General features: G+C 38.0%; 2 protein-coding genes across 5 annotated transcripts; both read left to right on the forward strand.

Annotated features, from left to right (window-relative positions):
* Positions 1-15,418: 15,418 nt before the first annotated feature.
* CATSPERB (cation channel sperm associated auxiliary subunit beta) lies at positions 15,419-77,829 on the forward strand (the record flags this gene model as incomplete). The annotated part of the gene is made up of 25 exons (XM_081323259.1): positions 15,419-15,834; positions 19,690-19,759; positions 20,084-20,179; positions 20,621-20,767; positions 22,966-23,058; positions 25,837-26,046; positions 27,933-28,051; positions 29,360-29,392; positions 31,140-31,206; positions 35,375-35,421; positions 36,782-36,934; positions 39,044-39,196; positions 46,335-46,479; positions 49,188-50,110; positions 51,614-51,750; positions 54,481-54,677; positions 57,293-57,802; positions 61,872-62,011; positions 64,974-65,183; positions 67,425-67,535; positions 67,845-67,955; positions 71,948-72,086; positions 72,842-72,942; positions 75,400-75,474; positions 77,608-77,829. The coding sequence occupies exons 1-25, from the start codon at positions 15,637-15,639 to the stop codon at positions 77,827-77,829; spliced, it is 4,407 nt and encodes a 1,468-aa protein (XP_081179385.1). The 5' UTR covers positions 15,419-15,636.
* A 12,949-nt stretch (positions 77,830-90,778) lies between these two features.
* PPP4R3A (protein phosphatase 4 regulatory subunit 3A) lies at positions 90,779-125,415 on the forward strand. 4 transcript variants are annotated; one of them, XM_081331231.1, is made up of 16 exons: positions 90,779-92,227; positions 96,273-96,305; positions 97,476-97,531; positions 99,296-99,394; positions 101,159-101,776; positions 108,030-108,107; positions 108,194-108,310; positions 108,718-108,834; positions 111,503-111,634; positions 111,735-111,837; positions 112,528-112,686; positions 114,318-114,487; positions 116,257-116,399; positions 117,153-117,343; positions 119,644-119,870; positions 124,597-125,415. In XM_081331231.1, exons 1-16 carry the CDS (start codon positions 92,086-92,088, stop codon positions 124,693-124,695), a joined length of 2,484 nt encoding a protein of 827 aa, XP_081187357.1. In that variant the 5' UTR covers positions 90,779-92,085; the 3' UTR covers positions 124,696-125,415. The 4 variants fall into 4 exon arrangements, with proteins under 4 accessions (XP_081187357.1, XP_081187359.1, XP_081187360.1 ...); XM_081331233.1 differs by lacking the exon at positions 112,528-112,686; XM_081331234.1 differs by lacking the exon at positions 101,159-101,776.
* The last annotated feature ends 4,956 nt before the right edge of the window (positions 125,416-130,371 follow it).

The raw sequence follows: 130,371 nt of genomic DNA on the forward strand, positions 1-130,371 counted from the left end.
ACAGAGCACAATTTTTTTTTTAAAAAAAGTAATAAAATCACCACCACTGTCCTGAAAGTCATGTTGCCTAGTGCCTCCATGGCTTACCATGACCACAAACTCCAACACTGTAGATGCTCCTCTAGTCACCAAATCATTGATTAGCCCACCAGCATTCCTTTGCAGACCACAAAGATTTTTAATTTATCAGTGTGGGCCTTTCCCTTTTACAAGTTGCACAGATCTCTTCTAGATTTTCCTCTTTCCTTTCTGAGTTAACTCCTTGGTCTGTCATTGAGTAAGAACAGACTTTGTAGGGAAGCATATTATCAGTTGATGTATATTTAACATATGTTCTATATTTACCAATTATATAATATTTGTATGCAATCCACATGGCGAGCTTTGGGGCAACTTACAACAGAAAAAAATATATTTTTAAAATCATAAGATTAAAACATAAAAGCAGGGCTTTTTTTCTCATAGAACGCTCAGAATGGCGTTCCAGCACCTTTTTTTGCACACAAACAAAAAAAAGCTTTTGCACAAGCTATACTACTCCCTCTATTGGCTTTCAAAAGCCTATTGGCTTTTGAAAGCCAATAGGAATTGCTGCTGAGCGCACCAAAAGACCTGGCTGACAAACGTTGCACCGGCAAGTTGTCTGCAGCAAAAGCGAGTATGCAGGAACTTTGCATCCCTCCCTGCTGCCCAACTACACCATCTCAACTAGGTAAGTAAGAGAGGACAAGGAGTGGGAGGTGGGTTCTGTGGAGTCCATGTGCACTCCTTCCTTGTGCTCACCCGTGTCAGCCAGGCTGGTGGCCTACCAGGTGCTGGACCTGCGCCACTGTCGCCTCGCCCTGCGTGCCTAAGTGGCCACCCTGCATCACGTTGCCCGCACCACCTCCGCTGCCTGCCCCGCGCAGCCCCACCATATAGAGCAGGCCCTGCTGCTCCCACAGCACCAGCCGCGCCAGCTCTGGCCCCAAGGGGGAGCCCACCGCCAACACCCCTCGCACCCGTGACCGCAGCAGTGCCGGCCCCCCCGCCTCCTGCGCCCACCAAGATGAGAGTTCCGGCACCTTTTTTTTTTTAGAAGAAAAGCACTGTGTAATGGGTTCGTTGTGCAGGAATGAAGATGAGGTGAATGAGTTCAGCAAAGATCATGGTTTATTGCTTGCAGGATCTGAACTGGAGAACAGGGCTGCAGATGCAGCAATTTATACCCTGGCCCCTAGGCAGCGGCCAATAGGTTTGAAGCAACCTATTGCCGCCCTAGGGGCAACCAATAGCAGTGCTGGAGACAGGTTGTCTGAGGAGCTGGGAGCCATTAGCTAGCTTCCCTGCTCAAACAGCCTTCCAGCAATTACCACGTACTATTCTCTTAACAAAGCAAGCCTAATACATTACAAAGTCCACACGTCTTAAAGTTACCAAGGTTGGAGACCCCTGATTTATGGGACAGGCAGACCTGAACGAAGCTTATAAGCATCACGTAGAGCCAGTGGATTCTGCAATCTCCTAACTGGTTTGCTTTTGGCTGCCATAAGACCAATTAAAGATACATTTTTTTCAAACTTGGCAATGTTAAAATCGGTGGATCAACTCCCAGAATATTTTTGTATTCTGGGAGTTGAAGTCCACACATCTGAAAGTTTCCAAGCCTGAGAAACACTGAATTAGACTGCACAAGTGGAACCAAAACCTCTGCTCTCTTCCTCAATTGCTCAAGCTCACAAAAAATACAGTTATATGGATCTTTGTCCCAGTGACAAAGCATTGAGATATTCATTAAACAAGCTGGTGAATTAAGCATTTGTGTGCAAAGGAAAACTGACCGCAGCTTTGTTTATTTACTTCACTAAATCCTGAGGGGGGGGGTATTATTAAGAAGAAATGTTGCTGTTTTAGTTGTGTTCTGGCTAAAATAGCCCTTAAATAACAAGACCAAACCCAGTTTTTTGGACATAGCATGAAAATGAATATATGTTTCTATGCTGGCGGAGACCTAGCTAATTGAAAAGTGAACTTATAAACAAATATAAACTTGGCTTTTATTTGGAGTTGATTATATAGAAACTCAGGAAATGTTTTTTAAATGTTCACACTGAGCTGCATTTGCTGGTTTGATGTTCATTTCTCTAGTTAAGTGAGGTCCTTTTATCGTTCTTCACTGAATGACAAAATGAAGCGATAATGAAGAATTACTACATGACTAACTGGGTGGAGTCACTTTAGCCATAAGCAATCACACTCATTATCCATTGTTTTAGTTCAAACAAACTTTCGTCTGTTTGGAACTAGAGCAACTTCACCGGGCGAGCCCCCCAGGATCACCTTACAGAATCAGTTGGGCAAATTAAAATAATTACACAACACATTTCTCTCTCCCTTATGGTTGCACTTGCTATAAACAATGAACAGGGCCAAGGATTACTTGCATCACCTTTATCTGCATGCTTTTTTTTTTACACTGGCTAGATTCACACATAATTTCCTGGCTTGAAACCAAACGCATCAGGCCCAGAGCACCTAGCATTTTGTCACTTGGCTCTCTGCCAACTTACCAATTTAATTCCGGGCATTTGGAAAAAAAATGTTTTTCTACTTGTCCAGTTCACTGCAGTTAAGCTACATTCAAAAGCCTGGTGACAAATTAGTTTTCTTTCCTTTCCTTTCCTTTCCTTTCCTTTCCTTTCCTTTCCTTTCCTTTCCTTTCCTTTTCTTTTCTTTTCTTTTTTTCTTTTCTTTTTTTTTAATCCCATTTATATCCCGCCCTTCTCCGAAGACTCAGGGCGGCTTACAATTTAAAGCACAAATCAATGTGCTTAGCAATAGCCTTCATTCTATGTATATGCCTGCTTATTAGGGCTTTTGGGGGCCCCCAAGCGGCATTATTACAAAGTCAGCTTATTGCCCCCAACAATCTGGGTCCCCATTTTACCTACCTCGGAAGGATGGAAGGCTGAGTCAACCTTGAGCCTGGTGGGATGCGAACCTGCACTAATTGCAGGCAGCTGGTGTTACTTAAGGAGGCATTAGCCCACTGCTCCACCAAGGCTCATTTTTGTAAATTAAATTCTGAAAATAGAGTCCTTATGGTATCTTATATCATCAACTATCTTAAGTGTGGGCAACATTTTTAATACCTGCAACTGGTACTTCAGGGATCCATCCAGGAAGGTATCAGAGATATTAGGAAGTGGGCTTCAAAGCCAGGAAGAGTATGCAGAGCATACAGAGAAAACTCTCTTGCAAAGGATCACTGAAGAGTCAGGGAAAGGTGACTTTCTGGGCTCCACTTCTCACCCAGTCTTTGTGGTGGGAGGCCAAAGCAAAGTGGGCAGGGTTAGGACAAAAATTGAATGGAGGCATGCTATTAGTTCGATATAGTTGACACTACTATTCTGCAGTCAAGTGTTACATAATCTTCTTCTGTAAGCCTAAACATTAGATTTAGATAATTATTTATGTCCTTTCATTTCTTTTAATTCATATCCCTCTTTTTCTCTAAGAGTTCCATGAGGTTTATTTCCATATTGTTGCCAAAATAAATTGCCAGGAATTGACCTGCACTATAAACATAGTTTATTTACTTTACTGCTTTTGGAAAATAGCTTTTCCAAATGACTTCTGTCAATTTATATTTAGGAACTATATTCTGCAATGGGACTCTCTCTGGCAATCTTCGGCTTCCAATTAAAATAATTCTGAAAAACAACTGTCTGGATGTACGTTGCTGTATAATAGTCCTCAACTTATGACAACAATTGAGTTCAAAATTTCTATTGCTAAGCAGGACAGTTGTTAAGTGAGTTTTGTCCCATTTTATGACCTTTCTTGCCACAGTTGTTAAGTGAATCATTGTGGTTGTTAAGTTAGTAACACTAACTTCCCTAACTTGCCAATTGACTTTGCTGGTCAAAAGGTCGGAAAAGGTGATCACATGACCCCAGGACACTGCAACCATCATAAATACATGACAGTTGCTAAGCATCAAAATTTTGATCATGTGACCACAGGGATGCTACAATGGTCAGAAATGTGAAAAATGGTCATAAGTTACTTTTGTGCTGTTGTGACTTTAAGTGAATGGTTGTAAGTCAAGGACAACCTGTAGTTTGTTCTGCTTGTGTAAGAGGTTGGTTGGAAGAGAAACTGAATCTTTCCAACTGCCTTTCTGAAGATTCAAATGTAAGAATCAGTTGATTGGCTCTTTCAAAGCCCTACATGGGAGGCAGGTAGAACTAGGCAAAAGTGCAAGGGAGAAGACTCAGGAAACAGAGGAAGGGGACTATTGCCCTAGTCCTAGGTTTCTCACATATATTTGACGACAATCCCCATCATTAATATCATCAGCCAGTTGCTAAAACACTTCTGTCTTTCATAAGGTATACAATTACAAAGTAGAGGAAAGAACTACTTAGATAATCTTTCTATTAACAAAGCTGCATCTCATTTAAATCTCTCCTGTTGGTAAAGTTAGCCGGGTTGAAGTAAGGTAAGATTTATATATTTCATTCCTTATTGATCAATGTGTTTAGCACAGGAAGTGATGATTGCTTATTTATATGACACACTCACCTCAGTAATGCTAGGCAGCTCACATATTAAGGTTAAGGTTTAGTCAGCAAGTAAAGCAGCATCGATAACACACTGAGAACAAAAATACATACTGCTCCTTGTGGGAAAATGATTGAAAAAAGCAAAAAAGGACTAGGCACAGAATACCATCAGGGAGCAAATCATCACACCCAACCCTAGGAAAGAGGCCATTAGGGGATGCTGTTCTCCAGCCACAGCTACTTCTCCCCCTCTCATCTGTTTCCGGAACAATGACCGGATGCTTGAAAAAATACTTCAAAATATGTTGTTGGGGGGAAGTCTGCTTTGTTAGGTCATTGCTACTCTGCAGTAAGTAGCAAGTGGGATTTTGTTTTTGTTTTTTTTCCCAAAACCTGGTTCTATCAGTCCAGTACTATGCTTTTCCTTATGGGAGATTTACAGATATTGACTAGCAGTAGGAAAAAATTGAAAGTCGGTGGGGTGTGGTAGGCAAGGTGCAATGCTATAACCCAGTGGTTCCTAAGCTTTCCAGCTCTGTGGACCAGTACCAGTGGAGGTGGCAGGGGGAAGGGATGGTTTTGTGCGTGTGCCTGCTGTTTGCTCAAATGGAGCTTTGCGCACTCATGCACTCACCCGCCGCTTGTGTGCTCTGGTTCCCAACAGGCTGCAGTCCGTTACCAGGCTGCAGACCAGGGCTTGGGGACCTCTGCTATAACCAAGAACATCTAATTTTTAGACCTTATTTATTTATTTACACCTAATTTATATAACTACCCATTTCATAACAAGTGACTCTGGATGGTGTACAACAACAATAACAATAATCTTTGGCCAAGAAACAGTGGCTTTGAGCCATGCTTTGGGCAATTCTAAATGACCCTCTAACCTTCTTGTTTCCCATGATGCTCCTAATCAGTGCTTCCCCCCCCAAAAAAGGTGGCAGAACTCAGAGGTGCTGTCACTGGGAGTGATGCCGGTGTCTGTAAGAACCCCCTTTTGCTATGGCGTCACTGCCTGTCCTTTGCACCCCTGCCCCTGTGGCTTGGAGCCACAGGTCGCGGGGATTCCCCTCCCCACAGCCACCATAGGGATTCCCCTCCTGCAGTTGCCATGCTGCAGGCCATGCTGAGCTCCCACCCGGAGCTGCTCCAAACCCCGACCCAGAGCTGTGTTCCTCGTGGCAGCGGTCTCCGGCGCTGAACAGCTGACAGCCTCCAGCACCGTTCCTGACACCAGCTGAAGACTCCCCAGCCATGAAGCGCTGCGTCAGGCCGCCCAGCGTCTCCAGTGCCAAACAAATGTTGGCCTCCAGCCCTGGCACTCATTCACTTACTGCCCCATCGCTTCCAAATGCAGTAAGTGAGCGAGCAAGTGGCGTTTGGAAGCATTTAGAAGCGACAGGGCAGTGAGTGAGTGAATGAGCAAATGGCATTTGGAAGCATTTAGAAGCAACGGGGCAGTAAGTGAGTGTGTGAACGAGCAAATGGTGTTTGTAGAGGTATGCTTGTTCAGAAAAAGTGAAAACACTGATTATTTTTTATAAAAAGTTGGAATTGTAATTGAGCTGATATATTTTATTTATTTATTTATTTATTTATTTATTTATTTTATTAAATTTGTATACCGCCCTTCTCCCGAAGGACTCAGGGCGGTGAACAGGGCACATATAAATAGAAAATACAAAAATTAAAAGAGAATTAAATAGTCGCCCAGATAAAACAGTAACAATATAAAAACCCATTAAAAAAAACCCTGATATCCCCCATCAGGCCAGGCCAGCTTGTTCAAATAAATGGGTCTTCAGACCGCGCCGGAAGGAGCGAAGTTCCGGTGCCGTCCAGAGCTCAACCGGCAGCTGGTTCCATAAAGCCGGAGCGCCCACAGAGAAGGCCCTCCCCCTGGGGGCCACCAGCCGACATTCTCTGACTGGAGGCACCCTGAGGAGGCCCTCTCTGTGGGAACACACAGGGTGGAGGGAAGTTGATGCCGGCAGCAGGTGGTCCCCGAGGTACTCCGGACCCATGCCATGTAGAGACTTAAAAACCATTACCAGAACCTTGAATCTCACCCGGAAGACAACTGGTAACCAATGCAGCGCGCGGAGCAAAGGTGTAACATGGGAGTACCGGGAAACTCCCAAGACAACTCTCGCGGCCGCATTCTGTACCAGTTGGAGCCTCCGAGTGGTCTTCAAGGGAAGCCCCATGTAAAGAGCATTGCAGTAGTCCAGCCGAGAGGTCACGAGCGCATGAGTGACCGTACACAGGGCATCCCGGTCCAGATACGGCCGCAACTGGCGGACCAGGCGAACCTGGGTGAAAGCCCCCCTAGTCACGGCTACTATATGGTCTTCCAAGGTAAGCCGTGAATCTAGGAGGACTCCCAAGTTGCGAGCCCTATCCACGGGGGGGTAAAAACTCACCCCCCATAGAAAGAGGTGGAATATTTTGAATGTCCCGGGATGCCGGAATGCACAGCCACTCAGTCTTGTCAGGGTTGAGCTGAAGTCTGTTCCTCCCCATCCAGACCCGAACCGCCTCCAGGCAACGGACATCACGTCGAGGGCATCACTGGGGTGGTTTGGGGTCGAAATGAAAAGCTGGGTATCATCGGCGTATTGATGTTACCCAACTCCAAAACCACGAATGATATAATACAATATAGCAGGGTTGATAAAGCAGTGTAAATTATTATATAATTGAAAAGAAGCTGAACATTTCTTGCCAGAGTTGTTATCAGGCTTAATACACAGAAGTGCATACACACCCACAACTACATGTATGTGCATGTATGTGTGGCCATGAATGGTTCCAGCATTTTCAAAATAGAAGATATTATGGGAAAAGTGAGTGAGTGAGAGAGAGAAAGAGATGAGATTCTTAACTGAAATGTGCAAACAATGTGGAAGATCTATGCAAGGACTTAAAGTGGTTTTGGGAACACTTCCTGACACATAATGTCAGCTGACATTTAGGGCTGAGTTGGTGTCTTTCATTTTTTTTAATGTGGCTTATTTGAACTTGGAACAAATCTGTTGTTCTTTGTTGTTTTTGTTTCCAAAACTTTATTTCTTCTGAGCTATTGTATGATTCACTTTTACATTGGATGAACCATTTCTGTTTTCCTTCTGTTATTTTTCTTTGTGAGGTTTTTGTTTTTTGTTTTTCTTTTTGGAGATATCAACTTTTAAATGCAGTGTGTTAAAGCAATTCAACACAGATTTTTCCTTTTTTGACAATACAATAGCCTCTCTTTATAATAATTGAGAGCCAGGTTTGCTAGCAATTGTAAGGGCTGAAGTTAATTTAAAGGGATTTGATAAAGTAAATCATAGTCTCCTTTTTGATAAAGTGGAAAAAATGGGCTTAATGGCCCCACTGTGCATAGATTCACAGTTGACTTCAGAGTCATCCTGGTGAGATAGTCAGCATATAAATTTAATAAATAACTTTTTTTTTCAAATGGCCCTATCAGGAATTGAATTTGAATGAAGTTTCAGAAAAGCAAATGTTCTGTGTTGGTGGTACTAAGCTCCCAAAGATCTAGCATGGGATAAATGAATTCTTCCTAATAAAAATAACTTCCTGCCTTTTTCTAATCATTTCTTCCCTACAGCAATTTGAAAAGTAAAACAAAGTGAAACAAACCACTACTCCATGCAGGGAAAATTTCCTTGAGTCATACTTGGATATCCTATTTGCAAATAATATCTTACTTACCTAGTTGAGATGGTGTAGTTGGGGAGCAGGGAGGAGTGTAAAGTTCCTGCCTTCGCTGCAACTTGCCTGTGCAACATTTGCTGGCCAGGTCTTTTGGCGCACTCAGCAGCAATTCCTATTGGCTTTCGAAAGCCAATAGCATAGCTTACTCAGGAATTCTGGGAGTTGAAGTCCACAAGTCATAAGAGCCAAGGTTGCTGATCCCTGCAATAGGCTTTTGAAAGCCAATAGCAGCACAGCTTGTGCAAAAGCTTTTTATTTATTTTTTGCAAAAAAGGTGCTGGAACGGCGTTCTGAGCGTTCTATGAGAAAAAAAGCCCTGCTCCCAATAGTTTCTAATGCAAACTTTACAAAGTCCAGGTTACAATGGTTTAGCTTTTGGGTTTGATTGGTAGTCACTCCAGAATATGGCTATTGAAGGCCATAGCTAGTCATTCTCTTGCATCCTGCCCTTCCCTTCCCTACCATACACAGAACACAAGTCTTGCTGACTGGACTTTCTGTGGACAGGTCTACCAGTGTCTGTCTTTATCTTTTATGGATTGATCCCTTCTCTTTAATCCCCATTATTTTCAAAATATTTATACACTTTGGAACCTACTCCAACACTTTCTTTTTTGACACTAGCAGATCCTTTCCCTTCCTTCCTTCCTTCCTTCCTTCCTTCCTTCCTTCCTTCCTTCCTTCCTTCCTTCCTTCCTTCCTTCCTTCCTTCCTATCTATCTATCTATCTATCTATCTATCTATCTATCTATCTATCTATCTATCTATCTATCTTTTCTCTTATATTGTACTATTGTTGCCTTATTGCTAGAAAGATTAAAGTGAAAAGAACACATTGTTTCTTTGTTAGGTCCATAACAATTTTGTGGCAATGAAAAGCTGATAGTTCATAGAAGCAAAGAAATAGTATTCATTGAAATATTGTGACTTCATTCCAACATGCCTAAGTTGTAGTTCAAAGATTTAAAAAGTGGGGAAGGGAACTATTGTAATACAAAGGACGTTGGGTCAGAAGGAAAGGAGAATGTGCTTCTACCATCCTAAGCAGAAATCAAAAGCAGGGTGTTTGCAGGTGATATGAAGTTAACGTGGAGGAAGGCTAGAAGAACTGGTGGAGAAAACAGAGTAGTCAGGAGATTTTACTGGATTTAGTGATCAACTAGGTTTAATTTTAATTTTATTTTTCAAAAAAGGAAACCACTTATCCCTTGAGGATAGCACATCCTAGCAAGCTGGGCTAAACAAGTATCAACTAGTCGCTAGAGTAGGGGATATCACGAGAGTGGGATTCAGCACAGTAAACAGTATCTGTATGGTTAAAAAGATCAATACGACATACACAGCAGCATAATGAAGTGCCATCTGCCCAAGCAATGCACATAAAAACAGATGCAGCTGTGGTCTCACAGTTGGGGCTCCTATCTTGACTTTATTTGACCATGCCTGCAAGAGAAATAGCTTTAAGTGTAGCTTTATATTCACATTTTCTTTTCCTTCCTTATTTCACAGATGGAGCTGCTGTGGCTTTATATTTTGCTTGGAGCTGTTTTGAAACCTTCTTCAGGCATTGCCTACAATAAAAAAGGCAAGTTGTGATTTCAAATGCATTCATTCCTGATTGTTAGGATATTCAAAAGGGGAAGATGGACACTCAGGCTGAGGAATTTGCTCATTTCTCTCTTTCTTTACCTTTCATGCCACAGGAAGGCTTATGCTAGTTTTTCTGTGCTTTTTTGTGCATACAACGCAGTTCCGGGTAGCTGCAATGACCATCAGTCATGTTCCTGACACCATAAGGAAATTTTGCTTTAAATGACAGCTGAAATCATGCTGCTTGTTGTTAATCATAATCATAATCAGTTGGAAGGGACCTTGGAGGTCATCTAGTCCAACCCCCTGCTCAGGCAGGAAACCCTATACCATTTCAGACAAATGGCTGTCCAGTCTCTTCTTAAAAACTTCCAGTGTTGGAGCATTCAGCACTTCTGGAAGCAGGTTGTTCCACTGGTTAATTGTTCTTATTGTCAGGAAGTTTCTCCTTAGTTCCAGCTTGCTTCTCTCCTTGATTAGTTTCCATCCGTTGCTTCTTGTCCTGCCTTCAGGCACTCTGGAGAATAACCTGACACCCTCTTCTTTGTGAGATATTGGAACACTACTATCATGTTCCCCCCTTGTCCTTCTCTACATTAAACTAGACATACCCAATTCCAGCAATGTTCCTCTTATGTTTTGGCCTCCAGACCTCTAATTGTCCTTGTTGCTTTGCATTGTACTCCTTCCAGAGTCTCAACATCTTTTTTACATCATGGTGATCGAAACTGGATGCAGTATTCCAAGTGTGGCCTTACCAAGGCATTGTAAAGTGGTATTAATACTTCACGTGATCTTGATTCTATCCTTCTGTTAACGCAGCCTAGCACTGTGTTGGCTTTTTGCACAGCTGCTGCACACTGCTGACTCATATCTAAGTGATTGTCCACTAGGACTCTGAGATCCCTCTCACAGTTGCTACTATTGAGCAGGGTATCCTGTATCCTTCTTTTTCTCCCTTGCCTTTCACTTCCCTCCTTTCCTCAGCTAATTGCAAAGCTTCCTCAGACAGCCATTTTGCTTTCTTGCATTTCTTTTTCTTTAGGATGGTTTTAGTTGCTACAATGTTGTGAACCTCTGTCCATAGTTCTTAAGGCACTCTATCAGATCTAATTCCTTAAATCTATTTGTCACCTCTACTGTATATTCATCAGGAATATGATTTATTTCATACCTGAGTGGCCTAGTGCTTTTCCCTACTTTCTTCAGTTTAAGCCTAATTTTTGCAACGAGAAGCTCATGGTCTGAGCCACAGTCAGCTCCTGGTCTTGTTTTTACTGACTGTATAGAGCTTCTCCATCTTTGGCTGCGGAGCACATAGTCAATCTGATTTCTGTGTTGACCATTTGGTGATGTCCATGTGTAGAGCCGTCTCTTGGGTTGTTGGAAAAGAGTGTTTGCTATGACCATCGTATTCTCTTGACAAAATTCTATCAGCCTGTGCCCTGCTTCATTCTGTACTCCAAGGACAAACTTGCCTGTTATTCCGGTTATCTTTTGGCTTCCTACTTTAGCATTCCAATCCCCCATGATGATAAGAACATCATTTTTTTGGTATTAGTTCTATAAGGTGCTGTAGGGCTTCATAGAACCGTTCAATTTCATCTTCTTCAGCACTGGTGGTTGGGGCATAGACTTGGACTACTGTGATATTGAATGGTTTGCCTTGGATTCGAACTGAGATCATTCTGTCATTTTGGGGATTGTATCCCAGTATTGCTTTTCCTACCCTTTTATTGACCATGAAGGCTACTCCATTTCTTCTGAGGGATTCTTGCCCACAGTAGTATACCTGATGGTCATCTGAATTAAATTCACCCATTCCTGTCCATTTTAGTTCTCTGATTCCTAAGAGGTCGATGTTCAGTCTTGTCATCTCTTGTTTGACCACATACAGCTTGCCTTGATTCATGGATCTTACATTCCAGGTTCCTATGGAGAAAACAATCTTTACAGCATCGGACTTTCCTTTCACCACCATACATCCACAGCTGAGCATCCTTTCGGCTTTGGCCCAGTCGCTTCATTCTTTCTGGCGCTACTAGTACTAGCCCTCTGCTCTTCCCCAGTAGCATATTGGACGCCTTCCGACCTGAGGGGCTCATCTTCCAGCATCATATCTTTTTTCATTTTGGTACTGTCCATGGGGTTTTCATGGCAAAGATACTGGAGTGGGTTGCCATTTCCTTCTCCAGTGGATCACTTTTTGTCAGTACTCTCTGCTATGAACTGTCCATCTTGGGTGGCCCTGCACGGCATAGCTCATAGCTTCATTGAATTACGCAAGCCCCTTCGCCATGACAAGGCAGTAATCCATGAAGGGGATTAAGGCGGTAGTCGTAGTTTAAATTAAATTTAATTATTTAAATTAAAAGAATAACCTCTCTATTTGCAATTCTATGGTATATGAAACTTCTGTAAGAAATTAAGCATTTAATTTGGCCCAAAAGAGGAGCAAGGTGGCAAATAATATATAACTTAATTTTTACTACAAGCCAAGAGATAATATTAACAGTAGGCATCACTGATAATTTTTCTCTTTCTTTCTTTCTTTCTTTCTTTCTTTCTTTCTTTCTTTCTTTCTTTCTTTCTTTCTTTCTTTCTTTCTGTCTTTCTTTCTTTCTTTCTTTCTTTCTTTCTTCTTCAATTTCTTCATCTCCTATCCATTTCTCTAAAATTATCTGTTTCAACTTTTCATTTATATTAAACATCACTGGCTGCATACTGTTTGCCCAAGTCTTCAGCATTGTTCCTAGAATGTGTGAAAAATCATATCAGAATTTGTACTGTGACATAAGAGGAAAATATCATAGTCACTGAGTTATATTAATTACATTTAATTTCATTTTAGTTAAATTGAAATTTGGTTTTTATCCTGCTACCCTTCTAGTCATAGACATACATGAGCAAAGACCAGGTGCAGCCCTTACCCCATAAAGTTTGTACATCCTTGGTATAAATAGACATGTTTAGAGATGGCATTATAGTAATCTCTGTATTTTCTCTCAGAGGTGTCCACTTCAAGTTTTGCCTGCTACACAGACACTTACACGAAGGATACTTCAAAGACTAAAGCAGTTAAACTGTATCTTCCACGAAAGAGTTTAGTAAGTTTCCCCTTCAGTTTTATATACTATACAGAAACTTAAATTATAGCAATTAACAATGACATTTTTTTAAAAAAACTCACTATCCAGTAAACAGGTTTACCAAATCTCTGTTTCACAGACTTCATAAACAATAGGCAAAATGCCATTTTACTTAAACATAACACGATCATACAGGACACTATTTTACATTTGGTTGTAACAGATCCACCCCTTCTCTCCCATGAGTCCATTAAATCAACAGTTTCTTCTTTGTATGAATGAAAATTTGTTATTTCTATAAATTTCAGCTTGAGTTTATACAAGTACTTTGGATAAAAAACATCTCCAAAAATAAAAAATATTTTTACTTGCTTAGGGAATTTTTCTATAACTATGGAAGTATAGAAAGGATGCAATAAAATGTAAATAAAAGAAATGGAGCTAAACCAAGAGGCTATCATTTCTAATTCCCACCTTAAGCATGAAAGCTGCCTGATGATCTTGGGTCAGTCACTCCCTTTCATCCCAAATCACCTCACAGGTGATGTGAAGTGTTGTGAGGAAAATAGAATTAGGTGTGTTTACCACCTTGAGTTATTTATAAATAATAATAAAGGTGGGATTTTAAAAATCTTTTAAAAAAGATAAAAAGTAGTAATCATATTGTCCACTCTTTCCACATGTACCATTTTCTTGGTACTGAGGATGTTTTATTCTGCCATTTCACACCTCTTTTCGAAGGGCAGCATTAACTTCCTGCCCAGAGCAACAAGGGAAAACAAGGGTGAGGGTTGACATTATAGCAGTGTTCCAATATCTCAGGGGCTGCCACAAAGAAGAAGGAGTCAAGCTATTCTCCAAAGCACCTGAAAGCAGGACAAGAAGCAACGGATGGAAACTAGTCAAGGAGAGAAGCAACCTAGAACTAAGGAGAAACTTCCTGACAGTTAGAACAATTAACCAGTGGAACAACCTGCCTCCAGAAGTGGTGAATGCTCCAACACTGGAAGTTTTTAAGAAGAGACTGGCCAGCCATCTGAAATGTTATAGGGTTTCCTGCCTGAGCAGGGGGTTGGACTAGATGACCTCCAAGGTCCCTTCCAACTTTATTATTATTATTATTATTATTATTATTATTATTATTATTATTATTATTATTCACACCTCTTTTCGAAGGGCAGCATTAACTTCCTGCCCAGAGCAACAAGGGAAAACAAGGGTGAGGGTTGACATTATAGCAGTGTTCCAATATCTCAGGGGCTGCCACAAAGAAGAAGGAGTCAAGCTATTCTCCAAAGCACCTGAAAGCAGGACAAGAAGCAACGGATGGAAACTAGTCAAGGAGAGAAGCAACCTAGAACTAAGGAGAAACTTCCTGACAGTTAGAACAATTAACCAGTGGAACAACCTGCCTCCAGAAGTGGTGAATGCTCCAACACTGGAAGTTTTTAAGAAGAGACTGGCCAGCCATCTGAAATGTTATAGGGTTTCCTGCCTGAGCAGGGGGTTGGACTAGATGACCTCCAAGGTCCCTTCCAACTTTATTATTATTATTATTATTATTATTATTATTATTATTATTATTATTATTATTATTATTATTATTATTATTATTATTATTATTATTATTATTATTATTTCTCTTGAATTGAGCAAATATAAAAAAGATGGTATACTACTTCTAATAATAATAATAGCAGAAGAAAAGAGGAGCAAATGGAAAAAAACCACAAAATACAAAGACCTACAAATAGGATAACTGTGACAAAAGAAAGCAAAGATAATAATATTAGCCAATAATAATAGATGCCTTGGGTGCAATTCCAAAACATCTGGAGCATCACTTGAACACCATCAGCATTTACAAAATCACTGTCAGTCAATTGCAAAATGCAATTTTATTTGGAATAGCTCCCATGTAACACCTCTGCTCCACGAGCTGCATTGGCTTCCAGTTGTCATCCGGGTGAGATTCAAAGTGCTGGTGATGACCTATAAAGCCCTAAATGGCATGGGTCCGGGTTATTTACGGGAGCACCTTTTGCCGGCGTTAACTTCCCATCGTCCTGTGCGCTCCCACAGAGAGGGCCTCCTCAGGGTGCCGTCGGTCAGGGAATGTCGACTGGCGGCCCCCAGGGGGAGAGCATTCTCTGTGGGCGCGCCTGCTTGGGTTCTAAGGCCCCATAGTTTTATTTCCACAGAGGCCAGGAAAATCAGCTTTGATAATAAAGATATAGAGTGAATCTATTTAGCTACATCACAAAAGTAGCATGTTGGAAGATGTTTTTGTAGGAATTACGAATTAGTGTGTGTGTGTGTGTGTGTGTGTGTGTGTGTGTGTGTGTGTGTGTGTGTGTGTTTGAATATTAATAGCTCAGGTTGGTAGCTAACAGGTTGGTAGTAAACAGACACACTGACATCGATCCCGCCTATCAACCACTGAGAGAGAGAGGGCTGTTTCAACTGAAATACCGTAAGAGTACACACACACACACACACACACACACACACACATTTGAAAAGTGAAGGAATTCACATTAAAGTACTCTGACTGCCGGCTGTCTATTATCTGCTTGAAAAATCCAATGAAGGAAAGTCCACCGCCTCACTAGGTAATTGATTTCACTGTCAATGTATTGGCATATTATTTAACATTTTAAAGATGCTTGGTGCTATGGTTGGACTATATGGCTTTTTATATACTTTTTTTTCTTTTTTGTTTTTTCTCAAAGAAAGTCATGTGCCATTTGTATAATATTAATGAAGAGGATACCAAGGAGAACAGAAGAAAAAATCTACTGCTCTATACTTCAGCAGGTCTTGCTCCCAGCATACAGATCTTCAATAGTACCTACTCAAACGTCTTCTTCTTCAAAATGACTCTGGTAAAGCATTTGGGGAGGGTAAATTGTTCAGTGGGAGAGAACAGGATTTGCAAAGTGAAAAGCTTAGATTCCTTTCCTGATATCACCAGTTAGATTCAAGCGGCAAACGATTGAAAGATGTAGAAAGAGAGAGAGAGAGACTGCCAGTAGTATGAGGGAAGAATAGATAAATATTAAAATAGTCAAGTCTGGTGCACAGCAGCATCTTGTCTTTCTATTATTTTGTAGCAGAAGTCAGCAGATGAGCATTATTGTCTGATTTTACAAAGGTGTTACAAAAATGTAGAGCATTTCCATAATGACAGTTTTTTTTTAATTTTACAAGGCTTGGAACTTTTTTTACACCACTAACATTATGTATAAAATTTGGCAATCTCATGGAATTTCTACCATTTATTTTAAAGAAGTTATCTCACTTTTTAAATTTAATTTTGGTTTCCTTTAAGAGGATGATGTGTGCCATGATTCCTGCAAGAATTGGACTGCCAGATATCACAGTGCTTAGAAGATTTAAATAAAAAATAATGGTCTTCGTAAACAAAAAAGTTTAGATTCATAACATTGCTCAGGCTGAAAGTGGAGTGTATTGTAGTTGAACAGAGAAGGCATATTATGACCACTGTACTTGATTATACAAAATTTCAAGCAAATACATGTATGACATATATGTGTGTGTCTGTGTCTGTGTACATGCTGTATTCATAATGATTTATACTACTTCCAGGATCAGATCTCAGTCATCAGTTACTGTGAATTACAGCAAGAGATGACTTTAGTCCATTTACGGGCCACCATAAGCAGCTCTTGCGGAGAAAAGACTGCTGAATTGGGCAAAAATAATTTGCATTAATTTGAATTAAAATGTTTGTTTTATTTATTTATTACATTTTTATGCTGCCCATCTTCCCTATAAGGTGATTTAAGTTAAAATGTTCATTTCCGAAATGGCAGAATGTTATTTTAGTTTGATATTTGTAATACATACTCATTTATTTTCTTGGCAAAGTTGGTTTGTCACTGTTTTCTTCCAGTACATATACTCTATCTACACCTAGTTTACATCTAATCTATAACCTTGGGGTTTCTTTGTAGTCTTCCATCCAAATACTAATCAAGCTTGACCTTGTGTACTTCTTGCAAGATGTTCCAATAAAAATAAGAAATTTCCATTACTTATGTTTTTCATTTTTTCCCAAGGAGCTCGTAACTTATTTAAGAGTAGTTTATCCCCACCTAAGCATTAAGGAATAAATTTGGTTAAAAGATTGGCTCACCCAGGCTAAGCTAGTAAACTTGGCTGAGAAGAGAACAGAATCTAAACCTACCATACCATACAAAACTAAATATATATTAAAATCATGATGCATAATTAAGAACATTAAGAGACTATGGCTGTTTAAACTTTAAGTTTGAAAGTTGTTTTTTTTATTGAAAAGTTTTAAAATACAGTTTTCCTTTAAGAATCCCCCCTTCCCCCTCCCTCCTCCCCCCTCCCTACCTCCCCCCCTCCCCCCCTCCCCCCCCCGACTTCCCAGAGCTAAATACAAGGTATATATATAAAAAGCAATCATAAACAATCATATACTAACAATTATAAACTCTAAAATCCATCACTCTCTAGCTTATATAGGATAAAACAAATAATAATAATATTAAATATGTATAAAAAGAAACTAAGATAAGAAAAGAAAAAAAACACGAAAGAAGACTTATTCAAATGCTACATAAAACTTCTTAACCCTATACTTGTTCTGGATAAAATCAATCCATTTTCTCCATTCCAAAATATAGCGTTCTTGCGAATGATCTTTCAAATAGGCCGAAATCTTCGCCATCTCTGCCAGGTCGGAAACCTTTAAAGTCCACTCCTCTATGGTCGGCAGTTCCTCTTTCTTCCAATATTGGCCTATCAAAAGTCTTGCCGCCGTAATTAAATTCAACATCAACTTGGTGTCCACAACTGTGGCATCTGTAATTATTCCCAACAAAAAAAATTGCGGACAAAACTTTATCCTCTGTTTAAAAATCTTCTGCATGTTCCACCAGACTTTTATCCAAAAAACCTTAACCTTTTTACAAGTCCACCATATGTGAAAATATGTTGCGTCTTCATCACCGCACCTCCAACATTTAGGCTGATAATTCGGATACATACTTGCAAGCTTTTTAGGATCTAAATGCCATCTATAAAACATTTTGTAAAAATTCTCTCTTAAATTTTGAGCTTGTGTAAATTTTACGTTCCTCACCCAAATCTTTTCCCACGTGTCCATTGTGATGACTTCCTGGATATTTTGGGCCCATTTTATCATACAATCCTTAACAAGCTCTGTTTCTGAGTCAATCTCTATCAATGCAAGATATATCCGTTTGATATGTGCTGGTCCCTGATTCCTAATTTGCTTTATCAAATTTTCATCAATCATTGTAAATCCATTTTTCTGGTCTTCTTTCCACCTGGCCCGTAACTGAGTATATTGAAACCAATTTTGAACAACCTTCTCTTCTCGCAAGAGGCTATATGATTTCAAACACCAAACGTTTCTTTCCAAACTGAGAATCTCCTTGTACGTAGTCAGATCATGTTTGAAGCCAGCATGTATATTTTCTATTGCGTGTTTTGGAATTGCCCACAATGGTATCTTGCAACTTAACTTATGTCTGTACTTCTTCCAAACTCTCAGCAATGCCTGTCTTAAAATATGCACCCTAAACACGTTGTCTACCTTCTTATCATACAACAAATATGCATGCCAGCCAAACAACAAATCATGGCCCTCAAGATTTAATAACCTCCCTTGCGTCAAATTAATCCAGTCACTTATTCCTACTAATGCAGCAGCTTCATAATATAATTTAAAATTAGGCAATTTAAGGCCACCTCTCTCACGAGTATCCTGCATAATCTTAAGTTTAACTCGTGGTTTTTTCCCTGCCCACACAAATTTATTGATACCTCGCTGCCATTCCTCCAGATTAGAATCTTTCTTAAGAATCGGTATCATTTGAAATAAAAATAAAAATTTAGGCAGGACATTCATTTTTACTGCTGCAATCCGTCCCAACAAAGACAATTGCAATTTTTCCCAACTCTCCAATTCTTTTTGAATTTTCCCCCATAGTTTTTCATAATTATTTTTATATAGCTTTGTATTAGAGGGCGACAAAATCACCCCCAAATATTTAACCCTTTTAACAATCTCAAATCCAGTTAATCCTTCTAAAAGGGCCTTTTGCGGTGTTGTCATATTTTTGGCCAAAATTTTTGTTTTTTGTACATTAACCTTAAATCCAGAAACCTTCCCATATTGTGTTATTATCACCATCAGGTCCACAACAGAATTCTCTGGCTGGGTCAGTGTAACAACCAGATCGTCTGCGAATGCTCTCAATCTGTAGTCCTGATCTCCAATTTGAATCCCCTTAATTTTTTCCGAATTCCGAATTTTAACCAATAATATCTCTAATGTTAACACAAATAACAAGGGCGATAACGGACACCCTTGCCTTGTGCCCTTCTCAATATTACATGCTTCTGTCAAGCTATTATTAACTATAATTCGGGCAGTTTGTTTTTGATATAATGCCCTAATCGGTTGTAAAACATTTTCCCCAAAATCCATTTTATCTAAAACTTTCAACAAAAATTTCCAATTCAATTGATCAAAAGCTTTTTCAGCATCTAAAAAAATTAGCACCGCAGCAATCTGGTTGTTCCTTTCCAAAAACTCTAACACATCAACTATATGCCTCACATTATTTTTCATTTGCCTACCACTAATAAACCCTGTTTGATCCCCATGAATCACCTGTTGCAGAACCCTCATCAGTCTATTTCTGACATAATTTTTAAAGGGAAAAGGAGACGAAGAAGTGGATTCATGGTTTATTGATATCCCTAGAGCAAAGATTACATACAATACAGGTGAGAGATTGTTATAATAGCCTGTTTCTGCTAATGTGATTACTGCTGCTTCCTTAGTTTAATTTGAACCAATGTTCCAGTGGTGTGATCCTTTCCATTTATTTTATTTTTTAAGTCATATTAACCATAAACAATATAAAATGATACATATAAATGTAAAATGCTAATATAAGAAAATAACATGAACCCCCAAATATGGAAACATACTCATTACTGAAAAGTCCACTGAATATGCTTGGGTGCATTGTATATTAAAGAAAGATGTTAATATTACACTTGGATGTTCATAGGAATTATCCTCATTTTCTATTTCCTTTTGACTAGATATTGCTCCAGTAGAGGAATGGTTTGTAAAATTCAATATGCATCATGGGTTAGGTATGTTCACTACTGAAGGGACATTATTGGATATAATGCGAGGTAAGTTATAGCTCCATTCTGGAGATATTACCTGTAGTAGCTACATTCAGTTCAAAGCTTTCTGAAGGTGTTCAAATATTAAATGGTGGTCATCTGAATGGCTAAAACACTATGCTCATGAGGAGAGATTTGTCTGCTGGCAGCTGAGATAGATTTTCAAGTGACTTTTATTCCTGGAATTTAGGACAATAAATCCGAATCAAATAAGGACAGATAGTCTTGCTATGTTTTCTTTTTAATGGCATTGTTCTCCAGGAAGTATTGGAATTTAGATATTAGATGCATAGAATTTAGGTTTGGGCTCCTAATAATGGAGCTGTAAATATATTGTCATTCATTTTAGTAATGAAAATCTTTATTTCCGTATTTTATAGTAAAGTTACAAAACTGTGCAGAATACACATTTCTTACATAGTAACCTCACTGTCTTATATTTTACAGAGCCAATTCTTCAGTGGATTTATAAACTTGGTACTTATGTAAATATTTATAAAACAATGCCTGAGATAATAGATTTGTTAATAACAAAGAGTCCTTGTGCCAGTGATGTAGCAATAGTTGGTGTGATTTATAGAAAGAAAGATACAGGTAAGTGCGGCATCCTGTAACTGCATATTATCTGATGAGTGTTGCATAGCTGTAACCACCAATGATAATAGATGCTATCAAACAAGGTAATCTGATCTATGTGTACTCAGAACCAAATACCACTACATGTTCCTATTTATATAGGTAGTTCTCAACTTATGACCACAAGTGAGCCCAAAAGCGAGACATTTGCTGAGTGAACTTTGCCCCATTTTACAACTTTTCTTGCCACAGTTGTTAATTGAATCACTGCAGTTGTTTAGTAAAGTGAATCTGGCTTCCCCATTGATTTTGCTTGTCAGAAGGTTGCAAGAAGGTGATCACAATACCCCAGGACTCTCCAACCATCATAGATATGAGTCAGTTGCCAAGCATCTGAATTTTGGTCATGTGACCATGGAGATGTTACAATGGTCGTGTGAAAAATGGTCATACGTCATCTTTTTCAGTGATGTCATAACTTTGAATGGTCACTAAATGAACTGTTATAAGTCAAGGACTATCTGTACTTACTTAGGAATAAATCACAGTGAGCTCAGTGGGTTTAATTTTTGAATAAATGAATGAATTTATCAGGAGTTGAGCTCAACTCATAACAGACTTTGTCTTTTAAACTTGTAAGGATTGCACAATTATGTTTTGCTTAAGGATTGGAAGCTATTTTACTTCTAGAAATCTATAAATACAACAATTAAGTAAATTTATTTCAAGTACACACATACCCAGATCAAGCAAAAGTGTAAGAAATTTGGCATCTTCCAAATTATTATTCTTATTGGTACTTCATCACCATATTTTTCATGTTTCTAGCTTAAGCTGATGAGGAAAGAATCCTACTGGGCAGGATTCTGTGTTGGTAGTTGCATGTGGGTTTTTGTTTTTTGTTTCTCTCTATGAGAACATCCATTTTCTGGAAGTAACAGTCTTCTGAGGGGAGGAGAGAAGATCCCAGTGCAGCAGGCCTCTGAGTTGATTATCACTTGCCTTCCTATTTTTCTAGTTAGCTATGATCTCCAAGAGGTGATTGGTAATAACAGTAATTTCAAAGAATGCTAAAATGGTGAATCTTGTGACTAGTTCTAAAACAATTTGCATAACTTTCTTCAGGGTTGTCTCAACGGTGCTTCCCCCCAAAAAAGATAATTGGACTATGTTTTTTTCCTTGAGGAAGAAGAAGGCATTTTGCTTTACATCCAAGAAGCTTTATCAGTTCTGGCTGGATGGGTGGGAGGTGGGGGGGAGAAGGGAAGGATAAGTTCTGACGACTAATCAGAATTAATCCTTCCATTCCTCCCCACCCCTACTGTTGTGTATTGGGCTTGTGGTGTTACACCACGTGCGTTGCTGGAGGGGCTAACGCCTCTCCAGCAACCCAGACAGGCCGTCTCCAGTCCTGCAAATGGTCAGCCCCAGGCGGCAAGCATGGGTTCAAACCTATTGCCTCCTAGGGGCTAGACAATATATTGTGACTGGTTGCGGCCCAAGCTCAAGTACAGTTCCAGCAAGAATAAAAATATGAGTTATTCTGTACTCAGCCTCGTGTCATCATTCCTGCTCTCCAGAGCCCACGACTTAACACCTACCATCTAGCCAGAACTGATGAGGCTTCTTGGTTTAAAAGTGAAATGTCTTCTTTTTCCTCAAGGAAAAAACATAGTCCAGTTGCCTTTGAAGGGAAAAAAAGCACCTTTGGACAACCATGACTTGGATGATAGAGAATCTCCATAGAAATCTTTCTTCTGTTGGGAAACTTGTTGAATGAGGACACTTCCACATGGGCTTTGAGCTGATCTTTTTCTGTCTTAGCTGAATTGAATTCAGAATCACGTACATACATAAAACTCCACCGTAGTCTGTTTAGCTACACACTTCTACCTACCATGTTTTGTTACGTTTTCAGTTAGAACAAGAAATTCAGCTGAGCTATTATGTTCTGCAAGCTTCTGAAGATGCCAAAGGGCTTCCATCTAGAGATGGGCTATGACTGTAGTAAATGTTGCTCCATTTGCAGTGTTGTCTCCACCTATCCTGTAAAATGAAGTATAAAAGAAATGTGTTATTTTCCTTCATCCATAGGAATCCAAATCTCTGTTACACCTATGAAATTTCTGTATCACTTGTAGAAATTAGAAGCATACAATATTGTACTATGTATCCAGATTTATTTATGATTCTATGTTTTTTGTCCTTTTTCATAGGAATAGTTATAGGAGTCACTGAAACTGGATTTATGAATCGAGATGTAATGTGGCAGAATTTAACAGATAATATTTGTGTTCTCATGGATTATGGTAATTTTTCTTTTCAATTAGTATTTGTCTTTTTTCATTTGTAGATTTCTGTATATAGCTCCTAAATTTTATGACAGAGGCATAAGACTCACGTAGCCCTAAAAATTTAGCTGTAGGCTTCAGAATTCTCTCCCCAATTTGTACCAATTATAGTTTTTGATAAGTCCAAAGGAGAAAATATTAAATAATATGATTGGAAAGAAAACACACTAATTTAATTGTAGCTTAATGAAAATAAAAGATAGGCTCAAAATTACAGAAGGATCTTGACAGACTTGAACATTGGTCCCTACCTAAGAAAATGAAATTTAATGTAGAGAAAAGTAAGGTTCTACATTTAGACCAGAAAAACCAAATGAACAGGTACAGAATAGGTGGTGCCTGTTTCTTGGAGTCCTAGTGAACAATCACATACATATGAGCCAGCAGTGTACTACAGCTGCCAAAAACGCGAACACAGTCCTCAGCTGCATTAAGAGATAGAATCAAGATCGGATGAAGTGTTAATATCACTTTATAATGCCTTGGTAAGACCATACTTGAAATATTGCATCCAATTTTGGTCACCTGAATATTAAAAAGATGTTGAGACTACAGAAAGACTGCAGAAAAGAGCAACAAAGATGATTATGGGACTGAAGGCTAAATCATATGAAGAATGGTTGCAGGAATTGGGTATGCCTAATTCAATTAAATGAAGGGCTAGGGGCAACATGATAGCAGTGTTCTAATATCTAAAACGTTACCACAAAGAAGAGGGTAACCATTGCTCCTTGTCCTGAAGGCAGTATAAGAAGCAATGGATGGAAACTAATCAAGGAGAGAACCAATCTAGAACTAAGGAGAAATTTCCTAGAACAATTAATCAGTGGAACAACTTGCCAGTTGTGGGTACTCCAACACTGGAGGTTTTTAAGAAGAGATTGGACAACCATTTGTCTGAAAAGGTACAGGGTTTCCTGTTTGAGCAAGGGATTGGATTAGAACACCTTCAAGGTCCCTTTCAACTCTGTTATTAAATTTAGTTTTTCTTTCCTGGTCATATCGGATGCTTTTTGGAGAAAGGGCCTGAAAATGTTGTACACTCCATTCTTTAAGGCCTATTAGAATTCTGTATGATAATTTTATGCTTTCGAGAGAAGATCAGGATGTGTCATGTGACTCATGCCATCTCTTCAGACACTCCTAATCACTGACTCAGGATAATCGCTGCTCTTTTAATCCTAAAAGATAATGACTAGGTGCCCTTTCACTCTGAAGTCAAATAAGCAGTTGGAGTTCAGGGGTTTCAATTAATGCCTCATAACCAACTTGCTTTTCCCATGAATTGTCCTGCTGATGTTTCAGTCACGGTTATTTAATTGCCAGGTCCAAGCTGGAGTGAATCGGTATCCCTGCACATATCCAGATACTTCCCTCTATTTTATACTATCCTCTTATCAATGCTATTTTCATTTTGTCTCCTTTTCAGAAATCCACCCAATTTGCAAGTTCTAGATTAAATATATGGGTTCAAATACATTCTGCATTTCTCCCAAAATTTCTAACCAGTTCATAAATTGTTAATGCTGTACAAATATCAATATCTTAGAACAACATTTAATTATAAATACTTTATTTTTTTAAAAAAACATATACAAAATTAGGACAAAACAAACCTAGATTGGACATGTGCGCAATGGAAATAGGCTTCCACTCCCATTTTAAGCATTTGTTTCTAAAATAAACTAACTAATAACTGAAGCTCTCTGGATAGTTTGCAATAAAAACACCAAACAAAAAATAATACAATTCAAGTTAAAACATATCCAGTAAAATAAAATAAAGATATCATGCAAGTTAGCCAGCAACAAGGCAGTCTTCAAAATCTAAAACAATATGAATTAAAAACATTTTTTTTAAAAAAAGGAAAAATAAAAAGGTCTTCCCACAATGTCAAAGTAATGCTAACATGGGCATCAGTCAAGCCACTCTGGGAAGGGCATTCTAGCAAGTCTCCCCACACTGAGTTCACCTTTATTCCATCCAGCTAAGAAAATTATGTCACAAATAAAAGGGTAAAGGTTTCCCCTTTCCAGTCATGTCTGACTCTAAGGGCTGGTGCTCATCTTTGTTTCTTAGCCAGGGGAGCCAGCATTGTCCAAAGACAATGTTTATCTACTTGCATTTGCATGCTTTCAAACTGCTAGGTGGGCAGGAGCTGGGGCAAGTAACATGACCTCATCCTGTCATGCAGCTTTTGGGTCTCAAACCCAGGCTGTCAGCTTTCCAGTTGACAAGCTTAGCATCTTTAACTGCTGACCCATCAGACCCCATCACAAATAAGATCTGCGATATGCATGGGACTAAAGACATGTCATGGAAGTCCCATGGTAGCTATGGAGACCTACTCTCCTCCAGAACAAATATACTTATTCAGATCCCCCAGGACAATCAGTCTGGGCATTCTCAACCCAGATCCAAAACCAAACCTTTCAGCCCAGGAAGCGAGACTGATGGATAGCAGGTGGGCAGTACACTAGCAGAATGCTCTGTTATCTGGGAATTTCCCTATTATCTGACAACAGAGCCCTTGTGACTGTGAACTTGGCCACCTGCCAGTTAGTTCCATGGTCCTCCTGTCTGGTTAAGCTGCTGAGGAGGGATGTGTGATTGAGTTCTAGCAGTGGTGCAGAGTGAGTTGTTCCTCTTCCTCTAAGAAGTATTGGTTCACCCCCTTCTCAAGTGGATATTGCTAGATCCCACCATACTGGACACTTTTTGATCTCCTTTCTTTAGGGGAAGATTGTGGAAAAGGTGATTGCAACAAACTTCAGTGGACTCTGCATGCAATAAGTTATCTGAAACCTTTTCAGACAGGCTTCAGGCCTGAGGATGGGACAGAAAGAGCATTGGTCATGCTTTTGAATGATCTCAAAAAACAGGATTGGGATAGTGCATCCATTCTTCAATGCCATCGACCATGGTATCCTTCTGAATTGGATGGAAGTGGGCATAACTATATTGTACTGGTTCTTTTCCTCCCTCAGGGGTATACCATCATTGCTGATCAGGAGTGAATGATCCAATACTTGGCCACTACTACGTATGTGGGATTTTGCAGAGTTCAGTATTCTCTCCACACCTCTTCAACATTTACATGTTGAAGCTGATGATACTTCACCCCATGGCAACAAATGTTCACCAGTATGCTGGTGATATTCAATCACAACTCTGCCATTAGAAAATTAAGCATGCTGTTGATGTCCTGTCCTGGTACCAGGAGGATGTGGGGGGTTTGGATGGAGGAAAAAAACAGGCTTCAACAAAACCATGGTTTTGAGTTCTAGGGCCATTTTACCTCTTTGCTACTGGATGGAAGGCACTGCCCCAGACAGATCCAGTATGCAGTCTGGAAAGTTCTTCTGGAGTCATGATCCCTGCTTGAATAGCAGGCAGGAGCTGTGGCTGGGAGGCCTCTGTGCAACTTTGTGTTGTGTGCCCGGTGTGTTTGTTCCTGATTCAGGAGGCAGATGCAGAATAAGTTGGTGTGGGAAATTATGTGTGTCCCTAGAAATAATTAATAATAATAATAATAATAATAATAATAATAATAATAATAATAATAATAATAATAATAATAATAATAATAATAATAATAAATAATAATAATAATAATAATAATAATAATAATAATAATAATAATAATAATAAGAAGAAGAAGAAGAAGAAGAAGAAGAAGAAGAAGAAGAAGAAGAAGAAGAAGAAGAAGAAGAAGAAGAAGAAGAAGAAGAAGAAGAAGAAGAAGAAGTTGGAAGGGACCTTGGAGGTCATCTAGTCCAACCCCCTGCTCAGGCAGGAAACCCTATACCATTTCAGACAAATGGCTGTCCAGTCTCCTCTTAAAAACTTCCAGTGTTGGAGCATTCACCACTTCTGGAGGCAGGTTGTTCCACTGGTTAATTGTTCTAACTGTCAGGAAGTTTCTCCTTAGTTCTAGGTTGCTTCTCTCCTTGACTACTTTCCATCCGTTGCTTCTTGTCCTGCTTTCAGGTGCCTTGGAGAATAGCTTGACTCCCTCTTCTTTCTGGCAGCCCCTGTTATTGGTTATACCTTGCTGTTGTTCATTTATCTGTCAGCTCCAAGTTCCTTGGTCTTTAATATACTGCTCAAAAAATAAATAAAGGGAACACAAGATAAGACATCCTACTATTAAATACAGTACATTGTGTTGTTTAAGTGTTCCCTTTATTTTTTGAGCAGTATATATTAACATAAATGTCCATACTCCTTGTTGCATTATACACTCCATCTAAAATCCATTATAAATCATTCAAGTTCCAGACAGCAACACAATATTTTCTGTATACAAATATAAATATACCTTCATGTCCCCAGCCATGATGAACGTTGAAATATATATATATATATATATATATATATATATATATATATATATATATATATATATATATATATATATATATATATATATATATATATATATATTAATATATATGTATAATATATACTGGTGGAGCAGTGGGCTAATGCCTCCTTACGTAACACCAGCTGCCTGCAATTAGTGCAGGTTCGCATCCCACCAGGCTCAAGGTTGACTCAGCCTTCCATCCTTCCGAGGTAGGTAAAATGAGGCCCCAGATTGTTGGGGGCAATAAGCTGACTTTGTAATAATGCCGCTTGGGGGGGGGGGCGAAAGCCCTAATAAGCAGGCATATACATAGAATGAAGGCTATTGCTAAGCACATTGATTTGTGCTTTAGATTGTAAGCCGCCCTGAGTCTTCGGAGAAGGGCGGGATATAAATGGGATTAAAAATAAAAAATAAAATAAAATAAAAAATAAATAACCATGAATCCTTTTGTTTTCCACAGATTGCTCTGGACTTGCACTTGTGGATATCATTCTAATAAATACTCGTTTAATAATGCTTACTACATTGGGTCTATTTATCAGTGAAGATCTGCGGTATCCTTCTAAACGTAAACTGAAAGTATGTTTTGAATATATCCTTCCCATATGATATGTGTAGTAAAGTTAGCAAAGAACATCCTGAAAAAATGTTCAGAGAACATTTGAACTGCAACATATTAGGCTTTCAAAAACCCATTGAAAGTGAGGGGTGACAGTAAGCTAGAACAAACTAAAGAAGTAGAACACAGAGTTAGAGGAAAATGTTAGAAACTCTCTGTGTAGTAAGGAACTGAAACAGAGTAATACACTGTTTTTACAGAAAGATATTCACAAATTGTTTCATAACTACTCTTTCTGCCTCTTCTATAACAATGAAAATTACTAGCAAATCTGAAGATGGCAGTATACTGAATCATCCAAAATCAAGATTATAGCTCAAGATTTGAGCTTGATGTAGTCAAATAAACACTTTATTTTCGTGCATTTATTTTAAAGATACATAGCCTATATTTCTGTTTAAGTCATTGATCTGCTGTAAAGCTATTAACTTGTTCTCATGGCAAGGCAGCTATAATAGAGAGTATGATGTTAAACTTTTTATCCTGTTCTTTGGTGTCCTTATTATTGTTCTACTGTTCTGCTATGAATTCAAGGCAATCAAGCCCTTTCCCTCATGGCAGCTTAGAATAAACGTCAATGTAAATGGAGCTGATTAAAAAAAAATATTTGAATTAGATACCGACTTTCTGGTAAGAATAATTCCAGTACAGCTTCCATTTGAAGTCTTTTAGTAAAAGATTTTGTGGTCTAGAAATAGTTTCTATAAGTGAAAGAATTCCTATGTTGGAATGCTATTTGTGGCACTCATTCTAAGCAAATAGGAAACATTTACAAATTTTTTTTTAACTTGGACAAGGTTAGCCAGATAGATATGCAGTTGTGGTTGTAAAAAACAGCCCACAAAGAATCCAAAACAATGGGTTCTGTATAAACATTTGAGACTAGAAACTTAAGAATGATGATATAGATGCCTTTCCTTTTCAATTCTAGTGGCCAAACCCCTCAGTTAAACCAAGTTCCCCTGCCTGAAATATTTGACATTTAAATGCTAGTATAAATGCAGGAGAAATGTATAATATTAGGACACAGTACTGTATCAAAGTAGCCTAAGTATTAAGCGAATATATAATATAATATACTGTTCAAAAAAATAAAGGGAACACTTAAACAACACAATGTACTGTATTTAATAGTAGGATGTCTTATCTTGTGTTCCCTTTATTTTTTGAGCAGTATATATATTTCTGCTTTCTTGCTTTGCAAGATTTAGAAGTTTTAATTCATTCATATTTTTCTTCTTTTTCATTTTACCTTTTCTTTCTTCCAGTTCAACAAACCAGCTTTATGTGGCTTTGAAATGGTGAGAAATTGCTAATATTTTTGCTCTAGTTAGTCATAGCATTCAATTATTCGACATGCTATTTCACTACATAATCTATTTCTTTCACAATATAATAAACGCTTGGAAGCATTTGACTTCTCTAAGTACTCATTTTTAACATCTTTATTTCAAAAGAAAAAAGGACAAAGGAAAGAAAAGAAAAGAAAAGACAAGACAAGAAGGAAGGGTCTTCAAAATGATACATTAATAATACATAACCAATTTATGAAATGCAGTATACAGTTTTCAGTACATTATTTGATCACAGCCTACTTCTTGTTAGTTCTTAATGGAACTACATATACTTGGAGGGAAGTATGCAGAGGGGTTCCTCAAAGTTCTGTCTTGGGCCCAGTGCTCTTCAACATCTTCATGAGTGACCTAAATGAGAGAATTGAAGGGGCACTCATCAAATTTTCAGATAACACAAAGCTGGAAGGAATTTTAACTCCTTGGAAGATACTCAAGGTTCAGTACAAGTGGTGCTCCCAATTGTCATCATCTAAAACTAAACTTTTTTTCTTTCAATCCCTAGCAAGAGTCAAAATTCTGACTTGCATCAAGAAGGACCTGTGAATTATGTATTTGTAATTATGTGGCCTATGTGCTTCTTTTTATTTACCATGACTGGTTAATTCCATTCTTATTCTTGAGTTACTAGACTTACTCTTCCATAATAATGTTATAGTGAAGGTCACTGCTATTAATTGCCATTATCACCAGAACAACAACTAGAGTTCCTGAGTCCTCATCTATCCTTGCTGGCATTTGATAATCCTAACATCTGTCTTCTTCAGCTTCATTTGTGGCAGAAGGATAATGAAGTTGAAATCTACTGGATCCATTCATGTATATTACCTATATAGTCCTCCTGGATTCACGACTCAATTTTGAAGACCATATAGGAGCCGTGACCAGGGGGACTTTTGCCCAGGTTCACCTGGTGCGCCAGTTGCAACCCTATCTGGACTGAGATGCCCTACGCACAGTCACTCACGCACTAGTGACCTCCCGTTTAGACTACTGCAATGCTCTCTACATGGGGCTGCCCTTGAGGACCACTCGGAGGCTTCAGCTGGTGCAGAATGCGGCCGCGCGAGTTGTGATGGGGGTTTCCCGATACTCCCATGTAACACCTCTACTCCGCGAGCTGCATTGGCTCCCGGTTGCCCTCCGGGTGAGATTCAAGGTGCTGGTGATGACCTATAAAGCCCTAAATGGCTTGGGTCCGGGATATCTGAGGGAACACCTGCTGCCGGCATCAAGCTCCCTTCGTCCAGTGCGCTCCCACAGGGAGGGTCTTCTCAGGGTGCCACCAGTAAGAGATTGCCGGCGGACGACACCCAGGGATAGGGCCTTCTCAGTGGGTGCGCCTGCCTTTTGGAACCAGCTGCCAGTGGAGCTTAGGACTGCCCCCGACCTCCGTTCATTCCGCTGGGACCTGAAGACCTGGCTCTTCAAGCTCTCTGGCCCAGCCTGAGAATTTTAATTTTAATTTTAATTTTAACGGGTTTTATTTGTTCAGGGATGGATGTAATTTTTAAAATTGTTTTTAACTTTTGTATTTTTTGTTTTAATCACCCTGTAAACCGCCCTGAGTCCTTTGGGAAATGGCGGTATATAAATGTAATAAAATAAAATAAAAATAAAAAAATAAAATAAAATAAATATAGATCATGTTCCAGTTTATATGTTATGTATTTGTTTCATATTTTGATTTCCACAGGATGATTATTACAAAGCAAAAATCTGGTATAATAAGCAATGTTTAGCTAATAAAGAAGACTATGAAGGTAAGAAAACCAGATTTTTCCAGTAGCAAAAGTAATATCAAAAATACTAAATGAGTATTATATTATCAGTGCTTTTTAAATGATTGTCTTGATGTATGTCTACAACTTTGTAAGGATTTAGCGATAAAGACATCATGGCTGAACCCACTACTGTCCCAAGTATTACATGACGTTATCAAAGCCACACCAGATCTTTTGTGTAAAAGTTATGAAGATCTGTTTCCTTTAAAGATTAGTTTCAAGAGTTCTGTTTAATAACTCTTTAAAAACTAATTGTGAATATTCATATTAACTCCAGATAAAATGTTGAAACTAAAAATGTGCGGTTAACTAAGATAGCACTATTAAAAGTTTAGATTCACATTAAGAGCTAAAACAAGTTTATTTTAAGATCAATAAACATTTCATTTTTAAAACCATATTGGAATATTCAGGTCCACAATAGTCAATCAAAATGGACCCTGATAGGTTCCAGGCAGCGCTTGGGGACGCACATGCACTCCCTGCTCACAGCTCGGCGGATGCCTTAGTGGAAGCCTGGGAAAAGGCAGCCACGGAGGCTCTGGACCGAGTTGTACCCATGCGGCCTCTGACCCGGCGCAGATCCCAGCGAGCCCCATGGTTCACCGCGGAGCTCCGGGAGATGAAGCGTCAGAGACGGGGCCTAGAGAGCCGTTGGAGAACCAGTCGATCCGAATCCGACCGATTGCGACTAAGAATCCTCACCAGGTCTTATCTCGCTGCGATAAGGGTGGCAAAATCCAACTACTTTTCCACCCTCATCGCGTCCGCAGATAATCGCCCGGCTGCCTTGTTCAGGGTGACTCGCTCCCTACTGAACCAAGAGGTGAGGGAGGAACCCTTGCAGGGTCGAGCCGAGGAATTCGGTCAATATCTGCTGGATAAAATTGCTCGGATTCGAACCGGCCTGGACTCCAACTGGGCTGAGTTGGAAGAACAAGACATGGACAGTCTTGTCGACGTCATCTGGGAGGAATTTGATCCTGTGACTCCTAAGGAAGTGGACAGGATTATGAGGAGGTTGAGCTCCTCCACATGCTTACTGGACCCGTGCCCTTCCTGGCTGGCTTATGCGGCTCGAGAGGGGACACGAGGCTGGTTCCTGGCGGTCATCTCTGCTTCTCTGAGTGAAGGTCACTTCCCCACCGCCTTGAAGGAGGCGGTGGTGAGACCTCTCCTCAAGAAGCCCACCTTGGACCCATCCTCATTGAATAACTTTCGTCCAGTCTCCAATCTTCGCTTCCTTGCGAAGGTTGTTGAGAGCGTGGTGGCGCACCAACTTCCTCAGGTCCTGGATGAAGCGGTTTATCTAGACCCGTGCCAATCGGGCTTCAGGCCGGGCTACAGCACGGAGACGGCATTGGTCGCTCTGATGAATGATCTCTGGAGAGCCCGGGACAGGGGCCATTCCTCTGTCCTAGTCTTATTAGACCTTTCGGCGGCTTTCGATACCATCGACCATGGTATCTTGCTGCGGCGCCTCAGGGGACTGGGAGTGGGAGGCACGGTTCTGCGTTGGTTCTCCTCCTTTCTCCAGGGTCGCTCGCAGTCGGTGCTGGCAGGGGGACAGAGGTCGACTCCGAGGCCTCTCGTTTGCGGAGTCCCTCAGGGGTCGGTCCTCTCGCCTCTCCTGTTCAACATCTACATGAAACCGCTGGGTGAGATCATTCGTAGCTTTGGAGTAGGGTACCATCAGTATGCTGATGACACCCAGCTTTTCATCTCAACTCCAAACAGCATCAGTGATGCCCTCGACGTAATGTCCCGCTGCCTGAAAGCGGTCCAGGAATGGATGGGGAGGAACAGGCTTCAACTGAACCTGGACAAGACTGAATGGCTGCACGTACCGGCAAGCCAGGTTACTCAAAGCATCCCATCCCTTAACATCGGGGATGAGTTACTACCCCCTGTTGATAGGGCCCGCAACCTGGGTGTCCTCCTAGACTCACAGCTCTCCCTGGAAGATCACATAGGAGCTGTGACCAAGGGGGCCTTCTCCCGGGTTCGACTAGTGCGCCAACTACGGCCTTATCTGGACCTGGATGCCTTACGTACAGTCACCCATGCCCTTGTGACCTCTTGCCTAGACTACTGTAACACTCTCTACATGGGGCTGCCCTTGAGATCCACTCGGAAGCTTCAACTGGTGCAAAGTGCAGCGGCACGGACACTTTTGGGAGCCTCCCGATACTCCCATATCACACCTCTCCTCCGTGCGCTGCACTGGCTTCCGGTTGCCTTCCGGGTGAAGTTCAAGGTGCTAACAATGACATACAAAGCCCTACATGGCATGGGTCCGGACTACCTACGGGAGCACCTTCTGCCAATGTCAACACCCCACCGCCCTGTGCGCTCCCACAGAGAGGGCCTCCTCAGGGTGCCACCGCTCAAGGAATGTCGGCTGGTGGCCCCCAGGGGGAGGGCATTCTCAGTGGGTGCGCCAGCCCTCTGGAACTGCTTACCAACTGAAATCCGGATGGCCCCCGACCTCCGCACCTTCCGGCGCGACTTGAAGACTTACCTATTCCAGCAGTCCGGCCTGGCCTGATAGCTCTAATTGGGGTCCCAGTTTGTTTTGTTTATTGTTTTTTTTCAGTACTGTTTCATTATGTTTGCCTACCTTACTCTGTACACCGCCCCGAGTCCCTCGGGAGAAGGGCGGTTTATAAAAACAAATAAATAAATAAATAAATAAATAAAATCAGACAAATATCCAATCTTTTGTTAAGTCCATTAAAGAATGAAGAGTAAACTCATACATAGCTGAGTTTAAGTACAGAACTTCAAATACTCTCAGCCCACACTTCTAGTTTGTCAATGGTAATCATACCTATGGTGTACATAAACCTTTCTCTCTATAGAGTATTTCATACACAATATTTAGTTGTAATATTAAAATGTTGGACTGATCCAAATTCAAGGTCACTCTCAGTCATGGAAGCTCACTGGGAAATTTTGGGCCAATCATTGTTTCATCCCCATGTACATCCCAGAATTATTGCTATGGGGGAGGGAGAAGTGTAGTATGTACAGTATGGTGCTTTCAGCTCCTGTTTGAAAGGCAGACTATAAACTAGTATATAATGCATCAAATGTTTTTAGAAAGTTTCATGAGACAAAGTAGATACTTTGCTATAATACAATCCCATTAAACTAATTTAAATGTTTAGTACAGGCTGCAAAAGCTATTCTGCCAAATATTTCCGTTTATTATATGTTAACTTAATTATTTATATTTGATGCTAAAAAAATCAGAATCCCTCTGTTAATTAATTGAACTAGTTTTTACAAGTTATAAGGCAACCAATGGTTTTCTATTTCTCTCAGAAAATACCAAGAAAACATTGTCGTTAGCGAAGTCGTGACCCAACGCGACCCCAATGTTCCTCCAGACCTTCCTGTCCAAGAAAACATAGCAAACTGTTAATCATAGCTAATCTTTAACCATAATCTAATATTATAAATGGAATCACATATCATACTAAGACAAAACCAGACAAATCAAATTATGATTTAGTTAGTGTAAACTGTGTAAGTGTGAACCTATTCTGTATATGAATTCTCTCTTTGTCAGGTATTAACACTTAAAAAAAACCTTTAAACTAGACTTAACTAAACTTAGCAGAGGTAACTGCAATAAAAGACATAATATTACAGATGAGTAGCTTCAGTTTAATGTCCCCCAGAAGCATGTGTCTATTCATAAGTGAAGAAATAGAGATGAGTTGCTTGGCATATTTGTTTTGAATTAAATCATAAGAACATCAGAATAGCCCAACTGGATCAAACGAAGAACCCCATGCATTTCAGGGTCTTTGTTTTTTCATATTACCATTCAAATACTTTGTTATCCTATTTTATTTATCCCCTATTTTATTTATATCTTAGCATTTAAAAGATATACTGTGTCTGAGTATGGAAATGCTACAAGGTTACTGACCATTTTATTTATTAAATTTTTATGCAATCTTCTCTATAAGGTGACTCTAGGTGATTTTTCAAAAGATTTTTGAAAACAAGACTCAGAAGGTCATGTTAATTTGTGCTAGCTTGCTTTTTTAAAAAAAGAAAAAACAACCTCATATCAAACTGGATGCATGCATCTTTAAAAATGCAAACAATTACATGCAGTTCGTTTTTCTTCTAGTGGATTATGTCAGTCTCTCATTCAACAAAGATAAGACATTGAGTCAGGTAAGACAAATAATGACCATTTGTATCATGGCTTGGTCTACTTTGTTCTGTATAGAAGTTGATCCAGAAACACTACACAGAGGATTGGGCACAATATCCATAAAAATCCAATTTTACTAATTGATAACCATGCAGAGTCAACAGCTTTGCTGCCACTGCTACAGAAATTTCAATTACCATTGCTCATTGGGTTTGATGCTATGTGGAGAAGAAAGGGAGAGAGGGAGGGAGGGAGGGAAGGAAGGAAGGAAGGAAGGAAGGAAGGAAGGAAGGAAGGAAGGAAGGAAGGAAGGAAGGAAGGAAGGAAGGAAGGAAGGAAGGAGGGAGGAAGGAAGGAAGGAAGGAAGGAAAGATTAGACAATGAGGAAAAAATAAAGGTTATTAGCATGTAGATGAATAAAAACATTTTTCAGGACTGAAGAGCCTAAACTATTTACTAGATTATAAATTAAGTTATGAGATGTTAGCAAGAATACTCAGACCAGAAGTGATGGAAACATAAAAGTTCCATCAAATCTCAAACAAGTTGAACATATTGGACAGTGGACCAAATAGAGAAGAAAGCAGACTTGCTCAAAAATTTATACTTGCATTAAAATATCAACTGTATTCCCAATATTATTAGCCCTCATTGGCTAATAATGTATAATTCTTCATGCATAATTCTAATCTAAAGACATTGATTGCCAATCAGTAATTCAGTAATTACTGATTGGCAAACAATGTCTTTAGATTAGAATTATGCATGAATAATTATACATTATTAGCCAATGAGGGCTAATAATAATAATAATAATAATAATAATAATAATAATAATAATAATAATAGCCCTCATTGACTAATAATGTATAATTCTTCATGCATAATTCTAATCTAAAGACATTGTTTGCCAATCAGTAACTGTTCACACAACTAGAAAATCTCCAATACAGCAGAATATAATATGTGCATTCTCAGAGAAGGACACTTGGTCTTTTGTGAATTCATTTTTGTTTCTGTTTCTTTAACCTACTTGCTAGAGTCAACTATATGATTATTTTATTTGTGCTTTATATATACAGGTAATTTCCAACTGGAAATCCCATCAGCCTTGGTAGTTTTTGTACCTGCAGTTGCAGGATGAACAGAGAGAGGAATAATTTTAATACAAAATTAATAAATGATCCCAGTGCATTTCAGAAGCGCATTCTGATTGGAAACTTGAACTCTTGGCTTTCATCCCTTTCCTTCTGATTTGTTTTAAAATGTGCTCAACAGATTCTTTGGCAGCGCATTTAAGTCAACAATATAATATATATCTAGATATATAAACAGTTTAATATCTTGCACTTTATGTTTACTTTTCTCATACTTTTACAGGAATCCACCTGTTTCTATAGTAACGATTCATTTACAAAATGGCACAGTTGCTTACCATATAGATTACAAGCCGAAAAGCATATTTCTAGACGGGTAATTTCTTTTGTGGTTGATTATGAGCAGAATACTGGCATAGCTCTATTATCTCAAAAGGTATTAGAAATAGTACTTTTTCAATTATTAATCCACTTATGTATGCTTAGTTACTATTGAGACCTTCTCTTTCTCTTCTGTCCTCTCCTCTCCTCTCCTCTTCTCTTCCATTATCCATTTTTAAAAATGGTGTTTAATATCCAAATTATTTGATATTCCAATTATGCAATGTATAGAGAACAACAATGGAATAACAGATTTGAAGCAACCGGGGACTTTACTTTTCCTTTGTCTTTGGGTGCTTATAAAACTGCCTCAATTTTCTACTTACCTCAGTGCTTATATTTGACCGTTCAGTTACTTGAATTTATTTCTCTTTAAATATATTTTTGAAAAATAAGCTGGATATCTTTATGCTCTTTGCCATTTTCATCCTTATGATACTGGTATACATGCTGAAGCTTTTCTTTCAAGCTATTGGTATTTTTTAAATAAATGTTTCAATAAGATTTTCAGATTTTGTTTTTAATTTGGAAGGAAGGACAAAAAGAAACAGTCACCACTGCTAGTTATGCTCTTAGCATGGTAAAGAGAGTCGTTGAACACTGGCTTCTCTTGAAGAATTTCATCAACAAGGAGATTTTAATTCATGTATTTGTTCACAGTCTGTTCTACGAGAAGCAATATGCTAGAATATTTAAACTGCCTCCTGGTAGACATCAAGTCTTTAATGAGGCCTAAGTGGTTTGTTTTACACTCTCAGACCAGAAGCCTACTACTACATGCAGAGTTGCCAAGTTCTTATTGGCACCTATTGCCATAACAAGGTTTAAGCTATCCTAATATTGGAACAATGTCAAGAGGAAGTCCTTTTATTTTATCTAATATTTATTTTTGTTTTGTTTTATTTCAGTCTCTTTGTTACATGTGTGTAAATGTTAATTGGCTGATCTTTATGGTGGTTTTGTTGCTTTTATTATTTGAGCTTGCTTTGATATGTTGTTATAGTGCTAAGCAAAAACTCAGAAAATACTAAGAATACAGCTATTCAATCCTGAACAATATCTATTCACCTGTATGGGGATCACTACATCTTTAGATGTATGGCTAACCTGGGCATGCTCACATCCACTATAAAGACTACCAGGATTTTACCCTTTATCACTACCTGAAGAACAAATCATTAACTGTCCAGTTTTATTATCATTCTTTGATATTTTGTCATTATAATCTTGTGCCTTTACAGTTTTTATAATAAGGCTCCTGGGAATAGCATCTTTAAAAATAATCACCTGTTAAAAATGTTTTCAAATGGATCAAAAAAGTGCCTTAGGTGTCTTATCAGCAAAGAAAAATGATTGTGTTGCCCCTTGCAATAGAACAGTTTTATATCCAGATCCTTCTGTAGAATGAATTTCCCCATTCTACAAAGAGAAAATTAAAAATAACAGGCAGTTGTCCTTTCCTGCCCCCTTTCTCTCAAAATTCCTGGATAATAGGACCATTCTTTAGTAAATTGAATTCTATTATGTAGGTGGAGCAGTTTCTATAGTATTTGAGGAAGATTTGAAGGAGACCCACAAGACATCTTGTGGTTATTGGCATGTTTCTTCACAAGAACACCAAACAAATTTTTTCCAGGTCAATGACAGTCTTGAGCAGCTAACTACTGTGACACGGGTCCTTAGTAACCTATGAGGCAAAGGGATTTTTTTTTATAAAAAAAATAGTATAATTGTCTGCCATTAGGGTATACCATGTTTTCACATTCATTGATTCATTGAATTCCTGCTAAAATTAGAAGAAATTATTCTGATGAATTCTGATATTTATAGAGGTGGAAGGATGTTTTCCTCATCAAAAGACAGGAAAGTATGTATATTGCAATTTGGTCTCCATACCACAGCTGAGCTGGAAGAAAAGTTTCCACTCAGTTTTGCTTATTTTCTTACTCTCTTTGTCACTCTGTCTCTATGCCACCCTCACCCCAATTCTTCTAGCTTTCTGGGTATTAAGAAAAATTCTACTTTCTTATCATGGCCTCATAAGCTCAGATGAATGCTGTTCCACTGGCAAATCTACTTGCTAAGTTACATGGAGTTATTGGTAGTTTATTCTGTGCCCTTGATAAGGTAAAAAAAATAGTATTTTTTTTTCTTTTCTTCCTAGGACAAAAAAATTGTATCCGTACATAAGTTAACAGGTGGCGCATTGAATAAAAAAACCAAATTTCCTACTTTCACATTTCCAAGCAAATCGTTTGTGCCAACTGGATTTTTTTTCCATCCAGGAAGTCATTTTTTGTATGCTTATGGAAACCAGGTGTGTAAAAAGAGATGTGAAACTAAAAATTAGAATTTCATAATGATATTATTTGTAGTATTTTATTTTGTTATGAACTAAGTCCTTCAAACTACCTTCGACTATTATTTTAACTGTTGCTTTTGGGGGGAGGGGCCGTAGGTATATGTGAAGAGTTATGTGACAGAAAAGAGAAAACAAAGAGTGATTACATCCTGGTCCCATCTGAAACCTTGGGACATTTATAAACCCAGTTATTTATAAATAAATCAACCCAGTTATTCTTCTGTAGCTGACACAAATAAAATTTTAAAAGAAATTTTAAAAGAAGTTGCAAAATTTATTTTCAAGATTGTGTAGCAGGATACTTTTCAACCGTGTGTAGAACTATTGGTGTAGAATACATGTTTCTTCAAAACCAATGAAGAAACACTGTTGGTATTCTTATGATTCTATTGATGCAGATGTCTGATTTAGTTATTTTTAGTGGGGATGTGATAATGTGAGTACTGCGGATTGAACTGTTATGTTAAAATGATTGTAATATATTTTATATATGTTTTTCTTAAATAATTTTCTGAATCCAATAGTAATTCTCTCTCATCAGATCCACGATTTGTTTCCATCTGATATCATTCAATGGGCAACCTTCAAAGCCATTTTATTAATTATCTGTGTTCCCAAAAGTAATCATAGATAGTTTCCAGGGGGAAGAATTCAATTAATTTCAAAATAATTAACCTGAATCCATCTGAGTCCTTAGTACATTTCAAAACTCTGTGTCTGAAGGTTGAATCATGGCAACTGTACCAAACTTTGTTAATCTGAAGTGTTTCATTGCTCATCCAAGCAACTTCATCAGTCAGAACAAAATTAGTTAGGCAGAGTCAGAGAGTCACTGGAATGTACCAACTCTTCCCAAAATGACTTGTACCAATCGGGTTTCAGACCAGGGCACAGTACGGAGACGGCATTGGTCGCGCTGGTGAATGATCTCTGGCGGGCCCGAGATAGAGGTTATTCCTCTGTCCTGGTCCTATTAGATCTATCAGCAGCTTTTGATACCATCGACCATGGTATCTTACTGCGTCGTCTTGAGGGGCTGGGAGTGGGAGGCACCGTTCTGCGGTGGTTCTCCTCCTACCTCTCGGACCGTTCGCAGACGGTGTTGGCAGGAGGGCAGAGGTCGAGCCCTAGGCCTCTTAATTGTGGAGTCCCTCAGGGTTGGGTGCTCTCGCCCCTCCTGTTCAACATCTATATGAAGCCGCTGGGAGAGATCATCCGTAGCTTCGGGGTGAAATATCATCAATATGCTGATGATACCCAGCTATTCATCTCCACCCCGAACCAACCCAGTGATGCCCTCGATATGATGTCCCGTTGTCTGGAAGCGGTACAGATTTGGATGGGAGAAAACAGGCTTCGACTCAACCCGGCCAAGACTGAGTGGCTGTACATACCGTCATCTCGTTTAGTCCAAGAGGTTCCATCTCTGACTATAGGAGGAGAGATGTTACCTCCCATTGATAGAGCACGCAATCTGGGCGTCCTCCTAGATTCACGACTCAGTTTTGAAGATCACATTGGAGCCGTGGCTAGGGGGGCATTTGCACAGATTCGTCTTATATACCAATTGCGCCCCTTTTTGGACCGAGATGCCCTACGTACAGTCACCCACGCACTCGTTACCTCCCGTATTGATTACTGTAATGCTCTCTACATGGGGCTGCCCTTGAAGACCACCCGGAGGCTTCAGCTGGTGCAGAATGCAGCTGCACGGGTTGTGATGGGAGCTCCCCGATACTCCCATATTACACCCCTCCTGCGTGAGCTGCATTGGCTACCAGTTGCCCTCCGGGTGAGATTTAAGGCGCTGGTACTTACCTTTAAAGCCCTACATGGCTTAGGTCCGGGATACTTGCAGGACCATCTGCTGCCGGGAACAAATTCCCATCGTCCAGTACGCTCACACAGAGAAGGCCTCCTCAGGGTACCGTCAGCTAGGCAATGTCGGCTGGCGACCCCCAGGGGGAGGGCCTTCTCTGTGGGAGCGCCAACCCTATGGAATCAGCTCCCCCCTGAGCTTCGGATGGCCCAAAACCTCCAATCCTTTCGCCGCGGCCTCAAAACACACCTGTTCCACCAGGCTGACCTAGACTGACAGGCATTTTAATTAATTTATATTTAGTATTTTTAATTCATTTTTTAAATTCTCTAATTTTAATTTACTGCACTGATGTTCTCAATTTCATTTTTATCTTGATTTCTGTACTTATTACCGTATATGTTTTGTTGTTAGCCGCCCTGAGTCCTTCGGGAGATAGGGTGGGATATAAATCCCATCAATAAATAAATAAATAAATAAATATGTCAGTGAAGACTCTATCATCCAGGCCAAAGTTGTCTAACTTTGTCCAGGCAGATTGAGCCTTCATTAACATATTTCAAAACTTCATTAAATCAACACTCCACTCATCTTTTTGTTGAATATTTTAGAAAAATAAAAAACCAAAAAAGTCTTAATTTTGTCCAAAGCAATAACATTAAAAAAATTAATCCAAATAACAATTATGAAATGAGGCTGTCAAGCTTTTTGTCCTTAAAAGGCTGTTTTATGTGTATGAGTTTAGATTGTATCCAAGCCACTCAACTCATAAGCCAACCACAAAACTATAGTTACTGCACTCTAATCATGAGGAGTGGTTGTCTGGAGTGCACATGGGTTATCTCAACTATTTCTCCAGCATCCAGGCACATTTTGTTTCTTGAAAATGCTGTCCCACTGTCAGCTGGATGCCATGGCTCTCATCAGGCAAATAGGACTGAAACAACTAAAATAACCAGATAAATAACAACATTACATAGTAAAATATTGCTGTGTCAAGAACCCATAAACAAATATAATCACATGCAGGAGAAAGGAAGAGAGTATTTTTCCCCAAATAACTTCCTATAAGATCAAGATGGAGAATATCTTACATTGGCTGGAAGTGTGGTAATAAAGAATGACATGTTTGAAAATGAGCAAAGGAGCAAGAGGTGCAAATAAATAAGTGATTCAAACTTTTTTTTGGCAATTAATTTCAACAGTAATTATTAATTTTGCTAATATTGATTTAATTTTTGTCCTGGTTCAGTCTTTTTTTGGAATGTGGCCTTATGTCATTATATGAATATATACAGTTATATTATGACCCACAGCTCTGGGTCGGGGTTCGGAGCAGCTCCAGGTGTGGGCTCAGCACAGGTTGCGGGTGGCAACCGCAGGTAGGGGAATCCCCATGGCGGCTGTGGGGAGGGGAATCCCCGCGGCATGTGGATCCGAGCCGCAGGGGCGGGGGTGCAAAGGACGGGTGGTGACGCCATAGCAAGACACTGGCATCGCTCCCAGCGACAGCACCTCTGAGTTCCGGCACCTTTCTTTTTAAAAGAAAAATAGCACTGGTTATATATAGTACATATTCATACAAATGAGTTGTGTCCAGGGTTGGTTTCACCAAAAATTCTTTTATGCAGGGCTTTTTTTCTCATAGAACGCTCAGAACGGAGTTCCGGCACCTTTTTTGGATGGAACCTTGTAGGGTAGGCAAGGCAGGTTGTATGACATGTGTGAGTTCCGGCACCTTTTTCTTTTACAAAAAAAGTACTGCTTTTATGTATCCAAGAAGTTCCACAAATTAAATTGATTCTATTTCCAAGACATATAAAGTTTAGTTTCTTAAAATTCTATGACAGGCTGAATTTGTGGAACTTTATAAATTACACTGTATCTAATTAAAATGCTGCACAAGATGCATAAAGAAAAACAATCAGGTCCCAGCAGTGGTACAAAATTTGGCTACAGTTCTGGAAACTTCTCAAAATCAGATTGTTTAGTTGGTACTACAGAATTGCCATATGTAGAAACATAGAATCATAGGGCTGAAAGAAACCTGGGACAAATGGCTGTCCAATCTTTTCTTAAAAGCCTTCAGTGATGGAGCATCCACAAGTTGAAACTCCCTCTGATAAGGTTTCACCCAGTTGCTCCTTGTCCTGCTCTCAGATGCTATGGAGACACTCTCTTCTCTGTGGCAATTCTTCAAGTGTTGGAAGATTCCTATCATGTCTCCCCTTAATCTTATCTTAGTTAAGTTAAACATATATAGTTCCTTTAGCCATAGGATTTTAGCCTCCAAATTCCTTATCATCTTTTCTGCACTCTTCCTAGGACCTCAGCATCTTTTTTGTATCATGGTGACCAAAACTGGATGCAGTATTCCAAATGTGACCTCACTAATGCAGTACAGGTAGTCCTTGGCTTACAACCATAATTGAACCCAAAATTTCTGTTGCTAAGTGAAACATTTGTTAAATGAGTTTTGCCCCATTTTACAACCTTGCTTGCCACATTTAGGCAAGAAAAACCAAATACACAGGTACAGTATTGGTGGTACCTTGCTCAATAGTAGTAACTTTGAGAGGGATTTCAGAGTCCTAGTGGACAATCCCTTAAATATGAGCCAGCAGTGTGCTGCAGCTGCCAAAAAAGCCAACACAGTGCTAGGCTGCATTAACAGAGGGATAGAATCAAGATCACGTGAAGTGTTAATACCACTTTACAATGCTTTGGTAAGGCCACACTTGGAATACTGCATCCAGTTTTGGCTGCCACAATGCAAAAAGATGTTGAGACTCTAGAAAGAGTACAGAGAAGAGCAACAAAGTTGATTAGGGGACTAGAGCAGTGATGGGATTCAAATATGTGAACAACCAGTTCTCTGTGTGGATGCCGCTTCCAACAGTCCATTCTGGGCCTGGGCAACAAAAAATTAGCTATTGGTTCTGCCAAAGTGGTGCAAACTGGCTGAATCCCACCACTTGATTAGAGGCTAAAACACATGAAGAATGATTGCTGGAATTAGATATGTCTAGTTTAATGAAGAGAAGGATGAGGGGTGACATGATAGCAGTGTTCCAATATCTCAGGGGCTGCCACAAAGAAGAAAAAGTCAAGCTATTCTCCAAAATGCCTGAAGACAAGATGAGAAGCAATGGATGGAAACTAATCAAGGAGAGAAGCAACCTAGAACTAAGGAAAAATTTCTTGACAATTAGAACAATTAATCAGTGGAACGACTTGCCTCCACAGGTTGTGAATGTTCCAACACTGGAAGTTTTTTAAAAGAGATTGGACACCCATTTGTCCAAAATGGTATAGGGTTTCCTGCCTGAGCAGGGGGTTGGACTAGAAGACCTCCAAGGTCCCTTCCAACTCTATTATTGTTGTTGTTGTTAAGTGAATCACTGCAATTGTTAAGTTAGTAACATGGTTAAGTAAATCTAGTTTGCCAGTGCTCATCTCCATTTCAAAGCTGAAGAGCCAGCGCTTGTCCGAGGACATCTCCGTGGTCATGTGGCCAGCATGACTAGACGCCAAAGGCGCACGGAACGTTGTTACCTTCCCACCATAGTGGTCCCTATTTTTCTACTTGCATTTTTACATGCTTTCGAACTGCTAGGTTGGCAGAAGCTGGGACGAGTAATAGGCGCTCACTCTGCTCCGCGGCACTCGGTATTCAACCCGCCAAACTGCCAACCTTCTGATTGACAAGCTCAGCGTCCTAATCTACTGAGCCACCACATTCCTTTCTAGAGGCTCACAAATCCACTGCTTGATTATCTTTTTCCAGTATTTTCTTAGGTATTGATGTCAAGCTGAATGGTCTGTAGTTTCCTGGATCCAATTTTTTTACTCTTTTTGAAGATTGAAACCTCATCAGCATTTTCCAATCTTCTGGCTCCAGGATCTCTGGAAGATTTCATCTGCCAGGTCCTTCACTAACCTGGGATCTAAACCACCTGGTCCCAGATATTTGAACTCATAGTTCAAATGAGGTGTTCTCTTATTAATTGTTTGCCTATTTCGACCTGCATTCCAGTTCTGCCTTTCACACAGTGCTGTTTTTCATAGATTGGGCTATATTTTCATTTTGTATAAAGACAAAAAGAACGCAAAGAAGGAATTAAGGCAGCTCTCTTTCTTCCTCCTGACTGTCACCTTCTTACCATCTTCTTCCATTAGTGGACTGACTATTTTCTTGACTTCCTTCCCACTCCTTACATATTGTTATTTTGCGGATTTGTTCCAAGACTTGGTTCATTCTGATTTTTAGCCTTTCTGATTCCTTCTTTATGAATTCAGGCTATTTGCTGATTTTCTGCTCTAGTTATAGGCCTCTCTTTCCATTTTTTTTAATTTGTCATTTTTATCCCTCAGCTTGTCAGAGACTGTTTGTACAACCATGCTGGTCTCTTGTTTTTCTTTCTCTGTGGTATTGTTTTGTTTGTGTCTTTATTATGTTGTTAAATATATTTGCTTGGCTATTGTCCTCAGGCAAGAGGACCAAACATTTATCTTTAGATCACATTCTAATTACATTCAATAATTCTACTTTGAACTTGTTTATCTGCATTCATGATCTTAGAGCAGACATGTCAAACACAAGGCCCGGGGGCCAGATCTGGCCTGCAAAGTGGTTTCATGTGGCCCCCGAAGCCATCCTGGAAACAGTGAGGGAATGGTCCCCGCTGCCTTGGCCTTAGCCCAGAGACCATCCTTCTGCCAGAGACCCCCAGATCTGTCCCCACTCCTGCCCAGGCCCCCATAGGCACCCTTGATGCCAATGATGTAGAGCTGTCCATGCCCACCCAGTAGTCCATACGCACTCCAGCTTCACCCACCCAGTAGGCCGCGCCCACCCTGGCCATACCCACCCGGCCCCCCAAGGGCAACCACAATGCTGATGTGGCCCTCAATGAAATTGAGTTTGACACCCCTGTCTTAGAGCTTTATTGTGAAACAAAACTTCTTGAAGGGACTTGTAATCTTATATTTATCATTTTCGATAATATATGGTAAAATAAATCTAAAAGTGCTTTTGAGTCAAGTGAACTCCTGGTGACTAAATCGGACCCAACCTTATCCTTTTCTTTATAATAGTATGGAAACAGTGCCATCTTCTGGGACATTTTTTTTCCTTTCTTAGCTTAACTAAAAGGTCCTAATTTCTGAGTTCTTCCAACCACACCTTCCTTCTGAGCCCCAACAAAGTAATTTAAAAGTTTGTTTAAGTCATTGTGATTTTAAAGTATATTCAGTTTTGTCTCTTTTTTTCAGGTGTGGGGTTCTTTTGATGGAGGCAACACATTTATACTTTTGATTAAACTGATTAATGAGACTGTTGTAAGCACAGATTCATGTGTTTACACTCAAGGAATTGTGTTTGTTACAGACAAGGCAAATATTTATTATACTAAAGCAGGTAAGAAATTATTTTAAAATTAAAATTATTCTTGAATTGTGAAGCTTTCAACATATGACCCGATGCAAATTGTTGCCTTTCCCCATTGGCATATGGAACAATAAAACATCAAATACTGAAATATCAAGAATAGCAAGTAAAAAAGGTTAGAATGTATTTATTGTAAGTAGAAATAACTGTATTACTCTGTTAAGATAAAACACTTGTTGGTTTAAAACTAAGAAGCTTTTAATGAGCGTAAGCTCTCTAAAGACCAGCTGAACAAATGTGTACATAAAATATTATTTGATAGCTAGAAAATAGCGTAAATAGTGCAGCTGTGATGATGTGTGAGATAGGGCCAAAATATCACATATGTGACATTTCTAAGGAAACTTTATGCACTTATATCATCATCTTAAAGAGAGAATCAGAATCAGAATTAGGCCTGACTACTCCTAGGAGTCCCTCACCTGATCTCTTTGTGTACCAGACACATAAATTATTGTATTAATATTTTTCTTTCTTTCTCTTTCAAACTTTAATTATTGAGTAAAGTAAGTCGGCTCCTTCAAGCTGAGCTTGATCTCTGGTGATTTCATGAATACAATCTTGCAGTTTTCTTGTCAATGCCATAAAAATGGTTTGACAATGATTTTCTCCAGCCTTTTTTTTTTACTTACAATCTAGCTTATAACTTTGGTACAGTATTGTCAGATGAGCTCCTATTCAATCTGTGTAGCTTTTGAGGATCAGTATAAATTGGCTAGATGCTGTCGTCAAACTGGGCATCTAGCCAATAAAAATCTTCCTATCTGAATACATCCCCTCCATGTGGATATCCCCTTGCCATGGGGGAAGGGCTTGTGTATTCTGTTAAGGTTGAGCACTATGCTGCAGGTATCCACACTATTGCTTTAACCGACATGGATCTATGGAGTAAAACATTTACATTCACTTCTTTCTAAATCAAATATCTTGTTTCCTGATTACATAGAGCACACTTGGTTTGATTAGAAGAAATGTTATTTTTGAATATCTGCTGAAAATACTACTGTGTGAAGTCATAGAGTTTATAATAGTAAGATGGGGTACGCACATTTTTTTTTGTGTAGGAGTAATTTCACATACCTGGCTTATAACAATGCCGCTTGGTGTTTTCAACATGTACTTTGATCACCTGGGAATTTTGAGTCATATAAGTTTTAATAGCACATCTGAAGACGGTTTGTCAGTTTCTGTGATGGATATACACACTTTAATGCAGGTTTGACATTTATCATTTATTTGGTATACTACTAAAGATGATTTATAAAATGTTAGGGTTATGTAAAGGTTATTCAATTTGATTGTATGAAGTGCATATTTACTTATAACTGTGATTCCTTGAAAACACATAGCCTAAATACACTGAAATTATTTCCAGCTAGATCAGGGGTAGGCAACCTTGGCTCTTTTATGACTCTTGGACTTCAACTCCCAGAATGGCTCAGGAATTCTGGGAGTTGAAGTCCACGAGTCATAAAAGAGCCAAGGTTGCCTTACCCTTGAACTAGATACTAAAGGTACTTAAAATGTGATTTAACTAATTTATTGTACGAACAGCAGATAAGCCAAAGCTATGACAAAACTTGTTTAAAGATTTCTTAGAAATTAGTGAGAGTTTTAGAAATTGTTGACTTTTATTGAATCATATCATTTTTTGAGTATTTTCAGCAACTATTAAATTTGCAGTTGAGTCCTGTAACACATAGTAAAATTTTAAGATCTAAATTCACCTAGAATTTTTCTTACACCTGGATATGAAATATTAAATGTGACTTTAGAAGGACTCTGGAATGGTCATAACCTTCAAGGATTCCATCTGTACACATAGTTCTTGACTTACAACCAAGTCTAATATGATTTATGTGTTATAAATCCACACTAGCTCCCATTAATTCTTTAGAATACCTGTCTAAATGCTCATATACAGTACATGCTGTGATATCAATATGCTTTTTGAGGTGCAGGCTCCACAAAAATATATAGTATCTCAAGAGCCATCACACTCTATATAAGTATCATTGAAGTGGCAGTTTTATTTACATTTTCCTTTCTAATAACTCCAAGTGTGGAATTTGGCTTTGCTGTTGCAGAGTAGCTTGACATTTTGATATGTTAACCAAGGATGTAATATCCATTTTCTGATTTTACTATCTGTAATGTATTGGGGTTTTTCTTGTGTGCAAAGTTCACGTGTCTGTGATTGCTGCTAATGATTGCCTGTGTAAGAGCTTGGGGGTTTTAGACAGACTTAGAGTCTCCTGCTCAACCATTGGCTGATTTATGCAGGAACTGTAGTACTTTAAACCTATTGGCTGCCACCTAGTGGCCATCCTGATAAATAGCGGTGCAGACGCACACACAGCTCTCTTCTGTTCCAACAGCTCAATAAAGCATGTTCCTGTTTTCACCTGCTCGTCTCGCCTCGTGCTTTGAACCAACGCAATACATAACACTGGCAACAAAGGTGGGATCCTGCTTCCTGCGAAGAGCTGCAACAAGTCACTAGGGTGAGGCCAGCGACCCTCCGGTCGGCTAGTCCCCATGCTAGTGACCATGCGGCCGTGCAGCCCAGCTCCAGGGCCAACTGGGAAGCAGGATAGAAGAAACGACTCTCTAATTGCAAAGACCTTCCAGAATGGTCAAGGTCGGAAAACTAGAACAATTTGACGTCACTCACCTAGAGAGATGGTCGTCATACATCGCACGGGTCAAGAATTACTTGAAAGCAAACCAGGTTTCTGAAGATGGCCTCAAGGCTGCAACCCTCCTTTGCATCTGTGGCCCAGCCACCTTTGATATTGCAGAGAATCTTGTTGCGCCGGCCCAGATAGAGTCCGTAGCATTCATAGACTTGAAGAAAAGACTTAGTGAGCACTTCCAGCCAAAGCTATCGGTGATAGCATGGCAACGCACATTCAAACAGTGTGTTCAGCAACCAGGTGAAACAGCCACCAAATTCATCACAGCGTTGAGACAAGCTTCACGGCTGTGCCAGTTTTCGGACCTCGAGGAGAGGCTTCGGGACAGGCTTGTTTTCAGCATTCAGAGCAGAGAGTTGCAACAGAAACTCTTTGCCAATGAAACTCTCTCACTCCAAGAAGCTGTCAAAAAAGTCATGGCAGACGAAGCTGCCGGTGGCACTGTGAAAACCATGCGGCCCACCAAAAGCACAATGCACGAGGAAGCAGTCCACCACGAAGATGCCGAACTACTGGAAGAAGACAACTTCAACCAAGTTGACAAGGTCCAGAAGCACCACAACAAGGACACAAGCACTCTTGAGAAGGCAGTTCCCTTTCTTTGGTGCCTGGGCTGTGGAGGCCGCCATCAGCGAGTGGACTGCAAATTCAGAACGGCCACGTGTCGGACCTGTGGGAAGACAGGCCACATCGCATCCATCTGTTGGGGTCACCAACAGGACCACAAGCAGCACAACAGTCCAAGGAGAGGTACCAGGGCCCCGGGACAATTCAGAGTAGGGTTCTGCTCCAGTCGCAGAAGTGTCTGCCACACAGGAGCTCATAGGCCCCTCAAACCTAAACTTCGACTTCAGGTCAAACTGCAAGGCATTCCTTGCAGGATGGAGCTGGATACTGGGTCGGCGGTGTGAATTATTTCTCTGAATATTTTCAGACAAGTCTGCAGTCGCAGCAAGTGGTGGCCCAAGCTCAGGCCATCTGACATACTCCTTACCGACTTCCAGAATTCCCCAGTCACCATCAAGGGTGAGGCCACATTGGCCATCAAGTTCAAGGGGTTTGGGGGGGCTGGATGTGGTGGAGGGCCAGAGAACAAATCTCATAGGCCTTGATTGGTTTGATGTCCTGGGAATTCAAGTTATAGGGATCAACTGGACACAAGTGGCGAAGTTGGCATCAGTATGCGAGGAGTTCGCGGACATGTTTGACACTAGCCTGGATCAGTACAAGGGTCCTCCGATCGCCTTCAAGCTTGATCCTGCTGCAACACCCATAAGGATCAAGCCCCGCAGAATTTCCATTCATGCTTAAGCATAAAATCGATGCTGAGCTGGACAAACTACTAAACCAGGGAATCTTACAGCCCGTAGATGGGGGGAGTGGGAAACTCCCATTGTCATGCCACTTAAGGCCAATGGGGAAACCAGAATCTGTGCTGATTACAAATGTACCCTTAACAGGGCCTTGCAGCAGCACGCATACCCGGTGTCAGTTTGGGGGTTTTAGCCAAACTTTAGCCACTGGCTGATTTATGCGGGAACTGTAGTACTTTAAACCTATTGGCTGCCACTAGTGGCCATCCTGATAAATAGCGGTGTGGACGCACGCACAGCTCTCTTTTATTCCAGCAGCTCAATAAAGTATGTTCCTGTTTTCACCTGCTCGTCTCGCCTCGTGCTTCGAACCAATGCAATACATAACACTATCAGCTCTGGATTACTGCATATATGAAATCAGAGATTTATGGATGAGCATGCATCGCTTTACATTTGCTTACGTTACATTTCCATCACTGAACGTTTTGCAATTCATCTTTTATTTTATTGATCTGAGCAATTTGATAGCATCAGAATACTTGGTTATCTTGCTCCTCACTCCTAAATCTAAGTCATTTTAATACTGTGGGTGGGCAAACCTTTTGCTGCAAGTCAGAGCAGGATAATCTTCCATTAAAGGACCAGGCAAACATTTAGGATTTTTCTGGTTTTGTAGCTACTGATGATGACAGGAATGCTTTCTATCACCTTTGGCTGGTTCATGAGCCATAGCCATGAGCCCTATGTAAAACAAGGTGATTTTGTCACAGGTTGTCATGTTTATATGAGATGGTCAGGCCCCTGATATCAGCTACATAGATTGTGCCAATATGAAATCTATTGAAGAGATGGATACAACAAAATAGCTTTTACCAAGTTGGTTAAATGGTATTTGCATGGCAAAACAAGAAGAGAGAGTCAAGAATCAATTGGTTGTGAATAAATAGGAATTGAATATGGACTGAATATAAGAATGAGTGGTCAATATGCCATATTGTTAACCAAGAACAGTTTAGATTTTCCCCCTAAAATAGTTAAAAATTGTACATCTAAATAAAGAAACCAAATAATTACTTCTTCACTTTGTTTCAGGAGACTGACTTAGGTTTTGATGAACCTTTATCTCCACATTATGTTACTGAAGAACAAATGCTGTTTTTTCACCACGGGCCACCAAATACTATACCAACATTCTCCAACTTACACAGTGGAAAACGCATAGACTATGAGTAAATACCAACAGCATATGCTTTAAGAACCACCTGTTAAAAATAAATTATTTGGGGTTTTTTAATTATTCGTATTATTAATTTTAAAACATTGTCCGTTTCCTAAGAAAAGTAAATGGCAGTCATTCTTAAAATACAGATTTAAGGAAAAGAACCTGTAATATATCTGGCAAGTGTTAACAGACCTGGCACAAAGAAGAGATCGGACAGCCATTTGTTTGAAATGGTATAGGGTTTCCTGCCTGAGCAGGGGGTTGGACTAGATGACCTCCAAGATCCCTTCCAACTGTTGTTGTTGTTGTTATATAATTTCAAAATGAAATCACATTTGTCAGCTTCTGAAACTAAATTATTCCAGTAATGCAGAATTGAGACTATACATGACCCCCTTAACATTTCTTTTTGATTAGAGTATAGAAGCCTGGTTTGTACATTATGGTAAAGTATAATATGATTTATTTGATTTTGGTTCAGCATGTTATATGAACCCAGCCACTGTGGTTTGAGAACCATACATAGTTGGATGGCCAGCACAACAGTAGCAATTTTTTACAGGCCACTAAAGGTCCAGAATGGGCAGGGCTGATATTTTCAGCTATTCTTGAGGATGGGAGGGACTTCTCTATATTAGCTCTTATTTTAAAAGGAAGACAATGAAATGATGTGCCACTTAAAATGCTCAAGTGTCATTAGATTTCACAGGCATGATCCTCAGGGGCTTTTGAGTCTCAAAATGTGGAACAAAGGCCTTGTGTGTAAAACAAAAGTCATAGATTTCACATCTCTTAATGCTAGGTGCGAATATCTGTGACTTAAAAAAATATTTAAAAATGTTTTTATTTTAAAAAAAGTTTTGAAGATTTTATTTTAGTATTTTACATTGTATTTTACATTTAGCATTTTACTATTGGGTCTTGGTAGCTGTTTAACAGAAATGTGCATGTACTAAAATAGTGATTTGGGGGGAGGGGACCTTAATAAAGATGTCAACTTAAATCTTTTAGGTTTTAGCTGTTTGAATTTATTATTTTACAGTTTTTCCCCACTTTTCTTGTTAATAGTTTGAGACACCAACAGTTTTTTTTTAAAAAAAATTCTGTGACAAAATTTTCTAGTGTGGGGAGTTGAAGAAAGATTAAAACTAAATTCAGGGTAGATAAGATGTTGGAAAACTTCAAAACAACTGAGGATTAGGGATTTGCTATCAACTACAGAAAGTATTCTAGTAAGAGTAGATTAATTATTTCTTTTGCCATTATGTAACCAATATAAGCCTTTGGCACTGATTTAATTTCTGTAAATACTGGAAAATGGAAGCCAAAACTAGTCAGGAAAATGATTGTTTACCTAAGATCTTTATGCCACAGTCCTTTTTGATGGCTTTGGTGATAAGTTAAAGTCTGTTGACTGCAAATACAATGCCTATTATCTTTCAGGAACGATCAGATATAGTTGAGAAATTTCAACCATCCTTGGTTCTCCTGTTAGTATGAATAAGTTAGTATGAATAAGGAGGAGACCAGAATATCAGATAAGAAGGTTTATAAGAGCTCACATGACTGAAGAAATGGATACCGATGTAAAGAAAGACACACATATGATGGGTCTATTCCTTGGGCAAGTTTGGCAACCATTCAAAATAGTGCTTAATGCTGAAAACCTTTCCATTTCAAAACATAACGAGTCTCCTATAAAACAATAATATTTTCTCTGAGTCAGCTTCTCCATATCCAAATGTTGCAGATTAATGGAAGTAATTGATAGGTTTTGCAAGAAATTTCATTATAATTAAAGATAAAAGTTCAATTATTATATTAATGTTACTTAAAGTAAGCAAATTCATGGAGTGTTTTCAGATCTATCCAAAATATGGAGTTTGACCTATATATCAGAACACTGCTGCTTAATAAAAAAAATCCAATTACCCATAAAATGGAAGAGAACACCGATGGCCACAATGTGCTTGATATGATGACTTTGAAAAGAAAAGATATTATGACCCCTAATAAATCCTTAATAAGGTCATCATCTGAACAGCTTATAGAGGAAACTTTAAGTCAAACTCTGTCAGACAATTTTCTGAGGAAGAACTAGTTGATATTCTTTGGGGGCTGGAAGATTTAAAAATTACTGTGTTAAAGTTTCATACTAAAATAGTTCCTTTCCAAGTTCTACCTTCCTCTAATAGCCAAGACACAACCTCCATCAATTCTTAAAACTTATTGATAAAATGTTACCTTGTGACATGTCAATGACAAATAATTTCAAACTTCTCTTCCTCTTCCTCAAGCTTTGTCCCTTACCTTATGCACAATATAATTCAGGAGGAAAAAACAAGTCCAAACAAATCCTATGCGAGTATTGCAGCAGTGAAAAGTATGGAGATGCCCTTAAAACTGACATCATGCTGAACTCCACTAAACCCCAATTAACAGAGGATGAGTTTATTTATCACGGAGCTTGTTTTAAAGTTTTTAATCTGAATATTAAAGATCAAGTTCCCCCTCTTATACTACAGAGAACCAAGGATTGGTTATTTCCCCCAGTGGGAACCCCTTTAGAAGACAGGTGTTAGCAGCAGAAACTGCCACGTGCTACCCCAAAGCAGAAAGCAGGACCAGATCTACAGGGCTTCTGAGAGAAGAATGACATATGACAAGCTGTAATTGTGGTACATATAAAATGCAATGGGACAAATCTATCAAGATAATAATATTTACTTTTTTTAAGGCCAGGAGGATCAGGTACAATTAACACAGTCTTCACACGTATGAATCCTGCAGGAGTTGTATCGTCTATCCTGGTAGATGTTCTGGAACATTTTCCTATTGAATCTATAATTGACAGCCCTTGTACAGCAAATACTTTAATCATTCTTCCTCCTAAACCTAACTCTACTTCATATCAACTTCAACTTACTACTGCAGGTATGTCAATTGCTTGATAATGAAGAACTCTTGGTTCTAAATTTGCTTATATTTCTCTTAAAAACCAGCATTTTCTAAATTCTGAACAGGCATATTTTTAATGCATTAAGTGTGGTATGGTGGTATCTGAAATCCTATAAGAATAAGAAAAAAAAATTGGCATGCCTATAATGTTAAAAGCCATAATGTTTTGTTATACAAAATGAATGATATTCCCTTTGTAGCTGGATACCATTGGTCAAATTCCAGTTTAACAAATCTCTTGAAAACATTCTAAAATTCCAAATTATGATTTCTCACAACTACATTCAATGTCTCCTGAACATGATCAGGGGTCCTAATCCTGCAAGTTCTCTCAGGTGTTTATTTTGCTAAGACTTTTAAGCTATCAGAACTGACATTTCTCAGGACCCAGAGAAAAATGGCAAGCAGTAAATGGCAGGTCTTCAGGATCAATTCCCTATTCTCCATAAAGCCCAACCCCTGCTTTAGGTACGAGCTGTGTCTTGATTTGTTCTTTTTCATGTGATTCCATTATCTGCAGTCTAGTTGATTTTCTCACAAAGTGGGTAACCTTTGAGGCTTCCCCACCCTATCCCCATGCCCATACATTCCCTCTTGTGTATCAAATTGCATGCTTTTCCCCTGTACCATTTCTTTACAATGGGTTCTCTCCCAAGGGATTATCAGATAGCATTTATTCTCCAAAGAATATTCACCAAAGCACCAGAGGGCAGGACAAGAAACAATGGTTAGAAAGTGATCAAAGAGAGAAGCAACCTGGAATTAAGGAGAAACTTCCTGACAGGGAGGACAATTAACCAGTGGAACGGCTTGCCTCCAGAAATCGTGGGCGCTCCGTCACTGGAGGTTTTTAAGAAGAGACTACTAGGCAGTCACTTGTCTGAAATAGTATATTGTAGGTTCTCCTGCTTGAGAAGGGGGCTGGACTAGAAGACCTCCAAGGTCCCTTCCAGCTCTATTCTATTCTATTCTATTCTATTCTATTCTATTCTATTCTATTCTATTCTATTCTATTCTATTCTATTCTATTCTATTCTATTCTATTCTATGAGATCAGGACACCCCCTTCTCACCACAAGAAAATACCTTGGCAAATACAGGAAGAACCCAATACAAATTAGTCTGACTCAGTGGCAGGCTGAGGCTAAATAAACAAACACTTAACACACACTGGCTACAAACTATCAAGTCTAAACCACAGGAATGCAGAACCCACTAGCAGCAATTGAGATTGACAGGATTAAAATAGAAACACTAAAAGGTACATAATAATAAAATTAATCACACCGGATCCCTCCTGGGGCAAAGATTAACATTTTCCTAGACAGAATTGATAAAGAAATTAACCCATCAATAGACACTGACCAACGAGTCAGAAATGACAATTTTAAACTCACAAATCAGAAATGACAGTTTTGAAAACCATGAAAGGGTATATAAGAGCTAGCCGGGGGGGGGGGGGGATTCATGCTGAATTGTCACTCAACTTTAATCTCCATGATTAAATCTCTCTTTCCAGTAGTTGGCTTCACCTTCTATTTGTTCTCCTCTGCGCCGCTTGTGAGAATCCTGGCTGGAAAAGCTGGAATGGGGGGGAGTTCCTCCCAACATATTCTATTCTATTCTATTCTATTCTATTCTATTCTATTCTATTCTATTCTATTCTATTCTATTCTATTCTATTCTGTTCTGTTCTGTTCTGTTCTGTTCTGTTCTGTTCTGTTCTGTTCTGTTCTGTTCTATTCACCTCCTCCTGGCTGCTCAGTTGTCTGCCTCCTTCAAACACTTTGTTTTATTCATATATCTTTGCATTTCTGAGTCTGAAAAATTGATTTTTGTTGAATGACAACTTAAGTGGATATAGTCCTTTTTAGACCACATTTTTTTAGATAAAGAAAACATGGTTTTCTGAACTTCAGAATGAGGCACGGATGCCATGCTAATAATGCTAATATCATCTTTATTAAAAGGCTAATAATGAAGCCCAAAAATTCCAAGTAATATTGTCTCTTGGAGTCCGTTTGTCAACTTGGGCTACCGTTTGGGCAATTTGGGCTACAGTTTGTTGTGAGCTATCCTCACTAGTTCATTGGTTACTTTGCAGAGGATCACCTATTCATTTGAGCTAATGTTTGTTTGTTTGTTTATTTATGCCCTGCCACTTTTGTTTTTACAAATAACTCGGGGCAGTGAACATATCCAACACAACTTATCATGCACTCTAAAGATTCTACAGTATCTTACCTTACCAGTACTGCTGAAACAGCATAGTGGTTAAGAACTTCATTTAGCATATTGTCAATTTGAAGGACTTTACCCTGGCTTTCCCCCCACATATTTACCATTTTCTGAGTCACCCAAGGCAGAAGGCTTTCATCCTTAGCTCCCAGAAAGCCTGTAGGGCTTTTTTTTGTGTTGTTTTTTTTTGCTTGTTTTCTCATTCTAAAGAAGAATAGCAGGCTAAATTAATCTGAGTGGGCTACCGTATATGGCTGGTAAACTATGGTTAAAATTTGTCATTTATTGTTTACTAAGGTATAAAATCTAAGATTCCTTATACTAAGTGAAGCTGGCATAGGTCGGGTAACTAGTTTTGAATAAATTAGCCTTATTCATTATAATGTCAACTCATTTTAATGACAGTTGTGCTTCTCTGTGTGTGATTTTTTTTATTTTAGGTACTAATGTATTTAAGGCATCTGATGTTGAAAAGACAGTGGTGATTCCAGGCACTAGCAGTTTCTTTATCACTACGGTGTTGGATGATCTTAACGCTTTAGGAACTATCACTTTGCCTGAAAAAATGCTTCTAAACTACTCTTTTCCACCTGATAACTGGTTTCTGTATGACTTTGGCACAACAAATGGTAGAAAATGGAAAATTGTAGTTGACACATGTAGATATGTAATACAACAGTTTGATGATCTACCACTCCATGCCATTAAATACCTGGATCTTGGACAAAAGTTATATTTTTCATTCAGAGTAACTCCAGTTAATACTGGTAAGACCATTAGAATTATATATGTATCTCTCTCTCTCTTTAAACTCTTAATGTATTATAAGCATGTATACAATAAGTTTTTAACGCGGTGGCTCAGTGGGTTAGGACGCTGAGCTTGTCGATCAGAAGGTCGGCAGTTTGGCGGTTCGAATCCCGAGTGCCGCATAACAGAGTGAGCGCCTGTTACTCATCCCAGCTTCTGCCAACCTAGCAGTTCGAAAGCATGTAAAAATGCAAGTAGAAAAATAGGGACCACTACGGTGGGAAGGTAACAGCATTCCGTGCGCCTTTGGCGTCTAGTCATGCCGGCCACATGACCACGGAGACGTCCTCGGACAAGCGCTGGCTCTTCGGCTTTGAAACAGAGATGAGCACCGGCCCCTAGAGTCGGAAACGACTAGCACGCATGTGCGGGGGAACCTTTACCTTTACTTTACCTTTATGTTTTTAGTAACAATGCAAATATTCACTGCTATTCATGGGTAGACAATTTGAGCCCATGAATATATACAGCTCTGCCTTTTATATCTTTAAAATGTTCAAAATAGGAATATCAGGACTCTGAAATGCTTAATTCATTCATCTACTTTTCAATTTGTAGAAAAGTTTGAAAAATTTCAACTACAACCTTCTGAAGAAAAATTTATTAGCTGGTGATTGACTCCACACTGGAAAAAAATACTATCCTTCCCTAATTAGTCATTAATTGTCTTTCAAGCTCTTATCATTTTTAATGTAAGATTATTGTAATAAAATTTTAGCATAGGTAACTGGAATCAACAGCATTTAAATAAGGTAATACTGGCAGTCCTTATTCAGTGACCACAATTGGGACAAGCAACTGGGTTGTTAAGCAAAATGATTGCTAACTAAAGCTGTGATTGTGTTTGTGATCTTACTTCAGTTTTCCTTTGTTTTACAGGCCTGTGTAAGGTATAGTATAGGTGGTACCAGGCTCAATAGTAGTAATTGTGAGACAATCACTTAAATACCATATTTTTCCATGTATAAGATGCTATTTTTTTCCTGCAAACACCCTGTTCAAAAATCAGGTGCGTCTTATACAAGTGCAGCATCTTATACATGGAAAAATAATGGTAACCTCTGCAGCCCAGGGCATACCTGTGTGGATTGCCATGCCACCTGGTGCATGGCATGCCTGTGGGCTTGCCATTAATGAGGAGGGGGCAAGATTGTCAGCTGGCCAAACTTCTGGATTTGCCGGCTCAGCTGTTTGGCGCTCTGCCGAACAGCTGATCAGCACAGAGAAACTCACATCTTATTCAAGGGTGCGTCTTATAGATGAAAAAATATGATATCAGCCAGCAGTGTGCTGCAACTGCCAAAAAAGCCAATGCAGTTCTAGGCTGCATCAACAGAGGGATAGAATCTCAATCATGTGAAATGTTAATACCACTTTATAATGCCTTGGTAAGACTACATTTGGTCTAGAAGAGATAAGAATGCCTTCTTAAATGAACAGTGCAAAGAAATTGAAGAAAACAATAGAATAGGGAGGACCAGAGATCTCTTCAAGAAAATTGGAGAGATGAGGTGTATGTTTCATGCAAAATGGGCATGATAAAGGACCAAAATGGCAAGGACCTAACAGAGACAGAAGAGATTAAGAAGAGATGGAAAATTACACAGAAGAACTATACAAGAATGAGCTTAACGTCCCTGATAATCACAATGAGGTGGTCACTGACCTCGAGCCAGACATCCTGGAATGTGAAGTGAAGTGGGCCTTAGAAAAGCTGAGCAACAACAAAGCTAGTGGAGGTGACAGTATTCCAGCTGAGCTATTCAAAATCTTAAAAGACGATGCAGTAAAAGTGCTGCACTCAATTTGCCAGCAAATTTGGAAAACTCAACAGTGGCCACAGGATTGGAAAAGATCAGTTTACATTCCAATTCCAAAGAAAGGCAGTGCCAAAGAATGTTCAAACTATCGCACCATTGTACTCATTTCACATGCTAGTAAAGTTATGCTTAAAATCCTACAAGATAGACTCCAGCAGTATGTGGGTCGAGAACTACCAGAAGTACAGGCAAGATTTCGAGGAGGCAGAGGAACTAAAGATCAAATTGCCAACATACGCTGGATCATGGAGAAAGCTAGGGAGTTCCAGAAAAACATATACTTCTGCTTCATTGACTATGCTAAAGCATTTGATTGTGTGGATCACAACAAATTGTGGCATGTTCTTAAAGAGATGGGAGTACCAGACCATGTTATTTGTCTCTTGAGAAACCTATATGTGGGTCAAGAAGCAACAGTGAGAACTGGATATGGAACCACTAATTGGTTCAAAATTGGGAAAGGAGTCCGGCAAGGGTGTATACTGTTGCCCTGCCTGTTTAACTTATATGCAGAGCACATCATGAGAAAGGCAGGGCTAGATGAATCAAAAGTTGGAATTAAGATTGCCGGGAGAAATATCACAACCTAAGATATGCAGATGATACCACTCTAATGGCAGAAAGCGAAGAGGAACTAAAGAGCCTCTTGTTGCAGGTGAAGAAGGAGAGTGCAAAAGTTGGCCTGAAACTTAACATTAAGAAAACCAAGATCATGGCATCCTGGCAAATAAATGGGGAAGAAATGGAGGTAGTGACAGATTTTATTTTCCTGGGCTCCAAGATCACTGCAGATGGGGACTGCAGCCAAGAAATTAAAAGACGCTTGCTCCTGTGAGGAAAGCCATGGCAAATCTAGACAGCACCCTAAAAAGCAGAGACATCACTCTGCCAACAAAAGTGCGTATAGTCAAGGTTATGGTCTTCCCAGTTGCAATGTATGGCAGTGAAAGTTGGACCATAAAAAAGGCTGAGCACCAAAGAATTGAACCCTTTGAACTATGGTGCTGGAGAAGACTCTTGCGAGTCCCTTGGACTGCAAAGTGATCAAACCGGTCAGTCCTAGAGGAAATCAACCCTGACTGCTCTTTAGAAGGCCAGATCCTGAAGTTGAAACTTCACCTAATGGCCACCTAATGAGAAGGAAGGACTCACTGGAGAAGAGCCTAATGCTGGGAAAGGTTGAGGGCAAGAGAAGAAGGGGACAACAGAGAATGAGGTGGGTGGATGGAGTCATTGAAGTAGTAGGCGTGAGCTTAAATGGACTCCAGAAGATGGTAGAGGACAGGAAGGCCTGGAGGAACGTTGTCCATGGGGTCACGATGGGTCGGACACGACTTCGCAATTAACAACAACAATAACAACTAAAACTTCACATTATCTTGATTCTGTTCCTCTATTAATGCAGCCTAGGGTTGCATTGGCTTTTTTGGTGGCTGCTGCACACTCTGGCTCATATTTAAGTAGTTGTCTAACAGGAGTCCTAGATCTATCTTGCAGTTGCTGCTATTGAGGTTTCACCTATTCTAAACCTGTACATTTGATTTTTCTTCCCTATGCATAAAACCTTTTCTTACCATTGAAGTTTTAAGTGTTTTAATGTTTAAGTGTTTTGCTCCCTTATTGCAATCAATTGAAAAATAGTCACCAACCAAACTATCTCTTACCCAAGGCACATTCACAGGGAACTCGGTACTAAATCATTATAAACAAGGTATTCATGGGTTGGAGTTTCAAGAGTGGCAGGGTAGTTCCTCCTCCTATAAAATATTGTTTTGATTCTTGAGAATTATAGGGTATACATTATGGCACTGATATCACTGTAGAAGGAATGGCCTTGTAGACCAAAAGAGGGCTAAACAAATGGATTAGGAAAATCAAACGTGGTAGGAAGCATGTACAGAACTATCCAAATATTGTAGGGTTATGTGTTGGTTTTCTCACATGACAAATGTGAACTCATTCATTCAAGTTTATATTAAGTTGAACAGCACAAGCTAGCATGATTCCAATGTCTCATTGTTTGTACAGACTGGATACCCGCATAGGGGCAGAAAGTGGTACTAGGGTTTATCATATGTGTATTTCTTTATAATAAGAGGTAAAATGCTAAACCTGGCTTTATGTGGAACAATGTGTAATTACTAGCTCCAGTTAACAGCTTTATTTAGCTTTATTTATTTTTCAGAAATTATAATATGTGTAACTGGCCTGCAAAGCACTAGGTGTTCCTCCTCTTACGTGGAATTATTCTGCAGAAAGCAAATGGTAATGATAAATATAATTTTCATTGTTGTTTCAACAGCTTTCATAGTGTTTCATCAGTATCTGATGAGAGTACTAATTGGAAGGCCTTACCTACTGGATATGACTACAAAAGATTACTGGGATGATAATCATAGTTATGTATTCAGTATCACTGTTCACAGTAAATTTTTTGAACAGGTAATACACAAACTGTTTTGCTCAACTGTTTGATCTGTGTGTCTACATCTCAAATGTTTATGCCAGCACTTTCTATCAAATACATATGGCAAAATAAATTGAATTGAATTGAATTGATTAAATTTATATGCTGCCCTTCTCCCTAAGGACTCAGGGTGGCTCACAACAATAAAAAGTTAAAAACATAAAATACACAATTTAAAAAAAGAATTAAACAATACATGTAATAAATACATAACAATTAACCCAATAAAACCAAATTTAAAACTATAGTCAGTCCAGGCCCGATTGTTGGAACATCCATGTCTTCAGGTCATGGCGGAAGGACCGAAGGTCAGGGGCCATCTGCAGCTCCGGAGGAAACTCATTCCAGAGGTTCGGCGTGCCCACAGAGAAGGCTCTCCCCCTGGGGGTCGCCAGCCGGCATTGCTTAGCCGACGAAACCCTGAGGAGGCCGACTCTGTGGGACCGAACCGGGCGAACTTGTTTTGGATTTGATCTGCTTATAGTAGAAATCTCTTCTCGGGGTAGGATATATACAGTAGGTATAATACAGGGAATGAATATTAAAGGAGTATTAACCATGTATAACAGAGATATTCTAGTATGGATTAATATTCAGGACAGAATAAATGTGGAGTAGTTCAAAGAGTTGTAAGCAAATTATCTTCTTCAGGTTTTCTCAACCAGTGGTTGTCATCCCTTCAATTCCCAATCCATTCCTGCCACCACACAGGTAGATAGTGAACTCCAGGATGAAGGAAGCTCTCTGCTTCCTGCTACAATAGACTTTCCAGTCCCAATTATCATGCGGAAGGAAGGAAGGAAGGAAGGAAGGAAGGAAGGAAGGAAGGAAGGAAGGAAGGAAGGAAGGAAGGAAGGAAGGAAGGAAGGAAGGAAGAGATTTTTCATATTTGTCTTACTCTGCCTAACAATCAGATAAAGTAACAATGTAAAAACCACAGATATAATATGTAAAATTTCTTATTAATATTAGAAAAACCAAAGATATAAACCCTGGGCAACAAGAAGGATAAAAATGGCCAGCTCAACAATGGAACCATCTCAGTAATCTTTAGTACCCTGGGAACCCCAGGCATAATAACTAAGTTTTGAGGGCCTTTTGGAAAAACAAGTTCTGCAAGAACATTAGCACATAAATAACTCATATTTAATTTTAATCTCTCCTGGTCAAATCCACAAATCCAGTCCACAACCTGTGGGCCACAGCCCAGTACTGGGCCATGGCCTGCTGGCTACCGAGCTGCGGGACAGGCTGATCAGTGTGCACACATGTGCGTGCACACAACCCCACTTGTGCTAGCGCCACGGCTGCAGGGCACAAAAACAGGCTGCTGCCTTGCTACAGGGGACAAAAACAAGATGATGATGCGCCACAGGGTGCAAAAACAGGATGCCACCATGGTGTGGGGTAACAAAATGGGGCAAGAAAGCGGGATGCCACTGTACCATGGTGCATGAAAATGGGACACTGCCATGGCATGGGACACAAAAACAGGGAGCCACACCACAGGGCACAAAAATGGGGTGCTGTGCCATGCAAGAACGGGGAAGGGCTAGTGAGTATCATGTATGCTCTAGTGCCATCCTCTTTGCATCACGTGCATGCTCACGGCCCTGTGCGCGTGCATTTAAAATGCTTCCTCTTTCCTTTCCCTCCGGTCCATCAACTGAAAAAGGTTGGTGACCTCTGCCCTAAATCATGACCCTATTCCTGGACAGGAAATGCCTGTCTGTTTAGGGATAACACTGATACCAAAGAAGAACCACAATGTATAAACCTCAACTCTTTCTTGCTTTGCTTCAATCTGAACCTGTTCTTTCCTGTCCAGACCTTAACAGTCTCCAGGCACCAAGTCAGAACAGGATCTTCCTCATGAGACAAAGTAGTACAGTACAGTACAGTACAGTATAGTACAGTACACTATAGTATAGTCTATCAACACATTGAATGACTCCCCCAGTGGTTTCATATAAATGTTACAAAGCAAGGGGGTGAGGTACACCTTAATGAAGGGCTATGGGACAACCTTTCCTTCTCCACTACAACAGATAGAAACCATTCACAAGTAAAGATCAGAACGACTATAAAACAATTCTCCAAACCTCCAAACACTGCAGGTGGTCCAGAAGATGCTATGATCAATAGTATCAAAACAGACCAAAAATGCTCAAATGAATAAGACAGCACCAGGCAAACAAGTCTTTTCCTTCCTTCAGTCCCTTCAGATTTTCTCAGGTGGAAACAAGGCAGCTTAAATGGAAACTTCACTCACATGTACTTAAACATGTTATAATGTTTCATGAGATTACAGTGCATATGTTGATAAAGCAGGATCCACAATTCGAAATAGAGATTTACTCACATTCAAGCAAACCGCCAGCAGAACTCATCTTGCTCTGCTCAAATAGGAAGAAGAACAGTTAGGGAGGTAAGGATGTATTCCCCCAGCGTGTACAGACCCACCAGTCTCCATACATAAGCCTCTGCCCTCTAGGAGAATGCCTGAAGAAGTTTCTGTGAAGGTGGAAATGCATCTATTCCATTCCAACTACTGTATTTTAAATTGTGATATGTACTATCTTGTGCCCAATTAAATTCCAAGTATTTCTAGGACTGCACTGCAAGATTCCTGAAAGCAACAATATATAAATTTGAACAGATACGTAACTTTTGTATTATTGTTTCTTTTTAACTGAATGAAACCATTCACTTAAAATGCATGTGTTATGTTTGCTGTATTTCAATGTACAAAGAACGTTACCCTTGAAGACATATTTCTCCCACCGAGAATTCTTAAACTATTGTAATGAAGGACAGCATAGATATTTAACCACTTTAATGGTTGAGCTTTCATAGATAAAGCTTTATGATGGGATAATAATTATTTCTTTTATATTGGGGTGAATTAATATTATGCTTTTTAATTATCATCCCTAGGGTAGAACTACCTTAGCTGTGATTCTGCCACATGCCAGTCTCTTATGTGATGTTGTATGTATTGTAATAACCTTGAAGAGTTCCTGCTCCTACCTTAAAGCAATGCACTATGTTCTACCTTATAAATTGTCTCCATCAGACTGGCTGTCTGCATGGAATACGGTCGAATACAATAATTCAGAGATCAAAAAATATTTGACGGTTCTGCCGGTAAGGATACTAAAATATTTCCAAAATGCTTTAGACAGAAAAACAAAGGTGTAGCAATATGGTCTTTAGCCACAGATTAAACGGCTTCAGAGATGGATCTAATCAGACACCTGGAATCAAAATGTGGCACTGAATTTTATTGCAACCATTCCTTTAATTAGGAAATGAATTATTTTTGTTTTTAAAAAAGGATAAGGCAGCTATAGCAAATTTGTCATGGGTAAGATATAGGTGAGTGTGCTTTGCTTATTTGTGAGATAGCATTGCATACCGTAGCAATCTTATGAGGTAAATAAGGTGAGATTCTGACAATCTTAAGTGTACAATCATTCCAGTAGTAACTAGTCTTCCTGACTCTCCATATAGAAACTAGAAGTTAGGAGAAACTTTCAGTTGATACAGTGAGGTCCCCAAGGTGTGATCAAAAGGGTCAAGATGGTGGGCCACAAGAGGATTGCTGAAACTTTGCTCATATTTATATGTGTACTGCATGTGCAATTAACATAAAAAACAGAGCTTCAGTCTCATAACTGCCCTCTTGATTTTTTTTACCCTATTTTGAGGAGAAGTATAGGCAGCAAAAAAGTTGCAGAGTACAGGACACTTGTAAAAAAAAGGTACAAGTACAATGGCAATTTGACAATGATAAAATATGTTATCTGAGAAACCATCTCACTGTGATAGGACTAACCTGCCCCACTCGTTCCCAAGGAAAGTGCCTACTTCAGATCCCATCAGCCAAAGAATGTTGGCTTGTGGGTTCCAGGAAAAAAGTCTTTATTGTTCTGGGTCCTGCCCTCTGGACTATTCTCCTGTCAGAGAAGAGGTCCACCCAAATACTCCTGGCTTTATGCATCACCCAAGAACTTGACTCTATTGCTTGGCCCGGTGGTGACTGACTGGTAGAGAAGATTCCCACCCGAGGCCTCCCATCATTTTGGTTTTTAATTTTTCTATTCATTTTTTATAATTTTAACTGTTTTTAGTACTTTTTATTGAAAGTCACTGTATCAGTGAATGGGCAGCATAGATATTTAATAAACAAAATCTGTTCAGAAGTATCATTGAAAGAAATTCTGAACATCTCCCATCTTGTGTTTTCTTGCAATTTTTTTTTTTTTGCATATCCTGATCTCTGCCGGTGCCTCTGTTAACCCAACCATACAATCATATTATATAGTGAAGCAGAAATCCAGCCACTGCAAAATTCTTGGTCAAAGCTATTTGTCACAAAACATTAGGACTGTGCAAAGTTTGGATTTAGTCTCTAGCATATAGCACTATAATGTAGCACCTTAAAGCAGTTGTGCCTACTCCAGGGTTACATTTTTTCCCCTCTGCACATTTTCAAGCATTTTTTGAAGATTAAATGGAAAATGCTGGAAGCCGTATTTTTCAACCTCTTTGTAGAGGACAACTCAAATCTAGTCCTGGCTTTTGGATCCATCAGAAACAACTGTGCACTTTGCATTTCCTTCTCCAAACTCCAAGCCCAGGTGATCCCATCAATTTTAGGTCACAGATTCATAGCCAAGCTTCAGAACTCCAGCAGGACTCTCGGAATCCCAGAAGAGCAGTTCCGGGGTCCCAAGAGTGAAATGGAGTAAGAGTCCAGAGGTGGTGGGAAGCAAATGGGTGCATTATACTTAAGTTTTGTGTAAAGTTTTCTATCCTTTATTTTTCTTGTATATTTACATATGTACCTATTCCCTCTTTTGCTGTGGATTGGATGGATATTTTGTATATGTATTTCTTGAAGGTAATCCATTTGCTTTCTATGGATTGCCCTCAATAGTCTGGTAAGTAAAAACCTGCGGGTTTAGCAGAGCAGCACTGTGACCAACTCTCCCTCATATATAGCTAGAGATTTTGTTTGGCTATTGTTTATTTGAGATTTGTTGGTTTGTTGATCTCATTTCTTTGCTTTTTAACAAATTACTATATCCAAGAGTTTTCTCTCTAGAGCTTACAACACTTCATCATAATTACAGACATGAGCATCAACTAGGTGGCTAATATTTTTGAGGGGAAAAAAATCTCCACATACATATTTGATTACATAAATTATACTGAAGACTGGGATTTGTAGCACAATTTAAAGACCACTTTCAGTGGAATCAGGGTAATTTCATAGGAAACAATGATACTAGTACATAGGAAATTAAGTTACTGGGATTAGAAAAAGGATGCTGAAGTAATTTTCATATTCCCCAACAGTTTTTGTTGTTATTATTAATATAGGTGAACTATAGACCACCATCTGTAATGGGAATTGCTGTGCCACTCACAGATAATTTTTATAATGCAGATCCAAGTAAACCTAGAATGAGAGATTATTTTGAAGGATCAAAAGTAAGTTTTGGTTATTAATCATGTTTGTCTTTTGAATGCCATGATTTTAAAGATTTAAATAAACTTAAAATATCTTGCTTTTATGCATTATGTTAATGTACAATGTTAATATACAAGTGTATTCATAAATTACAAGTCACTTATAATATTGAAAAGCAGTTGCAAATCCCTTTCCGTCCCTACTCTACCATTTAGGAGCCTACATGTGAACAAATGATAGTCAAAAAATGTCACTAACGTAAATACCACATCACTGTTTAGTCATTCTCTGATCTCACAGTTTTAGATCAATGGATATCTTTTCCACAGACCTCTGGAAAGTACAAACAGTGTGCTAACAAATCAAGCCGAGCTGAATGCAAATGTGCTGATTATATGAAGTTGTCATTTTCTGTTGCCTTTTCAGACTGTAAAGAGAAGGTAAGCATTAATTGCCCCCTAATTAAATTAATGTGTTTGAAAAGGGCTTCGTTCTAGAAATAATTTTTGGAGATAAGGACTGGGTTTACAAAAACACAGTAACATTCAGAATGAAATATAATCAACTACCTGATATTTAATTAGCAATATTTTTTAAAGAAAAAGTGTGAGAGGCACACCTTTCTAAAAAAAGAATTCCAAAAATGGGTTGTCCAAGTGAAAAAATTTGTTACCCGATATGGCTCAAGAAGTCTCTAAGGTACACAGGTAGTGTGCATCCTTTGTACCCTCTGAGCTTGCAAATGTTGCATTACTAAAATAGGTAACATCAGCAGTGCACCAAGGATCCCACAGTTCAACTCTGAGCAACAAATATTCTCTTCTATTGATACACAGAAAGTTTAGTACGCAAACATACCTCCCTTGAAATCTAGCTGACAGCTTTGTCTCCAAAAAGATAGAGAAGGGAAGTAGAGCAGGGGTTTCCCAACTTTGAACCTTTAAGACTTGTGTACTTCAGCTAAAGCTAAAGTCCACAAGTCTTAAAGGTGTCAAGGTTGAAGACCTCTGAAGTACAGAGTCAGCTATATAGGAGTTAATTCTCACTAACAGAGATGAAATAATAGAAGGCGTTGAAGTTACAGGAACCTTGGGGTGGAGTGATTGTGCAATGTTGGAATCCCACATTATGCAAGCACAAGGAATAGAAAAGAGAGAGAGAGCTGATCTAAATAAAATTAGAGAGAACTTGGGAAGGATTCCATGGATGAAAATCCTCAAGAAGAAAACAACCCAAGAAGCTTGGGAAACTTTAAAAATGAGATTATAAAAGGCCAGTCTAGTACAATACCAATAAATAAGAAAAATAAGAGATCTCAAAAGAAACCGGCATGGTTGCAGAAAGAACTCTCTGATAAGCTGAAAGACAAAAAGGACAAGTATGAAAAGTGGGAAAAGGGCATATAACTAAGGCAAAATACCTTAGCTGCAAAGCTGCAAAGATGAAGTGAGGAAAGCTAAGGCTCAAAATGAACTAAGGCTTGCAACAAAACACAAAAAAACCCCCAAAGAACCTTATTTCAACATGTAAAAAACAAGAAAAAAAGTTAAGGAAATGATTGGTCCATTAGTGGGAGAAAGTGGCAAGAAAGTGATAAGCAACAAGGAGAAAGCAGAACTCCTTAACTTGTTTTTTGCATCTTTACACAAAGAGAAAAAACAGTCCAACCTATCAAAAACAGTACCATAAAAAACAGATTAGAAACACAAGTTAAAATAGGCATGAAAATAGTAAATGAGCACCTGTCCACTTTACACAAGTTCAAATCACCAGGAAGAGATGGATTACACCCCAAGATTCTGAAAGAACTGGCAGAAGTGATCTCAGAACCACTGAATTATATCTTTCAAAGATCCTGAAGCACTGGGGAACTACCAGAGGACTGGAAAAATGCTGATGTAGTGCCCATTTTCAAAAAAGGAAAAAAATGGATCCAGGAAACCCTGACCTCAGTACCAGGGAAGATTCTGAGAAATATAATCCAGCAACAAATCCGCAAACACCTAGAGGCAAACAAAGTCATTACCAAAATTTACTTGAACTTCAGTAAGGCATTTAATAAAGTAGATCACAACCTACTACTTGACAAGATAGAAAACATAAGTTAGACAGCACCACCACCAGATGGATTCGTAATTGACTGATCAACTGCACTCAATGTGTAGTCCTTAATGGAACTGCATCTATATGGAGGAAAGTATGCAGTGGGGTACCCCCAAGACTCTGTTTTAAGCCCAGTACTCTTCAATATCTTCATCAGTGATGTATTTATTTTTTTAGAAATGTTTTATTGATTTTTTACAATAACAATCCTTAGTGCCTAGCGTACAGCATGTTGTCTTGGTTCATATATATTTTTTAAAAAATAGTAGTTCATTAACAGTCAATAATAATTAATTTTTCTACTTCCATAATTAGTATATTAATTAATAGTATATTTCTTTGATCTTCCCTTCTCCCAATAGTATTCTCCTTCTTCAACCTTAAACAAATATAATTCTTAGTATTTTCAATGCATAAATGGTTAAATATAAACATTTTTTCATGTTTGTACAAATAATAATGTCCATGTATAACATTTTTTTCTTATCAACTTGTGTTGTTTTTATAAATATCATCTTTAGTTCACCATATATCCTATTTTCATAATTCTTATTTAAGCTTATTTTCCCCTTAATATTCAAACAATTCTTATCAGTTATAATTTTCTCAATATTTATCATTTAAATATCCAGATTTTCCATTTAGACATACCATCCCAAGGTTTTCATATTTCATGCATTATAAAAATACTATACTGCTTATCCATCTTATGACATCTAGCTATAACATCTTTTCTGATTGGTTTATATTTCACTTATATTTGTAAAAATTAATTTGTTAAATCACTATATATCCTAATTTCACCTCAGTATTTCAATCCTTCCTTAGTCTTAATTCTCTTCAACTTAATTTACCTTTAAATTTCAAACTTTTCATTCACATACATCATCCCAATATTTTTACATTTTATATATTATGAAAAATGCTGTATTACTTATATCTCTTATCCCTCTAAGGCCCCTTTATATCCAAAGTTATCTGTTCTTTTAAGCGTATTCAAACAAGTGTTTGCTCATGTAATACTTCATCTGGTAGGGCGAGTCAAATCTTTTGAATCTGTCTCTGGCCTTCTTCTTTTGCCAAGCAGCTTTTCAAATTGATGCATTCTGCTTGCCAGGAAGTTCTTGTATTTTTGTAAGTATTGTTGGTAGTGGAGAAGACAGAATGCATAAAATATAAGCTTTTTGTCTCCCAAATTCTAATGGTTCTCCTGGCAGTTCTATAGTTCATTTTGTTCAGTCTTATTTCTTATCCTCAGGTTTATTTTGATGTTCTGATGAATAAAATATCTTTTCCATTTTTGTTAAGTCTAAGTCTTGTAGGTTTTTACCTGCTTGTGTTAAATTAAAATTCTCTTCATTTTGTAGCTTTGCTGATTGTCATTTTCTTCTAGTTTATGCTCTGTTATCTGATTTGTTTGTTCATTCTTTACCGTCATTTTCTGAGTGTTTTTTTATTGTGTGTCTTTCTGGCTCACGTAAGATCAATCAGAAATTAAAAATCAAATGTAAATAAGTGTGCCACAGGGGGGCAGGAAAAGAAGAAGAATCGGGTCCAGCTCTGCACGGTCACTGTGGGCTCCTTCCATTGCCTGGCAGTTGCAGGAGGGCAAGGACACAAAGGGCTTTTCTGCACCTGAGCAGCGCTCACCTCTCGCCTGGAGCAGCCTAAGGAGGTGGTGGTGGCAGTGGCCATGGTGTGAGGGGACTTGAGCTTGAATTATTGGTCCTCCACAACAATCCCAGTTTCTCACATGGCCCCTTGAGAACATTAATTGCCCATTCTTGCCCTGTAAGATATTGGTACAGGGAGATGCAAAATTATACACAAAGTAGCTCTTCTTATGTCAGTTTCTCTAACTTATCTTTCAAATGGAAAAATATTCTCAAAATAGATTGTCCCATTGACCCTTAACTTTATGTGTGTGTGTGTGTGTATACATATACATACACATACATATTCACACACACACACACACACACACACACACACACACACACACACAGGTGTTTGTTAAGTATTGTTTGGGGCCTAGCAAGGTATTCCAAATACTTAACAAACACTTAACACATATCTCCCTTGCTTCTCAGCTAACAAAGCAAGAAAGAGCCAGTGGCCTAAAGTTTAGAACAATTGCCTAAGGTGCATTTGGCCCAGGTTCAAATCTCAGAAGGGTATGGCTGACTGATGAGAACAAATAAGTTTGAAATGCATATCAGTCTCCCTTTAATTCTTTGTTAGCAATCCAAAAAATTTACACACACACACACATATATATATATATATACACACTTCAACATCTCTGTCTCTACGGTTCATTTGTCTTTAGGCTCTGCGGATGAAATTTCCAGTAGAAAAGCTTCCTCTCTATTTTATAGTGGAAGATGAGGGTTATATGGTCAATCTGACATCTCCTTATTTTGTCACCATAAAAGAAGTAAATAATAGAACAAACTGGAAAATTTCAGGTAAGAAGCAGACTGCTGGGGTTCAGAGGGAATCTTTCTGAGAAATTCTATTAAAAATATTTGTTCTTTAATGCCCTCTTCCTTGCCATACCTACTGTTATGTACTGTGTTCGTTGCTTAATGACAAAGACGAGGCGAGTGAGTTCAGCAAAGATAATTGTTTAATGCTTGCAGGATCTGAACTGAGAAACAGGGCTGCGAATGCAGCAATTTATACCCTGGCAAATAGGTTTAAAGCAACCTATTGCTTCCCTAGAGGCAACCAATAGCGGCACTGGCGACGGGTTGTCTGGGGAGCTGGGAGCCATTAGCCAGCTTCCCTGCTCAAGCAACCTTCCAGCAATTAACTCACGTGGTCTTCCCTTAACAAAACAAGCCCCATACATTACACCTACAATAACTTACAACAAAAAATATTGTTTTCCAGATCTATTTACTTTCATTTTCACTTTCACTATTCTTGAAGAGTTTCACCCAACCCTGTTTCCACCCAAACACAATCCATGATAAAGAGTCTTGATTATACTTTGCTTTACCAAGGTTTAAGTTATCATCATAACAAAAAATCTGCTGCAGATAGCTCTCATGTATAATTTCTAATCTAAATTTTTATTTTTAGCTTTTACAAAAGGATATCTTTATTCAAAGCACTAGCTAATTCACCCTTTTTATATACGATTTATTTACCACTGAAATGTATAATCAGACAATATGTGAAACTATAACTTTAAACTACCGTATTTTATTTTTTCCAGGTACCAATGAAACATTAAGTTTGACAAAACTAAGGATGCACTTGGAGAGTAAGGTCAAAACCAAGTTGTATAATCCAGATGGGCTAACTATATCAATAACAGTAAGCTTCTGATAAAATACATATTTTGAATAGAAAAACTGAAAGTGTTGCAACAATTTGGCATACCTACTGCTAAAACTGTTAAAATATTAAAAAGGGGTAAGACTTTGATCACCTAATCAGGGCCACCAACTTGTGCCTTCTGCAGATGACACTGAGTAAATTGTCTGGCACAAAAACATAACACTAGGTAATCCCCATTTCCATTCCCTACTTGAGTTCCAGAGTATTTGGATGTAGCCATTTCCCTAGATTTGGGATAGGAAGTTAAAACTGTCACTCAGTTTTCCTGACGGTAGAGATTCCTTCAATTTAACTAAAGCTTGGGTGGGGCATAGCAAGATGTTCCCCTTCCTCAGGAGTAGATTTTTAAACAAATGGCACCAATTTTTCCCTTTAATCAAGAGTGATGAGAGCCAAGTTATTTATTGTTTTGAAATGCACTGTGCTAATAAAAAATGGTGCAGAAATAAATTTAATTTAATTTAATTTATTAATATTTCTATACCGCCCTTATCCCAAAGGACTCAGGGCGGTGTACAGGGCAAGAATAAAACACAGAGTTACAAAAGTTAAAAGGTAATTAAATACATGCCCATAAAAACAGTTGATACATAATAAAAACCCCAATAAAATGATAGTAAAAACCCCACCAATCCCCCCTCAGGCCAGGCCGGCTTGTTCGAACAAGTATGTTTTCAGATCGCGGCGAAAGGAGCGAAGATCGGGCGCTGTCCGGAGCTCAACCGGTAACTGGTTCCATAGTTCCGGGGCGCCCACAGAGAAAGATCTCCCCCTGGGGGCCACCAATCTACATTCTCTGACCGGTGGCACCCTGAGGAGGCCCTCTCTGTGGGAACGCACAGGGCGGAGGGAAGTTGATAAAGCACTGTTGTTTTGAATCCTACCTCAGCTTGTTGTAGGGCTACCATATCTTGTCTTCAAAAATCTGGATGACCATTAGCGGGCATGTGTCAAGTAGCTATCATCCAGGTTTTTGCAACCCGAATAGAAACTACATTTCTACATTTCTAACCCTCCCCCCTCCCCCACTAATGGAACTAAAAGAACAGCCTGACACAAAGAACATTCAGCAAGGCAATCAGGTTGAAAAGATTCTTTACTACTGACAGTCTGGGGGAAACGTGAACGTCATTGGCCTCACAAGGCACAGAAAGGTTAAAACTTTCTTCCTTGGTCAATGATCTTGGTCAAAATGGCCAATCAAAGAAGTGGCAATTTTAAATGTAGAGAAAATCTTTGTTTTGGCACCAAAGGGCAAATTTTCCCATCCTAATGTTAATTACCACCCTGCCGCTGTATTGAATACCTGTATCTCCACAAAAAAATCTTAAATCATATTTGTTCAAATTGCATGATTTTGCTATCTATGATTTGTTGAATAAACTCATCTGGTTAGTCTATACCAGGGCTAGGCAACTTCTTGGCTCTTTTATGACTCATGGACTTCAACTCCTAGAATTCCTGAGTCAGCTGACTCAGGAATTCTGGGAGTTGAAGTCCATGAGTCATAAAAGAGCTGACGTTGCCTACCCCTGGTCTATACATTGCATTAAATAATTCAGGACAAATATTCTCACATTGTTCTCTAATTTTAGTAATTTCCCAATAGAAAAAACTGCACCATGATATTCATATTCATGAATACTCAGATGAGTATTGGCCTGGATAGACAAACGGAGGATAAATATAGCATGCAGTTAAATCCCTGTCCATCTGCTCAGATAAAGACACCTATCTAAAACCAATCAAGTTATTTAGGGCAGCAAATCATACTTTGGAAATAAAGTAAAATAGTAATAGAGAAAACAATTCATTTCCATTCATGTCCCAAAGATCATTTCCAAAAGGCAATTGGACTTTCTTGGGCTTTTTTTCCCCTCTTGAAAACGTTTTGCTTCTCATCCAAGCGGTTTCTTCGATTCTGTCTGAATGGTGGGGAGTGGGTTTTCAAGAGAAAACAAAAAAACAAACCAAGGAAGTCCAGTTGCCTTTTGGAAAAGCACCTTTGGGGCAAACACAGTGGCATAGCGTAGGTTGTCAGCACCCGGGGCAAGGCAAGTAATTGGCACCCCCCCTCCACAGTGGGTGGCGACCCGGCAGCTCAGATCGGATTCGCACAGCCAGCACTGCAGTGAGAGAGAGTGAGTGAGCCAGGCAGGGGCAGAGAGCTGCGAGTGCGAGCGCGCCCCCCCACATGTTGCGCCCGGTGCGGCCGGCCCCCCCTGCACCCCCCACGCTACGCCACTGGGCAACCATGACTTGGATGATTGAGAATCCCCATAGACATTTCCATAGACATTTCCATTCACGTCATTCAAAATGTAAATTTAATGCACAACACTAATTTTAACAGATTAAGCAATGTTAAAAAATGAATGTGTAGCAAAAGAAATACTATTATGCACTAATAAAAATAATGTTTACTTTTAACAGGGATCTGAACTTTTCCATTTTAGAGTATCCACTATTCCCGGAGTGTCCTTTTGCAACTTATTTGATGAATTTCAGGTATATTTTTTCATAGTACTGAAATATAGAAGAATGTGAAACAAATCACAAATATATAAAATAATTACATTGGCAAAAATTATTTATATAAAGTAAATGTATCTTAGTACAGATATAATCGGCAACAACTTCATCAAATTTAAGTAATATTGTCTGAAGTGTCCCTACAACAATGTGTGAGTGATAACATTTCTACAAATGAATATTGATAGAATGCAAAAATCCAATCTTCATAGCCCCCAACATAATAAAAGAGTCATGGGCACAGACAGATTCTTTATTCCTTTCCTTGTAGCAAGAGGAACCTCTCCTGCTTCTTTTCACAGACAACAAAGATTTATACTTTTGTTGTAACAGAAATACACAGAATACAGAAGAACAAAGTTGGAAGAGACCTTGAAGGTCTTCTAGTCCAACCCCCTGCTCAAGCAGAAGACCCTATACCGTTTCAAATAAATGGCTGTCCAATGTCCTCTTTAAAAACCTCCAGAGTTGGAGCACCCACAACTTCTGGAGGCAAGTCGTTCCACTGATTAATTGTACTCACTGTCTGGAAATTTTGCCTTACTTCTAAATTGGTTCTCTCTTTGATAAGTTTCCATATGTGACTTCTTGTCTTGCTCTCAAGTGCTTTGGAGAATAGGTTGACCCGTTCTTCTTTGTGTCATCCTCTCAAATATTGGAAGACTGCTATCATGTCACCCTTAGTCTCCTCTTTGTTAGACTAGACAATGTTCATGATATGTTTCAGCTTCCCGCCCCCCAATTATCTTTGTTGTTCTTCTCTGTGCTCTTTCTAGAACTTCAATATCCTTTTTATTGTATTGCGGTTACCAGAACTGGATGCAATGTTCCAAGTGTGATCTTACCAAGGCAATATATAGCAGTACAAATAGTTTATGTAATCTTGATGCTATCCCTTCTGTTGATATAGACTAGAACTGTAGTGGCTTTTTTGGCAGCTGCAGCACACTGCTGGCTCATATTTAGGTGATTGTCCACTAGGACTCCGAGATCCCCCTCAGAGTTGCTACTGTTGAGCCAGGTACTACCTATTCAACAGCTATCATATCTTATCCAGCATAAAACCTTACTGAATTATTCCATTTTGTTGGATAGGGTCCAGTGTTCAGGTCTGTCAAAATCCATCCGGATCTTGAGCCTATCTTGGCTATTCCTCCTTGCTTGGTGTCATCTGCAAATTTGATGAGTTCCCCTTCTATTCCTTCATCTAAATTGTTTATGAAGATGTTGAAGAGCACTGGACTTAAAACAAATCTTGGGGTACTCTACTTCATACTTCCCTCTATGTAGATGTAGTTTCCTTAAGGACTACAATGGATGTACCACAAATCTGAGCCCCTACTTGTCCCTTTCTAGAAATTAAGCAAATTAAGTAAATATACCATTACGGAATTCAGATATAACATTATAAGAATTTGGCAGGGATTAATAGACTGATTTATTGATATTCATTCATTCATTCATTTCTTATACATATAACCTCAGGTTACAACTGCATAAGAACCTGCCCATCATTATTGTAACTTATGATGGGTATAAAATTATTGGTTAAGTGACCTTTTATGTGACAATTGCTAATAGAATTTCCACAGTCATTAAGTGAATCTGCGATCATTAAAAGCAAATCATTTGTTCACTATATGTGCAGTTTTGCCAAAAAATGGATGTAAATACTGGTTTTTCAATAAAACCATCATAAAATGTGTTATGTGACCACAGAACATCAGAAATGGCTCTAGATGCAGCCCAACTGCCAAGCATCTAAAGTGTGGTCATGTGACCACAGAGGGTGCAATGACTGGTTCTTCAAATTGAAGTCATAAGTACCCCCTGCCAGGTAGGCCTGTCAGAACACTAAGCGGCCATAAGTCAAGGACAACCTGTACTGCATTTGAAAGTCTGAATACTCCTAAACTGAAAATTCAGCTGAAAGAATTCTTTCCACTTCTTTACTGCCATAAATTTTCAAATCTGCATTTTAATCCTGCAACGTTAACCTTGCCTTCAAAAGTACATTTACTAATGTAAACTTGAGTTATCTATCTCAAGTCCCAACTTTTCAAGTAGTGTGATTTTTAAATTTACCAGGATGTATTTTTTTTATTGCAGATATATGTCGATGATTCCCCACTGGCTTTCCCAGGACAATATCTCATCAGCACAATTGTAGCTGTGTCAATAGGAGGGATTCTCTTTACGGCTTTTCTTCTGAATATCTATGAAATCCAGATAGTACATTTTTTTAACAGGAAAAAGATCAGAAACAAAGTAGGATCCAAAACTTCAGTTGTCACAGTTTCTGAAACATCTATTGAGAGCAATGAATCATAATTGTCTATGTTCCCACTACCATGCCAGTATGTGGCTACTTTTGTTTAATTGGCCTACAAGAATTGAAGGGTTTTGTTACAGTATTTTTCTTGTTAGATAACACGAAGTATGTTTTTTTTATTTCTAAACATGACATTATTCAAGTTGCTGTTGCCGTGAACTTTCTAGGTTTTGAGTGGGGAAGTGGGTTATGTTTGCATTTATTTTTGCAAAAGTATAGACTGATATTTAGAAATTGTCAGTCAACAGTATATAATAACATAATTAAAATGTAAAAGAAAAAAATTATTAAATATAAATTCATCCTATCTCTGTATTTATTAAGTATTATTTCTTGATTAAAAGTTCTGTAGACCAAATCTAGCAATTATTGCAAGCATTGCCATTTATGTTAATACATTGCAAAAAAAATAATAATTAAAGTTAAGAACAAACAAGATTAAAAACAAAGTTGAAAAAATATTATGAATGCATTATGAATGCATTCTTACGTATTTTACTGTAGGGAGAAATTCCCTAATTACGAGGCTGATAAAATATAAATTAAAATATATACAGTATTACACTAATCTATCTCCCGCTCCTACCAAAAAGTAAGTAAATTAAGCAGGAACATTTTTAGATTTTAAGAAGTTATTCAGAGATAATTTCAAAGGAAAATAAAAGTTCAGATAGCAAAAAAGAGGAAAAAAACACATCAACCACTGTTACATATGTGCTTTATACATCCAGGAATTTAAAGCAAGGGCAAAGATTCAAAATATTATATTTTTAAATTATGTCTCTACAGATTAATATGGTTGGTTCGTTGCCATACAGCATGAGAATGCCTAACAGAAAAAGATGCTTGATATAAAATGGAACCTTGAAATAAAAATTAATAGTATAACAACATTTCTGTTCAAGGATTCAATATAATACTTTGTTCTATTCCTCTCTCTTCCTTCTCCTCTCAAAGTGATTCCCAAACTATCTGGGGATTGCCACACAGTCATTCTGCTGAAAAGGAAGCATTATAGCTCCAAATGTAATGCCACAGGTTAAGATCTAATCATATTGATTACTGTTCAAATTTCTGTTTTCCGTGTGCAATGTAATTATACACAATACTTAGTGAATGTTCTTTAGGATATAGTAAGCTGTTGTGCATATCTAATTTTAACACCATAAGAAATTAATTTCACGTTGTTTAATATAGCCCGCCATTGGTTTACCAAGAAAGGTCATTCAAACTTGTTATTCTAGGTTACAGGAATTATATCAATTTATTCAGGTTCCTCTAAGAAAAGACTGCTGGCTAATTCTCTAAAACCTCTAACTTCGGTAAAGTATCAGAAGCTGCAATCACATTGGGATAAAATAAACCAAATAACAAATATGTAAGGTGAATATATTGCTAAAGATGGAGTAGATTTCTAATTTTTCATCCTACAGTACCAGGCAGAAGACAAGCCTCAAAAGTTTAGAATAAAATCAAACATCGCCATCTAGTGGTAATTATACAAACTGCAGTTTGCAGAAATGGTGTGCCTTAGTTCCAAATTTGACTTTGAAATCAGCTTTTGGGGGAGGGGGAGAACTTTAATTCAATCTGAAGGCATGGCACACAGTGTTACTTTTGTGACATAAAAAAGTAAGTGTCGTGATAAGACACAAAAACTTTCTCTGACATGGTAAAAGAAAGAAAAAACTGAAAATTATTAAAGATGTACATCCTTACTTGTATTTGAAAGACATTATTGGCTTTGGCTCTTATATCCTAAAGTTTACTTTGTTAGACGATACGACAGCAACTGGCTGTGTTTTGCTTGCCTAGCTATTTGGCTCACTCCCGTACAGGACTAACAATCTGTCTTGTATTTTGCTCTGTTGGCATCCATATACCTTAACTAGTTTGCAATACCAATACAGAGTATTGGCTGGTAGCTTGAGAGTTAATTTAATTCCTTCAAGTGTCTCGATTGGAATCCAGACTTCTGTGGTTGATGCCTTCCTGCATTGAAATCTGAATGCTTTGACAAAGTCTGGTCTTTTCATTTTCCAACTACTGTCCTGCAGTCTCAGGTTTCCTTGTTTGAAGTCTGCCGTACATTTTGAGTTTCCATTGGGGCACCGATCTCATTTGCTCCAGCCAGCCTGAGATACTGAAGAAGATCCTGTCTTCTGTTTTTGGCTAAAGAGGTAACTTCCATCTTACTCTTCTTCTGTCTGGATGCCAAGAGAGTAAAAGCTGATTCCCGGCTCTTTCTTATCAATTTCATTATTGAGATTCTTTCAATCTCTTGGCTTTCCCTTGCTTCTTGGCGGCAAATGACTAAATCAGGGGTGTCAAACTGTCAGCCCCGTGGGCCAGTTTCATCACACTGAAGCCATACCCACCCCCATTGCCGGCAATGCAAAAAGAGCCCCAGTCTTCCTGCCTCAAGCAGAAACCCAAAGAGGCTAATCTTTAGAAATGGAGATTTTGTAATCCATTCAGAAAGACTGGACCACTCTGTTCATAAGCAAAACATCTTCAGCCACAGCTCCCACAGAAAGCTGGAGCTGATGGGATTAGAAAACAAAGACTTCTAAAATCTACATTTGCCATCCAGCTCCAAGGACAGGGCATGACCTCCTAGCCACAATAGGAGTCAGGCAACAATATTTAGAATACTAAGAGGACACAGTCAAGCACAAGTCAAAGTACATTTCACAACGAACAGGCATCTCAAATGCAAAGACCCAAAAAATGTAGAAAAATCCACCTACGCTCAACTCCATTTTGTCAGCTCTCCCAGAACTGCATGCTGTTGTTAGTTCTGCTCATCAATAAACAGAGCTTCTTTCCTAAGCAGCTAGCCTCCATCTTTATTTCCAGCACCTTTTCTCCCAGGTTGGAACTGGACCTGATTTTTTTTTTCCCAACACAATGATACAGCTAGCACAACATTTGGGATATAGCTTACTTCATCTGGGAATCGGTTAGCTGCTGTCTAACCGATGTTGCTCCATTCTCCCGAAAGTCTATCTGAGAGGTTCAGAATGGGTCAAGGTGAATTCCTGACTTTCACAACACAGCGTAAACTGTTCATCATGGGCATGCGAATGAATTTCCTACAGATTGAACCAGGGTTGCCTTTATTCTTAGCCTACTGAAAGAGGGATCAGCCATATGGGCAGTGAGTTTTCTTTTTCCCTGTTGCCTGCCAAGACTCCAAATATGTGGAGCCTATGCAAACAGGAGAAATGACGAGGTCACTCACTGCAAAAGAGAAACAATGAAAGTGAAACCTTGGGTTGTATTTTTACTGCAGTACACTAGGTCCAATATCTGACATTATGCAATTGTACTTTATAACCCGGTAGCCTTTGCAAATTCATGGTTTAGAAATACAACTCAGAGCTCTTTTGGACTCTAGGACAATTGCCAATTTTATAGATAAGGCTATTGTGCTACAGTCCATTTTACCACTGGAAAAGCCTATAGCCTGACTTCAAACTGGTAATCCTGATATTTACTGAGAGCAAGGGACTACTTTTCCTTCAAATGTCAACATCAACAAATGCAGGATTCTTTTTTATCTCCCCCCATCCCAACACTGCTGTCTGCACCTCTTTCAATGCCAAAAAAAGTGTACGGATTTTCTCATTGTTTTGAGGGAAAACATGACTTTACCTCCACATTGGACTTTCAACCTCATAGCAGGAGCCCAGATCCCACTTAATTGGCAATATCCCATATCTACTCAAGAAGTAATTGATTTTTTTTAAAAAAAATCTGGACTACAATCTGAAAACAAGGATTTATCTACCTGTTTTCCTTAAATCTGTACCTTGGTTTTTATAAAAAAAAAAAGAAAGATAATTTTTCAAGACCTGATTACTGTACAAATGTATACATTTTGTGGCCATTACAAATCACTACCCACATGATAAATCAGAGGAGAGCTAACAATCTGATCTGGGTGAAAGAGGGACATGAGCTTATTGACCGTTGGTATGATAAACATGAATACACAATAATGCCCTATAGTCTAATGAACTGTCCAGCTGTATTTTTCAGATTCATGAATTAGACATTTTCAGACATTTTGTGCAAATATGTAATAGTTTATCTGGCTTACATGTTGATTTTTTATTTCAGAAAAAGCCATCAGTTACACTCATGGCTGGAATGTATTCCAGCTCCTATGCTGATATCTGATATCAGGTCTCTAGAGAAAGCATGCAGATGAATTCTGCAAAAACTCAGTTTTTTTATGGGAGGCACCTAGAAGAGCAAAGAAGTTCCAAGATTTTCTAGGCTTTGCCAACTTTTATTGAAGATTTTTCATTCATCTGGCACAGTGCCCACTAGGGTATGAATTTAAAGGATCTATTTAAGAACAAGCCACTTTTTAGGATTCAAAAAGTGTCTTTTTAATTCAGTTGGTACAAGCTCTCTTTTGTTAAGCAAACTGAAGGTCTGCTTTTTACTCAAGACTCTTTCTTCTGCCAGACCTGAACTACGGCATCTTCAACAAAGTGTCCCTGGCAAGAAAAAAAAGCAGAATATGGAGCCCTCACAGTTTTCTCTTGCTTTAGTTTTTATATCACCCATGTTTGTAATTAAACTTGTTATGTGCCCCATCACTCAATTTACACCCAGTCTCTTCCATTTACTAAATTCATATTCATTTGTCATCATATCATCAAATGGGCAGAGAAAACTAACACTATGCTAGTACAATTTTTATGTTGCTACATTTCCTATGAACAGGAAAACTCGCCTAATTTGCCATTTGTAGAATTTGTATATAGCAACTTTCTGCTTTACTTGATCAGCAGGTCTCCCTTTCAAGCAACTTTTGTTATAATGTGAAAAAAGTAAGGTTCTACATTTAGGCAGGAAAAATCAAATGCACAGGTATAGTATAGGTGGTACCTTGCTCAATAGTAGTAACTGTGAGAGGGATCTCAGAGTCCTAGTGGACAATCACTTAAATATGAGCCAGCAGTGTGCTGCAGCTGCCAAAAAAGCCAACACAGTGCTAGGCTGCATTAACAGAGGGATAGAATCAAGATCAAGTGAAGTACTAATACCACTCTACAATGCTTTGTTAAGGCCACACCTGGAATACTGCATCCAGTTTTGGTCACCACGATGTAAAAAAGATGTTGAGACTCTAGAAAGAGTACAGAGAAGAGCAACAAAGATGATTAGGGGACTGGAGACTAAAACATATAAGGAACGGTTGCTGGAATTGGGAATGTCTAGTTTAATGAAGAGGAGGACAAGGGGTGACATGATAGCAGTGTTCCAGTATCTCAAGGGTTGCCACAAAGAAGAGGGAGTCAAGCTATTCTACAAAGCACCTGAAAGCAGGACAAGAAGCAACGGATGGAAAGTATTCAAGGAGAGAAGCAACCTAGAACTAAGGAGAACCTTCCTGACAGTTAGAACAATTAACCAGTGGAACAACCTGCCTCCAGAAGTGGTGAATTCTCTAACACTGGAAGTTTTTAAGAAGCGACTGGACAGCTACTTGTCTGAAATGGTATAGGGTTTCCTGCCTGAGCAGGGGGTTGGTCTAGATGACCTCCAAGGTCCCTCCCAACTACTACTACTACTACTACTACTTCTTCTTCTTCTTCTTCTTCTTCTTCTTCTTCTTCTTCTTCTTCTTATTCTTATTCTTATTATTATTATTATTATTATTATTATTATTATTATTATTATTATTATTATTATTATTATTATTATTATTATCTCTGTCATTTGCCCTCTAAAATTCCTGTCTCTGTGGCAAATGCACATAAGCAAGAAAGCCCTTGTGAGAGACCAAGTACAGTGTTTACTAAGTTTTTAGCTTCCTCTTATCCAAGTAGCTAGACTTGAAATTTATTGCCCCCCCCCTCCTTATCATAGATCAGATAAACCCAGTGGCCTTCCATTTGCAATTGCCCACCTCAATGCAAATACATCAAGCATTTCATCCTCCTTTTCTTGTGTAGGATGGACTTTTTTTAATCTCCTCAATTCTTCTTCCCATCAGTTTTCATAGATGTGGAAAAGGAGTATAAAGTGGATTCTAGATGCTTGAATGGGGGAGGCTTAAATATTTGTTTCACTGGAAGGGCTACCGGGACACAATTCTCTAAAGTGACAGGGGATGATCCTGCACTGCAACTTCATCGTTCTGTCTGAAATACTGACACAAGCCCTTCCCTCTCAAACTGCTTCCTTTGGCCTTGACACAATGCTTATGTGTTTATGGAGAACAAGCACGGTCATTTCAAGTTTATTTCCTTTTTTTGTGGATGGAGATTCACAACTATCCAGGTCATAGTTGTTCCAAAGTTGCTTTTCCAAAAGGCAATTGGACTTCGATTTTTTTTTCTTTAAAAATGTTTCATTTCTCATCAAAGAAACTTCTTCAGTTCTTTCCTTTTCATTAAAATAAGCAATGATACGTGTTTTATCACTTTGTTGGAGAGATTTAGATTTCTGCATCTTTTCATTCCTTCCTCACATCTGCAATTCTCGTTGGTTCTCTTTTCCTGTAGTACATAGGCATAATAATAATAGTAGTAGTAGTAGTAGTAGTAGTAGTAGTAGTAGTAGTAGTAATATTAATTTGATTTTGATTTTATTAGACTTATATACTGCCCTTCTCCCGTAGGACTCAGGGCAGTTCACAAGGTTTTTTAAAAACAATACAACAAATTACAAAAATTAAAAACAATTAAAATGATTACACTAACCTTGAACTAAAAACCCCAATTACAATTAAAATACAATTAAAACTCCGGTTAATACTCTCAGTCCAGGCCAGAAAGCTCGAAGAGCCAGGTCTTCAGGTCCCGGCGGAATGAGTGAAGGTCAGGGGCAGTCCTAAGCTCTACAGGCAGCTGGTTCCAAAGGGCCGGCGTACCCACAGAGAAGGCCCTCCCCCTGGGTATTGTCTGCCGGCAATCTTTTACCGGCAGTACCCTGAGAAGACCCTCTCTGTGGGAGCGCACAGGACGATGGGAAATTGACGCTGGCAGCAGGTGCTCCCTCAGATAATCCGGACCCATGCCATTTAGGGCTTTATAGGTCATCACCAGCACCTTGAATCTCACCCGGAGGGCAACCGGAAGCCAATGCAGCTCGCGGAGTAGAGGTGTTACATGGGAGTATCGGGAAACTCCCATCACAACCCACGCGGCTGCATTCTGCACCAGCTGAAGCCTCCAAGTGGTCCTCAAGGGCAGCCCCATGTAGAGAGCGTTGCAGTAGTCCAATCGGGAGGTCACAAGCGCATGAGTGACTGTGCGCAGGGCATCTTGGTCCAGGTAGGGTCGCAAGTGGCGTACCAGGCGAACCTGGGCAAAGGCCCCCCTAGTCACGGCTCCTATATGGTCTTCAAAACTGAGCCGTGAATCCAGGAGGACGCCCAAGTTGCGTATAATAATCATAATCATAATCATAATCATAGCTATGTTGGTGGTAGTGTGTACTAACAGAAGAGTCACCCATTCCAGATAGGCTTCAGCAGAAAATCCAGACTACGTGTATCCATCAACTCATTAACTGTTGAGAATCCAATCCTGGATTGATTGCTGTCCAGGTAATCAAGGACCATGTATGAATTCCTGGGCAACTGTTGACAGGTGGGCAAGAGGACTTAGAAGCTATGGCTGGACAACCAGGGCCTAGCCCTGTGGAACAACAACAGATAAGACAAAACAATGCTGTATTTGAAAATCACGCCTTTATGGCCTATTACAACAAATCAGGGATATTTAAAGTGAGTGTTTTAACATCGGAAAAAATTTCTACATTTATAAACTTATAAATATCACTGAACAACCATTAGCAGATCAAAGGAAACTCATTAACAGGGATGCAGACCTGGAAGAGATCCAGAAAAATGGTGAAAAATGGAATATCCCAAAACAATAGTAGAACAGTAGAAACTTAAAAAGTAAAGGTAAAGTTTCCCCCGCACATGCGTGCTAGTCGTTTCCAACTCTAGGGGCCGGTGCTCATCTCCGTTTCAGATAACAATTACAAATATACAGGTAAAGCTGATATGAACTGTAGAAATGAGACGAAATTATAACAACAGAGCCAGTACAGACCAGCACTGAAACAACCTACGAACTCACCCCTTGAAAAAGAAAAATTAAGAGAAAATAATGGCTTATGCCGAATTACCAATAGAAAGATCAAAACTGCTATCACTGAAAATAGTGTCCAAGAAAGTCTTGGCACCTATAATGAAGGATGCAAATAAGATGTTTGCAAGGATTAAAATAACTTCAAACAGACCAATCAACTTGCCTACAGTACAGCAAGTACTACATCAAAATTAGAAAAGCAAAAGGAAAATTGCAGTCAGTGTTAAAGTGGAGTATTGGTCTGGAGGTCAAGACAAAGAAATAAAGATCAGATGCAAGTAATATAATTAACATTGTTTTTTTATTTAGAAAATTTATATTGCTGCGTATCTCAAAAAATTGACTTTGGGTAGCACACAGAGGATAAGAAAACAATAGAATACAATGGAAATTTTAAACCAACATCATCATCATGCATAATATGTGTTCAGTCCTTAAAAAAATCTAATATTAATATTAATCTAATATTAATTGGTACAGACCAAACCACAAATCCACCAAGAGGGCTGGTTTAATCTTCCAACCACAGTGCCAGTGGAATCATTTAGATCTTTAATGCTTTATTAAAAGCCATAAAGTTTGGGGCCAAATTCATGCCTTCTCATAGTGCCTACTCTCCTCCGTAGAGTAGGCACTATGAGAAGGCACCACTCCTAGGTTCCAGAAGATGACATTTCTAATACAGACCATCCAGAACATGCCAACTGGAGCGGTTCTAGTGAGGTGATCAGAAATTATCATAGATAAGTGGTCCCACAACTATCCTAGCCCATGGAGTATAAGACTTTATAGATAAAAACTGACATCTTGAATTGCAAGTTTAGGGGGTATCAATGCAGCTCATGGTGCAGAGGTGTCACATGGGTATATTGTGTAGAGCCTCAAACTGAATCAATTGTAGCTTCCAAATATTTTTTAAGGGAAGTCTATTTAGAGAGCATTACAGTAATCCAGCTAGGAGATCAATAAGTTACAAGTTGCTATGAGTAGGACCTTCATGGACACAACTGGTACCCAAGAACTTATTTATTTATATAGTATGGTTCCCATCTCATATACATGACTCTGGGCAGCTAACAGTTAAAACAGAACATAAATATAGCAAAAACAATGAGCATTAATACTATGAAAGAACACCAAAGAACAACTTAGAACAGTGCTTTTCTACCAGTGGTACTGGTGGTACATTGGCACCTGGCAGGTGGTATGCTGCCATGCCCAGCCTAACCAAGTGTAGTAGGGGAGGGAACGAGCCAAAGCGGTGCAGCGCAGAACTTGCCGTGAGGGAGTCCTCAGGAGCTGCAGGGCTGCTGGGGCAAGACAAAGGCCCCAGGATCAGCACTTCCAGCTCACCGTAAAGAGAAAAGAAGGAGAGAGAGTGGAGACAGGGAAAGATATAAAAGGAGGCAGTTTTGGTGGGAGAGGGAAAGAAGAAAAAAAAGACTCCAGAGAAAGAGTCAAAAAAGAAAGGGCTGTTGCCCCCTCCTCCTGGCCTACCCTGGTGGTCTGCTTTGGTTACCAAGCTGGGTCTCCTCACATGGAGAGGGAGTGGGCCTCCCTCTGACCCACACACTTTGCCCTCCTGCAGCCACCATGAGCAACCTGGCTAAGGAGAGCGAGCACAGCAGGAGCAGCAGCCTCATGGAAGTGGGGCTGGACTGGGTTGAGCTGCAGAGTCCTGGTGCCCCGGACTGGGCACTTGCCCTCTGCTGCCCAAGGCTCTGGGCAGCCTGCACCACCATCTGGGAGTCTCCTCCGTGCCCAAGAGGGACAGCAAGACTCCTCTAGTGGACCATGCCCCGGCACTCACCCCAGTCCCACCCCCCTCCACCAGAGACCTCTGGATCCCCTGAGTGACATAGAGCTGGCCACTCCCCACTCCTACAGTAACCACAATGCTGATGCAGCCCTCAATGAAATCAAATTTGACACCCCTGATATAAAAGGATGAGGGGGGGGAGGATATAAAAGGAGAAGGGGTGAGAAATTTATTCAATGAGTCTTGCCCCATTTTACAACTTTTCTTGCCACATTTGTTAAGTGAATCGCTGCAGTTGTTAAATTAGTAACATGGTTGTTAAGTGAATCTGGTTTCCCCATTGACTTTGCTTGTCAGAAGGTTGCAAAAGGGGATCAGATGACCCTGGGACACTGCAACCATCATAAATATGAGTCAGTTACCAAGCATCCAAATGTAAATCATGGGACCCTGGGGATGCTGCAACGGTCATAAGTGTGAAAAATGATCATAAGTCACTTTTTCCAGTGCCATTGTAACTTTGAATAGTCACTAAGCGAACTGTTGTTAAGTCGAGGACTACCTGTACTTTATCATGTTTTCCCCTTTTTTGTTTTTTTGGTCATCATGTTTTTGACACCTTGCTAGGTGATTGGTGGTACTTGAATATTGCCATATCGGTACAATCGGTGAAAAGGTTAAAAAGCCCTGACTTAGAACACTCATTTAACACAATCACGACTTAAGAAATGGGCTTACCCATACTATCAGGACCCTAGGCCTGATGTCAAAACTAGGTTTTCAATGACTTGTGACAGGCTAGAGGGATCAAGGCAAGTCTAATCTCTGGGGGAATGATAATACAGGTGCCACAACAGAAAAGGCTCTGTTCCTGTGCCCTGCCAGATGGAGCTTTTTCACAGACAGGACCTGGAACAGGACGCTTCTCCTGGATCGAACAGAATTGGTAGACAACAATGCAGGGAGGTGGTCTGAGCCCACAAAGGGCTATTAATTTTACCTGGAAGTATACCAGTGGCCAATCTAGTTGCACAGCAGAAGTGTCACATGTGCCAAACAACTGGACAGCCATTTGTCTGAAATAGTATAGGGTTTTCTGCCTGAACAGGGAGTTGGACTAGATGACCTCCAAGGTCCCTTCCAACTTTATTGTTGTTGTTGTTGTTGTTGTTCTTATTAATCATCGCAAAGTCAGCCAGATGTTCAGACTGGATTTGGCATTTTTGTCTACCTATCGAGTCTTTTGTCTACCTATCGAGTACCTTAGGGAACATCTGCTGCCGGCATCAAGCTCCCTGTGCCCTGTGCGTTCCCACAGAGAGGGCCTCCTCAGGGTGCCACCGATCAGAGAATGTCGATTGGTGGCGCCCAGGGGGAGATCCTTCTCTGTGGGCGCTCCGGAGCTGTGGAATCAGTTGCCGGTAGAGCTCCGGATGGCGCCCGATCTTCGCTCCTTTCGTCGCGATCTCAAGACGTTTTTGTTTGTACAAGCCGGCCTAGCCTGATGGGGATTGGTGGGGTTTTTATTTTTTTGTATCCTTAATTTTATTTTTGGGGTTTTATTATTGTATTAATTGTTTTAACCTGGGCAATTATTTAATCTTTTTTTAATGTTTGTACTTTATATTTGACTTTTGCCCTGTGAACCGCCCTGAGTCCTCAGGGAGAAGGGCGGTATATAAATATTATTAAATTAAATTAAATTCTTCACCAAGGACCTGGGATAGGCAGATGTGGATGTTTGATGGTATTACAGATATCGTTGCAGGATGGAAGCAGTTCCTAGTAAGGCCACCTTTTATAATTGACTAATGGTGAATTTGTCAATGTCAATGGTGTTCAAGTGGTGCTCCAGTTGTTTTGGGATTGCACCCAAGGCGCCTATTACTATTGGTACTACCCTTGCTTGCCTTTGACACAGTCTTTCTATTCTATTTGTAGGTCTTTGTATTTTGTTATCTTCTCCAGTTCTTTCTCATCTATTTTGCTGTCTCCAGGCACTGCCATGTCCACTATCCAGACTTTTTTTATCTTTCTTATTGACAATTGTTAAGTCCGGGGTGATATGTTGCAGGTCCTTGTCTGTTTGAATTCTGAAGTCTCAGAGCAGTTTAACTTTATCATTTTCTATGACTTTCTCTATTTTATGATCCCACCAGTTCTTGTTAATAGGCAAATGATATTTCTTGCAGATCTTCCAATGCACCATTGTTGCTACTTTGTCATGCCACTGCTTGTAGTCTGTGCAATCTTCTTGCAGCAGCTTACCAGGTGGTCCACTGTTTCTTCAGCTTCTTTGCATAGGCGGCACTTGCTGTCTGTTGCTGTCATTATTATTGTTATTGTTATTATTATCTCCTGTAAGCACCCCATGCTATGAATAAGAAGCTAGTTTTCCCCCCAGGCATTGGGATAGGGTGAGGCTGGAGCTCCAGTGATTTTTTAAAAAAATCAGTTTAGGGTACTGGGAGCTGAAGTGTGTGTCCGATTTTGGCTTTTATTGTTATTGTTTTTTTTAATGCTATCTCTGTTGCTGTGAACCACCCAGTTATGGCTGATAAAGTGGGTGGCTATAAAATAGTTAGGGGACGCGGTGGCTCAGTGGGTTAGGATGCTGAGCTTGTTGATCAGAAGGTTGGCAGTTTGGCGGGTCGAATCCCAAGTGCCGCATAGCAGAGTGAGCGCCTGTTACTCGTCCCAGCTTCTGCCAACCTAGCAGTTCGAAAGCACGTAAAAATGCAAGTAGAGAAATAGGGACCACTGCGGTGGGAAGGTAACAGCGTTCCGTGCGCCTTTGGCGTCTAGTCATGCCGGCCACATGACCACGGAGACGTCCTCGGACAAGCGCTGGCTCTTCGGCTTTGAAACGGAGATGAGCACCGGCCCCTAGAGTTGGAAACGACTAGCACGCATGTGCAGGGGGAACCTTTACCTTATAAAATAGTTAATTAGATGCTGGTTGTAAGCATTCAAAGCTACAAAACATTTGTGCATTTGTGCTTTCTTACAGGAGATGGTTCCGTGATTTTCACTTGGTCAAGGAGCCAGGTGTGAAGCGCACCTTTCAACGGGGCCTTGTTTTAAGCTTCCTGAAGGCTGCGGGCCCTTTAAATGTTCGCGCCCGGCCCGTGCTGCCTTCGGCTGAGAGACCCCGTGCATCCAGTGAGAGGTGAAACCAAGATGGCGGCCGCATAGCGACCGAGGCTGAGACGGAAGGACACAGACGGCCACCGCTTCAGCCATCCTCCCCGAAACCGCGGAGGGGATTTGGGCTTCTTTGCCGGGTGCAGGGAAGGAGCCAGGCCGCGTGAAAGGGACGAGGGAGGTTGGTAGGAGTGCCAGCAGCATCCGGAAGAGCGGGCGCAGGAAGAACATGGCGGCGGCGGCGGCGTCGCGTTGAGAGAGTGCAGTCATCGCTGCTCGTGAGGGGAGACGAGCACCCACGCTGCGTGCCATTCCGCCCCCACACGGGCGTCTGCCTCTTCCCGCCTCCATCCCAGCAAGCCCGGCGTCCCCCGCCGTCCGTTTAGGTCGCGGCCTTTCCTGGGAAGAAGGGGCGGTTCCGTCTCGGTCCTTTAGCCTGGCTAACGGAGCGCGAGGAAAGGGGCTTGGGGCCTAAGCAGCGCCTTGCACAATAGGCCTGGCCGAGGGGAAATTGACCCCCTTTTGGCCCGGGCTTCCTCGTTCCCCTCCGCTGGCCTCTTCGCCCCTTCTGCTAACGATGCCCCAGCAGGATCCGCGGGTTTTCCTCCCCGTCCCCGTGGCGTTTTTACCTCTCCTTTGGAGGGCTTTTTGCACGGGCAGCTAAAGCTTCTTCCCGCTTTTCCTGTCAGTAAGGCTTGTTTTCCACTTGCTGCTGCTGCTGCTGCCGCTGCTTTTCGGTTCACCTCATCTGCCCCCTGACTAACGTTAGTCGTCTGCGCTGGTGAATTCTTTCCATTGGTTTTTTTTGCTTTGAATCGCCTGTCGTAACGTTAGATTTCTCTTTTTTTTTTTAAACTGTTGACGTTTTCGTCGTCGTCGTCTTTTTCCGTTTCTCCCGGTGGTTTTTTTTCTTTTCTTTCTTTTCTGTTTCTTCTCTTGGAAATCTTCGCGTTTGTAATTTCCTGTTTTCTCCTGTTCTACGTAGCTACCGTTTTTACAGAAAAAAAAGTTCTGTACTCCCCGTGGGTAGTGTGTGGCCTCCTCGCCTTTTTTGGGGTGATGAGGCAGTTATTTTAACAGGACCAAAAAAAAAAGATCTGTTTGGGGTATTGTGTGGGACTCTTGCTCCCGTTTCTGCTCCCCTTCATTGAGGGGGGCAAAGCCCCCCCTCGCAGCTTTTCTTGATAGACTTCTCATATAGACCCTTGTGGTTTGGAAAAGGCAGAATGACCGATACTCGGAGGAGAGTGAAGGTTTATACACTAAATGAAGACAGACAATGGGATGATCGGGGCACTGGACATGTGTCCTCTGGCTATGTGGAAAGGCTGAAGGGCATGTCCCTGCTTGTCAGGGCAGAAAGTGATGGTAAGTATAGCTGAACAAGTTTTATACACCAAACATCTTAATCCTTGTGTTAACAAACTGTGACATGTGCTAATAATTAGATGCAGGGCAGTGAATTTCTGTACTGCGTAAGTTGAGAGGGTGAGAATCAGGTATAATTTCTATATGATGGCTTTCACAAAAGACAATCTCCATCTGTGTTTTATGTAAGTTGCCTAACTGTCATCAAAGTGTGTGGCTTTAGATTTTTCTAGATGGCAGACTATGGATAGTGTTAATTATTTAAAGTATTAATTAAACTTTCTCCTAGACATTGAGGACTTTTCCTATGATATTTAAATAACCTAATAGTTTAAGCTGATAGTATTCTGGTTTAACTCATGTGTAGACCATTAAAATGCTATATGGCCAAATATTTTTTTTTATTGAAAAGTTTTACAGTACATTTTGGAATACAAAACCCCTCCCCCTCCCCTAACCTCCCCCCTCCCCGACTTCCCAGAGCTAAATACAGGGTATAAAAATACAAACAAACATAATCTAAAATATGCAAACAGCAATAAGATATTAAATTCTATCGCACTTTAACTCTTAATAAAATAACTACAAGCTAATTATACATCATATAAATCCGCTACTTATTCAAATGCTAAGTGAAACTTTTTAGTCCCATATTTATTCTGAATATAATCTATCCATCTCTTCCACTCCACAGTATATCTCTGTTGCGATTGATCTTTCAAATACGCTGAAATCTTTGCCATCTCCGCCAAGTTAGAAACTTTTAAAGTCCATTCTTCTATAGTCGGCAGTTCTTCCTTCTTCCAATATTGCGCTACTAAAAGTCTCGCTGCCGTAATTAAATGCAGCATCAATTTAATATCTACAACAGTGGTATCTGTGATAATACCCAATAAAAACAATTGCGAAAAAAACTTTATCCTTTTCTTGAATATTTTTTGCATATTCCACCAAATTTTAATCCAAAAAGGTTTAACCTTTTTACAAGTCCACCATATATGAAAATACGTTGCATCCTCACAACCACACCTCCAACATTTGGGCTGAGTTCGGATACATACTTGCTATATGGCCAAATATTTAACAAGGTGTCCAAATCTTTATATTACCTTAGAAATTTTGTAGACTATCTAAAATACTTTATCATGTCTTCCATTTTCTGTAGCAAAATTTAATTTGCTTTTTAGTTAAAACAAACCCTATCCATTATCATCCCTTAGAATAAGTGGAATCTATAATTTAAGCATGTTAAATGATTGTTAAACACAGTTTCCAAAGTTGCCAGTTTTGAAGCATGTCTCTATTCTCATATAAAATCTTTTTGTGAAGCAGAAGTGAAATTGGTGACTTGTTTTAATTATACCAATGAAATTTCAAATCCCATCTTGTCTCAGTGTACTAGTATTCCTAGCTATTTGGCCATGTTATTCTTCTGTTTTTAATCATATAGGTGAAACAGCTGTTTCACATAAGTTTGAAGATTTTTATTCCAAAAGCAAGCATGAATGGAAGCTAATAGGGGAAAATAAAACTGGAATCAATTTGCCACCAGTTTCAGTATGTCATTACTTTAAAGAAAGTCGCATTCACTTCAGTGAGACTTGTTTTTAATATGTGCATAAAAATATTCCAATCTGATCCTAATTAAGGAATGTATTTGCTTTAAGTTAGAACACAGTGATGTCATAATTTTAACCAAATATTCAGATGGACTCAGAATATAAAATAATTTTAGAAGGTTGTAACGGATTATTAGAAATGTGTGTCTTATGTTTACTATGCTAAAAATGTGAAATCCCATATTTGAGTGTATTAGTATAATAATGTATTTCTTTGACGTTCCTGACATTACCCACCAAACAGAATATAACATATCAGGATGGTTTTGCCATTGCCGGCAATGCATCCAGCCCATAGGTCGGCAGTTTGATACCCCTGATATAGGCCATCTGACATCTTAGATGGCAAGATGCATTTGATCTTCCCCTAACCAACCCTCAGTTATATGGTCCCTTCCATCATAAGAAGATTATTAGGAAATTTGTTATACATTGAACAGTATACATCCTTGGGAGATGGGTTTGGTCGTTGAGGAACCAATTGAACTGTAGACATTACAGTTTTAAGACAGGCCTATGTCAAATTTATGTGGATTAAGTAAAGAGAGCTTTACTTAAGCTTTCTTCTCAGGCAGGGAGTTGGACTAGAACAGTGTTTTTCAACCACTGTTCCGCGGCACACTAGTGTGCCGCGAGATGTTGCCTGGTGTGCCGTGGGAAAAATTGAAAAGTAATTATAAAATACTTTCTTTGTGTTTATTTGATTCCTATTCAAGAGAATTACTTTATATATAGTCAATATAGGCACAGAGTTAAATTTTTTAACATTTTCTAATGGTGGAGTGCCTCGTGATTTTTTTCATGAAACAAGTGTGCCTTTGCCCAAAAAAGGTTGAAAAACACTGGACTAGAAGACTCCAAGATCCCTATGATTCTGTGATAGTCTTCTTTTTATTATGAGTATTTGCACACATTTTCATGATTTCTATGGGCATCATACATTGACTTTAGGCATTCTAATCATTACCATTGAGGAGCATACTTTACTGTTATTGTAAAACGGTGTGTATGTACATCTGTATATATAATGTAAACATTTACAATATTTTGAGAAAGTCCTGTAATGTGTAAAGAATTTTGGGGTATGGATGTAAACATGCACCACTGTTGTCATTTCTTAAACTGAGCAATGTTTCGAGTACCAAGGAACCATGTGGATAGAAAACCTGTGTCCTCTTCACCTAATCAGCATCTTTGTGGCAAGTCACAAAGACCTACTCAAATAGCCTCACTCATATGATTAAATAAGTCCAGCATGTTTCAGTGGGATAGAATTTAGCAACATCAGATACAGTGCTGATACAATGATAAAATAAAATAATGAGGTGTGGGGTCTCTAAGGTTGGTTGTTTTCTTGCAGACATTTTATTACTTAACTAGGTAACATGCTAGAATTTTTAAAATTCTAGTGGCTTGCCCTGCCAATGTTGGTGGGAGTGTTCTTGGTGGTTCCTTGATTAAGCTGTTGTTTACTGTTAGGTTGTTTGTCTGAGTTGGTAATTTCTTGATTGGAGTATTGTTTGCTTCTTAATTGTTGGTCTAAAGTTAATCTTGGTGTCACCACTACTCATCTGGGTGTTGATTTGCTGGTGAGACAATGTTTTTGGCTTTTTGTTTCCTTTTTGCCTTTTTGATTGTCTTTTTTGAATGGTATGTAGATGTTGTTTTATCTACATGCCATTCAAAATAATTTGTGATACTTTACCTATTGTTAATTGTTTATCACGCAAACCAGTGCAGTGCAAAATGACATTATTAAAGTAGAGGCTTGTTGTCAAAGTGCATTTTTTTATAGCTCACCTGTTCTTCTGGTGACAAGTTGTAAAACATTAAAACCAATATAGCACTTTTAACCCCTCATACTAAGAACTTTCACTCTTGTTTTATTCCAGGCTTATTTGGAGCAGATTTTTTTTAGGGATGTATACTTTTCTAATTTTGAAATACTTTTGAATAGTGTAAATGTTTTTAGTGTTTTATGAAAATGTTTTATTTCCCATGTCAATTTCAGTGAACTTTTATCTTTGTGCCCTAAGGTAACCAGTATAAATAAACACACCATCATTGGTGAGGGTGCTAATAATTTAACCATGAAGTTTATGACATTTTAGCAATACAAAATTTCCTTCTAGCTGGGCTTTGAGGAAATAATAACTTTAAAGGCAAATTTATTTTGCGATTGAAGTCAGTGGTATTTCTATTTTTTTTAAGAATGTTCAGTTATTTTCAAAATGCTTCATACAATTGTATTATAAAAAAGATACTAACATAGTCCTGACAGTGTCATTTACACTGGGAATCAGTTTCAGGAACAAGATTGTTGTTTCTGTTTAGCATAAATACCTTTTCACTTTGCCACCATCCTAATTTTTCAACTGTTATTCAGCCTTAGCAATATGGTTTAACTGTTATTATATATTTTTCAGATTTTGTAACCACCCAGAGTCCATTGAAATCAGGTAGTTTATAAATTAAAGCAAATATAATCTGGTGCTTAGAGATGTTGTAAATTACAGTTCGCAGATTTCATGATTGTACATCTGGGTGTACAGTGATTGCATATCTGGGTGATACTAGATTGGGGGGAAAAACTTTTGATCCACTGATTTGATAAATTATAAAACTACGGCTAATGGTAGGAGAAAATATTCTGTACTGCATACATAATGTTGCTTCTTTCTGACTGAGGCAGTGAGTTCAAATCAATAGTTTCACTGGTCTGGGAAATAATCTTTATGAATTATTTCCAAACCAGGAAAGTTCATATTGCTACCTAATATTTTTAAATGATTCAGTATTTGTGTAACTGGGCTAGTAAAAGTGGCTTAAAAAGCACAATTTTGTATATGGGGCTGTTTTTAGGAAATTTGTACTAGTTTTTCTTAGATTATGTTTGTATCGTTGTTTGCCTATATTTCGGATTGTACAGAATAATGACACTTTCTGTTTATCCCTTCCCAAAAACTTAGAAAAGGTGTGATTTGTTGATTCTTCCATCTGGATTTTTTCACGTACAGTAGTTTTAATCAACTGAATATTTATTAGAGAGAAAACATGTCCAGAATGAACTTGAAAAAGTCTGCTTATCCAGTCTAACTCTTGCTTTAATTTTAAATATTGCACAATTTAATCATTGTCAGTTCCTAGAACTCTCTACAGCAGGCATGTCAAACTCGCAATGTCATGTTGTGCGACGTATTGTGACTTTTTCCCTTTGCCGGCAATGGGGAGGGCATGGTTTTATTGTGATGCATCCGGCCCGTGGGCTGGCAGTTTGACATGCATGCTGTACAGGATAAATACTCAATAAATTACTCTTTAAATAGGCATGTGTTATGAGCTAATAAGATAAGTTTTTTATTTTTATTTTAAAGCATCCTTGTGGAATGGTACACACATTTAAAATATATGCTGCACAAATGGAGATGGAACCAATCAAGTGGTCAATTTGATTGTGTTGCTACTGCCTTGGGGGTGGGATGAGGTTTTCATGAGTTTTTATGTGGTAGATTTTTAAATGTTCTAATCCTCCAAGAGTTTCCTACGTGCAAATTGGGCAGCAATATGAATGTGTTTAATAAATAATAAATTTGTTTTAATAAATATTACAATTTTTCCCTGCTCTTTAGGTTCTCTACTTTTGGAATCCAAAATCAACCCTAATACTGCATATCAGAAGCAACAGGTAATAGTTTAGTCAGTTTTATTTCCTTGCAATTAATTAAAAATTGAAGATATTTGGTATTGCTTCTTTAGGGACTGTAATGATAATAAAGATGGAGAAATTATATCCTTCTTGATAAAACAAAATTACAACATTTTATTAAAGTTAAAATAGAATATCAAACAAAAGTCATTATGAAAATCCTAAAAATTAATTTCAAATTCATAGATTTCAAGTTGATTGACAAAAATGTTCTTATCCGTGCCTGTGAACCTCTAGCATGATATTGAAAATACATTTTCTGATGTTTGATTAGCAACAGTAAATTCAGTTGCTCATAATGGTTTGGTAATTGCAGAAACCTGTGCTATAAAATTTTTTAAAACTCTTCCCTCAGTCACTGAAATATAGGACTCTAAGATGCAATGTGATTTGTTAGTGTTACCAGTCAATTCAGTCAATTCCCCCCTCCCACTTCACATCAGAGGAATGTGAGAGTTATTACATTTAGTGATAATTCTCATTCTGTGCACCTCTCTTTGTGCCCTAAAAATCTCCTTAATGATGTATTAGGATAAAAGGGCAGCAGTTCTGACTCCATGTATTTCCCTTCTGTTTCTCTTCTCTTTCTCATTCTGTGCGAGCAGACATAATGTATAATTTCCCACTGTAGTTTAAACAGATGGCAGTGCTTTTCAGCATCGAAGATTAATCTGATTGTAGCTTGATCAAAATATTTTCTTGTATTGATATGTAAAAGTAGAGTGGCAGATGTGATTGAAAATATACAACTTTTCTTGCACATGAAGAAGATACATCCCTATTACATAAATTATGATGTTCTCAATTTAGCCTACCTTTGTTACTAAATACCTTTGTTACTAAAGAATACCTTTTTTACTAAAATATACCTTAAAAAGGGTTTGGAGTAATGAAATTATCTATGTAATTAAATTGGAGTGCAGGGAAATATGCTATTATATACCCAGTCTTTCTGTGAGACTGGCATAGAAATTTTTAACCTACACTTAGGGATTTGGGAAGAAACTTGTAAATTTGTCATCCACATTTCAGTAAAATTCAGGACAAAACGCATGCTACAGCTATGGTTTGAAATTAGTTTTGTCATCTTTAAACTAGCTTGTTTGGTATTTTTATGAGTCTGGAATCTCATAAATTTTATTGAAATGGTTTTATAGCACCTTAAATACCTACAAATTAAGTTCATCAAGTTTTTGGTGATTGTACTACATCAATCTGTTAAAATTATAAGAACATGTCCATAATATGAAAACGATACAATGAGGACATGGTCTTTGTTCAAAACGGATGTGCAGAGTCAAATAAAGCATATTTTCATATAAAATTAATAAGCTGCCAACAAACAATATGATATTGATATAAAATCACTTTTAAATAAATGAGCCAAGCAATTGTATTTCACATGCTACAGATGCATTTTATGAATATTGTCATTGTGCTACACACTGTTGTTGGGAAAGTAATTATTATAGTAACTCTTAGATATATCTTTTATTTCCTTAAACATATTTGAAGTGCAATCCTGATAAATACAGGATAAGGTAAGAAGAGGCTTGTTCTGAATTTGCGTCTCTTCTGAAGCAGTTTCTTGACCTTACTGAAATGCATAATTTGGTTGGGATTATCATGTGAGCCCAGAAAGACACCTTTTCTGATTTGGACTAGAAATGACTACAGCTCTACTAAATACCTATATATGTACGTATGTATGTACATATACATATAAATTTATTAATTTTGAAGGACACGCTGATTGTGTGGTCTGAAGCGGAGAACTATGACCTGGCTCTTAGCTTTCAAGAAAAGGCTGGTTGTGATGAAATATGGGAAAAAATATGTCAGGTAAGATGTGTACCTTGAATGTTTATCTGCCATAATTAATGCAATTAACAATGCTATATAATTATCTCCATTTCTCCCAGAAGTTTCATCTGTTTAAATTAATACACTGTGTTTTCAGTATTGTAATTGGAAATAATCTAAAGGAGCTGTAAGTAGACTAAAGTTGTCTACTGTAAGTAGATTAAATAATACAGCTGTGTAATGCTTTTGATTTGAATGCAGAAAGGTGCACCCTCCTCATCTTTTGTAGAACTACAAGGCCTGCTAGAGCATTGGAATTGATTGCTTCTTTGCACAGCTGCAGGGTGCAATTCTGGAAGTGGCCGCTATTTTGTCCTGGGCACAAAATGGCTGTGTTAGTGTTGCTGCCATGTGGCCTGGGGACAAATTGCTCTGTTCTGTTGTTTTAACAAGTCTGTATAGCACTGGAAAAGCTTTCTGCAGCATTCAGAAGCTTCCTCAGTGCTGGGCAGACCTTGTTAAAGCAGCAAAACGAAGCAGTTTGTCTGGCGGTTGCCATTTTGTCCTTGTCTACAAGCAGCCAGAACAAAATGGTGGCTGCTTTCAAGTCACTGCTATGTGATCTTGGGACATGTGGCCTACATTCTTTCCCCAACATGAGGTGCAGAGAGCTACAAAAAGTAAGTACAATAAGTGATGGGCATCTCGGGAGTAGACTCAAGTGTTGTGGGGTCCTGGTGGGGTGGGATGGGGGTGAGAGGCGGAGAATGCCACAGCGTCCCTGGGGTCAGTCATAAGGGTAAATAATATTGGAGCGTCTGTCATAACTTTGAATATTCCTTATGTCTGGGGTCCCCAACTCCCAAGCCACGGTCCACTAGTGGACTGCACCCTGTTTGGAACTGGGCCGTACAGGTGAGGAGTGAGTGCTCGTGTGCACGGGCTCATGTGCACAGCTTCATTTGCACGAGTGGCAGGTATGCACGTTCACACGCACAGCTCCATTTGTGCAAATGGCGAGTGGCTCACAGCAAGTGGAGCTATTATTGATATGCAGTCTTGATTTTGGATAAATTCAGGGCAATTTACAACAGTTAAAATGAATATGTTGAACTAGAAATACTGTAAGTCAAAATATAAAAGTACAAGCCTACATAATATTCTGATGCTGTTAAGAAAGGTTGTTAGTGTTACATGTTAGTGGCTACATCAAAAAAGTTATTTCTAGCATTTAATTTTTAGTGTATATATTCATTGGAAATACTAGGTACAATAGCATAGCCTTTTATTTAATTGAACTTCTTGATTCATGACTTTGTTCTATGGTGCTTGGTAGTGTATTTCATTTTTGATGTGCTTTATTTTGCATTTATTGATGCAGATATATAATTCTCAACTCTTAAAAATTAACATTTTTTTATTATTTTAATTCCATTTATATCCCGCCCTTCTCCGAAGACTCAGGGCGGCTTACAAGCTTAGCAGTAGCCTTCATTCTATGTATATGCCTGCTTATTAGGGCTTTCACACACACCCCAAGCGTCATTATTACAAAGTCAGCTTAATTGCCCCCAACAATCTGGGTCCTCATTTTACCTACCTCGGAAGGATGGAAGGCTGAGTCAACCTTGAACCTGGTGGGATGCGAACCTGCACTAATTGCAGGCAGCTGGTGTTACTTAAGGAGGCATTAGCCCACTGCTCCACCAAGGCTCTTCAATTTTATAGCAATATATCTATATATACTTGTAGAAATGTAGCAACTGAAATGGTATACTTTCTGCTTTTCTTTCACTTTAACAGGTCCAGGGAAAAGACCCTTCAGTGGACATTACTCAGGATCTTGTGGATGAATCTGAAGAGGAACGTTTTGATGATATGTCATCTCCTGGTCTAGAGTTACCATCCTGTGAATTAAATCGATTAGAAGAGATTGCAGAACTTGTGGCATCTTCACTGCCTTCCCCATTGCGGCGTGAAAAACTTGCTTTAGCGCTTGAAAATGAGGGCTACATAAAAAAACTCTTAGAAATTTTTCATGTGTGTGAGGACTTGGAAAATACTGAAGGACTACACCATTTGTATGAAATTATTAAGGGAATCTTCCTCTTGAATAGAACTGCACTTTTTGAAGTCATGTTTTCTGAAGAATGTATAATGGATGTAATTGGATGTCTAGAATATGATCCTTCTTTATCACAGTCACGGAAACACAGGGAGTTTCTGACAAAAACTGCAAAATTTAAAGAAGTTATTCCAATATCTGACCCGGAGCTGAAACAAAAAATACATCAAACATACAGAGTACAGTATATTCAAGATATGGTTCTACCTACTCCTTCAGTATTTGAGGAAAACATGTTGTCTACTCTTCATTCATTCATATTTTTTAATAAAGTAGAAATAGTTGGTATGTTACAGGTAAGTTTGGATACTTTTTTAAATTGAGTTTTTTTTTTCATTTATAGGTGGTCCTTGCACCAGCCTTACTGTTAAAAGTAGTATTGCATTTAATGCTGACAACACATCCTTCACAACAAAGTACCATAAGTATTATGAATAAGGTGAAGGAAATAATTTTGAATTTGAACCATTTCTAAATATTTTGTTTTGAATGTGAATTCACTCTTTAACAGGCCAGTTTTAATATCCTGATAATCTCGGAAGAGTTTTATCTTTGAAACTCTTAGCTTTTAATTTGAAATACCTCCCAAATGATAAATGATTTGTACAAATGATTCTGTACCAGCACCAGGTATTGGAATTCAGAACACTTTGAATTTGAAATGTTTTTGCCTTTCTATAAAACATCAGAGGTTGTTGACAATTGCAAGGCTTAAAATGCTAAATAGAAATGTTTTCTTTCCTTAGAACAAATAGAGAATTTTTAATATATAAATTTGAGCCTTTCTTAATAAAAATGCAGAAGCTGTCTATAAAGCAAAGCAAAGATATTTTTACACTTGCTATAGCAAAAGGAATCCCAGTGAAAGCATCTTCTATGCATGAGCATGCTTGTTCAATTAATGCAGTGGTTGCGCTCATTTTTTTTCAAGGATATGGTTCCTTGAGCAGCTGGTATAGAAATGTGCTTTGAGAACACATCTTCCATTTGTATTAGTCATTAGTAGAATCTTCCAAATGAATATGCTTTTTTAAAAAAATTGCATGGGTTTTGTCTTTTTAAAGAAAGATTTTTGTGCAAATACTACTGATTCCAACATGCTCTTTCTAAATAAGTGTCTTTTTAAAGAAAGATTTTTGTGCAAATACTACTGATTCCAACATGCTCTTTCTAAATAAGTTGAGGGGAGGCGTGCATTTAAACTTTGGGGATGGTCCTCACTATGGCCAACTTGCCGTGGGACAACTTGCCGCAGGACAACTCACTGCTTTAATCTTTTCATTTAGTTATTTTTATTATTGATGATCACATTTTCATCAAAATTATTGTGTCTTGTATTTCTAGATTGATTTAATTTTATTATTATTGACCATGGTTCTGTTGAAATTAATTTAACTTTTATATTTGTTGAATTGTCTTGTGGCGAGTTGGCCATGGTGAATTATCCCATTCTGTTCAGGGGTTTTTGAAAGTTGCTAACCAAGAATGGAAATGATAGTCTAATACTCTGGTTAGTGCAGCATCCATTAAATTACCATTGACATGACCAACCAGCCTCTGTTTGAAGAACAATTGACAACTTCATGTGGCAGTCTCTTCCGCTGTCAGACAGTTCATAAAAGAAATTCCATCTGATGTTTAGACTGAAATCTTTCCTTGTAGTTTTAATCCATTGGTTCTGATCCTTTCCTTTGAGTTGAGCAATAGAGAATAAGCCCATTCCAGCTTCTGTGTCGCAGCCCTAATTTAGATACCTTAGGTTCTGGATGGAAAGTGGTAGCAGATTTTCATGATAATGTCTTAGTCCTACTTGATCTGTAGATAGCATGTGATCAGTCTGACCATAGGATCCCCTTAGAGCACTTTTTTACCTAGACTTTAATCACATTGCTAGCGTTTCTCCCTATATGTTTTGTTACAAAAGCTAAATTGAGAGATTTTTGATTCTTTATTCATCCAATGACAATTTGAGATTATAAGTCTGTTGACATTATAGCTCTGCTCTTATTTTACACCCAATAATATCATTATGGGCCTTTTGGATTTATTTGTTGGTGTCTAAGAGGTGGTAATGGTAACCAGGAGTGCTTTTTATTGCTGCTTTCCTACATTCTTGAGTGACTGGATCTGAGCTATTTCCAAATGCACTGTGCTTTATCAAGAGCAGCCTCTGAATATGTCTGGAGCTTTCAGTTGATAGAAAATAGAACTTCCCAAATGCTCATGTGGCCCAGAAAGTGTGAATCAGTTCTGATTAAAATTGCCAAGTTTGTTTTCATAACAATATGTCTGGAACCATGTTCTGCAATAACCTAGCATTCAGAGGAGGGGTTGACTAACAGCATTACAATTGATTAAGGGTAACAATCACTGCCAGTAGCAACACTATATATACTTCAGATCAGAATATTTCTTCCTTCAAAAAATCATTTCTACTGTGCATTACCATTACTTGTTAAAATACTGTATTACTGTAAGTCCAACTTACATCATTTGCTTTGCTATTTCATTTAGTTAAAGAATAAAGCTATTCTTTATTCAGTTATAAAACTTTTATGGAATAGTACAGGTTACCAAATTATTGGCTTTACCTGTACAATTCTGCACGAATGTAACTGGTGTTTACCTTAGCATTTGCTGCTGATATTTGTGAAGTAGGCATGAATTAAGAACAGGCCTTCTTGTCAGTGGCCAAGAGGTTTTAATTCTTAATTCTTCATTCTCGTTCAGAATGTATTTGTTGCTATAACATGTTAGCAGAATAGCTTATTAAATGAGTTGTCTGTAGATACGCATTTTTTAAACAAATTTTACATATCTCACTGCGTATCACTTTGGGAAGCACAGTTCTTAAAAGGAGCTTTTAGAAAATATTGTAAATATTAGCCTTGTTTATTAAAATTAGTGATGAATATTATTTTTCAAGTTATCGGAATAGTGTGACTGAGTTAATGTGGTGGCACTAGAGCTATAATATCAAATAAGAGTGTTGAAGCTTTGATAAAATTATTCAGAAAAAATATTTTTGTATATTTGCTTAAAAATACAAATCATGTAACCAGCACATAAAATAGTACTGCATGGTATTTTTATGAGACAGATTTTTCCTTAAGGATCCACTTATGTCCAGTTTCCACATTATGTGGAATCATTCTTCATGTTATTGTTACCTTGACAATCCCTAGCATAATGTTTGGAGAATGTCACAGAAACCGTTGGTAGATGAAGCTAGAGAGGGAACAACATAGAAATTGTTTTGGATTCCAGTACACATTGTGTTACCAAAATACCTGACATTATGAGTGTATGCTTAGGTATGTATTTACAAACTGTATTTGGATATAGACAATTTTGAAGCAATAAATGGTATTAAGGCAAATTTATTAAATTATATATTTATTAGAGTAACAAGATCATTTTAAAGCAAAATGTTTGGACTTCTCTTATTGGTTCCCTCTAATATGAATAAAAAGGAGCAGTAATGAGTAAAAAAGAAAGTTGATTTCTTTGGCCCTAACTAATCATCCAAGGCTTTTTTTCTGCTTAAAATGAAAGAGCAGGCCACTGTCAGGTAGCAGAACACTGTATCAGGCTTTCATCATCTACTTGGCTTACAGATAGTTTCAGGACCACCCTTTTCAAATGGAATTGACCTGAAATACAGTTTTCAGAGCTGGTGAGAATCCTGTTTTTTGGGGAGGTGAGAGGAGCAAAAACCCAGAAATAGTCTCCTAAAATCAGATATCAACCTTAATGGTTTTATGAATGCTTGTTAAGACAAGTTGTATGAAAGAACCAATAGAAGAGAACATAGGGTTGAACTATGGAGTTTCTTGGTGCACTCTGAGCATGGTTGTTTGCTTGCAGGCATTTCATTACTTGACTAGGTGACATCAGTTCTAGGGTTGTTAAATCAGAGAACCTGATAATGGGTTCAAAGGACATGGGCTCTCTTTGTTTAGGATACTTATTAGAGATATCATGTTATTTTATTCAATTTTCATATTTATATTGTTAATCACTAAGGAATCTTTGTGATTACATTATTTTAAAGTTATTTTAAAAGTTCGATAAATCAGAGGTGTTGACTGTGAGGCTTTATGTGGAGATAATATGAATTTGACTTGTACCATATGGTGAAAAATTATTCCTTTCATAACATTTATTTTATTAAAATGCAGTAGATTTTGGTTTATTATTTGAAGGTATTTGCTGTTATGTTTTTTAAAGTAGTTTTATAAAAGGTCAATGGTCTTAAATCTAACAGAAGTCATATAATTTATTTAAAAAAGTGATTTGAAAAGAATATTGGTTAAAGGTGGTTAAGTATCCACATATAATACTAAATCTCCTTTGATTCTTAAACACTGGTTTATTTACCTTTGTTACTAACTTGGATAAAATTAGAGGTTATTAGTGGATTAGAAGTAGAAAAAGTTAACATGCTACAAATATTTCTAGACAGTTAGAATAAAGGCTTGAACAAATAATAGGACTGTAATGTATAGGAATAAATGTGGAATGATAATGTAATACAATAGAGAACACAATGAACATTTTAAAAAGTAAGGCAACATAGTGAATAGATATGTTGGTACCTGCCAGATTGGAATTATTCTGATTAAAGCTCAGTTTTAATTATTTAAACTGCTATTGAGATAATAAATACATTCTTTTTATTTGATAACCTATTAGTATATATTAATTTCTACTCAAAGACAAGGAATGTGTTTATTTTCTAAGTATGACTTTTATTATGAAACATTTTTATTTTGTTTTTTCTGATTAATGTTAATACTGTAAAATAATTGCATGATGATATTTAATACTAAAGCAGAAGCAAAGCTGAGAAATCATTAGGTAGTAAACCAGTTTCATTTCCAGTTTAATTAAGTATGGAGGATATATTTTTGATAAGTTTAGACAAGAATCATCATTACTAAGCCACTTTTACATTGTATTAAAAAGCTTGTTTATATTGTTTGTGGAATAAAAACCTAATCAAAGTAATGGTTTAATAAAATTAATTTCAATTAATGAAATGTATTTCTGATTTGTTTTTTGTAGATGTATTTTTTAAAAAAAAAAGAAAATTTCACCTGAGTCATTTATCTTTTTCTTTATGTTTGTATTGTTTATAATCTAAAAAAGAAATATTAATTTCCCAGTTTTATCAATGCCTATTGTACAGGTAGTCCTCAACTTACAGCAGTTCATTTAGTGACTGTTCAAAGTTACAGCACACTGAAAAAAACTGATGACTGTTTTTCCACACTTATGACCATTGCAGCACCCCATGGACATGTGATCAAAATTCAGATGCTTGGCAACTGACATATTTACAACAGTTGCTGTGTCCTAGAGTCATGTGATCACCTTTTGCAACCTTCTGACAAGCTAAGTCAATGGGGAAGCCAGCTTCACTTAACAACCATGTAATTAACCTCAGTGATTTACATAACAACTGGCAAGAAAGGTCATAAAATGGGGCAAAACTCAATAACACTCTTGCTTAGCAATTGAAATTTTGGGCTCAATTGTTGTAAGTTGAGAACTACCTATATTTTTTCAGGATTATTATGGTAGGCTTTCCTTTTTATGATCAATAGTGGACATTCAGGATAATTTTTCTTGAACCTGTATGAATATATTGTTTCTGTTTCATTATCTAATCTGTGCTCCACATTCTGTATTCCTTGTACTTCTGTCATTGTGTTTTAGAGAGAAGGATAAGGGCTTGATTGGGGATGTGTCATTAACATCAACCGTAGAATAGAACATCTGCCCTGTATCCACTATCTCCAGATACTGGTTATGTGTAGAATATATTTTGGTTTACTCTTTGTGATATCTCTGAGATAGATAGATCCCTTCTTAACAATATAGCAAAAAAAGTATAATATTTTGAAGAAATATATTTACATTTTAAACATAGATTTTAGTTATTTAAAATCCTCATTTTTATTTACCTGGCTTATGATACAACAGTATCAAAAGGCTACAGGTACTTTCTACAGTATTAATAGAAATTTCATGCCTTTAGACACAATAACATGTATTTGGAATAAGATAAATAAGGAATGGTGTATGTCTGTTCCAAGGAACTATTAAAAATAAACCACCTGCAAAGAATAAAAGATCGCATTCTGAAATATGAACAGAAGTGAAGACCATTGTCTGTCTTCCTTATAGCAATAAACCTTATTCATATAAAAAGTTCTATTTATTTATTTATTTGTTTGGGCTTGACTTTTGATGGTCCATGTTACATTCTGAAATATTAATAGTTTTAGTTTAATATTCAAAAAAGTTTATTGCTACTTTTTAAACTGGTCCATTTTTAGTTTTAGGAATGGGAGATAGTGCTTAAAATAGGTCTAGATATTCAAATAGCGATTTGTTTGCTAAAAATGAATAATTAAGACATCCACTGAACAGATTTGAAACTGGTGCTTTTTTGCCTAGAGGGGAATGATGGAAGATACATTTTATTTAGTTTTAATTCAAATTTGTGAATATAATTTGTGGACCTCTGTTTTATTTTTGCAGGAAGATGAAAAATTCTTGACAGACCTATTTGCACAACTTACAGATGAAGCTACAGATGAAGAGAAAAGACAAGAATTGGTAGGAATGTTTTTATAAATGATTAAAAAGACAGTTGCTGCATTCTCTTTATTGATAAACATGGTTCTTTTTTTTCTGTGTTTCAGGTAAATTTCCTTAAAGAGTTTTGTGCATTTTCTCAAACATTACAACCTCAAAACCGTGATGCTTTTTTCAAAACATTGTCAAATATGGGCATACTTCCAGCACTAGAAGTCATACTAGTAAGTTTCCAAACTAGGTGATCTTAATTTGTGTAACTTTTCAGTCTTCCATAATGCTAACAATTTAATTTTGGGTTGGAAATACAATGTATATATGATTTATATTCTGTCCTATCATGATCTAACCAAGAAATAAAAGAGAGCAAAGCAAATGCACAGGCAAATAGAAAAAGAGAAAAAGCTGAAAAAAATCTGAAGTTTTTACTTAAGAAACACATTTTGTTTCAATCTTATACAAAACCGTAGAAAGAAACCTGAACTGTAATATCATCAAACTGGAGAATATTTTAAGATTGAGGCAGTACATAGAAAATAAAATGATAAATAAGTGAATTAAAACAATGAAAAATGAATTTTAGTCATGCCTTTCCATCATATGTAAACGGTCTGTTTTTCTTTGTTTGCAGGGCATGGATGATGCCCAAGTACGTAGTGCGGCTACTGATATATTCTCATATTTAGTTGAATATAACCCATCTATGGTACGAGAATTCGTTATGCAAGAAGCTCAGCAGAATGATGATGTAAGTAGATGATCTTTGGTGATGCGTCCATTAATAAGGAATATGAATAAAATTTGTTTAAAAAGTGTTATTTGAAAGAATTACTTTTCTATAACTTTACAAGTGGATAACAGTTATATAAATTTGTTGCTCTCAGTTTTACATAACATACAGTAAAGCTGTTCAAACGTCTTGAGATGTGTTGGATTATAAGTTCGATAATATCTAACTCGAAACCTGATAGAAAAATATCTCATCTGAATAATCTGTCACTGGCTTCCTGCAAGTGAGTTTACAGTTTAGGATTTAGTTTGGGGGATATAAAATCATCTCTCTTTCCCCCTCCACACACACTCCTTTATTTTCTTAGCACATATTTCTTTGTTTTCTCCCAGGTCTACAATTGTGGTTCAGTGTTACTTATTTATCAGCACTAACCATTATTGTTACAAATGAGATTTCCTTATAGCGCTAGCATTTGCAAATCAAATCCTTTAAATTATTATTTGAGAATTCTACTTATTATTAACCCTAATGCTAATTCTATTGTAATCTTATGAGCAAGAATTGGGCTATTTTTTTTCCATCCATGCTGCCAAAAAAATATAGTTAGTGACATTTAACGAGTTGTTTAGTAAATAAAATTCAGTCTATTCAGAACATATAATTTAGATTATTTCAATTAGTATTAGCTTTTTGGGGAGCAGGGAATAGTTATCCCATGGAAATGTTGCTATACTGAATATTGTATAATTGGATCAGCAACACTCATTTTTGTGTAAACTTGCCTTAGCAAGTTAGATTTGATACTGATCTGGTTTATGTCATGCAGTTGTAATTTGACTTCTTGGTTATAGCTTAATGTACTGTGAGAACCCAGCCTGTCTGTGCAAAAGCCCTTTTAGCCATGATTCTATCTGTTTGAGCAGTAGCTGAACTCCAAGTGGACCTCCGTGCTATGAGTCAACTCAGTCTGGGAGACTACAATTGTGTCCAGAGTTAAGGGCTGACTATCTTCCAGTTCAGTTGGCCATGAAATCCATAGCCACTGTGTGTTGCTAGTTTCACTCTGAATGTGCTTTTTGCCATCCCACACTTAATACTCTTTTAAGGACTGGATCAAAATCACGCTACACCTCCTGTCAGTCCAGGAGTGGATAACAGTATCATCAGTATATTGATGATACCTGCTGACAGATGATCTCCTCCAGCAGCTTTCCTCCCCCACCATCATTGATAGGAAGCAGCCACTCAGGAAAAATAACTGCAACTCAGTGCCCCCAGTCCCAATCCTTACATCATATCCAGGAAAATATCATGACCCTGGTATTGAAAGCCACCAAGAGATTCTATAGGACCAGAGAGCTGAACTCCCCCATCTCAGTCCTAAAAATGATCTTTCAACAGAATTGCCCCTATGGCTTTTGTTCCAGGCCTAGGCTGAACCCTTGCTGATAGAGGTTCAGATAATCAGTTTTATTCAGGATTCTCTGTAATTCTCTGTTGATCAACTTAAAAAAGGAAAATTTGCAGACAAGACTATATAGTTGTCTAAAATAAGCGATTTTTGAGGCTTCTTGAGGAGGTGGAAGAGAAATGCTTCTTTTTCAAAAATGTGTTACTGTTGTCAACACTAAGTATTTCAGGCCCTTACTGCATATTTCCTTTTTTTTTTTATTAAAGAGTTTTACAAAAACAAAATTTTACAATATATCCCCAAATCCCTCCCACCCCAAACCCACCCACTCCCCCCCCCTTCCCAGAGCTAAATACAGGATTATAGTTACAATAATCATATTCTAAATAAAAATTATGCATAATATACAATTAACCAAATTCATAATGCGCTTTAACTCTTTTAACATAACTACAAACAACGTACCAATAACAATATCCCACTAAAATCTACTCATAAGCTAAATGATACTTTTTAGTCCCATATTTGTTTTGAATATAATTTATCCATCTCCTCCAAACTGAAATATATCTTTCCTGTGAATGATCCTTTAGATAAGCAGAAATCTTAGACATTTCTGCAAGATTCGAAACTTTAAACACCCATTCTTCTACAGTGGGCAAACTATCCTTCTTCCAATATTGTCCCACCAGTAACCGTGCTGCTGTTATCATGTTCAACATCAAGTTAGTTTCTTTAACATCACAATCTACAACAATGCCCAATAAAAACAATTGCGGGGAAAACTTTATCTTTCTCTTAAAAATCTTTTGAATGTTCCACCAAATTTTAATCCAAAAAGCTTTTATATTTCTACAAGTCCACCACATGTGAAAATAAGTAGCTTCTAAACTACCACACCTCCAACATATTTCCTGTTATAAATATATTACTTGTCAAATTCTGAAGTTAAAGTGTCTGTGGGTCATTGGCCAATGACATTACATAAATATTTTTGCTGCCTTCATAGATCAAGCACTAAAAAAATAATTGTAACTCTTATTGGGATCCTTATCTTCTCTTTTTGGATGTTCTCTTAAAATCTTTTTATGATATAAAATATCTACATTGGGACACGTACTTTTTTTTTAAAGTGCATTATTAGTGAATGCTGATATAGAAACACAGTTCCATTTGGTTCACAAGTTCAGACCTCTTAACTGGAATTGCTTTTTGGTATATTTCACCTTTTAGTTATGTTTAATGTTTTTGGCGTTTTGTATTTTTAACTAGGATATCTTGCTCATTAACCTCATCATAGAACACATGATTTGTGATACAGATCCAGAACTTGGAGGAGCAGTCCAGTTGATGGGTCTTTTGCGTACTTTAGTGGATCCAGAAAATATGCTAGCTACTGCAAATGTAAGCAAAAACATCAATTTCTGTGTTAAATTTTGTTGTTGTTAAAGCATTAAAGAATTAGTATGCATTAAGTAAAAATTGGTTTCTTTTTATTCTGTAGAAAACAGAAAAGACAGAATTCTTGGGATTCTTTTATAAACATTGTATGCATGTTCTCACTGCACCATTACTGGCCAATACTACAGAAGAAAAGCCTAGCAAAGGTGAGCCTTCAGGAGGTTTTCCCACTGTTGTTTCTGAACCATAAAATTAACAAGTAATAATTGCATGTAAGGAAGAATTCTGTTGTAAGGATTATTATGTTGCAATATTCTGTTACATTCGTATTAGGCATTGGGTCGTAGACCTGTCATTCCAAATGTGTTCCCATTTTAAAATAATTTGATGTTACAGCTTGCTTGAATGTATTTCATTCAAGCCCACATTTCTTGCTTATAAACATGTGAAGTTTATTGAGCTCTTTATTCATATTTTATACTCTATTCCACGGGTGTCAAATTCACCATGTCACGTGACATGTCGTGACATATCACAGCTTTGCATTGCCGGAGCTGGGGTGGGCGCGGTCTCCGTGTGATGCAACTGGCCCATGGGCCGGCAGTTTGACACCCCTGCTCTATTCTAAAGATAACATCTGCCAGTAAAAGAACTAAAGAATTAGAGATGGGGGGGAGGAATCTTGTGTTTCCGTCCCTTTTTTAATGGTGTTAAATTCCATAAAGTATTTGCTTCACATGTCTAACAATTGAGAGGAAAATTAAGTGATCCAATATAGTGTCTGTTTATGTTTTATGTTTAGCTTTTGCAGGTAGTAAAATGTGAGCTATAAAAGGACATCTGTTGAAAATAATGGAAATGTATATCAGCAAATACATTATTTGTTTTGCTTTTAGATGACTTTCAGACTGCCCAGTTATTGGCCTTGATATTAGAGTTATTAACTTTCTGTGTAGAACATCATACATACCATATAAAGAACTACATAATTAACAAGGATATTCTTCGAAGAGTACTAGTTCTAATGGCCTCAAAGCATGCCTTCTTGGCACTATGTAAGTACGATGTAGTGTAGGCCTCTGCCTTTATGTATTCGCAATCTTTTTAGATATTTCGTTTGCCTATGAAAACAGAAAACATGAAATAAAACATAATTTGTGTTGGTTTTTTTAATAGCGCTGTGTATCTCTGAAAGATACTCCTAAGCACAAATATAATATCTGTCTGCAAAACCTTGAAGGAGGCATATCTTTTCCCAGAGTTGTGTGGTTGCCTGTACAGCTGCTTTTCTATCTTGGGAACAGTGTTTTAGCCAACTGTTTTTATATGGTCTTAAACACACTTTGGACATTGAATCCCAATGTTCTGCACAACCTTATTTTTCCTCCCTAGTTTCTAGCTATAATTAATACAGAGGAGGAAAATATTTACAACTCAAATCATGATGAATGGACCTCAGAATATTCATAGAAAGTATTTTACTACAAAAATACCTAATATTTAAAAATTTGGATAGATTGAGAATTCCAGGAATATATAGAAAAAATTGTCAAAAGTTACGTCCAAAATAGTCTATGTTACCTACATAGACTATTATCCTATACATTCCTAAAGAAATTCTATGGAGCTATATGTAGATGACATATTTTTCCTTTTTATATAACAGCTTAATAATACATGTTATGAGTAGTGTAAAGGACAGGGAACCTGACATTGAGATGCTTTGGGATGTAATTTGCAGATTTCTACCTTTCACCATGGTGGTCAGACTGATGGGAAGTGTGCTGCAAAGGCTTGTCCTTTCTGTGTACTTTTGTTTTTTCCTCTTGTTAGTATATTTCCAATGTCAACAAACATTGCTTCTTTGCTTTTTGCTATTGTATCGCTACATTAAGTTTTAAAAAGACCCTCTATCTACAGGTAGAATAACTTCTTTAAAAATTTTAATTCACTCTTCCCTTCATATCGCCCTTCAAATCCACTTTGCAGAGTTGAGTGATGTTTCAGTGTAGAATTTGGCAGGGCATAGGGGCACAGATAGAAGAAAGACAGAGAACTTTCATTGCACAACTAGAAGTCCATTTACACAATATTACATGTCTGTTATATACTACTTTTTGACAGAAGAAGAACCATCACAAACTTCTTGACCAAAGAGTGGGCAGTTTTTATTCATCAGTATTGTAGCTACAACTGGAAATTAGATTGGCATGGCCAGTTGTAAAGTATACATTTACTAGAACTCAAATAAATGAGCTTATACACAAACATTTTTGGAAAATAAAGCATGCATTGTTTGTAGTTCAGTCTTTTTTTGGAATTTTGTCTCATACAAAATTTTAAAAAGGTAAAGAAAGTATACTGTTGAATCTCCAGTGTGCTTTCTTTTTCTTTTTTAAAATTCAGAATAGAGGTTAGAATTCCAAGAAGCACTGGACAGCAAAAAAACATGGTTTATTTTCTAAAAATGTTAAAATAGACCTTTATGTAAATAAAAATGCTAATCAATTCTTTAATTAAAATAATCTTAAAATATTAAAGTCAAATGAAGTATATCTGTGAATATGTAGGAAGTTGTCTGCAGGTACAGTGTTACCTGTCAATGATATAATACTAGGACTCTTTTTGTACAAGATGAGTAAAAATAGCTGTTTTCACTATTGAAAATATGTATTTTCTCCACTAGGTGCCCTACGTTTTAAAAGAAAGATAATTGGATTGAAGGATGAATTTTACAATCGCTATATAATGAAAAGTTTTTTGTTTGAGCCAGTTGTTAAAGCATTTCTCAACAATGGATCCCGCTATAATCTAATGAATTCTGCTATTATAGAAATGTTTGAATTTATTAGGGTGGTGAGTATTTCTTTTTTGAGAGGAATGAATCTTGATACTTGGAAATTAAAGTGAAGTTGTCTTGCATATATTCACATGGAGGGAGAAGTTCACATAGTCAGAAATATTAGAGATTAGGAATAATGGATATTCCCATAATATTGATTGTGATAGTATTATGAGACAATACGGATTCTTTGAGGAAAACATTCACAATAACTTTCACCTAGAAGTAAGACTTATGGGGAAAGGACCATTAATCATTGTTATGAAGACAATGGCTCAGAAAGAGACAAATATGTAAAAATGGAAATCTGCAATATATGTGAATCAAAAGATTGTGATCAATTTTTTGCCACAAAATAGGGTCCCATAACATTAGGCCAGGAATATAGAAGATAAAGAACTTAGTTTGATTGTACACAAGGAAATCACCATTCCTGATTTAGAAAAAAATAATGTGTTGGGCTAGGGATTCAAATGAATTTGGATCATTCACCTGGGTTGGGTGCTGCTCCCAACAAATTCTAGCTAATATTCTCTTCTTCCACATACACAAAAAAAGTCTTAAGCAGAAGAAGATTGCACTTATTTTACATGATGGCCCTAATATTTTTTGAAATATCTTCTAAATTAAATCTCATATTGTTCTAAAAGAACTGAAGTCTTTGAAAAGTACATTTTCTTTTATTGCCTTATGGAATGACCACAAGACCATGCTATAAATTTATCAAGTTCCTTAAACATTGAAGTATTTAAAAATGGGTCTCAAGACTACCTGAAGCTCATAAAACAGTCACATTCCTCTGTATCCAGTAGGTCCAGTCTGATGAATCTTCATGTAATTCCATGAATTTTAATTTTACCAAATTAGAAATTATCCTGTCAGTGGAATGTAGATGGAATGAAGATAATTCTGATCTAGTACCTCTTCTTCTGATCATCACTGACATACTAGGAAATAACGATATTTAAGATAGAGGCTTATACTTTTTAAAAAAAATATATACTTGTATTACCAGTTCTAGAGGACAAGTTTGATGTAGTAGTTAAAGGTTCTGGGTTAAAAGTGGGGAGATCTCTGTTCTAGTCCTTACTTAAGTACAAAATTCAGTTGAGTGGTTTTGGACCAGTCATTTTCTCTCAGCCCTAGCTTGGAAAGTGGAAAACCATCCCTGAAGATACTGACAAAACCACTTATAAAAATATTGCAAAGAGAACTCTAGGTCTGTCTTTGTAGCCACCAGGAGTCAGAATTGATTCAGATGGCTGTAATAAAACCTTTATCACTTGTGTTAAAAATGATACTTTGAAGCCTAGATGTTTTGAGCAAAAATAAAATGAACAAGAAGCAATTTTATAAAATTTGATGGACGTTCTTTAGTCCACAATGTTATTACTATGAATTGGGGCCATGGGCTCTTTCCTGCCTCCACAAATAGCACTAGTTTATTTGATTTTATGTTGCCATGACATCCAGATGTAGCATGTTGGATTCTTTCAAATAATTTGTTTTAAATTTCTTTTTTCAATTTGTTCTGCTTGAAAGAATTACAAAATGCTAAGATTAAATGACAAAATACCAAGGTAGATAGACAGTTTACAACTATTCTACTTCAGTGCAGTAGACCAGCTTTTTTTTGCAGTGATAATTATGTTAATGTGGCTTATCTGTTATATACATGAAAGACTGACTTATGAACAGATCAAATATGCTCTATTATATGTTTTTGAGCAAAATTGTATAGTTTTTAACATTTTAAATGGATTAAAATAACTTTGTTTTCCAGGAAGACATAAAATCCTTAACAGCTCATGTAATTGAGAATTATTGGAAGGCACTAGAAGATGTAGATTATGTACAGACTTTCAAAGGTTTGAAATTACGTTATGAGCAACAAAGGGAAAGACAAGATAATCCCAAACTTGACAGGTTAGTGCACTCTGAAATTATTATTAGATCTTTGCCTATTGAAAATTTACTGAAAAATAGAAGAAGATTCATAGTCCAGTTATTGACATGTCTTTTCTATGGACAGTTGAATGATCATTTATTTAGAAACGGCAAGAATGAGAATGGTGTAATACATCCATTGAGACTACTGGGAGTTGGATTTATGTAATGCTGAAACTGGAATTATCTTAATCTGATCACAATTAGGCTCACTGACTTAGGAGAATCTTTGTTTCTTGTTGTATAAGAAAATAATTCAGGGTTGATCTACAAAATTTTAAACATATATTACAAATCAACACATGCAAAATATAGCTGAAGTGCTTTATTTTTGAATAACTGTATGTTTCCATGCGCCTTTGGCGTCTAGTCATGCCGGCCACATGACCACGGAGACGTCCTCGGACAAGCGCTGGCTCTTCGGCTTTGAAACGGAGATGAGCACCGGCCCCTAGAGTCGGAAACGACTAGCACGCATGTGCAGGGGAACCTTTACCTTTTATGTTTGCGCAATGGCTAAGTAATTAGGTTAGAAATGATAATGTGTCACGTTAACACATAAGCACCTTCTCTTTTTCATTAATGACTGCACAACTAGAATTAGTTTTTGGGAAAATGTATTAAAGTAGTGAAGTATGTTCTAGAAATATTAGAGAATTAGGATTCAGCATGATACTCATTTTTGGCAGTGTACATATATTATAACCTCATTACAAAATCATCCTTTTGTAGCATGCGATCCATCTTAAGAAACCATAGATACAGAAGGGATGCAAGGACCTTGGAGGATGAGGAAGAAATGTGGTTTAACACTGATGAAGATGATATGGAAGATGGGGAGGTAGTAGTGCCACCCGCTGATAAAAGTAAAAATGATGAAGATATTATGGATCCTATAAGTAAATTTATGGAAAGAAAAAAATGTAAGTAACTTAGGGGAACATGTTTCTAGTTGCCAGCTTGTCCCCATCACTAATCCCCCTGGCCAACATGAGGTAGAAAAGAGCAGGTAAGCTGCAAGGAGAGGAAGGCTTCAGTAGTTAGAAAAGCCTTTAGATCATTTGGAGGACCTGTGTCTGCTGTTATTTCACCCCATTTTACAAGATAAGACAGGGTAGTTATGCTCCAGAGATCTGTGCTTTTCAAACTTGATAACTTCAGGATGTGTGGACTTGTAATTCACAGAATTCCCCAGCCAGCAACAACTTCTGTTGTTCAGTCCCTAAGCTGTGTCCGATTTTTCATGACTTCATGAACCATAGCGTGCCAGGCCCCCTTGTCCTCCACTGTCTCTTGGAATTTGTCCAAATTTATGTTCACTGTGTCAATGATCTAACCATCTCATCCTCTGTTGTCCCCTTCTCAATGTCTTTTCCATTGAGTCCTCTCATCTCATTTGGTGGTCAAAGTATTTCAGCTTCAGCTTCGGTATCAGTCCTTCCAAATAGTCAGTGTTGATTTCCTTTAGGATTGACTGATTTGATCTTCATACGGTCCAAGGGATTCTCGAGAATCTTCTCCAACACCACAATTAAAAAGCAACCAATTAACTACTAGGGTTATCTTTCTAGCACAGGTCTCTCCCTGCTTTTCCTCTGTTGCCCTTTATTGTGATTACAACTTCTATTATTAGCAGAGGGATAGAATCAAGATATGTGAAGTGTTAATACCACATTACAATGTCTTGGTAAGACCACACTTGGAATATTGCATTCAATTTTGGTCTCACGATATAAAAAGATGTTGAGACTCTAGAAAGAGTGCAGAGAAGAGCAACAAAGATGATTAGGGGACTGGAGGCTACGAAGAATGGTTGCAGGAATTGGATATGTCTAGTTTAATGAACAGAAGGACCAGACAGCAGCAGTGTTTCAATATCTCAGGGATTGCCACAAAGAAGAGCGGGCCAAACTATTCTGAAAAATCACCTGAAGGCAGGACAAGAAGCAAAGTATGGAAACTAATCAAGAAGAGAAGCTAGAACTAAGGAGAAATTTCTTGACAGAACAGTTAATCAGTGGCATGACTTGCCTCCAGAAGTTATGGTGCTCCAACACTGGAGATTTTTAAGAGGAGATTAGACAACCATTTGTCTGAAACGATACAGGATTTCCTGCTTCAGCAGGGGATTGGATTAGAAGACCTCCAAAATCCCTTCCAACTCTGCTATTCTGTTATACTGTTGTTGAAAAGATTATTGTAATCTAATGCCAACTTGGGTTTGTTATTATTTTTACATCTGGTTATGGCACACTGTTCAATCATAAAAGCACATTAGCAAGAAAAACGTGTCTGAGTTAAATTTACCTGACTCTGTTTTTGGATAATAAATAGATATTGATGTTATCAATATAATAGATAAATAGCTATTGTCTATCTACAGACAGAATAACTATTGTATTTATTCAGCAATTCTTCTGTGAGTCAGTTTCAGCAATGAATAAAATATAAATTTGTAATAAATGAAAGTAATGCAAAACATATCAGTAGTCAGCAGCAGTGCATAAAGCAGGTAAAAAGGGAATAATTAAATATTGAGCCTTGGTGGAGCAGTGGGCTAATGCCTCCTTAAGTAACACCAGCTGCCTGCAATTAGTGCAGGTTCACATCCCACCAGGCTCAAGGTTGACTCAGCCTTCCATCCTTCCGAGGTAGGTAAAATGAGGACCCAGATTGTTGGGGGCAATAAGCTGACTTTGTAATAATGCCGCTTGGGGTGTGTGTGTGAAAACCCTAATAAGCAGGCATATACATAGAATGAAGGCTACTGCTAAGCTTGTAAGCCGCCCTGAGTCTTCGGAGAAGGGCGGGATATAAATGGAATTAAAATTAAAAAAAATAAATCTTTACAGCAGAGCTAAACTTTAGTCAGTTAAAATTCAAAGATTTAAAAAGCTTTGGAAAAATTAAAAACCTGCATCTAGTACTGAAAAATAATATAAAAAAATTGCTAGGCAAGCCATTCCACTGAAGAATATTGTTACCTACTTGGTAAATGTGTATCTCTGTATTAGTTGTTACTTATACTTAGTCACAACTACATAATGTATGTAGTAATGCGTAGGTACAGGTAACAACTAATGTTCTTTCCATTTGGGAGAAAGGTGGTGATAAAATGTCTTTGAAATAAGCAGAGATACTTCAGTAATTTGATCAGATTATATCTTTATCTAATTTGCTTAATAGTCCAACTTGTTACAGCTGTGTTTGTTTTACATTCTAGTTAAAGAAAGTGAAGAAAAGGAGGTCCTTCTGAAAACTAACATTTCTGGTCGCCAGAGTCCAAGTTTTAAACTTTCCTTCTCAAGTGGTACAAAGACTAACCTCACCAGCCAATCATCAGCAAGTAATTTGCCTGGGTCTCCTGGATCTCCAGGATCTCCTGGGTCACCAGGATCTCCTGGATCAGTTTCTAAAAGCACATCTCAGATGGCAGCTATAACTACAAAGGTACTTTTTTTCCTTTAATCTGTTTGTGCCTCAGTGTTATATTTTCAATATTATTCAATCAATCCACACAGTGCAAATAAAATTTGCCATTTATTCAGATAGAGTTTGTGATTTTCTCTCTCTACTTTTATATCTGCTTAACAATAAAGGGATAAAATAATTATTGTTATTTTGTGTCTAGTTCCCCTTTATTGCTTTTTATTATCGACTTTTGGAAATGTAAAGAATAATTTACATTTGCATCTCCAGCCCTGGTCTCAGCCCGTTCAGAACCAGGCTGTGGAAGTGGTGGGCAAGCGCTTAAGCACAAAGCTGCATTTGTGAAAGTGGCCCATGTGCATGCGAAACCATCCCTCTCCCTCCTGCCAAAAAGGTTGGGAACCGCTGGAATAATTGATAGAAATTAATCTAGTAATGATTAAGAGATTGGGGTCAGGGCTCTCTTTTAACATGATGGTTAAAATGCATACTTTAGAAAACGGATACAGAAGAGCAGTTCCCCTGAGGATGCTACGTGAAAACTGCCTTCCAATTTACCTTCTCCCCTCCGTTCTTCAATTGCCAAATTATCAGAGATGTTGAGACTAATCTATACTTCTCTTGAGATAAATTGCTTCATCTTTGCTTTGGCTTTCCCATATATCTTCATCTACAATAAAGCATTTAAAGAATTATGAACTCTTACTGGGGAACATGAAATCAAATTGAAAATCATTAGCTTTCCCTATGGGCCTATAGCTATTAAATCTTTTGAGGAATGTGACAAATGTAATAATAAGCTGGCATCTATGGATGGGCACTCAAATGTGCCTTTCATATCAAATATTTGACAAAACATTTCAGACATTTCTTATCAATAAATTACTAGAACTTTCATGGAAAATTGGTTTCCTGATAGCAGTCTTAACCCTTTGGTTGAATCAGTCTTATTGGTTAGTAGTTCAACAAGAGCACTGTAACTTTCCTGTTGAAGTTATGAAACTCTTTCATAAAAGTTAAGGCCAATGTAATTTTTCCATCCCATTCAATGTATCTAGGAGTGACCTTTCCATTCTCTCAAGATACACTGGCTTACTTTGTAGTTTGGACTGTATGTCTCCACTGGTTTTGGCATTTATTCATTTGTTCTTGAAGACTTAACAGTTTCACCTAAGTGTATCTGCCCATACAATCAGATCGGCTAGAGTAGATATATTCTACATTCCTTCTCTTGAACGTTGCTATCTTGTGGCACTTAGGAGTCACTTTTTTCCCACAGTAGTTCCTCCCTTGGGGAACACCCTTTCCCTTGAGATCTGGCAATCCTCTATCTTCTTGAACTTCTAGAAAGTTGTAATGAGTTGGCTCTTTCCTCAAGTACTAGAATACGATAAATTTGGACTTGATGTAAAAAAAAAACTATATTTGTCACACTCAGTTTTTAGGACAACATGTTGTGAATAGCATTCATTTAATAATAAAGGCAAGAGAAAAAACTAAGAAATAAATATTCCGAGTTTGCCTTACCTGAGTGCTAAAGAGACATCATTGTATGTTTTAATAAGTGAATAAACTCAGATTAGACAGAACATAAAGCAGAGTACCAATTCATAATCTTTAAATTTCAGGCACATTTTTTAATATATTTTATTATTTTTTTACAATAACCACCTTTAGTGCTTAGTGTTGTCTGGGTTCATATATTTAAAAACAATAATTATTAATTTCTATAATTGATCAATTGTTAGTTGATAATATATTTTGATCCTCTCTTCCCATAATATTCTGCTTTTGTCTACATTAAACAAATATAATTCTTAATACTTTCAATACATACTGAGTTGGGTATAAACATTTTTTTAGTATTTATACATATAACAATGTCAACATATAACATCTTCTCTAATCAGCCTATGTTTCAATTGTATTTATAGAAGTCATCTTATTAAATCATTATATGTCTTGTTTTCAAGATTTTTTATTTAAGCTTAATTTCCCCTCAGTATTGAAAACACTCTTATCAGTCATAATTTTCTCAAAATTCATTACCTTTGAATATCCAAATTTTTCAAATACACTGTCAATATTTTTATATTTATTATTATTATTTATATATTATAAAAGTATTATACTACTTATATATCTTATCCCTCTTACTATAAGGCCCCTTTATGTCCAAGCTTTGTCTATTCTTTTAACCATGTTCAAACAATTATGTAATCATATAACATACCATCTAGCAATCTTACTATAGGGCCTCTTTACATCCAAACTTTATATTTTTTAACCATATTCAAACAAGTGTTTAGTCATATAGTATTCCATCTGGTAAGTTGAATCACATCTCTTAAATCTATTTCTAATCTTCTTCCTTTGCCAGGTCGCTTTCCAAATCAGTAGGTTTAGCTTGGCAGATTGTATTTTTGTAGATACTGTTGGAGATAAAGAACAAATTAAGTAGAATATTCGCTTTTTGTCTCCCATGCTTTAATGATTCTCCTGACAGCTCTTTAATCCATTTTATTAAATCTTTTTTTTTTGTCCTCAAGTTTGTTTTGAAGTCCTGGAAGGTAAAACATCTTTTTTGTTTCCTTTGTTGTAGCAAAATTTTGCAGATTTTCGTTTGTTTGTATTAAGTTGTAGTTCTTCTCATTTGTAGCTTCCATATTTAAGTCATTTTCCTCTGATTTGTATTATATTGTCCGATCTATTTGTTCATTCTTTATCATCATTTTTTGATTGTTTAATTGTGAGTTTAGGTTAGAGATATGTTCATTTATGTTATCAAAGTTGTTTTTAATCTTGCCATGATTTAAGACGATTGTCATTTGAATCTGTGGCAGCATTGCATATATTTTCTCCAGGAATGTATTTGCTTTGTCTTGAGTCATTGTTCCTGCAGATCTCTGATGTTCCACGCTAGGGTCTTCAGCAGGAGGTGTTAGGTGTGGTTTTCTGTCACTTTTAGATATACAACATCCATTTTGTCTCCCTCTTCTAAGTAGTTTTTCACCAGTATCATAGTCTCCTTAATTAGCTTTATCAAACCAGCCCATGTTAAAATCCAAACAACCAAATCTTGTATAGTTCTTACCTTTATATATGGTTTTTGTAATCCAATATGTTTCCAATTATGAAAGCACCACTAAAAACAGTATTTTGTAACAGTTCTTTTCAGGGGTCTTATAATTATCAGCCAGCCAAGATTTCAGTCCAAAGTGTTTAACCACCTGAAAGCTTTCCAGTAACTTCCCCTTTAGAAGATTAACAAAAGGCCAAGGTTTTTCTTTTTCTGCAAACAGTTCTTAAACTTAAAAATGCAGCTCAGTGTGTTTATAATCCCAGAAGGTCAACAATTTCTAAACATATAATTTCACTCTGTAGTAGATAGCCCAATGCTTTGTTTCCAGATGTTTTTTGCTATCTCTGGGCATCTTGCCAAATTCTGGGTAAATGCACTATAGTTTTCTCTAATCCTCCACTAGGTGTCAGTAGCTGTTCATTTTCCAGCTTTTAAAGCAAAGAGTTGTTATTACTATTAAAGGTAAAGGTTCCCCCACACATGCGTGCTAGTCGTTGCCAACTCTAGCGGCTGGTGCTCATCTCTGTTTCAAAGCCAAAGAGCCAGCATTTGTCCGAGGACGTCTCCGTGGTCATGTGGCCGTCATGACTAGACGCCAAAGGTGCACGGAATGCTGTTACCTTCCCACCGTAGTGATCCCTATTTTTCTACTTGCATGTTTACATGCTTTCAAACTGCTAGGTTGGCAAAATCTGGGACAAGTAACAGGCGCTCACTCTGCTACACGGCACTCGGGATTCGACCCGCCAAACTGCCAATCTTCTGATCAACAAGCTCAGCGTCCTAACCCACTGAGCCACCGCGTCCCTATTACTATTACTATTATATAATTTCATCAATACTTTTTCAGATATGGAATTTTAAGAGTTTTCTTAGTTTTCAAATTTATCCAGACTGTAGTATTTTTAACCTCATTTCAATATATTTTTGTTCCCCATAAGAGTTTAATTCACGACTTCCGTCTATGGGAGGGTGTGGACGTAGTCCCCTTTCTTCTCAATTTGGGAGGATTTTTGCTTCTTGGGAAACTTTTCCAGGAAATCAGATACAAAATAGGAGAGAGAAGATCGAATTCCTCACCTAGTTTCAAACACATTCACAGTTGTTCTGGTTACTGCCTTTGGACTTCGGCTGCAAGTAGCTTGAGCTGGTCACCGAGGTGTAGCCAGCCTTTCTCCTGTCTGGTTAGAGGACTTCCCCCAGATCAAACGGGACAACTGCCATTGTTCCTAGATCATCTTTCTTCGTTGCCTCTCTGGGGCGACTTTAGACCCATTTAGGGTCCCCTGGCAGGGTGAAACCAGCCATGGGGTGTGGAACTCCCTCTACGGCGCAAAACCGGAAGTCCTAAATTTCAGGCACCTTAACTCTTTACAAATCACCTAAACATTTCTTAGTTGTAATAATGATAAAGCCATTTAAATAGTTCATGCATTAATATTACTTGGTGGTAGTTCAGTATATTCATAATTTGTAATTTAAATACTGTAAACTTTAAGTATTGTAAATATAATTTAAATATATTGTAATTAAATATTGTAAATAATGTGTTTTACAATATTTATCAAAGTACTATAGTTCTACATGAAACAGTGCATTTAATTGGTAAATTAAATTTGTGAATGAAACTCAGTTCAATTTACAAATGATTTTTCATTTTTTCAGAGAGGACTAGTTGGGCTTGTAGACTATCCTGATGATGATGAGGAAGAGGATGAAGAAAATCTACCTTTGACACAGAAAGCAAAGCTAGAGTCTTCATAATGACAAGTATGAAGACCAGTATCGATTACGATACAAACTAGGTTTCCGGTTTTCCAGAGTGGGAAGTCCATGTTATAAAAATAAAAATAAACACATTACTGTGTATAACACAGATCAACTTTAAAACAGATTTCTGCTAATCAGTGCCAATTTGGCGGAGCAGAAGAGTAAATACTACGCTTTATGGAAAAACATGCCTTTGACCTCTCCAGCTTGGACCACACATTGCCCTTTTCTCAGGGAAGGAAATGGAAAATACAACGCCAACAGGGCAGGAGTTTTGATGGTGGAATTCTGGATTGGCTGTTCAGTTGTTACAATCAAATTATGATTTCTTGGACCATGTACGAGATTTTGAAGAAAAGGCTTTTCTGCCATAATTCTTCATTAGCTAAGAATGCCAGCAGTTTCTTTATATAAAGAGACCTGCCTTTAAAACCACACATTCTGAACATTTTAGTCAAACTACAACAGATTTTAAAAAAACTTTTTTGGGGAGGGCTCAACATGTTTCCTCTTTTTTTAATCTGTTCCCTTTTGCCCTTTAAACTGCAGATTTTTGTTTGGAGAGGAGGGATATATCTGTCCCTTAATTAAAAGATTGAATGGAATTCTAGATGTCACTTTTATGTCATAATTTTATTTTTATTTTGCCCCGAGTGTATGCTTGGTTGTTGAGTATATATTTGGGACCATTAAAAATTTTTGATGTAATATAATCTCACTGTTGTGCTGGTACCTGTTTCACATGTGTAATTCTGTTCTACATCACATTTCCTAATGTGTTTAGAATTTTATGGGAGATGGTATAGTTTTTATTGAAAAAGAGCAAATTAATCTTGCCACAGTGCATACAAAAGCAATACTATTTTGTGACTAAATATTTTATATTAAACTTTACATCATCAACTGTCTTGAAACAATTCAGGGAAATAGGTTGATTTTTTTTACCAGAAAAATACTTTTAAGTAATCTATAAATATGAAATTAGTATTCCAAAGAGATTTTGAAATTTCTTAACTCGGAACATACTGGTATGTTTAAATTCAATTTAAAGTGGTTATCAAGAGTACAGTCATACTAACACATTTGAATTTTGAAAATAAAAAAATAAAATTAAGGACTACAGCATTAGTGGTATTTTTTAAAAGTGATTCCCTTTGGAATACCAGTTTTAATGTTGCACTATTCTGGGCTTATGACATTTTTATGAGAATTCAGTTAAACTCATTCTTGGGGGGAAAAGTAAGTTATTCAGGAGAGGTAATAGCTATCATTGCCTTAACTGCATACTAGACTAATAGCCCACTTACAAGAACTGTTATACAGATTTTATTTGAATGCATTTACTATCCTAGTCATCAAAATACATCAATTTTTCTGTAAAAGTACAGGTTTCAAGTATGATTTATATCCAGTTTCCTCATTTCTTCACAGATTAGAAGATTTATTCATTAGGTTAAAACTTCACATAAAATTCCAATGCCCAAGTATTGTGCTGTACAAAATTGTCTTAGTTTTTTTAGATGTAGCTGCTCAGTTTAGGTATATAATACAGTTCTCCAACAATCTACCAGGGAATAGGGAGACATGCATATTATTGCTTTTAGTGATTTACTATCCATACCATGGTTAATTGTGAGTTACGGTTGATGGCAAGTACAGGACTGCAGTTGCTGCTAAATTGATTTCTTCCTAATTTTATCTACTCAATAACAATCATCTTGTCCTCATGAGATACTTACATACAGATCAGGAAGCTATGCTATGGTCAAAACATGGTGAAACAGACTGGTTCCAGATTGGCAGAGGAGGATGACATGTCTCTTCCCCTTATTTATTCAACTTACATGCTGAAGCTGGATTGAAAGATGAACATTGCATGCAATTTACATGGGCGTGAATTAGACTACCAATGCCTATGTTTCTCCATCAATGATGCTGTCCTTATCTCAACCTTAGCCCAACATTTAGGTAGTCTTATGTCAAATCTTTACATTCCAGAAAATAAGTAGTTTCCTGCTTCTTCACAGAGCAAGGAATATAAACTTTATTTAATTACATCTCCCTCCAAGGAGACCACACCAGCTTTGAAAATCATTGAGAGATTCTTAAGATGTGCTTGTATTTTAGGACAGAATACAGATAATCCTCGTTTATCAAACACATTTGAGACTGGCAGTTCCATTGCTAAGTACCACAGTTGCCAAGCAAAAATACCCCATACTATCGTACTGGATTTATGACATTGGCCAGAATATAGGATCATGTGGCATCAGGCTCTTCTATATTTTTAACAAGAGTTACATTATTTCAGAAACTACTCCTTTTTTGGTTTCCCCCCAATTCCTACTTCTAATTTAAATCTACAAAATGCTTAAGAAAAAGGTTGAAACCAGTTGCAAATAGTGCTTGCCCACTGATTACATGGTTATATGTATAAACGACAAAATATATCAACTACAAAATAAACCAGCTTTATTTTTATAAATAGTAATCAGTTCATAATCTGGCCTGTGTTTCCAGCAATGTAGTTTTTGAAAAGCTTTTTTTGCAGATTTAAGCATTTACTTTAAAAAAAAAAGCTACGGTTTCTTCATGCTTGTAAATCATCAAGAAACATTTTGTGTGTTTTCTTTTTAAATTCTGAGAATGGCAGGACTTGCCATCCCTTTAGTTTTGCCCAGTCATTTTTTAAAACCAAAATACTTTTACCATCCCCCTAGTAAATACTTCTAGAAATGTATGAGCAGGGAACCTTTGTTGATGCTTGGAATGGTTGCTGAGAGACAGTCAAAGGCAGGCAATTACTTTGTGGACAATCGGCATTTGGTATATTTGAAATGTTTTCACACAGGAAATTCCACTCAATTCCACAACTGTTTGAATATGCCCAGGGAAACAGCAATACTAAATCATCCACATCTAGAGTTAACAAATCTTTGGTGAAAAAATGTTACCAGTAAATGGCAGGAAAGCAATACAGAAAACTGTTTGCTTTTAAATTTTCAGACTTTCTGATTTGAAACAGCATTAATGAAGCTTGAATGAAATGTTAATTTTAAAAAAGGGAACAACTGATTTTTAAAAAATGGTGGATACCACTGTTGTGTTGCACATACAGTAACTTTCTTCAAATCAGAAAACTTAACGGTTCAATCCTATACAGGTCTACAAGTAAGGTCCATGGTGCATAGTAGAATTTATTTCAAGGTAACTATGCTGATTTGAGTGGTCCTTGGTGCTCTCTGAGCTTGGTTGTTTTCTTACAGATGTTTCATTACCCAAACTAGGTAACATCATCAATGCTAGTTTTTGCTAGCACTGATGGTGTTACCTAGTTTGGGTAATGAAACGTCTGCAAGAAAACAACCAAGCTCAGAGAGCACCAAAGACCCCTCATTTCAACCTTGAGCTACAAATATTCTCCTTTATTGCTCTGTCGATTTTCTTGAGGTTTAATAAAATGTACCCTGTAATGTTTCTGGATGGTTGATCCCCAGTCTAAGTTGAACTAGTCGTGTGTTAGCAGTTTACTTGAATTCTCTTTATATGCACAATTGTGCATATATTAGGTTCTCAGTTGGTTCTGAACAATGGCTTAATGGTACATCAAACTAAAAAGATACATTCTCACATCTTCTAAGTAATTATTTATACTCGGCATAAATAAGTAATCATTTATACTCTGTATAAATAACTAATCATTTCTTTTTATATATATGATGTACAAGGGCTAACAGCATGACAAATAACAAAAACACAAGCCAGCAAAGGCAGTGATGAAAGTGCTACAGTTAAAAATGTGTTTGTTAAAAGCAAACATTTAATGTAACAAAGCAACCATTCAGAACAGAGTAAGCAAATACTTACTGAAACTGTTTACTCAGCTGCAAGAAATGCCTATTTTCAATCTTGGGTGAGGGGTGGGGATGTTTGCATCTCTTTTGTATTATGTGTGTTTTGTTTTGAAATTCCCCATTTACTATGGTCACTAGGATATTTTTTCTGACAACCACTAGATGGTGCAAATATACTATTGCAGGGTCTTTTTAGTTACTGTAAAATGCAGTATATTGCCTTTTGTAAGCTAAATCACCATGTTTAAAGCTTCAGTTTCATGATGTTTTAGTTTTTAAGACAGCAGAATTATATTTGCATCAAAGTTGGTAGAAACTATGTATAAAATTGAACCACTTGGTATATCGCCACCAAGCCCAAATGTTTATGCCATATAATTTTTCACTCTTTCAAATTTCTTGTAGCTTCCCTCCTGATGTTCTTTCTAACCAGGAACAAAAAAGACTAAATAAAATTCATAGAGACTATTATTAATCTGCAGGAAAAAAATTGAAAATTATCCACCCTTATTTAACAACTTTTTTCTGAAACATGGAGAAATGTCAAATAATGTCATCAAAGAAACAACATTGCTTGTTTAAAGGGGAGGAGAAATGGAAGAAAGAAAAATTGATGCAGTATGCTTGAGGGATACCTCTCATATGTACGCTTAAACCTAATACCAGGGGTCTTCAAACTTGGCCCCTTTATGACTTGTGGACTTCAACTCCCAGAATTCCTCAGCCACACTGAAGTCCACAAGTCATAAAAGGGCCAAGTTTGAAGACCCCTGCCTAATACAGTGCCTGCCAAACTTAAGTTCCTGCCCCATTTATGCAACTCACAATGCTAAATAGCAATGTGGTAAAAGCAGTGGCCCTTTCCTGCTTTTCTATGCTCTGCAAAACAATAATTTATAAAACTATGCCGTGGGGGGAGTTCCTTCTTTTAAAAAATGTCAGTTCCACCAATCAAAACTAAGCATAACCTTGAAAATAAGGCAAACAATTAGCTGATAATACCTCATCACAGTCCACTTGTATATACAGGCATTTCCTGATGGTCAATTAGACTACAGTTTCCAAAGCTGTAACTATTTCCGGATATGCATACACAATAGTGCCTCTGAAATGTTAGAAGTCTGGCTATTTCACTGCACTTATGGAAAATAATGCAGATTCAAATTCCCAACACTACTGACTTGGCAAAACATGTTCAGGGTCAGGACTATATAAACAAAGTGACTTCTTATTTGATTAGCATGTATTTATTAAGAGAAGAAAAATACACTCTTCTCAGCTTCCAGTAACAAATTACCCACCTTTTCAGTACATAGCTTCCCCCAAATGCCTTTACTCCATCTTTTAAAATCTTTTTTTTTCAGTCAAACTATATTGCTCAACCGTGGCAACTTGAAGAAGTGTGGACTTCAACTCCCAGAATTCCCCAGCCAGCATGCGGGATACCAGGTGTTGGGGGAGGAGCAGAGCTTTGTGCTAGTCGTGACACCTTATTTTTTAAGCTCTTGTCTACAGGCATCTGGCAAGATATTACAGTAATTAAAAGTATGTCAAATGAATATACTTTTAATCTATGCTATATTCCTATTAAATCAAAATATCTTTTGAAAACGTTTGTAACAAATCCATTGGGTGGATTGTGATTTATACAGTAACGGTAAAAGCATTTGTTTGTAGGAATACTGGGAGCTGAAGCCTACCTATCTTAAACTTGGCAAATTTGAGAAGCTTTTATCTAAGTTTTCAAAAGTGCAATTAATACATCTCTGTTCTTATCAGCTAATTTTAAGGGAGAGGTCAGAAAGAAGGACAAAAT

The sequence above is a fragment of the Vipera berus genome, assembly GCF_964194415.1.
Source record: "Vipera berus genome assembly, chromosome: 1".
In the NCBI taxonomy this organism is placed as follows: Eukaryota; Metazoa; Chordata; class Lepidosauria; order Squamata; family Viperidae; genus Vipera; species Vipera berus.

What these genes read in the sequence shown, in the direction of transcription:
- PPP4R3A (XM_081331231.1), top strand. Translation starts at nt 92,086, where the DNA reads ATGACCGATACTCGGAGGAGAGTGAAGGTTTATACACTAAATGAAGAC. An exon ending in TATGGGAAAAAATATGTCAG is followed by an intron (nt 99,395 to 101,158) that starts GTAAGATGTGTA and finishes TCACTTTAACAG; the next exon opens with GTCCAGGGAAAAGACCCTTC. An exon ending in TGTTTGAATTTATTAGGGTG is followed by an intron (nt 114,488 to 116,256) that starts GTGAGTATTTCT and finishes TTTGTTTTCCAG; the next exon opens with GAAGACATAAAATCCTTAAC.